We start from the raw sequence: 141,676 nt of genomic DNA, 5'->3' as shown, positions 1-141,676 counted from the left end.
TGTATAGAGCTTCTCCATCTTTGGCTGCAAAGTACATAATCAATCTGATTTCAATATTGACTATCTGGTGATGTCCATGTATAGAGTCGCCTCTTGTGCTGTTGGAAAAGAGTATTTGCTATGATCAGCATGTTCTCTTGGCAAAACTCTATTAGCCTTTGTCCTGCTTCATTTTGTACACCAAGGCCATGCTTGCCTGTTATCCCGGTGATTTCTTGACTTCCTACTTTAGCATTCCAATCCCCTATGATGAAGAGGACATCTTTTTTGGGTGTTAGTTCTAGAAGGTGTTGTAGGTCTTCATAGAACCGATCAACCTCAGCTTCTTCGGCCTCAGTGGTTGGGGCATAGACTTGAATTACTGTGATGTTGAATGGTTTGCCTTGGATTCGTACTGAGATCATTCTATCGTTTTTAAGATTGTACCCCAGTACTGCTTTTCCCACCCTTTTGTTGACTATGAGTGCTACTCCATTTCTTTTAAGGGATTCTTGCCCACAGTAGTAGATATGATGGTCACCTGAATTAAATTCGCCCATGCTTATCCATTTTAGTTCGCTGATTCCCAAGATGTCGATGTTCAATCTTGCCATCTCATGTTTGACCACCTCCAGCTTACCTTGATTCATTGATCTGACATTCCAGGTTCCTAAACAATATTGTTCTTTACAGCATTGGATTTTCTTTTCACCACCAGACACATTCACAGCTGAGTGTCCTTTCGGCTTTGGCCCAGCCGCTTCACCCTTTCTGGCGCTACTTGGAAATACCCTCTGCTCTTCCCCAGTAGTATATTGGACACCTTCCGACCTGAGGGGCTCATCTTCCGGCATCATACCTTTTAGCCTTGTGATACGTTCCATGGGGTTTTCTTGGCAAGAATACTGGAGTGGGTTGCCATTTCCTTCTCCAGCGGACCACATTTTGTCAGAACTCTCCACCATGACCTGTCCGTCTTGGGTGGCCCTGCACGGCATAGCTTATGGCTTCACTGAGTTACGTAAGCCCCTTCGCCACAACAAGGCAGTGATCCATGAAGGGGGGGCTGACTCTATTGTTACGGAATTTAATACTTATTTATATTATTGACTGTGCTCTCATTGTATTTTAATACTTAATTCTAATATTGACAATAATGTGCTATTCACTATATAGAGTCCGAAGCGATATATGGATTCTGCCTCTGCTCCAAGGGTTTACCAGTTAAAACTGCAATCTTAGGCATATATTTACTTGACTGTAAAATTTAGATTGCATCCTTGTATATTTTATATTGTTGTAAATGGATTTTAAGTTTCCATCAAAGTGTTTTGCCATGAAAGATGGAGTAGATATTCCAGTGATAATAACAATATGCAAATCAGCACTTTGGCCCATGTAAGTCTTGTATTCAGATTACAGATGAATTTAAATAAGAGCCACTTTAAGTCTAATGTATGAAAATAGCCTATGATGATTCAGCAGCTATTTTGTAGGAGAAATACAATTTGTTTCAAGAAAATGAAAATGCCTTAACATCAGCTTCCTTTTAAGATACGTGCAGAACAACATTTGGCAAGGGCAACTTGTCCCCGGTTTTATGAGGCACATGCACAGATAGCCTACCCCTGTCCTAATGCCTTGTCCAAGAGCAACCCCTGTCAAATTTGGGTGAAAGCACCAATCACTGGTTAGGGGAGGGTTACTAGGATGGCTGAATCAAGCTCCTCTTCCTCCTTTCGCAAATAGATGTGCAGAATTACTTCTGCCGCTCTCATCTTCTCATTCTCAGGATACATGCTCACAGCAGCTCACTGCTAGCTTTAGGCTTTGCAGACCAACAGCACGAGACTACATATCGTATCCCAAAAGTCTGCCATTGAACAGAGCAAGCAGGAACGAGGATGCTGCTGCTGAAACTGGACGATTGTGGACTTAGAGCGCCCTCTGCTGGGGACCAGTGGGCATGATATGAACCATGCTGCAAGTGATGGCCCACTGGTAGCAATTTTAGGCCGTGTCGTGCAAAGATAATTTATTATTGGACCATTCAAAGATAATGTGCTAGACTGAGAAGAAACACATGAAGCGCCAAGGCATGCAGGAAGGATTGGACCCTGAGGGGGTCTGCCGGGTACTTGAAGTACCCATTGCTCTTCAGTCGCGATTCTGCGTCTGTCAGGCGTTATAAGACACAGTCCCGCTGCCTCCGCCAGATCTTCCAGGAGCTGATTCCTCCTGCGTGTTTGAATGCTCTCCCGTGCGGAAACTTCAGCAAAAGTCCTCATAGGGGGAACATTAGCATGGCATGAAGAGGAGCTCAGCCCCCTTCTAACCTTCTCCCCGGGCATGTTCTTTTTCTGTCTCCAGGGGAGCATGCCAAGATGCACCCCGCCCCCCGCACTGAAGTGGCCCAATGCTGGGAGCTGCAGTCCAAAACATCAGGCGGGCACCAGGTTGGGGAAGAACCTTACCACTGAGCCCAGTCAGCCCTCCTAGCTAGGCGACCGTTCCGCAGCCCCTGTTTCAAAGGGAGGAGCTCTGTGCTCCGTTCTTTCCTATCAGTTTCGAGGCTGCCGGTCCGCGGCCAATAAGAGTGAGGCAAGGGCGGGGCTTATGTTCGGGCGGGAAGATGGCGGCCGTTGCGGCTGCTGGGCTCTATGAGCGGCTCAAGGTATTCCGTCCCGCAGTGGAGTGTCCTCGGGGCGGGTGGCGTCGGAGCGACGGAATGGGAGGTGATGGGGTTCGTCTTTAGGAAGGTGTGGGGGCTACTTGTCATTTGTGGTGGATGTGAGGCGGGGGCCTCTATGGTGGGGGTAGATCAGCCACCCCCAACCTGATGCCCTCCAGATGTTTTGGACGAGTTCTCCAGACCACATGCTGGTTGGGGCTGATAGGAGTTGAAATCCAAAACATCTGGAGGGCACCAGGTCAGGGGAGGTTGACATATTGCTTATCGCAACCTTCCCCAACCTGGCGCTCTCCAGATGTTTTGGACTACAGCATTCCTGGCTTCTAGTCATGCTGGCTGAGGCTGATGGGGGTTGTAGTGGAAAACAACTGGGTGGCACCAGGTTGGGGAAGGCTGGTGTAGAGAGATGCAAATCTGCAGAATTGGGTGGGATGCAGTGTAATTCAACTAGATGCATCTTCAGTAAAATGGCCTCTGCACATGGCTCTTTGCTTTGATAGCTGATTGGAGCCTCAACGTGTAGAGGCAGCATACCTGACGCTGGACACAAGAGGGAAGGGTGGCTGTGGCCTTCATGCCTGGATTGCAAGCTCTGTGAAGCATCCCTGGCTCTCCAGTGTCAGGAACGAGATGCTGGACTTCAGAGAGCTTGGGCTGATCCAGCAGGGCCTAGGGAGGGATGGACTTACTATCTTAATAATAAGCACTTATGTGGTACTTTTTAGATAATTCAAAGATCTTCAGGAACATACAATGTATGTAATTAATTTATTTCAGCCTTCCCCAACCTGGTGCCCTCCAGATGTTTTGGACTACGACTCTCAGCCTTCCTGACCATTGGCTATGCTGACTGGGGCTGATGGGAGTTGAAGCCCAAAACATCTGGAGGGCACCGGGTTAGGGAAGGCTGATTTATAGGATATGCTGCCAGAAAAGATAGTAATGGCCTTAAAAGGGGATCAGACAAATTCATGGAAGAAAAGTGTTATCAGTGATGACTACCCATGATGTGACCTCCAAGTTCAGAGGCAATACACCATTTGCAGGGGGAGGAACAGCTAGGGAGAACAGGATGCTAGTCTTTATAACCTCTTGGTATGATCCAGCAGGGTTCTTCTTAGATCTTGTAAACCTTACAGCAAGCCTTTGAGGAAGGTCAATCTTGTTTCCATGTTGTGGAGTTACAGGCTGATTTGGCTAAGGCCAATTGTGATGAAATCCTAAATACATGTATTGTGAAGTAATTCCCAAATCCCAATAAATGCAATGAGATTTACTCCCTAGAAAGCATGTGTAGGAATTGCAGCCTGAACCTACACATGTTTACTCAGAAGGAAGTTCAAGGAAGGGTGCACAGGGTTTTAGCAGCTCTTCTGAGTAAACAGGCATATCGCTGCATTCACCTCAGCCTGTGCCTGAGTTGAAATTTGGAGTGGAGACTCCTAGCTTCTGTTCCATTTCCTCTCACCCCCCTCTCAGTCCCCAATCCCATCCTAAATAAACAACCCCCGCCCCCCACCCCTCTGCCCAAGCAAACAGACAAGCACAAGCTTTAAAATAAGGATAGTTTAAATTGCTTCCATTCTTCTTTGCCTTCAGCAATTAGTACACAGGAAATTCGTTCAGGTCGATATTAATAGAATAAAGGAAAGTAACCCCATATTTCCGAACATCAGATGCATTTCCGATGCAGATCTGTGTGTGTGTTTTTAAGTAATGTGCTCTCTGTTCGCTGATGTTGCCAACTCCACAGCCTGTGTCTGTATGTGTGGGGAAATTTCTTATGCTGTAATGCAGATCTGGCTCTATGGATTTAATTTGTCTGTCTCGTGGGGACCATTTGGTATATATCTGAACACCAAGGAAATAAAAGGCCATGTCACATTCTGTAGAACTAAATTAAAACGTCTGCCTTCCCTTCCAAATTTGGGGCACAATCCATTGGGAAGATCTCCTGTTCAAGTCCAATTGAAACGAAGAGGAGCAGCTGTGTAAGAGAGCAGCCTCTTGTCGATGGAGCGTGTGCAGAAGCCCTTCTTAACAAATTGTGCCCTTTGATCATTGAGTTTTGTGGAACTTCTTTTAAAAGTCAGCTTCTACACATGATATCCCATCCAGTGTACAGTTTGCATGTTTTTTTATGAGACTGCTTGATCTCTGTTATTGCAGGAATGTGTTAGCTTTTCAGTTACGCAGAATTCTTGTTAGGGAAAATGCAGAAATAGCCGAAAAGTGTCAAGAATATTTACTGAGAATGGCTCGCCCTGAATGCAAATACCTTTGCTCATGTCAGAGAGTGGCTTCTTCCATAGCCTTGAGCACAAAAAATACATTGACTAATGCAAAGTTAAATTGTTATGATCTAAGAAGTATGGGGCAGGGATGCAAGGTGAGTACAGTAGGAGTTAAGCCATCCCACCAATGGGCTGGGGAAATGCTGGATAGATCCTAGGCAGAGGAATTTGGGGCTTCAGAAACTGGGTATGTTTTCCACCCTTAGGGATGTCTGGAAGCTTGATTCTGACATGTAGGAATTCCTGCCTACCCTACAGGATTGCTGTAAGGATTACTGTAGGAATGCACATGAGATTCTTTGGACACTTTTGATCCTGTACACTTGCTAAGTATAGTATCACTAGGAGTTGGAAATTTTCCTTCCTTGGATAGGTATGTATGAAGGTGAAGGTGAAGTGGGACTATGGGTATCTGTAGTGATGGAGATCCTGCAGGACAGGAGTAGGCAGCCTGATTCCCTCCAGATACTTTGGACTACAACTCCCATAACCCTTGACTATTGGCTATGCTAGCTGGGGCTTATGGGAGCTGTAGTCCAAAACACCAGGTTGCCTACCCATGCTTTAGGGCCTACATTATAGGGCTTAAGGAGAATTGTAGAGTGATGCATAGAGTGAATGGAGACACACACACACACACACACACACACCTTGTTTCTCTCCATGATACAGGAATTGGGCTGCCCTGCACTAGAGGGTGTCTACCAGTCAGAGGCTAAAGACATACAAAAGTTGTTGTGTACCCCCTCACCCCATCGCCTGGACATATTGGAATGGATTTGCATCAGGTAATGGCCATCCAAGTTAGAGCCTTACTCCCTTTGGGTCTTCTTTTCTCTCCTTACTTCCTAGCTGGACAGGGTTAGCTGCCTGAGACAGCTTCTTCTGCTCCTACTGAGGATCTGTAGCTGCTTTATATTTGTTCGCATTTCTAAAACTAGATGGTTTTATATTCATTTCCTGTGAGTTCAGCTGCTGTTCCCAGTTCAGCTCAGAATTGCTTTCTTGTCCCAGAGCTCCACTTGGCAGTTATGGCCCCCGAGCACCACTTTTCCTCTGACTTTCTATGCTAGTACCACCAGGAGCAGGTGGCCCTGGTGTAGAGGTTCACTACATGGCAAGGTTAAACCATGCAGGATGCAACTTGCAAATGTTAAGTGCTGCCATTCAGAGGTGACTTGCAGTGGCCTCCACATAGGGGTATTAATATTTGAATTAGCCCTCGCAGATGGAAGCTGGCAGAAAATGTTAATCCTCTCCTGTGTCCAAAGCCAATTATCTCCCTCCTGGTGTTGTGTCCATAAGTGGGGAAACAGGAGGAGACGTGTTTGCCTTGGACGGGCCTTCAACCCAGTTCCATGTTTTGTAGGCTGTTGGGCATCTGGAGACCCTTGTGGGCTTGTGTATGGGGGTGGGACAAGAAATTGCAAGGAAGAATGAAGGAAAAGGAGGCGTTTAAGTGGGATTGGGGGGCAAAGGAGATATTGAAGAGACAGGAGGGTGAGACAGCGGCAGCTGGCAGCTTGTTTGACCCGTAGAATTGCATGGGAACTATTGAGGACTGAGGTAGCCCCTGTCTTTGTAGCTTCTCCCTGGATTCAGTCATACTGGTTTGATGGGATGCAGAACAGGCTTTATGTATAAATCAGCTTTCCCAGATGTGTTGGACTACAGCGCCCATAATTCCCAGCTAGCATGGCCATTATAGATGGATAGAGAAGTCAGATCAGCTAGAACTAAATTCCATGTTGTTGCGCCTGTAATTACCAAGCAACTGCCCTTTAATCCTTTCTCCTCCAATTCTTTCCATAAAGCCAGCTGCAAGGTAGGGCGCAGCACAATTGTATCCTGGACTTTTCTAGGAAAACCGTCTCCGAGCTCCTTGGGAATTTTTAAACTACGGTGGTTGCCCTTGTGCCTCTGCTGTTGGCACTCTTCTCATCCCTGTTTATTACCTTCCTATTGTGCCCCTTCCCATGTCCCTATTATGGGCTGGTGGAGTTGTTGCTTTCTGTACTGCTAGGTTGTAAGCCTGGCTTATTTGCAGTGCTTTGTTTTGAAAGCACTTTAGAAAATAATAATTGTCATCACTTTCAGTAATTGTCCACCCCAAATTTTCTACATAGTGTGGTGCCATTCTTGCATTCTCAAGCCCAGACCATTTTTTCCTCTTTGCTGTTTTTCCAATAATTAGAATTAATTCTTATTTGTGAAAAGGTGGGGAAGAATTTCTGGCTGTCTTTCCCAGTAATAACACCGGCTGTATTGCTGAAGCCAGATTTGGAGCAAAGCTGTATCCATTCTGCAACTGTTAACAATCCTTCCTGCAGCAAGGTTGTGACCCCCCTTTTGCTCTCCCTTGCAGTGTGTATCCACCTCTCCAAGAGCAGTTCTCATCTCTCATGGAATCTCAGTCAGATTTAAAGATAAAAGGTATATGTTGTGCTTGGGTTGAAAGGACAAGGATGTAATCAACGACATTTCAGTATAGTTTGCTGGAAAACTATTGAAATGCTTGTCATGCTGTGTGTGTGTGTGTGTGTGTGTGTGTGTGTAATTATACGTGCAGAGGGCCTGTACCTTGCAGGGCACCTGGGTGGAGATGTGGGAGGAGGGTTGCAGTGTTTCTCTGTGCTCTGTTCACAGACATAAATTATATCCCCATGTAATATACCTCTTGGTGGGGGCCAGGTTGCATTGTGTCAGGTATGGTGGACAGAATTTGTTCCAGCCAGAAAGCTTTAATTTCTCCTGTATAAATGAATAGCTGCTACTTATGCCTGTTGGGGGAAGATAAAGGGATGCTTCTGGAAACACTGTTGCGTTAGGGGCTAAACCTGCCCCTGATGTCCGCAGACAGGGAAGGGGCAGCTTTGGTCTTCAGTCAACTGTATAATCTTAGGTTGCATCTTGTTTGGCTTGTCCCATAGAACTCCACGGGAACAACTGAAAACCAAGCCAGAACCTGCCTGTATTTCCTCATGTCATTCTCTGCAGAACCGCCTTCTGCTTTTGGCCGCACTAAGACTCATGTGGTGGAATGTAGAACTGGCTGCATTTATATACAGATGGATCGATAGGACTGACTAGAAGGAGATTCAGAGCTCAGTTTCATAGCTGCTAGGCCAGCCTTCCCCAACTTGGTGCCCTTCAAACGTTTTGGATTTCAACTCCCAGCATTCCTGACCATTAGCCATGCAGGCTGGTGCTGATGGCAGTTGCAGTTGAAAACATATAGAGGGCACCATGTTTGGGGAGGCTGGCCTAGTGGCTATGAGACTGAGCTCTGAACTGGGAAGCTCATGGACAGACCTCACTTCAGCTATGAGCACACTAGGTGGCCTCTGACAAACTGCAATGCTTAATAACAACAACAGTAATAAAGGGCTGGATGTGCCTGATCTTGTCTGATCTCGGAAGCGAAGCATGGTCAGCCCTGGTTAGTACTTGGATGGGAGACCACCTGGGAATCCAGCTTCCTGCATTGAGCAGGGGGTTGGACTCAATGGTCCTGTAGGCCCCTTCCAACCCTATGAGTCTATGTCTAATTGTGGTAGATATGCATCTTTTTATACTGTGAACAGATACAGGCATAAAGAATGCATAGCATTGTCCTTGGGTGCTATTCTTTGTGGAAGAGGAATGTGACATTGGATCCTTCCTGTGGAAGGGAATGACATTTCCCACATTGTGGGGGGGCAATACATGTGGTATTTGGAAGAATTAAAAAACATTGATGCATGACTTTGGTCAATGTGATGTCTATGGTTGGCATCAGGATTTTGTCGGTTCCAGGTAACAGACCATCAGTGCGTTTCACCCAGGGATGCCAGGGGTAGCACACACTGAAGCCACTCAAAAGGGTCCTCTGCCAGTTGACCTGTGCAAACCAAGCCTTGCACCTAATCTTTCGTAAAAATACTGCCCTCCAATTCTCAGTAGTGTAACTAAAGGGCAGCATCACAATTCTGTGTTCCAGGGTGTTGTCTTCTGGCTGCGCAGTGCTAATTAAAGATAAGGAGGAAGTAAAGACGGTGTGATGTCTTTGTTTTGAAGATCTGGTTCAGCTTCCACAGATCTCCTCAGTGGGGCGCCCTACCTGCCTTGGGGCTCTAGCATCTGCTCTGCCCTGGCACCTTATGGAGCTAGCCATGGTGGTGTCACTGTGCAGATGTGGAAGTGTTAAAACTGGTTAACTTGCATTTTTGAAAGCTATGTAAAACTAGAGAAACTCAAATGTAACTATACCAAGTAGTAGGCCTTTCTAACATGGTGGGGCACACCCTTTTATTCTGCATTTTAAGGTTGCCATTTGTAGATTGGAGTTGCAAAATGGGTAAATTCAGGGCTAGAAAGCTGTCAAGTGCCTGGGCAGCTAAAGATCTGATGCTGGGATATAGGGGATAGAAATGTGTCTTAGTGGGCTGGCTTCAAGTAATGTAGGATGGTTTTGCCAGCAAAGATTTAGCTCCTTTGTCATCTTGCTTGGAGCAATTCCAGCATTTAAAAATTAAACTGTCAAGATGGTCTGACTTATTACACACTTTTTAAAAGGTGTGCTCACGTTGGCCACTTCTGTTTTGAAGGGAAAGCATCCATGCTGGGTATAAAGAAGGGGGCAAACTGGCGTGTGTTCCTAATCATACTGGGGCTCTGTACCATTTCCTGCTAAAAATCCCCACCTTTGGGGGGGGGCAAACAGCAGTTCAGGAAGGATTTCTGGTGGGAAACCAGCATGGGGCCCCAATCCAATCAGGTACATGTTCCAGGGTGGGGGCCCGCACGGCTGTTTTTCCTTCAAAATAAAAGTGGCCAGCTTAAGCATGCTTTCAAAAATGTGTGAATGACATAACGTGTAGTTTGGCCTGTGTCTGAGAGGGAAAAGGAGGAAAGCCTGCTACTTCTCTCTCATCCCATCAGTCCACCCAGTCCTCCACAGCTGCTGTTTGTCGTTTCCTCTGATAACAGCACAGTAGCGAAGTTTCGCTGCCGCAAGTGCAATATGATAAGATATTGCATGTTAGGCTGGAATTCTAGACCTCTTCAAACTGAGGTCTCATCGTTGTGTTAGTCGGCTTGTTCTGCCGGTACGGATCCTGCCATGGATGTAGCAGTTCTCACTCCAGCTGTTGCGCATTGCCAGCGGGGGGGGGCATGGCTCAGCTGCAGAGCACATGCTCCTCTTTGGTGTCTGCTATTCCACATTTGTAGTTTGGCTTTTCTCTTGTGTGTTGGGAATGTGTATTAATTGCCTTGGAAGTTTGATAGCAGCCAGGCGAGAGGTGGGCTAAATAAATAACTGCTTAGCATGCACAAGGCCCAGGTTCAGTTCCTGACATATACACCATTAGGAGGACTTCCAGGAGTAGACTTGGGAAAGGGAAGTCCTCCACCAAAGTCCCTGGAGGGCTGATTCTAGTTGAGAGCAGACCAGACGGGGCTAGGCTGGGCCAGTGGTCTGTCCCATGTAAAGCGGCTTCACGTGTGCCAGGTGCTTCATGAACTGCACTGTGAATGGGAGCCTGTGCCTTGCTGTAGCGGAGGGATAGTTTTCTTTAAACAGGTGTTCCAGAGTAGATTTAAGCCTGGGCGTGTGGTGTGTGTGTGAGTGACAGAGAGACAGACAGACAGAGCATGCGCGCGTGCGCATACACGTGCATATGCATATTGCTGTGAGCCTGAGCTAAAACTGCCTCCTGTCCTGACAGGAATGGCAAAGCTGGGATATGATCTGATGCTTTGTCAAGCCGATGACCTGGATCTCATCAAGGTAAGCACCGGGGGAATGCCTGTGGAAGGGGACTCTTGTCACCTCCCTGGGCAGCTTATTCCGTTGCTGAACTGTTCACTGGGGATGTTCCCCCACCTCCATTTTTAATCTAAAGCTGCTGCCTTGTAACTTCAACTCTCTGCTGCAGGTTGACCCACTTGCAGTAAACATAGTGAGCTGTTCCCCTTTTGTCTGAGATAAATGTTAGCTCTCTCAAAGTTCAGGTTATATCATTAAAAAAAAAAAGACTAACCTACCCTCTTCTTTAAGCCTTCCTAGAACCTTTCATAGCTTTCCTCTGAGCCCTTTTAAATATGTTTTATGTTCGGAGGCAGGGTCCTTCTGCATGCCAGTTGCTGAGCATGGGACAAACAGTGCACAGGGTGTGGGGTGGGGGGATGCCCTGCTTCTGGGCTTCCCAGAGGTCTCTGGTTGGCCACTTTTGGAAACAGGATGCTGGGCTGGATGGACCCTCCATGACACCGCAAGGCTTGTCTTGTGTTCTTACCCTCTTCCTTGTCCACAGGGAAAGGCCTGTGCCCAGAAGCAGCTCCGCTTCCTGGAGCAACTCTTGGCTGTGATTCCGTGCCAGGGTAATGTCACAATATCTGACACGATGTTGGACTGCAGCACTTCTTCCAGGTGAGCGGGTTTATTGGAGCACCTAGGAGATCAGCATCTCCCCTGCTGAGGGGCTGGGTCTTGCTGCTGTTGGGCTGGAGGGATCTGTTGGACTGAATGGTCATTGTACTGAGTATTTGGCCTCATTGTCCATCACACTGAGCAGGATTGAATCGGTCCTCTTGGCAGAGAGTCTGGCATTCTGTACTCACAAAATGCCAGCTGATTCTGAGATTTGGAATAAATCAGCATATTATGACTGTGTCCTGGCCAAATTGGTCCCTGGATGTTTTGTGGTCCAATGTTTAGATGTGTATCTTTTTATCACCGACTCAGGAGGGAAGATCAGTGAAATATTTGGGGCTATGTGTGGTGGCGGCGGGAGCAGATAGACAGGAACTGGATGAGTGGTAAGGGTCTCAGACAATCACTTCATAGATACTGGCAACCCAGTCGCATCCCCCCAATTCCTCCAACTGTCAGCAAAAACACACCACAACCTTGTGGACCTTTTTTGGCAGCCACACAAGGATGAGAAATGCTTCTTCCGATGGCTTTCCGAGTGGTTTGAAACAAAGGAAGCATTAGGAAGATTTTGCAAGATATATGCGGAAAAAGACAAGAGGCCCCTGAGAAAGGAAATATCTTTCTGAAATGTGTTGGGTTTATTATAGCTTTTTTTGGTACTTGAGAAGTTTTTCTCTTCTGTTTTTGGCCTTGAACACACACAGACATGCCACTAGTCAGGGTCTTGCAAGCATTAAAGGAAATGAAGTGAAGAGGTAACCTCAAAGGTGCACGGGAGGACTCAGTTTTGAATTGGGAGACTCTTCTTCAAGAGCAGCTGAACAGGGATGGCACTGAACCAGTTTCTTCAGATAGTATGGAAAACTTTAAGCAGTTCTTCTGAAGAAATTGGTTCTGGTGTCCCAGTTTTAGGGTCCAGTAGCCTTTGAGGCCACTTCCTTCTTTTGGTGTCCTGTACTATATAAATGTGGTGGTGATTGATTTGGTTATTACATTTATATCCCACCCTTTTTCCTCTTGGAAGGAACCCAAGGAGGCGTACATGGTCCCCCTCTTCTCCATTTTATCCTCACGACAACCCTGTGAGGTGGGTTAGGCGGAGAGTCTGACTGGCCCAAAGTCACCCAGTGAGTTTCATGGCTGAGTGGGGACTAGAACCCGCGTCTCCCTGGTCCCAGTCCAACATGCTAACCACTACACCACACTCGTTCTCATGATGCACTCTTAGATGATGATGATGATGATATTATAATAATAATAATATCTCTTTTCCCTTCCTCCTTTCACCAATCATCAAAGGCCAAATTCTGTGCTCAGCATGGCAATTTGTGCCATCCAGCCTCCCGCTGCCAGAATGCTCTGATTCTAGATACCAAGGATAGAGCCCTGACCCTATTAGAGCCTCTTCTTCCATGGTTATACTGAGCCACATACGCTTCTGGTAACAGAGCTAGGTTACAGCTTCCTTTGTTCCAATTTCCTAGACTCGATTCTCCTTCCCAGGGCTAGAACTGGAACTGCAGGATACCTGGTAAGCTGCCCAGGCACCCTTGGGTCACGGTGCCTCTGCATCCTGCCCCTATAGTTCCCCAATCTCCTTGTTTTTCTCTTCCAGCACAGAGGAATCATTCCAAGCCATAGTTAAGAAGAATGAAGAATTCATGAAGCAGGTTTTCACCAGCTCTAATCTGCAGGCTGTGTTGAACCCAGAGTGTCATCCCTGGAGCTCAGACATCAAGCCCCTCCTGGTGGGTGAAGACATACTGCAGAAAAGGTGAACTCCCTAGTTCGTATGCCTGTGGAAAAGAAGAGAGCCCAGAAGTCCTTGAACGCCGTCATTTCTAGTTCTAAAGTGAGGCTAGAGCTGTCTGAGCGGCCCTCGCAAAGCCAGAAAGGGAAAGAGGGAAGGACTTGGCTCATGTAAGAAGGAACTGGGGATTGAACCCCAGATCTCATGCCCGCTCCCCTTCCTCCCATTCCACTGTCTTTTCCTGCCTCTTCCCTATTTATCAACCCATTGGTGGAGTCCCAGAGTCCTGATGCCCACCCTCCCTGTCCATGTATGTTCTAAAGGGCCCTACTATCAATGACTTCCCATGAGAGAACTCTGTTGGATTCACTTAAGGAGCAGGAAGAGGCGGCGGCAGCCTTAGAAGATCTCAGAGCACAGGTAAGCAGTCTGTGGGCCGGTTTGTCAGGTGAGGGTGGGAGCCTTGTGATGCGCAGGGTGGGTTGGTGGCTGCTCCCTGGGTTCCCTGAAACTTATTTCCTCTGCCGGCACAGTCCTGAGCTGCATCGGCACTGCCTTGTGTGGGCACCCCATGTTTTACATTGTGTAGGTTCATCATGAGCCGCTGGTGAGCTCAGTAGCCATATGGGCTGTAGTTTGGGGATTATTTACATTTTGCTACTGAGATGTCAGTAAACGCCGGGTTGGATGAATCACAGGTCGGAATTAAGATTGCCGGAAGAATTATCAACAACCTCAGATACGCAGATGATACCACCCGAATGGCAGAAAGCAAAGAGGATCTAAAGAGCCTCTTGTTGAGGGTGAAAGTGGAGAGTGCAAAAGCTGGTTTGAAACTCAACATTAAAAAAACGAAAATCATGGCATCTGGCCCCATCACTTCCTGGCATATAGAAGGGGAAGAAATGGAAGCAGTGACAGATTTTGTATTCTTGGGCTCCAAGATCACCGCAGACGGTGACTGTAAAAGACGCTTGCTCCTTGGGAGGAAAGCTATGGCAAACCTAGACAGCATAGTGAGAAGCAGAGACATCACCTTGCCGACAAAGGTCCGTATAATCAAAGCTACGGTTTTCCCAGTAGTAATGTATGGCTGTGAGACCTGGACTATAAGGAAGGCTGAGCGCCGAAGAATTGATGCTTTTGAACTGTGGTGCTGGAGAAGACTCTCACGAGTCCCCTAGACTGCAAGAAGGTCAAATCAGTCCATCCTAAAGGAAATCAACCCTGAGTGCTCATTGGAAGGACAGATACTGAAGCTGAAGCTCCAATATTTTGGCCACCTAATGCGAAGAGAAAACTCCCTGGAAAAGACCTTGATGCTGGGAAAGATCGAAGGCAAAAGGAGAAGGGGATGGCAGAGGATGAGATGGCTAGATAGCATCAGCGATGCAATGAATATGAACTTGAGCATGCTCCGGGAGAGAGCGGAGGACAGGAAGGCCTGGCGTGCTATGGTCCATGGGGTCACGAAGAGTCGGACATGACTTAACGACTGAACAACAACAACAACAACAGAGATGCCAACCAAGTGGTGAAAATGCATATTGGAAAATGGCCCTAAAGATGTTGAGGAGAATTGCCAGCCCCAATTTCCCTTTCTCAGATGGCTTTGCCCTATCTGTGTTTCCCTTGGACCCTGTCTACTCCCTCCGTCCTTGTTAAATGTTTCCTCCATCTGCTGCCTCATCCACCATCTTTGTTAAGACCCCTGCCTCCTTCCCTTCTTCAGTCTTAATTTCCTGTATCCCATCCCTGTAGCCCTGTTGTTGCGGGTCTGTCCCTCAACTCCCCTTCATCACTGATTTTGGGGCCCTTTCTCACTCTCATGGGAGGTGCTGCCTTTTAAAGTTTGCCACCTTTCTTTTCTGGCAGGTGCCTGACATGCTGATATGTAATGGATGTAAGCATTTTTTTAAAAACTTACCACAAGGGCCATCTTACAAAGAGCCTTGCTTGATCACACCGAAGGCTGCCTTGAGTGCCATTTTTTAGTAGAAATTCAGGGTACAAATCAAGTAAACAATAAAGGCCTTTCCAGTCCAGCAGCCCGTTTCCCACAATGGGCCAACCAGTTGATGCCTGGAATTTCCAGACATGCAAACCAGAAAGAGGAAATCTGAAATGGCTTGGAATAGTAGCCAGGGCCTCAGCATTAAGAGCTTGCTGACTACTGCTGTTCCTGTTCCTCTGTGGCGGTGGGGGCGGTGGGGGGGCGGGGATGCCATTTTGTGGTATGTGTGTTGGGTGGAAGTTATAGCTTCCCCAGAGTAGATTCTATCTGACCCTCTGGTCCCTTTTCTGCCTACACCAGCAAAGCCATTCAGGAAGAGTGCAGTGGACACGCGGATTCCTGTGTGCTGCACAGACATGTGGGAGACTTTCATTTTAGAAGATGTTCCATAGCTTTAGGGCAACTTGCATTTTAAATGTGCCTTCCCTGTGGATCATTTTCCTTCCAAGGGGAATAATTGCCCCTCTTTAATCCCTAGCATACACTTTTTAAAAATTCCTAATCAACTGGCCTCCTTTCTGGTCATTCTCCTTCATCCTTAGGAGACTAACCTGGCCCTCTCCTGCCTTCTCTGCATTTTCCCATCTCCACTGCTTCCTCACCTTAAAACTGGAACAGGCCCCTCCCCCAGCCATTGAATTCCCTCTGCACCTCATATAAGAAATCCAAATTAAGGTCAGATTCACTGAGAACTCTGAGGAACAATGGGAGGATTGATCCTCTCTAGTGCCTACTCCTGGTTTGATCCCAGAGGCCAGGGCCAGCTCCAGGCTTTTGAGGGCTGTCTTGGGCAAGGCACCCTCAGCGGGCCCCCTCCCTCTGTGAGTCAGCCTTCTTGCTGCCATTCTCACTAGCTGCTCTTGCTCTTCCTCGTTCTCATCACTGCTCCTGCTCCTGCTCGGTTGCTGACAGGCAGAGAGCCAGGGAACAAGCAGGCAGGGGTGTCTCCTGCCCTTCCTTCCTTCCTTCCTTCCTTCCTTCCTTCCTTCCTTCCTTCCTTCCTACCACCACTGCTGACTGGGCCAGAATAAAAAGCAAATGAGCAAGCAGGTTGCAGAGGTGAAGAGGAGGAGCAAGTCCAGGGGTCTCCTGTCAGTGGGCCCCTGCTGGGGAGTGGGCCCTCAGCAGGTGCCCGACCATGCCTACCCTTGACGCCAGTCCTGTGGCTCGCTGTTTGGGAAGGGAGTGGCCGTTGTCTTGCCCAGCGATGAGGGTGGGTGAGGACATAGCAAAGTCTGGCAGTCACCCCAAGTGCATGGCCACTTTTTTTTTTTTTTTTTAACAAAACGGGGTCTTTTCAGTGTTCCTTCCTGCAGGGGGACCCGGCTGGTGCAGATGCTTCCTGCGACGGCGCCACAGCTCTGCAGACACTCAAGCTGATCGTTTCTGACTACAACCAGCTGCTCGTGGCCTTTGAGCAAGTGTACGAGACTGAGCTGCAGAAGCATTGTGAGCGCCCTGCTCCCAGGCTGAGCCCTTGTGGCCCCCTCTTCCAGGCTGTGCACCAGAGCCTGCTGCTGTGTGTGCAGGTGCGTGTGCAGTGGACGGGGAAGGATTCAGGGTTGGGAGTCCAGCTGGCTGTGATTTAGGGAAATGCCCTTTCACTCTCACTGCCAGATGACACCTGCTGGTTCCGTCATCACCTTGGGGAAATCATGAGTGTGGCACTAGGGACAGCAAATGCTCGAGCATGCCATGCTTAGTTTCCTAGCAGCCACCCAGTTGCCTCCCCAGGAAACTCCTTCCCTAGGTCTAGTTCTCACTGAGTCAGTAAAGCTGTGGCTGGGCTGTACCACTTCAGAGTGCAGGTGGGTCTCCATATACAGTAAGCTCTGCACATAGGAAACTAGCACGCAAGAGAACAGGTCAGAAAGAAGGTTTATTATTTATTTATTGCATTTATATCCTGCCCTTTTATCTCTTGCAAGGAACCCAAGGTGGCTTACATTAGCCTCCTCCTCTCTATTTTATCCTCACAACAACCCTGTGAGGTAGGTTGGGCTGAGAGTCTGTGACTGGCCCAAAGTCACCCAGTGAGCTTCCATGGCCGAGTGGGGACTAGAACCCGGATCGCCCAGCTCCATCCAGCACTCTCTCTCTACTACACCATGCTGGCGTTCTACCTACCTAGCATCTAGTTTTCTCTGTGTGTGGATTATTTTACTCAGAGGAACATCCCATCATGTCAGCCCCTAGCTGCTGATGCAGGTGGAAGCTGAAACATTTTAGTGCTAAATATAGTTTGAAATTACACTGCTGGCCTATATTTCTTTTATGTATGTATGTATTTATTTAAGACTGCATCCATAGTATCTTCGTTGCTTTGCTGTTGTGCCAGTTTGCACGCACACATACTTGTTTTAGCAGCAACAGACTAACACCGCTACCCCTCTAGAGATTGCATATATATGCGTGCATGTCTGCGTGCATGTATACACACATGCGCACACACTGATCATTCATGCATCTGATGGATGTGGGTTCTGATCCGTGATAGCTTCTCTGCTGGCGCCTGGAGCTCAAGGTCCTGGCCAGCTGGAGGTGATGAGGGCACTAAGCTTGTGAAACGATGCAGCTGATCAGGCTCTCTGGTTTTGTGTGGTCCTGCCTACAGGAGCTGCAAAGTCTGGCCCAGGTTACAAAAACATCTGAGCACATTATGGAGAGGGTGAAACGACAGCACGGAGAGAAGGTGGTTTGGTGTGGCAGTGCCAAAGCCACGCTGCGTAAGTTCTACACCCAAGTAGAGGTTGCTACTATGTGCCTGGCTGCCCCTCTTGGTGTGGAGTCTCGTCTCTAGCATTCCACTCTTTCCCCGTAATTGGAGAGGTTGCCAACTCCCCTTCCTAAAATGCTAATTGCGAAATTCCATTTTCCACTTAGATTCCAAGCCAAGGCCCTAGTGGGAGGGTTTCTTAGCTCTTGCTCATTCTGACCTGCCTTAAAACTGGAATGCTTTCTTAGCTCTTGCTCATTCTGACCTGCCTTAACCTGGTGGGAAGGTCCCATTCTTTCAGGGGATGGAAACCTAGGGAACACACGCTGGAAACTTACCTTCTGAGCCAGGAGGAGGTGAGAGCATGTTAAGTATAGGACAAATTGGGTGTTAGCCTGGGTAGTGGCACTCAGAGTTGGAGCAATCAGTCCCTGGGTCTCCTTCCAAAGAATGTAGGTTCCATAGCAGCAGGTGGAAGAGGAAAGGGGAGGGGGGCTGCCAGGCTTAAAGTAAAAAAAGTGCACGGCTCCAGAGCCCCCCGATACTTAAGTCAATCTGTGCCGTAGCTAGCCGATATTTTACTTTTTCAGCGTCAAAACTTGAAGAGCTGCAGCAGAAATACAAGGCCATCCATGCCATGCTCAAGGACTGCCAGTGATCCTCATCTCTAGTGGACTGCAGACTGTAGGTTCCTTTGGGAAGGAGGAAAAACCTCCCACCTTGATACGGAAGATTTGGAGGCACATGACGGCCTGCAAAAACGTTGCGTGTTGTATTCCCAAATGTAAATATATAGGGTTTTTTTGTGAAGGATTAAAAATAAAGAGCATTCTCTTTGTATGTTGTCTGTATTTCAGTGACCTGAGGAAACTCTTTCCTTAGTTGTCTGGTCTGTCAGCCAGGTGCAGTTTTCACTCCCTGTGATTTTTTTTAAACAGCCCAATTTGAACTGTCTGAGCTACTGGTTTCTCAGCAGCACTTTCTGATTTTAGTTCATCATCTGTTGCATAAGTGAGCAGCCCTCCCCTTTCTGTGCATGCGCACGTGCACACACACGTCTGTCATCTTGTGCCTAGCATCTTATTGTTAACTAAGCACCACAGCGGGTACCCCTCTGTCTGCCTAAGGTGCAGTTTCTAGTCAATAGGTTTTGCCTGTCACGTACAGTTGCAATCAAAATTATTCAACCCCTGTTGCAAATCAGGTTTATTGTCAAAATTTACAGACTTTCAGCTGTTTGCAATGAACAAATCAAACAAAAGCAATTGAAATAGCTCAACACAACGAATGCTTCAAGTGGTTTCCCCAAATTCAACTGAAAATGCAACTTATAATGACTTCTCCAGTCTCAACATTATTCAACCCCTTCATGGCAAGCATCTTTAGTACTTAGTAGAGCACCCTTTCTCTGTTAATGACCTGTTGCAAATGAGATGCATAGCCAGCCACCAGATTCCGGCAGCGTTCCTGAGGAATCTTAGCCCACTCCAGTTCAGTAATATTCTTGGGTTTGCGTGCTGCAAGCGCCTTCTTCAAATCCCACCAGAGATTTTCTATGAGGTTCAAGTCAGGTGACTGTGATGGCCACTGTAGAATCTTCCAGGACTTCTTCTGCAACCAAGCCTTGGTGGAATTTGAGGTATGCTTGGGGTCATTGTCCTGTTGGAAGGTCCACTGATGCACAAGCTTCAGCTTCCTCACAGACGGCATGACGTTTTCTCCTAGGATTTCCTGATACGTCAATCCATCTTGCCTTCCACACACTGCAGGTTTCCAGTGCCAGAGGATGCAAAGCAGCCCCAGAGCATCACCGAGCCACCACCATGCTTAACTGTAGGCAGAGTGTTCTTTTCAGCGTGTGCTTCATTCTTCCTCCAGACATACCGCTGATCTGTCGGGCCGAAAAGTTCTAGTTTTGTTTCATCGCCCCACAGAACAGAATCCCAACACTTCTGTGGCTTATTTATATGATTTTGAACATATTGGAGCTGACATTTCTTGTGCTTTTGGGTCAGTAGTGGTGTATGTCTTGGAGTTCTGGCATGGAAACCTGCGTTTAGTATGCGCCTTACTGTGCTCACTGAAACCTCAGTGTCTGTTGCCACCAAGTCTTGCTGCAGGTCTTTTGCAGTCACTCGAGGGTTTTTTCTCAGCCTGCCTTCTCAGAAATCTGGTTGCAGCTGTTGATAGCTTCCTTTTTCTGCCCTGTCCAGGTAGTATAACCACTGTTCCTTTAACTTTGAACTTGCGAACTGTGCTTCTAACGGTGTCTCTAGGAACATTCAGTGCCTTCGCTATCTTTTTGTATCCTGTTCCTTGTTTGTGAAGGGTGATGGTCTCTTAACTTTTTGGACCATTCTTTTGACATAGCCATATTTCTAACACGCAGTCACACGTGACACTCGACAAACCCCTCGCCAGTTCAGGTATGTCATGTGTTCCAGCTCAAGCACACCTGGTGCATCTAATGAAGCTCTTGATTAGTTGCATCAGGTGTACTTGAGGCAACACCTGTTTTGCATATTTGTGCTGTTGTGAGGGATTCTATTCAGGGGGTCGAATAATGTCGAGACTGGAGAAGTCATAAGTTGCATTTTCTGTTGAATTTGGGGAAACCACTTGAAGCATTCATTGTGTTGAGCTATTTCAATTGCTTTTGTTTGATTTGTTCATTGCAAACAGCTGAAAGTCTGTAAATTTTTACAATAAACCTGATCTGCAATGCGGGTTGAATAATTTTGATTGCAACTGTAGTTGATCGGTCTGGCCTTGTAGTTTGTTAGCTGAAGAGGATTAGATGCCCAACCAACAAAACGAGGTGAACCTAAAGTGCTGAGAACCAACGTTTAGATCATTAAAAAACAACATTCCACATCATATGGACTAGGTTTGGACATTCGTCCTCCAGAAGGTGGATTCTCCAGCGAGCGTTTGCCCTGGTGTGTGTACTGCGGCAAGGGGGCCCAGCTGGCACCGGTATCACTCTTCTATATCCCATCCAAGGATGTCCTCCTCCACTGCAGGAAAACAGAATGGCAGGCCTTGATCAGCTTTTTCTGCAGCGGATGGAGGATCTCCTTCATTTTGCAGCTCTTGCTTCTGAGGAGACAACTGGAGGTTAGCAGTTTCTGCCTTGTCAGACAAGTTCAGCCCATCAGGTATCTCCTATGCCAGCCTTCCCCCAACCTGGTGCCCTCCTGGTGTTTTGGACTATAGCTCCCATCATCCCTGACCACTGGTCACGCTGGCTGGAGCTTAGGGAGTTGTAGCCCAAAGCATCTGGAGGGCACCATATTGGGGAGGGCTGTCATATGCCTTTCCACCTACATTCTTTCATTATCAGTTGTTTTGATAGTCCTCCTGTTTAGTCCTGGTGGGTTAGGGGCTCTTTGGTTTTACTTTGCTTATTTGTTGCTATGCTGTCTTCTGAAACTGGAAGGAAGGTGTTCTCCCACAAGGGAAGGCACTCTGAAGCCTAATTCCTTAGTCCCGCCTTTCAGAGCAACCTGTCCAAAACTATCCTCCATCCTCTGCAGAAAAGGTCAGTCTCAAGATTTTCTGCTAGCCTTAAGTCAATCCCCTCTGGCTCGATGTGAGCCAGGGTTCCTCACTGGCTACACAGCCCTGTCATTGTGGAGACGAAACAATCCCGTACCTCAAGTCTGGGGAACCTCTGGCCTGAGGAGGCTTTCGCTCCCTTACTAAGCTTTGCAGGCTACTGGGGTGGGGTGGAGCTTGGGGGGGAATCCCCCTGTTACCTCCAGTCACTGGAAATAACTGGGAGTCTCCTTAGCGTGCTGCTTGCCCTCCCAATTGGGGGGGGGAGCAGCACACTAAGTGTTTTATCTGCCCTTCATCAGTGGGGGAAGGTGTGGGGCAGGCGAAGCTGACCTGACCAAGACATGGGGGAATGATCACTCCTCCACCCTGTGCATCGGTTAGAGCAGTTCCAGTGTGCGTGGGCTTTCCCTGGTTTGGTCAATAATAGCAAGATGACACTCAAAGCTTACCAGGGCTGCTGTATTTTCCCGACAGAAAAGTATCTGTGATGTATAGCCATCTTATCCCTATCCCCTTGATCTGCCACTCAGATTTCCCATTTAAAGGAGAAACTATTTTTAAAGAAATTAATTTCAGCCAGCGACAGAATGAAATGTGTGGGTGGATATTGTACATTCTTCTGCCTAAGAGGATTCTTAAATGCTTGTGCGTCCTTCTGAGGAATACTGCCGTATGAAGAGCTTGTAGCAAGGGTCACCAAAATACCTTCTTACCTGCTCACCATGAATCATCAGCTTGTTGGTACAATTTGTTTGAGGTATACACACAAGACTTTTGTCTTAGGTATAAAAAGTCGTAAGTGGCCCACGTACTGGAAGACTGGCTCTCACTGGTTGTCCTGGGGGTGAAAAACCAGTCTTGCAGATCTTAAGTGAAACATAAAAGACAAGTTCTGTGTTTGACATTATAGGAATTGTGTTGCTGGGTTGTTACACTCAATCACCAGGTCTTCTTTCCAAACTACCCCAATCTTAGGTTGGATTAGATTTCCCCCTCCTTCCTCCCCTTGGCAGGGTAAGTTGCTGTGCAGAACTGTTAGAAGCGGGGGTGGGTGGGGAATACGCTGCCATAAACGTACGTGTGTGTGTGTGTGTGTGTGTGTAACTAAGCACAGAAATCACTCCTGGGAGGAACGTTGTAAATGGAAAATGTAACATACTAATTGGCCCTTCTGCATGCTCTCTTTCCCTTTAGTGACTTCAAAGCGGGACAATGGACCAGCGTCACAGAACAACTTTTGATGTAATGTTATTACATTCTTCTAGCCAAATTCCTGAACATGTGTGTCTCATTCTCTTCTCCCCCAGCACATTTTTTTAACTCCATAAGCTAGTGCTCTACCAGCTTGTTCCCCAAAACTATTATTTTAAAATATGGACAGTTAAAGATCCAGCACGTCTCCATGTCTGGATCCATTTCTGTACACCTCTGCCAAAATATCACTTTTGTACCCTGCTCTTCCTCTAAGCTCAGGCAGGCATAGATGGGGCTATCCCATTTATCTTCACAACAACCCTGTGAGGTAGGTTAGGCTGATACAGCGATCAGCCAGAATCACCAAATGAGCTTCTTGCCTGTGTATAGATTTGAACCTGGGTCTCCCCAGTCCTAGTTTTGCTGCACTAATCATCACACTACATTGGCTTGTTCATCAGTCCAGCAACTGCGCTGGTGTTGCCAAATCTAGTGAGAACTGCATTGTTTCAACAGAAGCCACTTCAGCTCATTTAATCAGGTCCTAGAGCTGCCAACAAGACATGTACTACAAATGTTGAAGTCTTGGGGCTGGGTTGAAACCCTTGGCGGAAGGCCCCAGGCATATCTCTTTGCTTCAGCCTCGGTTTTTCATCTCCAAAATGGGAATAAACGACGTCTTCTTTCAATTCATAATGCAACTGATGTTATGAGAGGCAAGTAGTCATCACAGCATCCTCTCTCCACACTAATACTGCCAATGCACATTTAAAGAGTGTTTTTAGGCTGAGATGAAAAGCTAAGAATTTGAGCATCTGTCAAAGCAATTGCCTGAGCCCAAAGGTAGTGGGTTATTGCAGTTGGATCTAATTAACAGAGTTCTCTCTGTCTGTCTGTCTGTCTCTCTCTCTCTCTCTGTACCTATAACTATTGCTTCACCTGGGGCTACTGGCACCACAGGTGACCTTTTTTTAATCAGAATCCCAGATGCTCCTGTACTCTGAATAGTTTAAACAGTCACCAGATAACTAATCTATTGAGCCTGAGAGTGCATTTTCCCCCTTTAAATCCTCATCCGTGCCTTTCTGACCAAGATCTGCCACGCCCAACTTTTTTTTTTTTTCCCCCTAAGACTCTCACAAATCAGCACTTGCTGGTTGGTTCACTGGAAACCATTTCTTTAATTGCTTTACACTCCACCTTTCCACCAAGAAAATGATGCTCAAGGCAGCTGGAAACTAGCTGGTGGTCTCCTGGCAGACCATAACCAACCTTATGTTCATTCCCGATTGACGTTAGCTTAGCGGCTAATACATGTTCCCCTCATTGGGGGAATCCTACACATAATTGTGGGAAGAGGTGGATGTGAAGGTAGTAGCTAGGAATTCCCGAAGCCTCAGACCCCTGCCAGACCAAAACATCCAGACTTGTGGGGGTGGAATGCAAACTGGGGGATGCAAGTGTGTAGTGACGATGTGTGTCAGCCTGAGCATCAATGGCAGCGGGGCACAATCATTCAGTCGCAGGGAAGTGTGGTAGTACGAAAAGTCCTTTTGTTCTTGGGATAGCCTATGCCCAGTTTGCCACATGCCGCCTAGAAACTGGCTTGGAAAAATAAATGCGCGGTGTGCAAAGTGGTATGTGAAGTGGGCCCTTCGAGCCAAGAGTTAGCGGGAGAGGCCGGTTGAGGAAATAAAGGTGCCAGACTGAGAGCCTCCACTGCACCTATCGGTGATGGGAATAACAGCTGCTCTTGCCTCCATTGCTGCTCCTGTTGACTTTGGGGAAATCAGCTAAAGCAAATACAATATACCCTTGTAGACTCTTGACACTGCTGAAGGTAAATTTCGGAAGAGTGGCATGGGGTGAACACTGGGGCTTTCCTATGGGGTAATGAGGGTAAGCTGCACCACATTAGCGTAAAACCAGCCATCTTTGATGGTGAAAGGCTCCTGTGAAGAGATTTACATCATCCCTCTCCACAAGCCCCTTTGAGCAAAGATTTTCAGTAGCATCTTTATTTATTATTTATTTATTATTAAATTTATTAATCGCCCATCTGGCTGGTCACCCAGCCACTCTGGGTGATGTACAGCATACAATAAAACAGTTTAAAACAATAAAATTCTATAATAAAAACATTGTCTAAAATACCCTAACCCACCCCAAATGCCTGCCTGAACAACCATGTTTTTAATGCACGGCAGAAGCTCATCTCAGGTTCTGTTGGCCTGGTTTGCAACACAAATGCTTCTTCAGTGTGAATCTGTTTTCTAGAGGGGCTGCATGTGACCTCGGGCCATGAAATTTTGTGAACTGCCCAGAGAGCGCTGGCTATTGGGCAGTAGAGAAATGCAATAAAGAAATAAAAATGAAATTACGGTACATGTCTAGCATGAGACACCCTTCTTACTGGCAAAGATCTGCAAATGGGATATTTGTAGCCTTCTCCTTCAAACTGGAGGCCTGAAAGTTTTCCCTCAAATGGTTACGGTACTGGCAGAGCGGCCAGAAAATGCACGTAGACCATGATGCATGGCCTGCTAGAAAAATCTGAAAGTGGGACATTTTTGCTCCTAACAGTCAAAATATGGGGCATGACATTTATCCCCTAAAAGAGCGTAGCACTGCAGCACAACAAACCAAGCCATAATTTGGGGAAAGTTTGGGGAGGCAGATGGGGAGGCTGCAGGGGTTCTGCTGCCTCTTCTGGATTGGATTTATGGGAGAGGGCACTAACTGCTGCAGCAAGAGATATACATCAATGCTTGCAAAGTGCAAGCTTCATTTATTTTCTGCGTGTATATAAATGATAGATATTGCATATGCACACACACAATTTATATATAATTTCTTGCATTTATATCCCACCTTTCTTTTCTTCCACTGAAATGTATATTTCGCTGCAGAGTGTGGGGAAAACAAGTGTACTTGATTAGATTACCAGGCGAGCAGCCCACACATACAGAAAAACAGAACAAGGGGTAGGGGTAGCTTTGCCAATCCTAGAAGGAAGTGGCGGGGAGGTTTGGGCTAATTTAAAAGTTTGAAGGATGGCTGTGTCTCTGATTGTGAAAGAGGAGATCAGGAGGGATTTATGCCATCTTTAATTTGGGGTATCTTGAAAAAGAGGACTTAATGCTTTAGGCTTATTTCAAACTTTTTGAGCTGCAACTGTTCTATTTTCAGCTTTCCAGTAATTTTTGCTTGTTTATAAGCAGGCATCCTATGTTGTTGGATCATAGGATAGCCCCAACAAAATAGAGATGCAGCCCCCCAAACCCAAGTACTCTACTCGCAAAAGTTTGATCTGTTACTGCACACACATTCACTTGAATCAACTAATATACTATCCATATACAAGCACACAATTTAAACTGGATAAAGCCTATAAAGTAAATGGGGCAAAAGCTCAAATATAAACTCTTGGTCTGAAGCAATAATACAGATGCCTTGGAGCATGGGCAGAGCGGCTACCCTTCAGCACTGAAGATCTATCGCCATCACGTCAGATTAGGATGCAGCGCTTCCACTGAAGGATGCTTTGGAATGCTGTTCTCTGATTGGGACAGCAGGGGGCACCAATAAACCATGAGAACTAGTTGCATGTGGCGTCTGCACAGCCTAAATGTCCTGCTCTGTGCCCCAACCCTTCCCTAGGGTTCAACAGGATGTCTTGTGCCCCATTTCTCTCTTCCAAGCCCCCTCCTCATTCTTTATGCCCCCCCAAAAAACATGTGGGGGCTAAGGACTGGTTGCTGCTGCTTGAAGTACAACACCCCCACCCTACCCCCCCTTTAGCTTGTTCATCTAGACAAGACTTGCCCACCCCACTCACTCCCAGAGCTCAGGAATGCAGGCCTGGAGCTGAGTCACCTTGGCTCAGTGTAAACACAGCCCCAAAGTGGAGTGGCTGCCTTATAGGGGAGAGATTCCAGTGCCCTCCCTCGCCTCCTCCACCAGCCAGGAACAAGCCTCCATAGGCCTGGCGCTCAGCCCACCCCACCCCCCATTCTATTGCTCTCTACCCTGATCCTATCCAAGAGTTTGAGAAGGGAGGAATCCTGGCTTGCAGCCCTTCTCCAGTTTGCTAGAGTCCTGGAAATCAGGCACAGCAGCTACCACAGTAAGGTGTGTGTCTGTGTTTACAGCAGATGATTTTATGAGACACTTAGGGGCTTCTAACCCATTTGGGTGTGTGCATGTCTTCTCTTGCACCCCACGATTCCCTCAGAGCTTGAGTGACTGGGATGGCCCACATCTTGCGGGCTTTTTACACCATCTCAGTGCCCTTGCATTCTGGTGTGCCATGGCTGCCACAGGTCCTGGGTGTCTAACCGGGAGCGGGGGAGAGGAGGCTTCCTGGGAGCTCCTGTGGAATTTTACAGTGGGTCCAGACAATGTTGTCTTCCACTCGTAACCCTCTCGTGTTTTCCCACCACTTCTTTATTCTCATCACAGAAAATCAATGTCTAGACCCCCTTGGTCAAATCTCATGAAGGAGGATAATGACACGATAAAAGCCTCCCCTGGAAGCACCTCATCGATTTTTTCTTCTTTACAGCAGAAAATCTATTAAAGAGGGAATTATGGAATAGCTGCACAATGCCTTTTGACCAGTAGAATCCTTCGACAGCCCAAAGAGGAGCAGAAGCGCTGCTAACTGGCCCTCCCTCCCTCCCTCCCCATTCCAAGTATCCATTGTACCACCATCGTTCCTGTCCCCATGCAACACAGTCCACCATCCATCCCACCCAGTAACTAGCCAGGGCATGGCCATCCATGTGGCAATGCTCTGTGCAAAAAAGGGAAGTCGCTCAGCATTAGCAAGACTTCAGAGTCCAGACTCTCAAACAGGGGTGGGCAGAAGGTAGATCTCCAGAAGTTTTGGACGTCATCTCCCAGCATTCCTGATGATTGGCCATGCTGGCAGGGCCTTCTGGGAGTTGAAGTCCAAAACATCTGGAGATCTACCTTCTGCCCATCCCTGCTCTTAAACACATCACTCCAGACCCAGGAGTATTGCTTCTAGTATCTCTGCAACTAGGAAAAAGAATGTAGGAGCACCCTCCCCGCCCTGCCCTCAGCAACCCTGCTTTAACCCACTAAGACACACACACCCCTTTGTGGGGCCTGCTGCAAGTTCCTTCTCCCTTTGCACATCAAGAGAATGAACCGAGGAGTCCTCCCTTGCAATGCCCCCTTCCATTCTAAGGCAGCAGACATGACCCCCCCCCCCCAGCTGGTATTTCTCAATGACGCTTGGGTCTATCTCCCTCTCTCTTCCCCCCACCCCCTTTCATCCTTGCAAGGCCAGATTCCTGAGGGGCTGAGGTAATGGGGCTTGGGTGGGAGGCGGGGGAGTGGGAGGGCCTGGCTGCTGCCCTGCTCACCCCGTTCTTGCTGTCATCATCCGGCAACCAGCCAAGCCTGGTCTGGAGCATCCGGCTCTCAGTTCCTCTGGGCTGGAGCCAACGCCCAAGGCCCGCTGGAGAGCCATGCGGCCTGCTTGCCGCTTCACAGGCTCCCTGCGCTCGCTGTGGGGCAGGATCGGAGGCAGTGGGGAAGCGGCCTGTGGTGGACACAGCTCAGCTGGTCCCTTCACATTTCCCGTCTGTTGCCCAGATGAATCAGCAAGCCTCCCTTTTAAAAATGGCTTTTTCAAGAAGGAGGGCTGTTGTCAAACTTGTTTCTGCCAATGCTCTCGGAAGCCCCGCAGGAGCACCCTTGCTCCGCCAGGGCTGGTTTTGGGGTTCTGGGAGCCTGAAGGGGCAGCAGGCCATCAAGCAGGGGCCTTAACCGGCAAGGTGCGCCTAAACTGAAAGCGCTCCAGCCAGATGACTCATGCAAGCTAGCCAAGCTGCACCATGTGCCAAATCCCCCCCTTTTTTTAAACAGCTCCACCTTCCAACTCCATCATATAACTAAAGGTCAGCGTCATCATTGTTCTCCATAATAGTGCTGGCCAGGAACACTGTCTAGCTTTGTCTCACTTTTTCAGTGAGCCCCCTTTCAGTCTCAGGCCCCAGCAATTGGCCCATCTTGCCACCTTTGGGAGCTGGCAGAGCCGTCTCCTCTAGCCATCTCTGTTGATCAAGTACAGCCCCAGAGACAGTTCTGCTACTCATCCCCAGGAGCTGGCCCTACCATTAGGCAGAATGAGGCAGCTGCCTCAGGTAGCAGATGCTGGGCAGGGCTGACCTACCATTAGGCAGAGTGAGGTGGTGGGGAGGGAGCAGCAGCAGCAGCCCCATGGCTGGTCCTCTCTCCGGGTGGATAGAGCTGCACTGTTCTTATTTTGTTTTAATGTTTGTACCTTGTTTTAATGTCTTGTACACTGCCCAGGGAACCCTGGTTACTGGGCGGTTTAAAAGTACAGAAATAAACACATAAATTAAACAGAGCTGTGTGTCCCAGGCACTCCGCCCCGCGCCCCTGAGCTAGCCTCCCATCACCAGTGTTGAAGTAAGATTCAGCTGCCCGTCCAGTTGGCTTCTGTAGGTGGAATGGCGGGCAGGGGTCGCCATCTTGTCCTTTGCGTCAGGGAGCACAATGTCTTGGGCCGGCCCTGATGCTGGGGGAGAGTGGTGCTGAGGTGTTGGAGGGACAGAACTTTGCCCTCCAAGCTAGCCTGCTGCCCTCGGGTACTGTGAGAATGCTGTCCTGTCACCAATGTGGTGGAAGTAAGATTCAGCTGCCACTCGGGTCAGCTTATGAGCTTGGAATGGGATGGGGGTGGAGGAGAGGGTGGAAACCATCTTGTCATTTGCATCCTGCAGCCCATTTTGGCTGGCCCAAAATGGCTTGGGCCAGCCCTGCTCATCCCTGTAAATCACTGTCCTTTTTTCTTTCTGTTTTTAAGTCTTGAGGATGCCTTTGAGACACGTTTATGGTGCACTCGCTTTCCTTCCACTGTGCTAGCCCACTGCTGACCATAAAAAGGAAACTCATACGGTCAGCTTATTAACACATCCTGCTTCGGAAGCGAGGCTGTTGCAGAGTATTGTAAATGACTATAGACAAGGTTGATACTTTTTCAATACCCCGCCCCCTCCATGCCTGACCTGTTTAGTGGTGGCTCAAGCTCAACATTTATTTCCAAAAACAAAAGCCTTATTATAGGGTGGCCAGGTGCCCTACTTTACATAGGGCAGTCCTCTCTTTTGGAGAGCTGGCAGAGTATAGTCCTCTATTTGTGGAATGAGCTCCCTAGAGAGGTTCTCCTGGCACCTGCGTTGTACTCCTTTCGGCACCAGGTGAAGACCTTTTTTATTTTCCCAGCATTTTAGCACTCTAGTCCCTTAGGTCTGCTGTTTTAAATCTGTATTTTAAATCTCTGCGTTGCTGCTAGATTTTATTCTGGTTGTGCTTTTATATTGTAGTTTTAAGCTTTCATATTTTATATTGTTTTATGCTGTACGTTGTGTTTTTAATTTTTGTGAACTGCCAGAGAGCTTTGGCTGTTGGGCAGTATCGAAATGTAATAAATAAATAGATATTTGATGGGCTGTCCAGTCCAAGTCTGGTTTAACGTCGAAGAACCACAGGAAGGGAGAGCAGCCTTGGAGTTGCCCAGCAACACTTAGTGCCTGGACAGCAGACTGAGCAAGGCACACAGGTCACCTAGCCAATCTTCTCCACAATATTGAGATGTATTATATTTCTATTTCAATTGCAGCCCTTCTTTCTCAATTAAGACCTATAAATGTGCAGATGCAGATGTTATGCAAATTGGTGCTCTCTTTTCTTCTCTTTTTTGGTGGTGCAGAAGTGGCCACCCTACCTGCTCATTGCTCCCAATTAAGCTGTGGTTCTAGGCACAGCAGCAAGAAGGCCTGGCTGAAAAGTTGGCAACCAGACCTATAGGAGGCAGAGAACAGCCTTCAGCAATTTGCAGTAGCGGAAGAGGGACAGGGAGTGACCATGTGATCCTCGGCAAACAAGAGGGGGACACAAAAGTGTCCTGTTCTCATCTATGAAGGCGTGCAGAAGGGTATGCCATTCACACACTGCCTTCTGCACACTGCCACGCCTCCCTTCCTGCAGTGCACTCCCTCCCCTGCAGGCAATGGTCCTCTGCCTTTCAATTTAGCCATTCAAACCATGTCCCAGCCGCAGGATTTCAGCCTTTGTGCGATACTTCCCATAACAGTGTCAATGACTTGACATCCTGTCCGGACATGGAAGGCAAACTCGCTGCTCCTTCCCAGCCCTGCGGTTAGATGTGTGCTCCAGAGTCTGAGAGGGGTAGTGCACAGCCTCCAAGGAACAAAAACCAACACAGGGGATCACAAAATGGCCAAGCATTTGCAGAGGAGGGAGCCAAGTAGCTGAGGTTTGGTCCTGGAGTTGTACTGCCGAACATGAGAAAAGCCATGCTGGATTGATTGATTGATTGATTGATTAAATTTATTAATCGCCCATCTGGCTGGTCACCCAGCCATTCTGGGCAATGTACAACATTAAAAACAGTTCAGAACAATAAAATTCAACATTAAAAACATCACATTTCTAAAATTACCCTAACCAACCCTAAATGCCTGCCTGAACAACCACGTTTTTAGTGCGTGGCGGAAGCTCATTAAAGAGGGGGCATGGCGGAGTTCCGTAGGGAGGGAGTTCCACAGAGTGGGAGCCACCACAGAGAAGTCTCTCTCCCTCGTCCTCACCAGCCTAGCTGTCCTGGCTGATGGGACAGAGAGAAGGCCATCCGAGGCTGATCTTGTTGAGTGGCCTGCCTGGTGTTGCTGGAGGCGCTCCTTGAGATAGGCTGGGCTGGAACTGCATAGGGTTTTAAAGGTCAAAACCAAAACCTTGAATTTGTCCCAGAAAACAACTGGTAACCAGTGCAGCTCCTTCAGCACTGGAGTGAAGTGATCTCGCCGGCAGCTGCCTTTAATCAGGCGAGCCGCCGCGTTCTGTACCAGCTGCACCTTCCGAACCGTCTTCAAGGGTAACCCCATGTAGAGCGCATTACAGTAGTCTAGACGAGAGGAGACCAGGGCATGTACTACCGATGGGAGTAGATGGTCGGGAAGGTAGGGGCGCAGCTGCCGTATCAGATGGAGTTGGTACAGCGCTGTCCGGCTCACAGCTGACACCTGAGCCTCCATGGACAGCTGGGAGTCTAAGATGACCCCCAAACTGCGGACCTGGTCTTTCAAGGGTAGCCGTACCCCATTCAGAGGGCGACAGCACACTCCCACTCATGTTCCCCAGCCGTTGGTATGCAGCAGTGTGCTGCCTCTGGACTTGGAGGCTTCATACAGCCAGCATAGTTATTAGCCACTGATAGACCTGTGCTCCTCCATCAATTTGTCTAGTTCCTTTTTCAAGCCATCTAAACTAGTGGCCACCACCCGAATCCTACGGCAGGGAGTTCCATAAGTGAATGAAGTATTACTTCCTGCTGTCTCCTGCCAGTCAGTTTCATTGGATGACCACAGGTTCCTCCAAATAAATAAATATAATAATACTAAAAACAAACCTTTAAAATTACATAATATTTCCTTTTATTTATTTAAAGTATTTTTATTCCATTCTTCAACCAAAAAGGCTCCCAGAGCAGCTTACATGTAATCAATAAAACAAGAGAGTCCCTGCCTGCAGGCTTACAATCTAAAAAGACATGACACACAATGAAAAAGGGATGGGGAGGGAAGAGGAATAAATATAAGAATGGAATAACTGATTTCCTGGCTTTTAATTACATCACAGTGTGCGTTTGGTGCCTGTGGAATGTGGTTGCACAGATCTCGCATCACAAATGAACCCTTGCTGTGTTTAATTGCTTTTAATTTTAGCTGTTTGCCACTTGTCACACTATCACCATGCTTTGCTTTCCGGCGTTAACCATGTTGTTGTGTTTGGGTGTGTTCACTTTATTCTAATCTGTAGGAAAAATAGAAATGTTAACTGCTTTTATGAAACAACAGATGAGCTAAAAATAAATAAATAAAAGGTATTCAGCTGGGAGTGGGGAAACTGAACTGGAAAATAAAAGATGCATTCAGACACACAAAGAGAAAATTAGTTCCCAAATCTGTGACATCTCTATACCCATCACTGCATCAAACAGGTCAAACAGTTGTGTCAGATCTATACCTAAAGATATGGGAGAAGAAAAGAGGTATTTAAAAAATGGCTTTGACTCTTAATTATTATTTTCATAAGCCACCTTGAGGATCAGCTTTCTTGAAAGGTTGTCTAGGAACTGAGTAAATAACATTTACATTGTAAGGTAAATAAAGTTAAGAAATAACAGTAGAAATGAAATGAAGCATCCTGGGGTGCTTCTAGACAAAGGAGTCCTAGCGCTAACAGTCAGGAGGCGTTGTGCAGCTATTCCATCTCGTTTCCTTAGAAGATTTTCCACAGTAAGAAAAAAAAAGTGGTGGGAACACACAGCAGGGTTACAAGTTGAAGACACCCGTGTAAAATTCTGTGAATGAGGCAGAGATAAAAGCCTTGTCTGGAAGTACCCCTAGTACAATATATGTGCAATCTGAATGGAAGTAGGTACCTCTGCTTCTCTGGTTGCTGGTGGCTTAAAAAAGTGTTCCTATTGCAGCAGAGTAGACTAAAGCAGAGGAGAGCAGAAAGTGGATCTCCAGATGTTTTGGACTTCAACTCCCAGCATTCCTGACCATTAGCCATGCTGGCTGGGGTATCTGGGAGTTGAAGTCCAAATCATCTGGACATCTACCTTCAGCTTTCCCTGCTGGTTACCAGAATTAAATTTCTGGTCATTGCTAAGGGTCTGGTGACCATATTTGTGGGCCTCTGCTTTCTGTGCTATGGCTGCAGCATTTCTGAATTTGCCACTGTGTTGTCACATTTCTGAGGACATATCCAATTCGCCCATCCGTTATCCTGTAATTGTTGTCCATTGGCTAGCTGAAACAAACCTCTTGAGTGGGGTGCTTCCAGTCAAGGCTTTAAATGTGTAATCACCCTGCCTTGTTCTAGATGCAACCTCCATATTGCCTATGACAGCATAATTCCAAAACCCACAGTCAAGGAATACCTTTATTACGACCAACCAAATATAAACAAAACTGTGGGCTAGCTTCTGAGATCTCCAGATCTCTTCATCAGGTTCTGGAGATGTTGAAAGCTAGCCAACAATTCTGTGCATATTTGTTTGGTCCTAATAAAAGGTATGTGGTATTTTTCTTACGGACCACCATAGGTTACTTTGTTTTAATTAATCCATTTAAGCCTACTGTCTCCTCCTACAAGACTGTGACTAAATGCATTCTTTGTGACTTCAGCATCAAGCTAGCATTTTTCACCCCCCTGCTTTGCTTAACATTTAGCCTGGTTAAGAGATTTGGAGAACTCAAACACTTGCTCGTTATTTTTTAACATTTCGGTTGGTCAGGTCTTAATATATGTATGGCCTGACTGTGGATTTTGGAATACCCCTTACAGGTTAGGTTAGCACCAGGACCAGCATTAAGGGTAGGCATGACCGGGCACCTGCCAAGGGCCCACTCCCCAGCAGGGGCCCACTGACTAGAGCCCCCTGGAGTTGCTCCTCCTCTTCAGCCTTGCAACCTCCTTGTTTGCCTGCCTTTCACTCTGGCCCAGACAATGCTGGAGGTGAGAAGGAGGAGCAGTAGATGTCATTGCCTCCTTGCTCACTGGCCGTCTGCTTGTCAAGCAAGCAACTGGTAGCAGTGATGAGAAAGAGGACGGCATTCCCTCTCTATGGAGGCACCAATTCTTTTGTAATTAATCTCAAGCCCCTCAATGGGCTTTGGGTCCAGGACAAGCAGTGTTGGCAATTCCTCAGGGAGGTAAGGCCAGACTGGCAGAAGCCTGAGAGTTGGTTGTTTGCAGCCCTGAGCATCTCAGGTCAGAGATCTGATGTGGTGGTGGTGGCGATGGAAGCTGGCTTATGCACATAATCAGGGATCACCTGAATGTGGGATACCAAAGAAGAGTCTGGCAAGTCATCATCTGCCCTGTCCCCAAGACTTTTTGCATCCCGGGACTGGCCCTACCATTGGGCAGAGTGAGGTGTCTGCTTTTTGGTGTCATGAGAGGGCAGCACATCAATAATGATGAACATTGTTGTAGTAGTGGTGTTTTTCCTGCCAGATAGGGCACTTCTGAAGGGTTTTTATTTTTTTGCAGGGTGGCAAAATAACTTGACTGGCCTTGAGGAGGCTTAAGGAGTGCCTCCAGCAACACCAGACAGGCCACTCAACAAGATCAGCCTCGGATGGCCTTCTTTCTGTCCTATCAGCCAGGACAGCTAGACTGGTGGGGACGAGGGAGAGGGCCTTTTTTGTGGTGGCCCCCACTCTGTGGAACTCCCTCCCTAGGGAACTCTGCCATGCCCCCTCTTTAATGAGTTTCCGCCGTGCATTAAAAATGTGATTGTTCAGGCAGGCATTTGGGGTGGGATAGGGTATTTTAGAAAACGTTTTTATTGTAGAATTTTATTGTTTTAAACTGTTTCATTATACACTGTACATCGCCCAGAGTGGCTGGGTGACCAGCCAGATGGGCGATTAATAAATGTAATAATAAATAAATAATAAATTGAGTACTACGTATTTTGACTGGTGGTTTGGGGTGGGGTGGGATACTATTTGTTGCACAAAATGTCTCAGGCCACAAAATGCCTTGGGGTGGATGTGCATCTGCCCCCTGGCGTCATGATGTTAAGTGAGGGTGTGCAAGCACCATCTAAATTGTGCCTTCACCCTGACCTGGGCAAGTCATAAACTTATAAGCATATCAGGGTGTGAAATGGTGACAGGCACACGCAATTCCACCGTGATACACTTCCTTCCCTATTCTTAGGAAACATGAACAAAGCAGCAGTCTGGGCTATTTGGTACAGCACAGAACTGAAGGGCCCTAAGGAGATCTTTTGCTCCCTGGGACTCCCCGCCCACAAGGAAAGGAGAATGTTTGCCACACAGCACAAGTTCTGCCGCTCTCCCTCCCTATTTGTGTAGATGAGCAGGAGACCAGCACAGATTAAATGCCCTGTGTTAGGACTGAGTACGCCCACCCCCAATTCGGTTGCAGAAATACTCTGATGAAACTGGATTAATTTTCCAGGTGTCCTCTGTATGCATGGAAAACTAATAGGGACTCTGGATTGGGACCTCACAGCCTGCTCTACAGCAACCATATATGAATTGCCAAAAAAGAGGAAAGACATCATCTAAACAAAGGACAGAAGAGGGCATATTTGCATAAAATTTACGTGTGTGTGTGTGTGTGTGTGTGTATATATATATATATATATGAATTTAGAAATAATAATTATAATTTAAATAGAAATGCAGTACATCTCACTATAGTGCAGAACACGGTTAGCAGGTAACCTGTGTGCCTGCCTGCTCAGTCAGCTGTTCAGGTACTAACTCATGATGGGCAACAGTTCTTACGGTCCTTTATCTTTATAGTGGAATTGGACTGGGCAGCCCTTCAAACAGAGGATGCCTTCAAATAGGGGATGGTCCTCAGTAAAAGAGGACACCTGGCCACCCTAGGCCCCCTGTTATGTGGTGTGGATGTCATGAAAGGGGTGTTCTTCATGTTTCTTTCACTCACTCACTCACACACACACTTGCACACGCACACACAGGTGGGAAAAGTCTGGGATGGATGGTTCCTTTCACAGCTCTGAAGGCCACCATTTTGTTGCTGAACACACCATATACGTCTGGCAAATTCCAGGGCTTGTGCAAGGAGGCTGATGTTGGCTTTCACTACCACAAATGGAGCCCTCCCTTGGGTGTTTCCCCTTCCCATCTCTAGTAAATAATGCAAAGTGTGCAGTGGGGAAGAATCCCATTCATGGATGTAAACATTATGAAAGTTTCCAGCCCTGAAGTGTGGAGATGACCTTATCACTGTACACCAGGGCATGGAGGAGGCCTAAAATAGCTTGGTTATATCCATTTTGGAGCGGCCCTGAACCCTAAATGGTTGGGGACTGGTCCAAAGTGGACTGGCAGGGTCTGGACTTTCCAAATCCTGGTTCAGAAATATAGATTTGGCAGGGTTTGCTAGCCTGCATGTGTAAACCAGATCAGTGAGTGAGTATATCTGAGGATTCACAAGTGATCCAGCCACAGCATGATGTTTACTTAGTGTACTGAGGAGAACATATGTTATAAGAAATCTGCTAAGTGCCAAAGACTCTTTGCTGTTTTTAGTGAGTGCTGGAAGATTCAACAAGTTTACAATTACTTCCCAAGAGATCCATCAAAGAGGAGAGGGTTCCGGAGTAGAGCATCACATATGGACAGAAATAGCTGGGCAGTGTTCTTTTTCAAAGGGGGCCTCATCCCTCCCCAATCCGTCCTTACTCAATGCAGAGGAATATGGGACAGCCATCCCTTCCCTTCTCAGGATGGGCGTGAAACAAAGAGGAGCAGCAGTCATTTAAACTGAAGTGTTTGTGTGAACCACCCGGAAGTGAAGTACATTGCTGCAGGCATTAATGTGGGACTACATCACCATGCTTATTTTGAAATGTCTCCAGCAGTAAAGCCTGCCTGTGTGAATCGAAAATATTCTTCATGTCACACAAATTCATTTCAAGGTGTGCAAATATGGTCATGCTGGTAGTTGCAGGACTGCACCCAATTGCACACCCTATTACTTACGCTTTTGTGTGCGTGCACGCGCACACACACACACATTCCATTCAGCTGACTGCTGGGCCAGTTCCTGAACGTGACGTTGGATGTGCAGCCAGTAGTCCTGGATTCAAATCCCTGCTTAGCCACGTATTTGTGGGCAGGCTTCGGGCAAGTTACTCAGCTTCAGGATACTAGATTCCTGCATTGAGCAGCAGGTTGACCTTATAGGCCCCTTCCAATCCTACTGTTCTACGATTCTACTTCCAGATAAGGCTTTTATTGTGCGATCACCCTGCTTCAAACACAGAATTTTATGGGGGTTCCAGATGAAGGTGTCTTCTATTTCTAACCCTCCCATTTTTTCCTCCTGCTTCTTATGCACATGTATGTGTGTGATAGCACCCTAATACTGTTTCTTTTTCAAGAAGAGGACAATGGATAACAGAGAAGGAGCTGGCTTGATGTTTCTATACACTCACTATTCCCTTGCTCCAAATCTCCTCCTTAAGTAACTCTTCCACACACACCTCCACGCACATACACGCACACATGTTTCATATGCATCTCCCAGCACTGGGAAAGGCCTCCACCAGAGACCTTAGAGAGCTGCTGCCAATCAGACTAGACCAGGAGTGGGCAGACCTCAGGCGTACAGGATCTACTTTGTCTTTTACTAGAACCCAAAGGTCCATCAATCAAAGCTAGGTGCAAAATAGTGGCTAAGGTGGGCAGACGTGGGGATCCCTTGTCTTGGTAGATAGTGCTGGGGTGAAGTCAGTGGTCCCAGTGCACATTGGCACCGATGATGTGGGGAAGTTTAGTCATGAGGTCTTGGGAACCAAATTTAGGTTGCTAGGTAGGAAGTTGAGTGAAATTTCAGGCCAGTTAGCTTTATGTCTATCCTGGGTAAATTGGAAGGCATTACTAAGACAACATTATGAAGCCTATAGAAGGAGATGTCCTGCTGAAAAAGAATCAACATGGCTTCTGCAAAGGTAAGTTCTGTCTCACTAACCTTTAGAGTTTAGAGTGTCAATAAGCATGTGGACAGGAGATCCAGGAGACATGGTTTACTTGGACTTCCAAAAGGTTTTTGATAAAGTCCCCCACCAAAGGCTCCTGTGCAAACATAATAGTCATGGGATAAGAGGAGAGGTCCTCTTATGGGTCAGTAACTGGTTAAAGAAAAGGAAGAAATGTCAGTTCTTGCAATGGAGAGATGTAAAAAGTGGATTCCCCCAAGGATCTGTATTGTGTGACTGATGCTCTTTAACTTGTTCATAAATTATTTGGAGTTAGAGGTGTGCAGTAAGGTGGCCAGGTTTGCAGATGCCATCAGATTACTTAGGGTGGTTAAAACAAAAAGGGATTTCGAAGAGCTCCAAAAGGATATCTCCGAAGTGGGAAAATGGGCATTACAATAGCAAATTATTTTCAATATAAGATGTGTAAAGTGATGCACATTGGGGCAAAAAATCATAACTTCACATATACACTGATGGGTCTGAGCTGGCCGTGATTGACCAAGAAAAGTATCTTAGGTGTTGTGAATAGTTCAGTGAAAACATCAACCCACTGGTATAGACCAGGTTCCAGGTTCCATATTTATACAAACACACATGCTAAAACACACATCTCTGCAGTGAAAAATGCACATAATGAACAACCAATAAGCTGACTTGTAAATGTGTTATAATTGGTTTTTTAACTGGTTGCTTTATTGATTTTACTGATATTTTCCTGCCTTGTTTTCATCCTTAAAAAGTAGTTTGTATTTTATTGTCATTTTACTGTATTTTATTATATTTTATTGTATTTGCATCATTACTGTTAGCTGCCTTGAGTACCATTTGGTGGGAAGGTGAGATACAAATTTTACAAACAAACAAACAAATAAATAATAAGAGTGCATGGCTACAAATTGGCGCATCCAAGCACCCACACAGACCCACTGACAAGCAGGCAAACATGAATCATCCCCATAGCATGAAGTCAAACACGCTAACACTTGTAGGCTCAGCTACCTACATGCATGAACTCAGATGGATAACGAATTGCGTAGATAATGTCACACATTTTAAAATGTAACGGTTTATTGATTTTTAGATGCAAAGATGGATTCTGTACACCTTACCTCTTACAAATAATGAACGACATGTTGTTATTTTAGCACCCATATAGTTTCTCTCCAAAGTCTTTATCGACCAAGACAGTCATTCAGCATCTCCGGCTGTGGCAATGCCCAACAGTGACTTATCACCCCACAGAACAGATGCCTGCCATTCCTCATTTCCTGCCACTTCCTGGCCTCCCTGCTTCTCCTCCCTACCCCCATGGGCTGACCATCTCCACCACCGCCACCCTGCACACCTCCTATGCCCATGATTCATCCCCAGCCCAGAGTGATGGGGCACAGAACAGTCTTGTGACTAAGCTTAATGATCCCTGGGTCATCATGGGCAAAATGGGGCAATCAAAGGGCTTGTAACTCTCCCTCTGTGACCGGGTTAATGGAGAGAGGGGACTGACTCACTGTAGCCTCCCCAAAGTTTAGCACAGAGGAAGGAGAAGCCCTAGAGATCGGAGTTGTCTCACCCAAAGCATCTTGGTGGTTGAGGCAGAAAAGCCAAACAGTGTTCCCCCCACGCCACCCCACATGGGACACAGTCTACGCAGAGGTGGGCAACGTGTGGCCCTCCAGATGTGTTGGCCTACAACCCCCACAATCCCTCACCATTGGCTATGCTGGTTAGGGCTCATGGGAGTTATAACCTAAAACATCTGGAGGGCCACAAGCTGGCCACCCTTGATGGGGAAGTTCTTCTGTGAATGCCTGGCTGAAGTGAATGGGGCCTGGGCAAGAGCTCCCCAGTTCCTTGTGGCTGGTGCCCCATACACCAGACCTGTTTGCTCTGCCTTCCGGCACCCTTTGAGAGCATCCAAAACCCGGTGGCCTAAAGGCAGCCCCCTCACCTTGCTTCAACCCTGCTCCCGCCCATCATCTCGCATCCCCCGTGGCTGATGCCACCTAGCGGAGGGAGGGGATTGCCCCTCTTGTGAATTCACCGAGCTGTCCAATCCCAGTTTAGAGTTGGCGCCCCCTAGAGGGCAAAAGCACCACGACCACCGGCGCGCTCCCTGTCGCTCTACTCCGGATCCGGGCGGCACCCTCTACCCCGGGTTGGAGTCGCTCTGAGCTCATCCCGGGGGCGGCGTCTGGGTCCCTCCTCCTACCCGCTCTCTCTCTTTCTCTCCCCCTCCATCCATCTGCTGCTGCCACCGGCTCCCCCTCCCTCCTTCCTCCCGTCGACTCTGCTCTTTACCAATTAAGGCTTGCTGAGCCGCCCGCCCGGCCGGTGTCCTCCCCGCCGCCCCCCGCCGCCCGGCCATTCCGTGCCGAGCTCCGGCCCGAGACGCACCGTCCTGTCCGACCGTCCCTGGGCAGCAGGCGGGCACCACCACGATCCCTGTCCGTCCGTCGGTCTGGAGAGGTGAGGAGGGACCAGGCGGCGGGGGGCGAGGAAGGGGCGGAGGCGGGGAGGGACGAAGGAATCAAGCAAGCAAGAAAGGAAGGAAGGGGCGAAGGGGATCCGAGGTGGGGAGACAGGGATCGCCGCGAGGTCGCGATGGAGAAACGCAGAAGGCACGGGAGGACACGGGGGGGGGGGGCGGAGAGGAAGGGAGCGCAGCAGGGGATTGACAGAGGAGTGAAGGGGAGTGGCAGAAGCAGGACAGAAAGAAGGGAAGAGAAAGAAAGAGGATCGGGATTCGGGGAGCGAGGGAGTGGGGGAAAGAAAGGGAAAGGCGAGCGCAGCTGGGACGGGACGGAGCAGCGGAGAAGGGAAGTGAGACCGAGCAAGGGCGGAGAGGCCGAAAAGGATGGAGCGGACGAGGGACCAGGAGGAGAAATGACGGGAGGAAACCCGAACAGAGGATGGTGGGGAAGAAAGGAGTAAAGGGATGGGGCGGGGAAGAGGAGCCGGGGTGGGGGAAGGAAAGGCTGGGAGCCTGGAAACGAAAATAGGAGAAATCGGGATGGATCGGGGAGGGGGGAAGAGCCCCGAAGCCTAAGATGGGGCGCCTGGGGCGGGGGGAGCTAGAGAAGGCACGTGGGGTGAATGCTCTCGGACGCAGTGAGGGAGCTACGCGGAAGAGCGAAAGCGGGGAGGGGGCTAAGGGCAGGGGGCTAAGGGCAGGGAGCGGTCAGCTGTTGAATAAGAAGAGCTAGCGAGGTGGGAATGTGGGCAGAGTGGACGGGGGTCGGGGGGTGGGATCTTATTCCCTCCCAGGGTCCGCTCCTGGGCTCAACTCCATCCTAATCCGGACGGGTATTGGTGGGTGCCCCTTCATGAGTACGGGGGCTGGGGGGAACAGAGAGATCCTGGACTTGTGTTTGTGTGTGTGAATGTTGGCATTTCTCTCCTCCTCTCTGGACAAATAGAACCATTCCCAAATGTTAATTCACCACCATGTTAATGTCACCATATTGCGAGCTCCTGCTCCGTGCAGGTGTGGGAAAACAATCTCCCTCCTCCGCCCTCCCCCCGCCACTTGGCAGGGTGATACAGACCATCGGTTTATCAGGTGATTCGGTGCACACCCTCCTAAACAAAACAATCTTCTCCGTTCACTCTGTGGCCAGTATGGGACTGTTGCCTGTGCATGTTTAAACAGGCAGCCTGGCAGGACAAGTTGGGAGCCCCTGAACCAACTGTGTGAATTTTGCAGCGCATTCACAAGATCACACCTGTGACTCTGGGTTAGCAGTCGAGAAATAACTGCCGCCTACATGGTAGCAGTCACCAGAGTAATTCGAATGTGCACCCCGTCCTGATAAGCATGAATTCAACATTAAAATCCATGTGCACCCACCCCCACTAACGTGGGGCATGAGAGATTGGGAAGCTCTCCCACATAAGATCCAATGAAATGCCTGTACTCCTGTCTGTTTTAGTGAGGCATGCACAACAGAATTTCCCAGTGGAGCGTGCCCTTGGAATCAGATCTCTCTGCCTCTCATTAATGTTACCCTAAAACATCTTAGGAGGGTCTCTTACCTTCAGGGCGAGGTTGCCTCTGGGAGAAGTCTTACCTTTTAACATCTCTTTAGCCACCCCTGAGTACGGAGGAGTCATTAAAGTGTACCAAGGAAAACTTAAAAATGTAAAAAAAAGCAAAGGTAGCTGTGATGACCATAAGAAGAATCCCAAAATCCATATTAGTGTAATGCCTTTATTAGGCCAACCAAAAGATCACCTAAAATGTGCAGAGCTTGCATACTAAAACCCCTCCCTGTGGGTTTTGGAATTCATCTGCCACAAGTCATCTCGGAGTATGCATCCTTCGTGCTGGATTGCATGGCACAATGCATGTGTTTCTGATCACTTTTTCCTATATGCCAGGGCATGCACGACAGTGTGATCACACAATTGTGCCCTGGATAGATTTCTGAAGCTGTGTCAGCCACAAATGGGTGTGGGTGGTGAGGACAGGGGAGGAGAATATGCATTAGCTATCCCTGAACATCCTTTAAACATCTTGTCATACTCACCATTTGTGAAATCATTGTATTTATATCCTTTCTTTCCTCTAATGAGTTCAGAGTGGCATACATAGTGTTATCCCATCTTATCTTCATAATCACCCTACAAAGTAGGGCTAGTCTGATAGAAGCTCATAGCCACCCAGTGGGCTTTCTGTCTCAGTGAGCAGATGAACCCAAGTTTTTCTGCTCCAAGTGCAACAAGCTATCCATTCCACCACACAGGCAATCTTGAAAGGTGTTTTTCCTCAACCATTTTTATACATATTAATTCATGAGTGAAGTGGAAATTCTTATGCACATTAGAGACTGTGAGCATTGAAGCAGGAGGATGTGATATTAGTCCAGATGAATTAGCACAAAGTACAAGAGTGCAATCGTACGTGTGTGTGTGATATGGTATAAATGTAGCATCACTTAATACAGATGGTCACTCCTTAACCCCCCATTTGTGCACATGGCTGTGGTGATTAAAGAGTACTTAGTTTTTCATCTCTCCCAATGCATACTCACAATCAAGATCACATCCAGAGAAATTTAGTGCAATACAATACATGTTTATTCAGAAATAAATCCCACTGTACTCAATCAGGATTACTCGCAGGTAAATGTGCACTGGATTGCAGACTTAGGTTGCAAGTCTTGTATGTAATTACCCGAGTGTAAGTCCTATTGAACTCAATGGGATTTACTTCTGAGTAGACATGCCTAGGATTGCTCTGTGAGAGAGGCCCCTGAAACAGTTGAAGTACATGTTCACAATAAAACAGAAGCAAAAGGGTGGGATTCACGTTATTGATAGTGACCACGGAACCTGGATGGTGGTGATGTAATTTCCTCTGTTAATTGATCAGGTGCAAAAGGTTGTGATCTTGTGAGTGAGCCCTACAAGCAGTTCTGCTGTGCCTTCAAATTGTGAATACAGGAGCAAGGCAATGATAGTTATTTCAGATTAAGCTGGAAGGAATGGGGCATCATTTGTGTGTATTGAGTCAGAAAGAGGAGACTGGCAGAAGAATAGGTGTGGTGGATGGTAGCATAGATATAATTTATTTATGTATTACATTAATACCAGGGAATGAGACCATAAACGTTAAGGAACAGGTTCAAGGCCACAGTCTATCTGTGTCAACCCGAAGTGCTACAGCAGCCTTCGCCAAACTGGCGTCCTCTAGAGGTGTTGACTACAGCTCCCATCATCCCTGACCATTGGCCATGCTGACTGGGCATGATGGGATTTGCAGTCCAACACCTCTGGAGGGTGCTAGGCTGGGGGCAGCTGTGGCAGAGGGATGTGTTTAAGAGATGTCACAGAGCAGGCATGGAGTGGTCCCTTCCGGAACCTGTAACCCGCTCTGAATTACGCTGTTTTAGCGATAGTAGCTTCTAGCTGTTAAAAAAGTTAGGAAGGTCTTGAGGATTATGATGGGCGAAGAGGTGGGTCTTTGTGCTGTGCTAGCGCATTATTGGATATATTCAGAGACCTCACAGATTCAGCTCAATGCCATGTGTAAAAGAGAGAGAGAGAGAGAGGAAGATCCAGTGTGGTGAAACACAGCCTTCTCCAGTCTGGTGCCTTCCAAGTTGCGGTCCAACATATTTGGGGGCCACCAGGTTTGGGAAAGCAGCTTGTAGCCTGACACCTTACACCAATGAGGCTCAGGTTCAAATCCCCACTCAGCCAGAAAGCTTACTAGATGACCTTGGGATGGCCACTGCCTCTCAGCCTAGCCTACCTCACAGGGTTGTTGTGAGGATAAATGGGAGGGGGGAACCAGCTCCTTGTAGGAAAAGTCAGATTAAAATGTAATAATGAGGGAGTCGAGGGCTGGCTTTCTATGCCAAAGTTCCTTGGGGGATTACAGGAACATACAGAGGGATATCCCAAGATGTCTTTTGTGCCTGAGGTAGAAAATTCAAATAGCACTTCTACGTACCCCCACTCTGCCACCCACAATGAACATGGGCCACAGTCCACCCAAATGTTGCATTGTGCAAGCCTCACTGGAGTGAGTAGGAGCTGTGCAAGAGTGTGGCCCATTCCACTGTCCTTTGTGGCACCCCAGACCCACCTCCTGAGGCAGCCATTTCACTGCCTCATGCTGGCACCACTTCTGGCAGAGATAGCCCAGGTCATTTTGGTGCCTGAGGCAGAAAATCCAAATCCCCCCCTGCCCCTGTAAAAATATAATAATAATGAAATACTTGACATTTTGCTGCTGTTTTAATTGTGACCTCTGCCGCATCCCCCCCCCACACAGAGAATTTGCCACCTGAGGCAGCCTCATGCTAGGCCCACCCCCCCTGTGGTTTTAGTCAACTTTTAGCCATACTGCCATAGGCTAGGGTGGACGCATGAAAGGCAACTGTTGTTGTTTGCCATGTGTATACTAAGCTGAGGTGGGACCAGCTTTTGGCGTGCCCTCACAGCTGCTCAAAAACCCGACCCAGGTTTACCTCTGCCCATGGTGGGTGGGCAGAGGGGCAGTAGCCAGCTTTTACACAACCAGGCCAGCCCTTGGCAGTGTGGGAGGAAGTCAGTACAGGCGGACTAAAAACAGTGGCTGTTCCGGGCTCAAAATGGTAGTATGAGTGGGCCTTGGGCCTTAAGTGTGTCTCGAAAGCTTGTGGGACCCCTAACTCTTTCTCCTCAGAGCTGTCTCCCTCAAGGCCGCAATGCAGATCAGTTAGTTCTTAATACCCATTAACTATGCTACCATACTAACAACCAAGGCAATTTATGATTGGTAAGATAATAAATCACACACAAACACACACACACAGTCCTCTCATTCGCTTAATGCATACTTATAAGGAAAGTATAAGCCTTGTGATGAAGACAAGAGTCAGGGGGTGGGATACTTATTCCAGGTTAGGTAATGCAGAGTACAAGGAGTTGGTTTTTCTAACACAGCCTCCCCTGACATGGAGCCTTCCAGACGTTCGGACTACAATCCTCATCGGCCCCACTGGCCAGGGATGATGGGAGTTGAAGCCCAAAACATCTGGAGAGGTCGGGGCAGGCTGTTCTCACACCAGAACCAGGAACCGGGCCACCATCTTTGCCTCAACCTTCATTTCTTATAGCTGGGTCTCATTTTGCTCCGATACACCCCTGCACCCCCTGCCGATCCAGCCCAACCAGAGCACCTCACCACTACCATCGCCACCGCTGTCGTGCTCCTGCAGCACACGCACACCATTTCTACTGCCTCCCCAAGCACACGCACACCATTTCTACTGCCTCCTTCTGTTGACGCCCCTTGGTGCTGCTGACTCGTAGCCCACTGCTGTATATCCCCATCCCCCAGGGCCCTGGGGAGGGTCCGCCTGGTTATTTTAAAAACCCAAAGAAATGAAGCTCTCCAAATAAGGGGAAAATATGAAGCCGGGTCCCTAGGCTGGGAGTTCTTCTGTGCTGCTTGGAGGAGGAGTGGAGGGGGGGGGTGGATTTGGGAAGGGAGGCAAGAGTGCCATCTATTGACTGAACCATGGAACTGCATGGGTTTCTTTCCCTAACAGTCCCCCTTCACCGCCTTTTCTATAGAGACCTGTTTACTGGGTTGCCCAAAGGTCAAGGGGAGAAGGGGCTCCTTAATGTTCATTTTTCTGCAGCACATGGCAACATCATTATTTCTCAAACCAAGGAGCTCTGCAGATCAGGACTGATGATCTGTGGCTCTTTGGGCGGGTGGGTGTGGAAGGATCCAGGAATTAGTCCCTCTTACGCCTCCTTTTTGTGCCTCTGGCTTGTCCCTACCTTGCTGCCTTGGAACTTCCCTAGGTTCTTGGAAACCACCTATTCCCCAAGCCTCTGCTGCAGCAAGACATTTGGCTGCCTGAGGCAGAGCAGCAAATGACTCCCCCTCCCCCACAAGTCAAGGTGCAGAGTGCCTAAGCCAGCCACATTGTTTTGGCACCCGCTAGGAGATCCAGCAACAACCACCTCTCCCCTTCCCTGGCAGTAGTAATAATAATAATAATAATAATAATAATAATAATAATACAATAAATTAAATATCAATTTATTGCCTTTTCTTGACACCCCAAATCAGCTGCCTCATTCTGCCTAATGCAAGGGCACAGAACTGCAAGCCCAGGGGCCAAATCCAGCTCTCCTGGGGTCCCAGGCTGGTCCTCCGGGGTTCCCCAGGTGGTCATGCCTCCCACCCCTTCCCCCAACCACCTATTGTTTGGTGATTTCCCGGCTTTTGCATGTTTTTTCTCCTATTCTAAAAGGTTGAAATGCCTCTCCTAAGGTTGAGTTACAGGCAGCAAGGGCTTTAATGTAAAGCATGCTGCTATTTTGGCCACACCCCTTCTGCCTTCAGCCCCACCCACCACTGGAATGTGGTCCCGAGAACCTCCTCAAAATGGAATGCGGCCCTCAGGTGGAAAGAGGTTCTGTTCCCCTGCCCTTTCATCATCACTACTCTCAACTGAGAGCATCCCGTTCACAATATCATCCACATACCAAACCTGAACATCCCAGTCAGCCAAACAGAAGCTGTTGTTTGGGGTGGCAGCATTTTTAAGGGTTCCAAAGAGGCTGCATGTAGTCCCAGGGGGCACCTCAAAAACCCCTTGCGACATCAAGAAAGATGCTGGGGCTCAGCCCTCAAATTGTGCATGCCTCTGCAGCAGCCTTCCTAAGCCAGGTATCCTCTAGACATGTTGGATTACAGCTCCCATGCTAGCTGGGCATGCTGGGAGTTGTAGTCCAGCACATCTGGGTTGGGGGAGGCTGACCTAGATAGAGATCCTTCAGGGGTATAATGTCTAAAAATGTGCAACATGCCCCCAGGATGTAATACATACTTTACAATATGGCATTCCCTCTACCTGTCATTATCTGGGACCCTTCGCTAGCAGAGAAACGAGTCAGTGCTTGAACCATTGGGCTCTTGTCCCAAAGACAGAACTGTCTTCCAGCCCCTCAACCCTGCTGAACGATGGGCAAGTGGCATGAACCGTAATGACTGGGATGTATTGACAATCTGCCTGGCAACTGTAAGGTACACATCTGCATGTGCACACACAATGCAAACACCACCACTCCAAGTGCATAAGCATGCATGGACTTACTTTCCTCCAGTACACTTGCATGGGAGTTCCCACTGCAAATGGTGTACATGTCCAGGTTTTCCAGCAATAAACAGAAAAACAGAGCCTGATCTTTTCTTGATCACTGCTTCCATATTGATAACAGGGGAAAAAGGCATTTCAATGGGCGTGTGCCATTCACCATTGACTGCCTTGTGTGTGCATTTTGCCACTTTAACTCATGTTCCCCCCGTCCCTGCATTCAAAATATAGTGCAAAATATCTATTCGCATGACAAGTGCACATGGCCAGAAATACACAGAGAAAAATGCTTGATGCCTGCACTTACTGTCATACATTTCAGAGGTATGGAAGCAATCCAGCCCTCTTCATACTATACATGAGACACGTTTATTTCCTCTTCCTCCCCCCAGTTGCCATCACTGACAAACTGGTTTGCCAGCAGGCTTCCAGAAGCACCTGCTAAAATTGGAAACGTCCCTTCCCCAGAAGTGCAACCTGTGCTACATTGTTAGACGTGTGTGCTACAGCTTTGTATGACTACCAGAGGATCCTACTGGACAGTGCCCACCATCAGTGATAACAAAATACAATTCTTCCTTCCCCGCTCCATGTGTGTATGTGAGCTCATGTGTGTGCAAATGCATAAATGACAAAACAGAAGAAAGCATAACATTATTTAGTTAAGCACTTCAGCATCCTTCATCAGTTCTATGCATGTTTAGAGAGAGAAAAGCCCTACAACTCCCAGCATGCCCCAGTCAGCCATGCTGGCTGGGGCATACTTGAAGTTGTAGGGCTTTTCTCTCTCTAAACATGCATAGGATTGCATCCCAAGTGGCTTTATGCTTATGTCTACCTTATACAAATTGTATATTTGCTTATTTATTTCTGCAGTTGCCTTCATAGCCAGGAACTCAGTAACTAGTGTTAGGCAAGCCACTAATCCCAAAGCATCACCCCACTGCCACCATCACACACACACACACACACGCGTGCGCGTTATTGTGTTCTTATATTCTTACATCTGCAATATAGTGATAATAATATTGGCTTACCTTACAGGGTTGTTAGAAGTCTCACTGAAATGCCAGATCTGATACACTTTTAACATGTGACCTATACACTAGATCTGCCTCCCCCTGCCTGGCCTCCTCCAGATGTGTTGGACTACAACTCCCACCACCCCAGCCAGCAGATCCAACACATCTGGAAGGGGCCAGGCTGGGGGAGGAGGTGCTTTATCAATGCAAAGTATTATCCTGACAGTGACTTCTGCAAAGGCTTAAGGCCTGTCACATCTCACATTAAAAGCTTTGCCTGCAAAGAGGCTGTGGGTGAATTTTAACTCCCAGGCAGGCCTTTTCAAAGGTGTTGCGTAAGGACCAAGGGCTCTGAGTTGGAGACCAGAGAGGGAGGGTAAGCAAACTATAACAATTCCTGTCCAGACCAGCAGGGGGCATCCATGCATCCTTTTTCCTGCCTGGCTGCCTGCTAGCTCTCCCCCTTTCTTCCATTTGAAAGCATGTGGCCTTCCACACGTTGTTGGACTGCAAACCCCATCAGCCCCAGCTGACATGACCAATGGGCAGGGATGATTGGAATTGCAGTCCAACATCTGGAGGGCCACACATTCCCCATCCCTGCTTCAGGCTGTTCCAAGCACGTCAGGCACATTGTCTCAGAAATCTTGATTACAACCCTGCAGGGTAGGCCAATATTATTTAACACACACACACCCTGTTACAGGAGAGGCTGAGAAAGAATGGCTTGCCTAAGTGAGTTTGTGGCTCAACTCAGATAATTTGAAGCAGGGACATCCTGATTCATAGCTCAGGCTCTTTCAGCCATGATTAGGGTGGCCAGATGCAGAAAAGGATGGGGCCTCTGCTCCTTTAATGGCTGTGGAGATGGTAGAAGAGGGAATTTCAGCAGGTGCATCTTGCATAACAAGCTACACCTGCTGACATTTCCCCTTCTACACAAAGGTGCAGGAGCCCCCTGTCCTCTTTTGCATCTGGCCACCCTAGCCATTATGTTACTCTACTCTGCTTGTATTTCAGCACCAGGGCTCAGCCTCCTTGATCATGTGCAATGAAAATGATAAAGAAGAGTGCCATTGAGCATGTGCTGAGTTCCTTCCCCCTCCCCCACCTCTACCATCCTGCCACAGAATAACTATGCCCAGCTTCCAACACATCTAAAATGAGCAAGAAAAGGGCCAAAGTTTAGGGCAGGAGCAGGGAACCTGTGGTCATCCAGACGTCACTGGACTCAAACCCCCATCAGCCAATGGTCAGAGATGATGGGAGTTGTAGGCCAGCACTGTTTGAAAGATTCCTCACTCCTATTTTAGAGGGCCTAGTTTTGAGCCCTACCACAGCCTCTAAGAATACAGAATGTAGCCTCTTCCACCAATATTCTCTAGCAAAGGGCCTCCCCCCCCCACCAAACACACACATTGTTTCGTCTAATCTGCCATTGCCCCCGCCTCCCACCCCCCATGTCCTTTCAGATGAGGAAGTCCCAGGGTGGAGTTCTCTGGAGCTGGTAGAGAATGAGAGATTTCAAAAACCGTCTCAGGAAGCCTGGGTGGGGTTCGTGTGGCTTCTGCAAAGTCGTTGGCCATGGCAGCTTTGCTGAATCATGGGTTTGTGGGGAATAAAGACAGAGCAAGGTGCACACCCTTATGTATGTGCCACTTTGCCAGCAGAGGGCATTCTTATGCTGTTCTTTAGCTATATTCCCACAATCGCCCATCCACAAGTCACATCTCCTGCCTTGCCACACACCATCAACTCAGGGGTGGTGTTAAGACATCCTCCTTCCTCGATCCTGAGGAAGTCCTATCGGAGTGGTGTTGGGGCCAGAGTGGTGTTGGCCTGGAGCTGCCCCGCTCCCAGGCATTTCCTTCCTACAAAGAAAATGCTAGACTGAGCTCCATGAGAAGGCCAGGCACATACAAAGCCAGAGTCAGGTCAACTTTGGTGGGCACAGGGATGTATCCAATGTTAGCCTTACTTAGAGTGGGCCCATTGGAATAAATAGGACCAAAGTAAGTCATGGCTAGGGTGAGTCCCATTCATTTCAGTGGGCCTACTCTGAGTAGGACTAACACTGGATGCAACCCAGAGTGCAAGGCCAGCCCCAAATGTATTTTTTTTGGGGGGGGGGAGTCCGAATTCCCCAGTCCCTGCTCCACTGATTAACATGGGGCACAATCTACAGGGAAAACAATCCTGCACAAATCCCATGGTGGAAATGCATGGGAGCTATGCAAGGGCATGATAGTGCTGTTGGGGTGGAGGTCCCATCTGTTTCAATGGAACTTGCATACAGAGGAGCTTCCTGCTGAACTGTGCCCGGGGGATCATCATGTCTGTGCTTCTCTCATCTCACCCCCTGACTGATGTTCAAAATCTGCCCCCTGAGGCGGCCCTCCCACCTTGCTTCGTGGACGGCTGGTTCTGACCAAGTGGCAGGGAACAGATGGGCAAGGCCACGGCAAAACCCCAACCAGTCCAGTTACATGTCAGGCTAAGGTGAGCCTAGCATTGCCCTGCCAGCACTGCGAGTGAAGGGGGTGGGGTGAGGCAGTGATGGGAAGCCACCCATAGGTGGTGGCTGTAGCTCAGTGGGACATCCTTTGCCCAGGTTCAGTCCACAGCATCTCTAGGCAAAATGGTCCCAGGTAGCAGGGCTGGCTGGAAAATGAAAGGCTTGCCAGAGAGGGAAATGCTGCACTAGCCAGAATAGACAGTAATCATCCAAATGGACCAGTGACCTGACTCAGTATAAGAGCGCCTTACGAGTCCAGTTTTGTTGGGCTGAGTTAATTTTCTAGCAAGAAAAGCTGCCAAGGGCTTCCCTGTCCCTGAAAATCAGATCCATCTGATGAAGTGGGACATAGTCCATAAAAGCTGATGTCCATAATGTTAGCCTTTAAGATGTCGCAAGACTCTTTGTTGTTGTCTCTGTAACAGACTAACATGGGCTACTACTCCGGAACCTGAAAATTATGAAGCTCTTAAACGAGTGGACTCTGCACGTGCCCAGAGGTACTCTAAGTCTCTCTTGCGAAATCAGGGCTTTGATTTCACAACAGCAAATCATTCAGCTGAAAAGGCTGTTCGTTTGGCAGAGAGACTGGAAGAGTGGTGATGACAAGACGAGACTGGCCCTGCCACAGTCTTGCGGATGGGGGACAAGGGGGAGATAAAGCGTCTCTGTCTCTTGATCTTGCATAGATAGAGCTCGGCCTAGACCCGGGAACCACCCAGGCCGGCCCAGCCAGGTAGAAACACACACATGCACGCGCGCCGCTCTTGAGTTTCCATCGCCTGCGGGGACCCTGGGATTCTCTTCCTTTCTTTTTCGGCGCAGGGCTGGGCCGGGTGTGGAAGTTCGAGGGGAGGAGGCGAAGGGAGCAGAGGGGGCTGCTCCCATTCGGCGGGGCCTCATCGCGCAGGAATTCGGGAGACGTGCGCTTACTAGCCCGGTGGTGCTTCTCCGGCGCCTTCCAGGTTCGGGGTGGGGGCTGCCGAGCTGCCCTAAACCCACCCAAACGGCTGAATTCCTCAGCTTCAGATCTGTCTCCCCAGTTGGGCAAGTTTCGTTTTCTCTCCTGTATAGCTAAATGTGGCGGGGTGGGTGTCTGCGAGTGCGCGTGGGGTTTCTGCGCAAATCCCCGGTTCCTGGCCAAACAGCAGGGACGAGATCTATGCTAGGGCACGACCTCGCCGCAATCCCTGCAGTCCCTTAGTCTCCAATGCCTTAATCCCACCACAGTCCCCGGATTTTCGGGCCTGGGGCCTGCAATCCTCCGCTTTGAAAAAGATGAGATTGGCGGGGAGCGGGGCGGGGGAGCACAGGGGATGGCGCTTTCTCCATTCATTCTCCCAACGCGGCTTCCTCCCTCCAGCACCGCCTGCCTTTTTACGGTGTGGAAGAATCAGTGAACGTGGTGGCTGGATCAGTGTCTGGCTCGTGAGTCAGCTTGTCTGGCTCAGGCTGGAATTCCCAAACTCTCCCCCAGGCCCCCCCGCTCTCTTTTTGCTCACTTCCCCTCTCCAAAGGTTCAGCCCCCCTCCCCACCCGAGCGCCCATTGGAAGCAAAGGAGGTGGAATCCCGCCATCTCTCACCCGGGCCCTGTTGGTGCGCTCGATCTCCTCTGCAGGGGAGAGACAGCTGCCCTCTTTCACATCTGTACTGTCGTAGGTTATCCTTCCTACCCATATGTTTTAAGAAGCCCTCCCCTACCTGGCGCCCTCCAGATGTGTTGGATCACAACTCCTAAATGGGGCATACTGGGAGTTGTAGTCCAACACATCTGGAGGGCGCCAGGTAGGGGAAGGTCGCTTTACGAGCATCAGAAGAGAGCCCCACCGGATCGAACCAAAGAGACTCTAGCCCCAGCATTCTGCTTCCGACACCAGCTAGCCTTTAGGAAGCTCACAAACAAGGCAAGAGTCCTGCCCTGTTTGCCGCACAGCAGCCTCTTCTGTTCAGAGGTAAACTGCCTCGGGGCATGGAGGCTCCGTTCGGCTGTCATGGCGAAAACATAGTTCGCCATCCAGCCGCTTGGAGTTTTCGCAGATTTGCCCTCTTCCTCCCCTGACAGGATCATGGGCATTGTTACTGCCCAGTCCTCTAATGTTTACCCAGGGGTAAATCCCGACTTTTTCCCGTGGGGACCTCCTGCCAAGTAAGGAAGTGCGCGCTGGATGGCAGCCTCTTCCTCCTAGGAACACCTCCCTGGCCGTCCCGATAAGCCGCTCCAGAGGCGCGCAGCTTGGAGGCGCTCGCAGCTTCCCTAGCTAGCGCAGCTGCCTCGGGGGTGTTCTCCTGGCCAGGTTGGAGGCGCGGCATTTCCCTCCAGGGAGCACAAGCATGGGGAACTTCCCGGCCCGTTCGTCCTCATCCCGGCTGCCTGAGACGGCTGCGCGCGCGCGCGCGTGGTTCGGGGGGGGAGTGTATCTCTCCAGCGCCGCCGCCGCCCCCCGATGCCACCACAATAAGCCTCCCCTTGCTCTCCTGGCCTCGCATAACCCCCCCTCTCTTTCCGCAGGATCCTGTGCCTTTAATCCCGGGCCCAACCCACCCAGCGCCGGGGTCCCACCCACCCCCCAGCCCAGCCGTTATAATGAGCGGCTCTCAAACGCGGCTCCATCAGGCCGCAGGAGCGGGAGGAAGCGGCGGCGGCGGCGCAGGCGGGAGCCCCGGGGAGGTCGCTGCCGAGATGCCGGCCACCGAGAAGGACCTGGCCGAGGACGCGCCGTGGAAGAAGATCCAGCAGAACACCTTCACGCGCTGGTGCAACGAGCACCTCAAGTGCGTCAACAAGCGCATCGCCAACTTGCAGACGGACTTGGGCGACGGGCTGCGCCTCATCGCGCTGCTCGAGGTGCTGAGCCAGAAGAAGATGGGGCGCAAGTACAACGCGCGCCCCACGTTCCGGCAGATGCAGCTGGAGAACGTGTCGGTGGCGCTGGAGTTCCTGGAGAGGGAGAACATCAAGCTGGTCTCCATCGGTGAGTCCCCCTGGGCGCGGGGCGGGGAGGGCTTTTTCCGGGCGCGAAGGTTTGGGGAGGAGGCCGAAAGAGGGCGGCCGCAGGGGGCGCCCGGGAAAGGGCGAGTTGCCTGCAGGGGAGGGGGGCGGAGGCCCCCAAGCCAGTTTTCTGTGTAGTAGTCCGGGGAGGGGATTCCGCGCCTGGCTCTTCTTGGAAAGGCGCCGCGCTCTCCTCCACTGGCGAGGCCCAGGAGGAGAGGGGCCCCTTCGGAGTGTCTCCCGCGAGTGGGGGTGGGGTGGGGGTATGCGGAGCTTCGCGGTGAGGGGGCGCTCTTGGGCGCCCGAGCTCGCTTGGAGATGGGGTGCGAGCGTTTCTGCACGCAGGGGGTGCCTCCTGGAGAAAGTTGTGCGTGAGTTGTGGGGTGGGGGTGGGAGCGGGAGAGGGAGAGAGCTAGCGACTCCAGCGGCCGGGGCCTGCTGGAGGGGTGGGGCTCGCCCTAGGACGCCGCATCTAGGCGTGGCCGGGGAGGGTGCCGGGGGCGGCGTTGGCTCCAGTTTCAGGCTTTTTGTCTGCGAAAAAGGGGGCGAGCCCGTTCCTTAGCCCCGGCCTCAAGTCGCGCTGGTGCGGCCGCCAGCCCCCCCCCTCGCTCTCTCCGCCCCCCGACCCATTCTGGGCTAGCCAGCTCGGCGCTCTGCAACTTCGAGAAGGCCCGTTAACTTCTCCGGAGTTGGAGGCGGGGCGCAAGAGGCTTCCAAACACCATATGCTTTTGATTCGCCGATCGTTCTGGATGTCCCGAGGTCTCTCCCCCCCCCCCCCGCCATACCCTCATGCCCCGTGTAAAAGCCCTCATACTCATTTTTCCGGTTCGGCCAGCTTCTTTCTCCCTTCCTCCTCCACTTTATCTCCCCCCCACCCCATAAATATTTGGTCTGCTGCCAGATTGTGAACAAAGTTACTGAGAATTTGTGGTCAGGGTGGGGCGGAGAAGACATGTGATTTAACTGCTTGCTTTGGGCCTGTGGATCTTAGTGGCATCCTTTTATCCGGAATAGCAGGGCTACCTTTAGAAGGCTTTTGGGGGGACACCGTAGGGGCAAGTGATGCCTTTGTCCTTCTGCTTGGGGAATACAGCAGTCTGGATCAATGCAGGGCTTGGAGGAAGGTTCTGCCTTTGGGAAAGTTGTTGGGACTGCATCACACAAGATGCCATTCCCTTTCTAGCCCCTACAGTATTGGTATGATTGCTCATTTTGGGGTTTGGCCCTGGTAGGTGAGCCACTTGTATGCTCCTTACAATGGGTTCTTGCCTCGTTCCAGGGGTGGAGAACCAGGACACTCCAGATGTTGTTGGACTCAACACCCAGCAGTCCCTACCAGTATGGCTGGTGGTCGGGGATTATGAGAGTTGTAGTCCAACAACAGGAGGGCCCCAGATTCCTTACCCCTGTCTTGTTGAGAAAGTGAGAAGCTGTAGCGTTGTGTACTTCTAGCTAGCCTGTTTTTTGGGGTGGGGGGTAATCTAGAGATAGGAGATAGAGAGGAGGTTCCGACCTGAGTTTATCTAGTCTGCTGACAAACCTGTGAACCAGAGTTGGGGAACCTGTGGCTCTCCAGATGGGAGTTGGAGTCCAACTCCTATCAAGCATGACCATGGCCATGTTGCCTAGGGCTGATGTAATCTGGAGTTGAATGATATCTCCAGGGTTACTGGTTCCCCACGCTGGCTATCTACCTCACCTTGGAAGTGGGTAAGAAGAATTTAGACTTCATTTAAAGGCACCCTATTTCCCCATGTAGTGCCACATTCCATGGGATGGGCAGATAACACTGCCCACCCACATCTGAGTCAAGACTTCAAATGCCCCCCCCCCCCCCGGTTATAGAGAGCTCAAATCTCTATTGATTGCCCTCGGCTGCCTGAGGTGGTTGCCTCGATCTGCTTCGTGGTAGGGTCCTCCTTGCAAAACACATACCTGGGGCTCACACGGGTTCTATGCTTGGGCAGTTTGCAAAGCATCGGAGCTGATGGCATTTATAGTCTGGGGACCCAACAAAGGAAGCCTAGATGGATTTGGGCTAAAGCACTGTGCATGTAGGTTTGGACTGACTGGTGGTGGTTCTTGTGCCAGTAAAGGTTCCCTGTGGTAAGAGCGTGGAGGGGGTCCATGTCTTGAGGAACACAACGTGAACTTGAACGGTCTCATTTCTTGCATAGCCTGATGGAGGAAGAAACTCAGATTCTATTCTAGTCTTTCCTGAAATAGCCTTGTCTTGAATGCGTATGGCCAAAGCTTTGCTGTGGCCCATTAATGTAGTTTTGTGGGTGTCCTTGGATCTTGGGTGGGCAACTTATAGGCCCTCCGGATTTTTTTGGCCTACAACTCCCGTGACCCCTCACCATTGGCTATGCTGGCTAGGGCTGGTGGGAGTTGTAGGCCAGACCGTTTAGAGGACCACAAGTTGCCTACCCCTGATGTTCTCATTGACTCTCTCAAAAAAACCCTTGTTATATGTATGCTTTGTTCCTGCATGAAGCGTCAGTGGTCTCTTATCAAGATTACCAGCCGGGTCCATGCCTGGCTCAGCAGCTTCACTGTTGCGCTTGATGTAGGGCCACAGACATCCTGTTCTGGGGATGTGGTCCAGGTGGTCTCCAGTGATGCTGCTGTGCCCATAGCACTTAACTGTATACAGGTGAACTGTTATCAGCCCTGCAGTCTGAGTAAGGGGCAGATGATATGGATCCTCCCACTTCATTGTGGCACAGTAGAGTCCGTCTTGGTCTAGGGCAGGAGTGGGGAACATGTAGACCAACAACATGTGTAGGGCCATAACTCCCATCATCCCTGATGGTTGACCATGCTGGCTGGGGCCAATGGGAGTTGTAATCCAGCAACATCTGGAGGGCCCCATATTCCCCACCCCTGGTCTAGTGGCCATACTAACATAGGGAAAGGGCACCATGGTTATGCCTAGAAACTTTAAACCCCCCACCGTCACCTCCTGCTGTTGCTTGGCTCGTGCCATGTCTGAAGTCAAGAAGCCACCTTCCATCTTGGCAATGCCAGCTGAAGCTCTCCTAGTATGGATGCTCTAGCCTTGTCTGCACTCCTGACATCCCAGCTGGATGGAGGCCCTGTCTCCACCTGGGCGGCATGGAAATTCAACACACATGGGCCCTGGCAACCTGCATGCAGAACTTGTAGCTGAATGTAGCCCATTGGACTCTCGAAGAACCTCCTGTGTGGGGGTGGAGAGGGAGTTGTCAAGTACCTCCTGGAATACCAGTGGGCTGTGTGATTAAGTGGTTACAGCTGATGTTCTGCGGTAGTTCAAGAGCTGGGTAATCCCTTTTTGACCAGGAACTGCACAGTTTGGGATAAAATATGAGATTGTTGTAATACAGATACGGCTTTTAAAAGTCTGGATGCTAAGTGATGAGACCCAAGTTACTGTGCTGATGGGTTATAAAGAGGTACAGTAGGTTATAAAGAGGCCAGCGTGGTGTAGTGGTTGGACTGAGACCACAGAGATCTGTGTTCCAGTCCCTGCTCAGCCATGAAGCTCACTGCGTGACTTTGGAACAGTCACTGACTCTCTGCCTAACCTACCTCACAGGGTTGTTGTGAGGATACAATGGAGAGGAGGAGGACTGATGTACATACCTTGGAGGAAAAGGCAGGATATAAATGTAAGAAACACATAAATTAATACAAAACATGCAAAGCCCTGGAATTGCAGGGGTTTTACATTTCCTGCTCGTTCAGAGTCTGTTGACTGAACTACCTTCTGCTGGCAGCGGAGGGAGAAATGTGCAGTTGGAGGACTTGTCCTGCTGCAGAGTTCTGCTGTTCCCTCTGCATCTTACTCGCCACTGATGGACTCTTGATTGAGCAGTCCGCTATAGCTGGCTCCTCCATTTACCCTAGATGGCTTGAGGAGGGAGGGGGAAAATGTGGACTAGATGGGCTGCTGTGGCGAACTTTCTGGATGTGTAGCGTTGTGATAGTGGTCACAGGGGCCACAGTTCTAAAGGGGTCCTGGGTTGGATGGGGAGGAGGAGGCCCACCAAAGCAGATATTGCCTTCTTTATCCGCCCCCACCACCTGTGACCAGAGGACAGTGGAGACTGGAATCTAAGCCTTGCTCTTTGATGTAATGAGTCACTGAGCCACAGACGCTGACTCAGACCAGACTAGGCCGACAGCAAGTGATGAGAAGTGGAGGTAGAAAAATATCCATGCCTGCAGGCTAGAGATAGGTAGCCCAGGCCTGGGGGCTGTGAGGGGGGGAGGGGAGAGAGAAGCTGTATGGTAGGGAAGAAAGCAAACCGTTGAATGGGGATGGAAGTGGAGTCGTCTTCATCCTGCCCTACTGATGTCAGATTGGTTGTCTTGCTTCCTCCGGTACCTCCTCCTTGGTTTTGGACAGGCAGAAGGATGGGCTGGAAAAGCTGTTCCCTCCTTTTCTCTGGGAGGCAGGATGCACTGGGGGGGCAGTCTGACAGAGGGAGGGGCTGAGCCTAGCATGTGGAGGGTGGGGGTGTTCTCTCCCCTCCCCCTGGAAGGAGGATCCTGTTGGGATAGAGGAGCTGCTGCCTGCCAGCCATTCCATATATGGCTAAAAAATGCTGGAGCGGCCTGCGCAGAGCTGTGTGGCTGTGTGGGCGGTGCAGGGCTGGGTGGGGAGGCGGCTGGGATGGCTTGTCTCCCCCCCCCCCAAAAAAAGTGATGGGAAGGCATGGAGTGCTTAACCCTGCCCAAGGGAATAGGGCGATCTGGATCTCCCAAAACAAAAGCGCTCTGTGCAGTGTGTATGAGAGCTAATTGGAAGGGAACCCCATTCTGGTTGTTCCGTTATCCTTCAGGCAGGATGAGTTGCCTGTGACTTTCCTTCCATGGGGGGAGGGGGCAATGGGGGTAGCCTGGTGCTTGTAAATGTCACCTGCCACCCCCTTTGGATGCTCCCTTCTGGGTCCAGATGCCTCGTGCTCTCTTTGATAACGCTTATTCAGCTGTTTGAGGCTTATTCAGTTCAATAGTGCTGAGTGTTTCTCTGTGGCTTTGAGGCAAGCCCTGAAACCTGTCCTTTTGGATGCTCTAAAGGTCTCCATGGGTGTGAAGAGCAAAACTCAAAGTTTGTGTTGGGGGGCCGTGGAGGGGGTTCAACACCTGCTTTCCGGGGGGATACTGGTTCTGTTGTCCATGCAGCCTGTAACGAGACCATAGAGTCTCCCTGATAGGGAGAATAGAAGTTCTAACAATGGGAAGGCTGCATCATATATTGATCTGGTTCCCAGAGTTGCAGCATGGTTAACAAGCCATGGTGGCTTGTTAAGCCCGCTGTGTGTGTTGGTCGCAGGCCAGCTGAATTTCCCGAATTACTCTTGCAGCTTGCTGTGTCATCCAGACCTGGGCAGTGTGGCTTGTTTGAGGGGGCAGCAACTCTCAAATACTGCTTGGGCTGTTGTTGGGTTATTTGAGGGTTGCTGGCCCCTCCCCCAAACAAGCCATGCTGCCTGGGTTTGGGTGACACAGCTGTGCATGCCAGCCAGGGTAATCGGAAATCTGGCCGGCACCGTGGCTTATTTCCCTCACTGCAACTGTGTGAACCAGCCCACTGTAGCCTCCCCCAACTTGGCACCCTCCAGATGTTTTGGAATACAACTCCTGTAACACCTGACCATTGGTGGGGCTGGTTGGGGCTGATGGGAGTTGTCCAAAACATCTGGAGGGTGCCAGGCTGGGGGAGGCTGACATATTGCTTGTTGCGGCCTTTCCCCAACCTGGCACCCTCCAGATGTTTTGGACCACAACTCCAGGCAGCCCCAGCTGGCTGTGCTGCCAATAAGTTTCAGTAGCATGTGCTGCAAAATACCTATGTATGGCCATCCCTGTGCTGAGGTCTAGAAATGAGACTCACACCACTTGCTTCTTGGAGTACACTTCTTATAACATGTCAACTACTAGATAATCTTAACTTATTTTAGAGACCATAAAACAGTGTTGTGTGTAGCCCATGCTAAAAATAAAATAAAAATCAGAATTCTGCAATCAATACTCTGCAGAATTCTACAAAAGGTATCTGCATAATTCTGTTCCCCCTAGTTGTGGGGTAGCAGCAGAGGCCTTTAATGCAATCTTCCCAAATCTGATGCCCTCCAGATGTTTTGGTCTATAACTGTCAGCATTCCTTGGATCATTAGTATTGCTGGCTGGGGCATATGGGAGTTGAAGTCCAAGACATCTGGAGGGCACCAGGTTGGGGAAGGCTGATCTAAAGGGTACCAAATTGCTACCCTCCAGCAATTGGAAGTCTTGCTTAATAATTTCTCTGACTTCTGTGATTACACCGAGAATTACCCCTGCACATTAGCAGTCATAAGGTCTAGAAAGCTGTTTTTTCCCATTCTTAAATGAAAATGCTGCACTACACAGCCAGTACCATGTTCTACAGATCTCATGCATTCTGCAGCTGCAATATACACGTAGCTCTGTCAGTAAAAGCCTTGGTGGTGGTGCCATCCTGGGCTTGGTGCTCTGCTGCCACGTCAAAGCCAAGAGTAGTATTCAATAAAAATGTTGATTTGGGATCCAGACAGCCACTCAGATTTCTGTTCCTAGTCTAGAAACAGGTTTTGTGCCTCTGCAAGGCCCTACAAAGGTAACAGCAACTTCTGAATTAATGTTAGGTTCCCATCTCTTGCCTTGATTCTCTTCTGTGATGTTTCTAGGGTGCTTTATAAGCTTCCTCAGAGAGCCAAGTTCTCACAATCTGCTGAAAGGCAAGTGGTGATTAGGCCCTTCCTGAGAGGCAATTCCACTATCATGGTGCCACAACTGAAAAGGCCCTGTCTCTTGTGCTTGTCTGCCTCACTTCTGAAGTCAGGGCAGTACAGAGCAGGGTCTCGGCTGTTGACCAGAATGCATGAGGAATCGCATGTGAGAGTCCAGTTTGCTGAGCCTGCCCAACTCTTGGGATTTAGGGGAAGGCTGCTTAAGGCTTGTATAGAGCATAGAGAATAACTGGGCCTTGTTCATGCAGTGTCTAGTCTTCGGGGAGGTCATCTTGTCAAGAGGCCAAGGCATTGAATGACTTATTTGCTTCTCAGAATCCTGGTGTGTTTATACCAATTCTGTTCTGCACAGTCCTGGCCAGACTTCCCCAGTGTTTCTCTCCACCCGCCCCCTCCCGCCTGCATTCTTACCTCTAAGCATGTGTGAAAGGCGGCATTCCTTTGTGCCTTCCTAAGAAGCAGTTCTTTTTGGTAGACAAACTACAACCCTGCCCCCTCTACACTTTCCGCCCCTATGTTCGTTCGCTCCCTCTCTCTCTGCCCCCCCCCCCCCGACCAATAGCATCTTCTGCCTCTTTGGTTTTTCTTTGAATCAGCAGGCAGGTAACACAACACTTCTACTACCTCGGTGCCTGCAGAAATATGCCCCTTTTCCAAATGTTTAGGAGTATGAACTCTACCCAAACACCTGAATTAAGGCCATCATGCAGCAAAATCATCTGGCTAGTTTTCACCTTGCTCCTCTTATGCATGTGTGCCAGTTTAAAAGAGAAAGGAAAAAGACATGGAGGCAGGCAAAAGTCTAGTTTGGGACAACCCACATAGGGGATCCCTAGCAGTATGTGCAGACAACTTTATTCAACTTTCCCCTACGATTGTAATGCAAATATAGGGATGGAATTAAAATACTGAGATGCAAGTAGAAGTGAGGCCAACCAAAGGAGTTATGCAAAAGAATGAATTGCCACCCCGTTTGGGCTCATTTCTACTTTTCTAACTTTGTAGTGAAAGTTGGCTTGACTCAGAAGGCCAGTTCACACAACATGGCTGTGCAAGCTGAAAACGCTAAGCCAGAATTTTGAGGATCCTGGCTTATCATTCACAAAGCATGCTGGTACATGCTGCCTGTTGTTTCCACCGGGTTCCTGGATATGTGTCTCAGAGTGAAACGGAACTAATAAGTAGTGTCAGCGAAACTGAAGATGCCCCAACAATCTTAGCGGAAGAGAGAACTCTGTTGACATCGATGAGTAGTTGTCAGCATATCATGCAGATTTCTTTGGGTTGCTAAAATTAATTAGTGTGTCAACAGTTTTCAGTACCTTTGTTTGCTGTTTTTAATTTAAACTATGTAGGGGAAGTACATATGATAGTCTTAATTTTTTTTACAAATATTCCAATAAAGATTTCTGTTGTTGTTCAGTCGTTAAGTCGTATCCGACTCTTCGTGACCCCATTGACCAAGATGTCCATGTGCAGAGTCGCCTCTTGTGCTGTTGGAAAACTGTATTTGCTATGATCAGCGTGTTCGCTTGGCAAAACTCTATTAGCCTTTGTCCTGCTTCATTTTGTACACCAAGGCCATGCTTGCCTGTTAACCCGGTGATTTCTTGACTTCCTACTTTAACTTTCCAATCCCCTATGATGAAGAGGACATCTTTTTTTTGGTGTTAGTTCTAGAAGGTGCTGTAGGTCTTCATAGAACCGATCAACCTCAGCTTCTTCAGCCTCAGTGGTTGGGGCATAGACTTGAATTACTGTGATGTTGAATGGTTTGCCTTGGATTCGTACTGAGATCATTCTATCGTTTTTGAGATTGTACCCCAGTACTGCTTTTCCCACCCTTTTGTTGACTATGAGTGCTACTCCATTTCTTCTAAGGGATTCTTGCCCACAGTAGTAGATATGATGGTCACCTGAATTAAATTCGCCCATGCTTGTCCATTTGAGTTCGCGGATTCCCAAGATGTCGATGTTCAATCTTGCCATCTCATGTTTGACCACCTCCAGCTTACCTTGATTCATTGACCTTACATTCCAGGTTCCTAAACAATATTGTTCTTTACAGCATCGAATTTTCTTTTCACCATCAGACACATCCACAGCTGAGTGCCCTTTCGGTCTACATAACATTTAAATCACATTAAGTTTTTTCCTTCAAATATTTCAAGTCAAATACTTGTGGCATATGGGGACAAAAAATTAACACGGAGTACTTTTTTTTAGCTTTGTTTACTAAACACAAGTAAATTAAACGTGCTAAATTAGATCTCTCTATGGCAGAGGTGGGCAACTTGTGGCCCTGCAGATGTTTTGGCTTACAACTCGTGTCAGCCCTAGCCAGCACAGGACTATGATGGTGAAGATGATGGTGAAGGATGATGGGAGTTGTAGGCCAAAATATCTTGATTGCCACATGTTGCCCTAGGGCATCAGAATATTTTACAATGCAAACTGAAAACGTCCATATGCAAATGATCTACATCGCTGATAAAAACTAAAAAAAAAAATAAACAACACCCACAGCAGCAGATGAAACAACCACTTAAGTGCTCTCCCTTTAAAAGTGGCAGCAGAGAAAAACTAACCACCCAAACCAAAGGCCTAGGGAAACAAACCCATTTTTTTTACCCGGTGCCTGAAATGTATAAACATTGGACCTGGTGCTTGGGCCTGGGGTGGGCATTCCCAGATTGGGGCACCAGCTCTGAAGTGGCCTAACTAATCCTTGATTATCGCCTGCCCAGCCTCAGTCAGCAGGGAGGCCCTGTTTCAGGGAACCCCAGTGTCTCTAGGGCAGGCTAATATGGGAACAAGTGGTTCTTGAGAGACTTTTGTCCTGAGCCAGGCAGCTAATGTAGAAGTTCTGTCTGGTGCCTTATCTGTGAGGTCTCATTCCTGAGTCCTAATCTGATGCTGCTGCTGCGTTCTTCAAGTGGCAAGCAGGCATGCGAGAGCCAGTTGCAGGATCTGCTTTGTGTTTTTTCAGTAGAGCCTCAAGGTCCGCCGACCAGTCTGGTTCAAGAGGCATACATCCGGAATTAAAGAATTCTGAGCCTCAACATTTGTTTTGACTACCAAAGCTGAATGGAGGTCATAGTCTTCCACACAAAAAGTCATGCTTCATTACTGTCCCCCCCCTTTCTTCATTTCAGCAGTATAATGTGTGTGTGGAGGGAGGCAAGTTTGTTGCTGCTTAGCATGTCACACAACATGCTAACTCACACTCAGTGGTTGAATGTAGGTTGTTTTGAACCGTGGGTTGCTTGTTGAACCATGGGTTATCATGGTGTCTGAATGCAGCCAGGGTGGCTTTTAACCATGCAGTGTGGATTATTTTCTCAAATGAGCCCCCTTGAGAACCCATGGTTTGTTGTTGGGTTGTTCGGGGTTGGTTAACAAGCCACACTGCATGGTTAACAAGCCACCCTGCTACATCCAGACAACATGATAACCCACCCTGTGAAAACGTCCTGGGTTTGGACAACATGCTAACCCACAATTCAAAACAACCCCATTCAACCATTGAGTGTGGGTTAGCATGTTGTGTGAACAGCCCCATTGTTAAATAACTGGGGGTTTGGCCAGGATTTCTATATATTGCATATCACCTAGAGTTCTACCAGTAGACCCAGGTTTTGTCTTCTGCCTACCTCTGCCTTATGGCAATGGAGATCCTGAGAAGAAGCAAAACGCATTTTACACCTTGACTTACCTTTGCCTGCCTCTGCTGTGGGTTTTATTTGTTACATCCTACCCTTCCCTTGAACAAGCTCAGGGTGACACACATGGGTCTTCCAACCCCACTCCCCCAGTTAACCTCACAACCAACCCTGTGAGGTAGGTTAGGCAGAGAGAGCGCCACTGGCTCAGGTTCACCTCATCAGCATTATAGTTAAGTGGAGATTTGAACCAGTCCTAGTCTGACTCCCTAACCGCTGCTGTGGACTGGCTCTCAAATGTGATACATAAACTGTTCTCTTTAACCTGATAGTTCTGAAAAGCAATACAAGTGACTGGGTTTTAGGAAGCTTGGCAGCTATGGAGCGGGCACAGGTTTGCCCCACTTTTGTCTTTTTCCTCTTGTTTCCGAAGGGGTGGCAGCAGTGGCCCCAGCCTTTGTCAACTCGGCTGTGAGCTGGCAGTACCGCTGCACCTGAGATCTAATCTAATTGCTTCCTGGACTTAATTGCTTCCTGGACAAGTCAACAAAAGCTAGTAGCCCAGGCCTCATGATATTAGTTAGAGCCCATCAACAGCACGAAAAGGGCCTGGGGTAAGATGAGAACAAGCATCAGCATACAACATTTCTGAATCTGGGCACCTGGAAATATATCTGTCTTAACCCTTTTGCCTGTGGCTTGCACGAACCTGAATTTAATGAATTCTTGGTTTCTTCAGTCCTCTCTTTCCAGCTTCTTTGGTCAGCTCCAGTTGTATCTCTTCCCCCACCACATGTGCACATAATTCCCTCCCCCAACATGGCGCTACCGTCTGTCTGTATCAAGATGGCTAAAAGGCAGATGAGACTGGGGACAATTCTGCATGCTGCTTCCCTCTAGGATCTCTATTGGCCCTTGAGCAACGCCTGCAGATTGGCTCTTCTGGGGTTGCTCACGTTCCCTTGGTCATGGATGTTCTGTACACCCTCTAGCACACTGGTATTCTTTACGGGGGTGGCTCACAGAGCGAATTGCACCATTGCTCCAACATCTGCCCTGGCTCCCTGCTCGCATGCGCAGCCCAGGGTGTTGACCTTGCCCTATAAATGCTTCAACAGTTTGGGCTCTGTACATGCTACTGGGTTCCACCCTGACTGTTAAGATAAATGGGGAGTCTTGACTGTGCCATCTGTGTGCCGAGTTTCATCGGCGAAGGGCACAGAGACCTTCTCAAATTGGGGGAGCTGTCTTCACCAATCCGAGTCTCTCTCCCCCCCCCCCCCAGAGCTGTGACACTATATTGGGGCTTGGTATTCAGTGGTCAGTGTTAGGCTGGTATGAGGCAGCTCTTCATGTATGTCTGTTTTGCATGGGCTAACTAACTTGCCCTCAGCCCTTGGATGGACAGCATAGGAATTGGAACTAAACCTCATAGTGGCGCTAGTCCAAGCTATGTTGGGAGTTTCTGGCATCTTGTCCTCCAAGGGAGTTCCTGTGGGTCTGAGATCCTCACAATAATGTAGAACAGGCTTTGGGGTGGCAATTCTGTGGTGAGGGGGAACATCAGGTATTGGTGTGTGGGGGAAATCAATGTAGAGTATCTGTAACTTGAATATAGGTAACATGCTTGAAGCTGTTTAAATTGATTTAATACAGTTAAGCTGTCTAGTGTTTGCTGGATATTCCGGTGCGTTTTCCACTCACTGACCAAATACACTGGAAGTGAGGGCAGGCTTACTACTTGGCGAGCAGCTGGGTAGCACACTGCCTGCATACTCTTCCTTGTATTTCCCCAAATGAAAGGGCTAGAAACTTGCCCTCCTGCTAAATGAGAACTAAACATTTGGAGGCCATGCCTTGCCTCCCAGTTTGGAGAGGCCAGGCCATTTTCTACTAATGCTAAACTGTGCTTCTGACTCCCACCCAGACAGCAAAGCTATTGTGGATGGGAACCTGAAGCTGATCCTGGGCCTCATCTGGACGCTGATCCTGCACTACTCCATCTCAATGCCCATGTGGGACGAGGAAGACGATGAAGAGGCCAAGAAGCAAACCCCCAAGCAGCGACTGCTGGGCTGGATCCAAAACAAACTGCCCCAACTACCCATCACGAACTTCAGCAGGGATTGGCAGAGTGGCCGGGCGCTCGGAGCTCTGGTCGACAGCTGCGCCCCAGGTATGGAAGGGCCTAGCATCCTGTGTATAGGAGTGAACTGAAGGGGTTTGCAAGGATGTTTTTTCTGGCATCGGTGCTTAGGGGTGGGCGAGCTGGGCGGTCGCCCAGGGTGCTGAGCTGAGCGGGGTGCCAAGCTGAGCTCAGCGGCTGTGGTTTTTTTAATGTACTGTCTGCAGTGAGCTAGGGTGGCAAAAGGCAAGTGTCTGTAACCTTTCTTTAAAGGTTCTGCAGGTTGTTTGGGTAGTAATGACAAAATGATGTTCAGTTAGCTTTAAAGTATGTTTCTTTTTTTAAAATTTCCACTTTGATGTCATTTGAGCTAGGTAAAAATCAGTGGAACGCAGCTTTACTTTGAGGCGACGTTATCAAGCACTGAGCGCGTCAAGTACTGTAATTGCTATAAGCACTATATAGATAATAATAAAATAGTGCCTGCACCAGGCCCCATAAAACCTCTGGGTGACCCTGCAAAACTGACTACAGGGGGTGGGGCACCAAAGGCACTCTTTGCCCAGGGCACTATTTGTCCTAGGGCCAGCCCTGTCGGTGTTTGTAACTGCCTACAGCAGCTAGTTGCTCTGTGTGGATCTGCTAGGTGTAGTCCCAGTACTGACATCCTCAGCCGAGGGCCGATGCCTGTGCTAGCTTTGGCTCCCCTGGTTTGGCTATTGCGCTTTGCTATAGAGATTTAGATTTCCCACAATACCTTGAGGTAGCATTGCCCTGGTGCATTGTGGAAAATTTAAAATGGCTGCCGCCCACTGCCAGCAAGGTGCCTGTCCAGTGGCAAGGAATGCTGGTGATAGTCTGGGAGTGGGCTAGCCAGTGTTGATAGTACCAGACATCACTTTGTCAGGGGCCTTTTCAAACCTGGAGCTGCCCCTGCACCAGTGTGCCTGGGCAGACGATGACTCATGCATGAGCAGTAAGGGAGCTGGCGTGCCTGTATAATCACGGGCCTGTGTATCAGAGTTCTTGGCACAGCAACACTGCAGTGCACGGATGCAATTTCTTATTGGCCTGCCTTGATCAGGAAGTTGCTCTGGGGTTGTGCATCGATAATTCTTGCTGTGTAAGCCTAGTCCTTAACTGGTGCTTCTTACCATGGCAGATGCATTGTGATCCTCGAAATGGGTGTATTTACTTTCAAAGGGAAAGGGGGCACAACGGAACTGGCGAGCAGAACATGCTTCATGGGTCCGATTCCTGCCACCCTTAATGGCATCCAAAATGTGCTGGTTTAGATGGCGCCTTGCCTTGTGGTAGGGCTGCTTCTTCTAGGCAGGCACACCTTGGTGTTGGTGGGGATTTCAGGTATTAGGGCTTGCCAGTCTACAGTGATCAGAGGTGCATGTATGTACTGTTCACCCTCCTAAAAGTTTCTCTGTATGGTGAAATAATTTCTACTGCCTGTGGCTAATGGTGGGGATGGGACCTCTCTCCAAACAGGTCTGTGCCCTGACTGGGATTCATGGGATGCCAGCAAACCTGTCAACAATGCCCGGGAGGCTATGCAGCAAGCTGATGATTGGCTGGGCATCCCACAGGTGAGTAGCTAATTGTCAATCTGTGCGATACACAAATCTGCACGAAGCTGAACTCTGCTTTAAATGATGACAATAGGGCAGGTTGGTGTGTTGGCCATTTTTAAAACTTCCAGTCATGGGAAGGAGCAGTAAGTAGGGCAGTGTTGGAACACTGTCTCTAGACCCCCAACAATCCAGCTTGAATTCCCCTGAAATCATAGAATCATAGAATAGTAGAGTTGGAAGGGGCCTACAAGGCCATCGAGTCCAACCCCCTGCTCAGTGCGGGAATCTAAGTCAGAGCATCCCTGACAGATGGCTGTCCAGCCTCGTCTTGAACGCCTCCAGTGTGGGAGAGCCCACCACCTCCCTAGGTAATTGATTCCATTGTCGTATTGCTCTAACAGTCAGGAAGTTTTTCCTGATGTTCAGGCGGAATCTGGTTTCCTGTAACTTGAGCCCATGATTCCGTGTCCTGCACTCTGGGATGATCAAGAAGAGATGCTGGCCTTCCTCTCTGTGACAACCTTTCAAGTACTTGAAGAGTGCTATCATATCTCCCCTCAGTCTTCTCTTCTCAAGGCTAAACATGCCCAGTTCTTTCAGTCATAGTTTGTTTCCAGTCCCCTGATCATCTTTGTTGCCCTCCTCTGAACCCTCTCCAGTTTGTCTGCATCCTTCTTAAAGTGTGGTGCCCAGAACTGGACACAGTACTCCAGATGAGGCCTAACCAGGGCTGAGTAGAGGGGAGCTAGTACTTCCCGGGATTTGGAAGCTGTGCTTCCAATGAAGCCCAAAATAGCATTTGCCTTTTTTGCAGCCACATCACATTGTTGGCTCATATTCAGCTTGTGATTGACAACAATTCCAAGATCCTTCTCGCTTGTAGTGTTGTTGAGCCACGTATCCCCCATCTTGTAACTGTGCATTTGGTTTCTTTTTCCTAGGTGCAGAACTTGGCATTGATCCCTATTAAATGTCATTCTGTTGTTTTCTGCCCAGTGCTCCAGTCTATCCAGATCACTTTGAATTTTGTTTCTGTCTTCCAAAGTATTAGCTATCCCGCCCAATTTTGTGTCATCTGCAAATTTGATCAGCATTCCCTGCACCTCCTCCTCCAAGTCATTCATAAAAATGTTGAAGAGCACTGGGCCCAGGACTGAGCCCTGCGGTACCCCACTCGTTACCTCTCCCCAGTTTGAGAAGGTCCCATTGATAAGCACTCTTTGAGTCCGATTCTGTAGCCAACTGTGGATCCACTGGATCGTTGTTTCATCTAGCCCACTTTGAGCTAGTTTGCTCATCAGGATATCATGGGGCACTTTGTCGAAAGCTTTGGATATTGTCGAAAATATTTGGAACAGACATGTTCAGGAGCCTCTCTGCAGCCTTGAGGGCTGGTAGCTTGCTGTAAAAAATAAAACTGAGTTTCACGGGAGGCTGTATCATATGTTGGTCCCACATCTAACAACTTCACTCTGGGATGTGCAGAGCTCTGTTCTATCCTCTACAGCTATTTGTCTTTGCTCTCCTCTGTAGGTGATCACTCCTGAAGAGATTGTGGATCCCAATGTGGATGAGCACTCTGTCATGACATACCTCTCCCAGTTCCCCAAAGCCAAGCTAAAGCCAGGAGCCCCCCTCAGGCCCAAGCTGAACCCCAAGAAAGCCAGAGCCTATGGGCCAGGTGAGTCGAGGAAATGAAGACAAAGTTCTCAGTGCTTTGAAATCTTCGATACATACTCATGATTATCCTGTGATGGACAATGTCTCTGTACCATCTATTAAGTTAACTTGGCCGTGCATGACTTGATCCCTTTTGGATGTGTTGGACTCCAATGCTGGGTTAATGGCAAAATCTAGGCATAGAGGACCTTGGAAGGGATGTTCAGCAACTCCTGACAATTATAGCACTTAAGAGTTCTTCATCTAGATCAGGGGTGAGCAACTTGTGGCCTTCCAGATATTTTGGCCTCCACCTCCCATGATCCCTTGACATTGGTTATGCTGGCTGGGTCTGATGGGAGTTGTATGCCAAAACATCTGGAGGACCACACCCCTGATCGAGACAATCTTGCAGATATGGGGTAGAAAGTGCATAGGGGTGGGGTGGGGTGGGGTGGGGTGGGGGCCTTGCATAAGGCCACTTTGAGTGCAATCCTATGCACGTTTAGACAGAAAAAAAGTCATACAACTCCCATCATGCCCCATTCAGCCATGCTGACTAGGGAATGCTGGGAGTTGTAGGACTTTTTCCTAGCAGGGGAATGCTGGGTGTTGTAGGAGTTCTTTCCTGTCTAAACGTGCATAGGATTGCGTCCTTAGTTGTGCTTACAGCTGAGATGTATTCTTGACCGAGGTGTTCTGCCTGCTCGGCAATACTAGCATTGGCGGCCACGAGCCCAAGGCGGGGCGGTCCAGTCACCCCTGCCTCTGGTTATTTCAGGCATTGAGCCCACAGGCAACATGGTGAAGAAGAAGGCCGAGTTCACAGTAGAAACCATCAGTGCTGGCCAAGGTGAAGTCTTGGTCTATGTGGAGGATCCTGCCGGGCATCGTGAAGAAGTGAGTACTTCAGGGAGCATGCTGTGAGAGGTCAGGTTGGCTGGGATTAAGCTGGGGGCGTTGAGGGACCTGTCAGGGCTACAACATCACCCGCCACATAATGTCTTGTGTCCTCTAGGCTAAGGTGATTGCCAACAATGACAAGAATCGGACCTTCTCGGTGTGGTATGTGCCCAAGGTGACAGGTGTCCACAAGGTAAGAACATTTCCTGAGTGAAGGTGAGTGAGAGGAGACCCTAGAGCTGGGCCTTGTTCTCCATGTCGACTTTGGGCTTCCCTCTCCTTCACTCCAGGTGACGGTACTGTTTGCAGGGCAGCACATAGCCAAGAGCCCCTTCGAGGTGAACGTGGACAAATCACATGGTGATGCCAGCAAGGTCACTGCCCAGGGCCCGGGCCTGGAGCCCACAGGCAACATTGCCAACAAGACCACCTATTTTGAGATCTTCACTGCTGGTCAGTTGGTGGTGGGGCGGCTGAGAGGGTGGTGGAAAGATGAATGTCGGCTCACCCCAGGCAGGTAGTAGCCTGGGCAGCAAACGTAGTAGGCACACTGGCTTGTGCAAAGATTGCTTTAGGACAGATGTTTTGGACTTGATCCTCAGCATCCTCAGACCCTGCCAGCATGGCCAATGGTGAGGAATGCTGGGAGCTGAAGTCCAAAACATCTGGAGATCTACCCTCTGCTTTAGAATTTGAAGACTTTTAAGGCAATGAAGAATTTTCTCTCTGAAGGACATCTTTCAGTATGGATGGAATAGTGGTGGTACTGGAAGCTTTAACACCGTGAGATTGTTGAATGTTTCTAGCTCTCATGCTTTCAGGCATGCCTGTGAAGCTGGGCTGGTTTGTTCAGGGTTGGGTAGGACTTTGAACCTGGAAACCGTAGCTGGTATTTATGTAGCGCAGCTTTCCCTAACCTGGTGCCCTCCAAATGTTTTGGACTACAACTCCCAGCATTCCTGACCATTGGCTGGGGCTGATAGGAGCTGGAGTTCAAAACATCTGGAGGACACCAGGTTGGGGAAAGCTGATGAAGCACTTTTAAGTGCTTAATGCTTCATATAAGGTTCTTGTGCGGATTGCAGAGAATGTTGTGAGGAGGGCATTGTGAGTGAGTCGCAAGCCTAAGGCAAACGGGTGAAGTGAGACTTGGAACTCGGGACTTCCCAGCTGGCAGCCTGTTGCCTTTACTACAATACATGGGCTCCCATTTATAAGGAGTGGCTGGAGGGATACCTTCCTACCCCTGATTACCTGTCGTCAACATTATGCCTATTTTGTCCTGCATATTGTGGAGGGAAGGACCCAGACTTTATTAATATTGGACATACACACTGACCTGGTTCCTTCCAAGCATACAAGCTAATCTTGTATGTGCATAGACATTGGAGACTCTAAGCTACCTTGTGATACCTTATTGAACTTGGCAGGATATAAAATTAAACAATGATGCCGAATACACAACAGTATTTGGATGAGATCAGTCATCCCTGCAAGCCCCAGCTCCTCCAAGAACGGCAGCCTCCTAGGAACCGGTTTCTTTACTACCTGGCTTGAAACTTTGTGGCTCTTTTCCCTTCAGGCAAAAGCCTATTTCCTTGTCCCAATAGCCCTTGGCAAACAATTGCTCTCTTGTCTTGGTGTTGCTTTTTATACATAGCTGGCTGTTGCGAACAGCCTCCTTTGAGGCGTTGGAGGCCGAAGACGAGCACCATCAGAAATTAGCTGCAGCCTGAGCAGTCTATGCGGATCTCTTGCTGCACCTTCCAAGCGTGGACGCCTCTAGCCAAATCCCAGCTGAAGCCTGGCTGCTGCTAAATAGAGCAGAACTTGCACCCCACAGTCACTGTATCAAAGGCGTCCTCCATATGTAATTTTTGCTTTCAAAAACGGATCTGACCATGAGCCAGAGCGAAGCTTGAAATGAAGTGTACAGAGCTGAGGAACAGGGAGCTTCACAGCAGCATTCCCGCTAGCTTAAAAGCCAGCTGCAAACTGAAACTTGTGTCGTGTCATCCTTAAAAAGCTTTAGTTGCTAGATGGGTGGCTTTGTATATCTAACGGATGCAGTAAGAACTGAATGTAGTGAAGTAGTATAAATGGTAAGCTCAAGACAGTTTAATTTTTATTTTTAAAAGGCTGCCCCCAAAACCCCAAACTCTGCTGCCTGTGTAAATTGTGTAGATCAAGCAAAATGTTATAATGTCTCTCTTGTACAGTTTTGTTAGTGATGAAAGAGCTATTCAGGGCACGCTTTTTCCACTGGAAACCTTCAACCACCATACTGGCTTTAGACTCGTACCAGCTACTGCCCATATGATCATGCATATATTTGCAGCCATAAGGACTAGGAACCTGGCTTTCATTAAAAAAAATAAAAAAGAGCTTCTCAGGAAGTTGAACTTGGCACCCAGTATAAAGTTCTGCACTTAGCATAGGAATGTATGTTACACAGCCATCCCCCCCCCAATATTCAACTTGAGATTAACTGTGTTGAAAATCTGTGTTTGATAGCTTCTTCTATTACCAGCATTCAAATCTAAAATATACTTTAGGGGTTGGGTCCCCTATTCAGCAGCAGTTCCAAACCTTCTCCCGTCCAAGCCAACAGTGCAAGAATTGTCACTGGTGTTGTCAGATCAAAGCTTCCATACTCCTCTCAGAATACAATTTTTAAATGGGCCAGGTACCTGGCTTGGCTGAGACACAGCATCAGTCTTGACACAGGGGTTTTATGTCCAGCTCTGTCTCCTGATGTCGCAAAACTTGGGGGCTGTTAAGTGTCTCTGCAATAGGAAGTATTTTAACAAGGATTCTGCATGCTGAAAAATGATAGCTGCTTATGCTAACACTTTTTGCATAAGCTTGATGCTTCAAAACATTGCACAGCTGAAACAGTTGCAGCCAGTAGAAGGTCAAGCAACCATACTCAGTGAAGATGCTCTAACCTCTGGCACCTACTTGGAAATGGAAGGCTGAAAAGTTTACTTTAAAAAGATGCGATTCCCAGGAGCCCAGTGTCCATAGAACCTTCCATACACGAAGCTGCCTTTAAGATAGAGCTAGAGCAGCCTTCTCCAACCTGGTGCCTTCCAGATGTCTTGGACTTCAGCTCCCATCAGCCCCAGCCAGCATGGCCAATGGCCAGGAATGCTGGTCTTTGTAGCCTTAAAACATCTGGAGAGCACCTGGTTGGGGAAGGCTGTTCTAGAGGTGCTGCGCCAGATTCCTCTTAAACACGACAGGATTAGAACCCATAGCTCCAGGACCAAGCTTAACAGAGCCCACCTTCCTCTTGGTGCTAGGAAAAAGTACCTCCATACTGAAATGAAGGAGGCGGAGGTTGGGAGCTGCCAGGAAGAAAGCTAGGAACTGTTGTAGTTGTGATCTGCTGCTGCTTCCTCTTTAGTATCAGGAGGGAATTCTTAAAACCATTTCAAAGTGTTCTTGCTCCATATCGAAATCTTGTGGTAACTCAGCCTTCCTCAACCTGGCGCCCTTTGGACATGTTGGACTACAACTCCCAGCATGCCCCAGCCAGCCATGCTGGCTGGGGCATGCTGGGAGTTGTAGTCCAACATGTCCAAAGGGCGCCAGGTTGAGGAAAGCTGTTGTAACTGGATTATTATTTACATTTCTATACCACCCCATAGCTGGAGCTCTCTGGGCTGTTTATAAAGATTACAAAGGATTTTAAAGGTTAAGCAAAGAACGGTGCATGTGATCTCTGTGTCTTTATCTCCCTCCCCCGCCCCCCACACACAAAAAAAAAACAGGTGCAGGGGTTGGGGAAATAGAGATCATCATCCAAGACCCCACTGGCAAGAAAGGGACAGTCGAGCAGCAACTGGAAGACAAAGGCAACAGCACATACCGCTGCACCTACAAGCCCACGCTGGAGGGCACATACACCATCTACATCAGCTTTGGTGGGATCCCCATCCCTCGCAGCCCCTACACGGTCACCGTGGGCCAGGGTGAGTCTCCCATCGCGCGCTGGGCTTGTTGGTGGGGCCTCTCTTGCCCTTAACCCCACTGCCTCTGCTTGGTTTCCTCTTTGTGGCTGGAAGGGGGTGATGCTCTGTCCTGCGCTAACCTCTGTCCTCTCCTCTCTACCTGCCTCCTCCTGTTCTGGCCAGCTCTCCTCTGCTCTGTCCTCTCTTCTCTGAAGAGCCATCTCCCTGGATCTCTACCGACACTCATCTCCTCTCGGCTGCTCAGCGCCTGGACCCGGGGCCAATGGTATTTTACCCTGCAGGGGTGGGTGGGGGTCTGTGGCAAGGCTGCATGTCAGTTCTGTCTACAGAGGGCAACCCTCTTGGCTGAAACTCTCACCCGCCCCCTTTCGCGCTACAGGAAGGCCCGGCATGTTAATGACAGCAAGGAGCAGCCTGGTTGGAAATCCAGGCATCTCATCTGGCTCTAGAGGGAGACTAGGGGGTGGTTGTCCTGCTCACCCTCCTTCCCCTCTCTGCTGCTGCAGCGTGCAACCCCAACGCCTGCCGGGCAGTGGGCAGAGGCCTGCAACCAAAGGGTGTCCGGGTGAAGGAGACGGCGGACTTCAAGGTCTACACAAAAGGTGCTGGCAGTGGAGAGCTCAAGGTGACAGTAAAAGGCCCAAGTAAGTGTCTGCGCATGTGTGTGCATGGTTCCTCACCAGTGGTTCGCCTTAAATTGAGGTTGGGGGTGGGACTTGCACTTACCCAGAAGCCCTGCCCTTTGACCTGGAAGTGCCGCTCTCTGCTTCCTGCCTGTAGGCATTGTTTGTGCCTAGTTGTATTATTCATGTGCTTGGAAGCATTGCTGGTGCTGCTTCTCTAAGGCAGAACCCTAGTTTCCATGGTGTTTCCCCTTTGGGAGGCAAACAATATATGGCAAAGTCCATCTGGCTAGTGCAGCCTTCCCTAGTCTGGTGCCCTATAGATGCCTTGGACTACAAGTCCCAGCATTCTTGACCATTGGCCATGCTGCCTGGGGCTGATGGGAGTTGAAGTCAAAAACATCCAGAGGGCATCAGGTTAGGGAAGGTTGGGCCAGTGCATTCCCAGATCTAATGGGAAACGTAAAGAAGTGTTCTTCTGAATGGGAGGGGCAGGGTAGTGGCCTCAGCCATTCATTAAATGGGGAGCTCTTGATTCTGCTGTGTCAGTGCCTCTTGGTTACCAGCTTGTGTGCCAAATAGTCCCCCCATTGTAGATCCTTCTTGCAAGGACAGACTACTTTGCCCCGCTACCGGTGATGGTAAATTGCAACTCCAAACTGCTCCAAAATAGGCAAGAGCACACTGTCTCTTCCTAAAGGCCACACGGAGTAACTCTCGCCTCGTGACTGAGGCCTTAAGAGCCTTGTTCAGTCATTCAGTCGTGTCCGACTCTTCGTGATCCCATGGACCATAGCATGCCAGGCCTTCCCATCCTCCGCTCTCTCCCAGAGTGTGCGCAAGTCCATATTCATTGCTTCGGTGATGCTATCTATCCATCTCATCCTCTGCCATCCCCTTCTCCTTTTGCCTTCAATCTTTCCCAGCATCACGGTCTTTTCCAGAGAGTTTTCTCTTCGCATTAGGTGGCCAAAATATTTGAGCGTCAGCTTCAGTATCTGTCCTTCCAATGAGCAGTCAGGGTTGATTTCCTTTAGGATGGACTGATTTGACCTCCTTGCAGTCCAGGGGACTCGTAAGAGTCTTCTCCAGCACCTCAGTCTGAAAGCATCAATTCTTCGGTGCTCAGCTTTCCTTATAGTCCAGCTCTCACAGCCATACGTTGCTACTGGAAAACCATAGCTTTGATTATGCGGACCTTTGTCGGCAAGGTGATGTCTCTGCTTCTTACAGTGCTGTCTAGGTGTGCCATAGCTTTCCTCCCAAGGAGCAAGCGTCTTTTAATTTCATGGCTACAGTCACTGTCTGCGGTGATCTTGGAGCCCAAGAAAATAAAATCTGTCACTGCGTCCATTTCTTCCCCTTCTATATGCTTAGCTGCATGCAGCTAAGTTATCACTTTGAAATATGGGAGCTACCAGGCATGTTCTGTTTAATCCTACAGTGTCTTGACATTGTTGGCCCTGAGATGGGCCCAGCAAATGAGACTGAGGGGATGTGATGCTGTTAACATAGTTAAAGCTACACAGGTCTTGGGCTGGTCAGTGCCTGGATATGGAGACTCCCTGGGAGGAGGACCGGTGTCTGGCGATGGGATAGAAGTTTTAAGTGCCTTAAATGTAGCAACTGCATCTTGGTGGTAAAACTTAACATTGTCTTTTCCGCTGCCTCTTTGCCACTGATGTGCAAATGCTAGAAACCCTTCTGAAACGAGGTTGTTATCAAGCCCCATCGTTTGCCTGTGGGCTGCTTAAATTTTGGGGTCTCGTGGCAGGACGTCCTTCCTAATGCAAGTGTCACGGGGGCTCATCTTGGTATTTGTACTTTTGTACAAGCCAGGAGATGTTGTGAGCCAAAGAAACAAAGCAGTAAATTACTGTTGCGGAGTCATGGGGGTGGGGTGGAATTGCAGGGTGGCTCCTATGTGGCAAGCAGTGTCTCTGTGCTGCTGGTAGAGAACATAATGGGGTCTTGTCTAGGCTGGAAGTAGAGGCTTCTGCAACACAGAGGTATGTGAATGATGGAGATGCTGGATTTGACTGTCATAACCCTGGGTTCAAACCGCACACAATTCAAAGCAAGATTGGGCAACTAGGCCTGAGGCGGACTTGAGAAGACCGAGACTTTTATCGGAGCCAAAGAACATGATCTCTCACAGTTAGAAGATAACAATCTTGAGAATGTAGCTGCAGTTTATTTCCCTGGGGCTCCATCCTACAGACAACCCAAAGGTACCCTGGGTTGTTGTCAGTGTGGAATGTTACCACATCCGGAATTCTTGGATTGCCAAATAGCAAGCTGTGCCTGAGCTAGCTGGAGATGCGTCTGTGTGAGGCCTCTGTGATCTTCGGTGCCTTTCACGCGGCTTGGGTGTAAAGCAAACGCTGCAGTTCCTATGGAAATAAAAGCAATCTCTCGGATGCTGAGGCGGAGAGTGGATCGTAGACATCAACTCCACCTTCCCACCAGAGTGAGGATGACCTTGGTAGTATCTCAGTGGCAACCTGTGATGTGCTTCTTCTCATGCGCTCCTCATAATTGTGCCCTGTTCTTTTCAAAAGAGCTCAGGGCAGCATAGATGGGAATTAACTCCCATTTTATCCTTGAAGAGTGTGGGGTAAGGCTGTAGGATAGTGACTGGCTTAAGGTCGCTTGGTAAGTGGGCATTTGAACCCAGAACTCCCTGGTAGCAGTGTTGGACTTGCTTCTAAATGGTGCGCAAGAAGCCATTGAGTCACCTTCTACAAGATGGAAGACAACGCCTGAGGTTTTTCTGTGATAAATGTTTGGCTGGCAAATACGTGGATTGTTTCTTTGCTTCCTCTATGTGTATGGTTGCCTCTCTCCCTCAGCCACAGTTCCTAGCCCAAGAGATTTTGCTGCCTGAGGCAGAGCAACAAATGGTGCCCCTACCCCAAATCAAGGTGCATAGCACCCACAGCTAGTCAAGTTGTTATGACCAGAAATAACTGAGGCAAAAAATCTGAGGCAGAAAATCACACAGGCGCCTCTTGCCTTCCCTAACAGTAAAAAACCACCAAACCCAATAATAATTTGTGGCTCTTTTCACGGCACCCCAAATTAGCTGACTCAGGCAACTACCTCACTCTGTGTCTAAATAGTAGGGCCAGCCCTGCTCAACCACCACAATCTCTCTCCACAGAAGGAATGGAGGAACGTGTCAAGCAGAAGGACCTGGGTGACGGAGTGTATGGTTTCGAGTACTTCCCCACCACGCCTGGCAACTACACGGTCACCATCACTTGGGGCGGGCAGCACATTTCCCGCAGGTGAGACTGAGGGGATAAAAACATGTGGGAAGGTGTAGGGGCAGGGAAAGGGAATCATAATAGGGCTCTGCCATTAGGAAACAGATGGAGAGCTGAAGGTGACGTTGTAAGCTGTGGAGTGTATTCACGTCTCATTCGTCTATTACGTTTCTATACCACCCAATAGCTGAAACTCTCTGGGCAGTTTAAAAAGATTAAAAACCACTAAAGATAAGTTAATACATAGAATAAAAAACCATTTACACATAGACAGCACACACAGATACACATATGTATAAAGAATTTTAAACAATCAACAATAAGAAAAATCCAGGACCTGATTAAAACCTCATCATATGCTTCTCTCAGTCCCAGAGAGAGGAGGGAAGCCTTTACCTATCACTGAAAAGTTAATATTGGCTATCTCATTGGGGAGATTGTTCCACAACTGGGGGAGCCACCCCTGAGAAGACCCTTGTTTCTTTGAATCCCTTCCTTTATTCAACTTGAATCCTCTAGCATTCAGTTAAATCATTTCAGTTGCAGAGTGTTCATTTTATATTTAAGAATATTTTATATCCCACTCCTTAGTGTGTTTTTTCCTTTGGGTTTTCATTACCGATATTTGATAATACTGATATTATCCATGCTTCTGATGAAGTGCACAAAAACGTATGTCAGAATAAATTTGTTAGTTTTTAAGGTGCCACAAGACTCTTGTTTGTTTTTTGTGCACTAGACTAACACAGCTTCTTTCTGAATATTTGCCCTGTATTTGATATGTTGTGAGCCACTTTGTGAAGGCCTAGTCCTTGCAAAGCGGGATATCAACATCTAGATAAGATTAAACAAACAGGTTCCACAAAGCACCTTTCAAAAACAAATTTATATATACAAAATATTTAAATAATTGATATGTATATAATCTCCAATGTTAGTTTAACTGAAGTCTCATTTCAATGGGTCTACCCTAAGTAGGACTAACATGGGATACAACACATGGGAAAATATATGCAGTTAAAATCCAGCAGAAACATACCATTTAAAAATGAAGTTTTTATCCGTCCCAGCTACCCAGGAAGGAGAGAGCTGGTCTGGCTTACTGCATGGGGGAGCTCCTTTATGTGGGAGCAGTTAACACCTTCCTGTTGTGGTAGCCACAGGAATACTTTTCCTCTCTCCTTGGGTAAATGTGAGTCTTTTCACTCTATTCAGGGTGGGTTAGATAACTGATGTGCGCATCTTCAGCAAGAGCCCCCTGTGGGGGTAAAGCAGCTGTTCCCAATATAGTGCCCTCTGTTTGTGTCAGATTGCAATTCCCAGCATTCCCATGCTGACTGGAAATGATGGGTGTTGCAGTTCAAAACCTCTGGAAGGCTGGGATTAAAAATTCTTCCACCCAAGATATATAAACGAACTGGGCACAGCAAAGTAAGCAAGACTGCTTGCTGGAAACGCCATACTCTGCCAGGGCTTTGGGGTGGTGGTAGGGGGTTGCATTTTGTGAGGGCTGTCTGTCCTGTTTTGAAAGTAATTTGCTGACCAAAATGAGGCGGAAGAATTCTGTGGTTTTCTTGCGATGTGGGGGAGGGCTGCAGATAACCCTCCTCTGATGACTAGTTGTGCTGCTGGGGCGAATCTGAGCAGGCAACCTCTCCTAGCAACGGATCTGTTACCATGTAACTCTGTGGAATGAACATGTTATCTTCTGACCTTCAGCCCATTTGAAGTCAAAGTGGGAACAGAATGCACAAACCAGAAGGTGCGAGCCTGGGGGCCAGGCTTGGAAGGAGGCGTCGTGGGCAAGTCGGCTGATTTCGTGGTAGAAGCCATTGGCGATGATGTCGGCACGCTAGGTAATTTGGGAAAGCCAGAAGACGACCCAGCGTGGTCTTGTGTTCATGGGTGGGGAGTCCGGGTGTTCACGCAATGCATCACTACCTTGGGGAATTCACTAGGTAAAGCCTTAGCTTGGGGTGAATTCTAAGATGAAGAACAGGTCTACCAGTGGTCACTAACATGATGCTAGGTGGAACCTCTAGATTCCAGGGCAGTATGACTTGGTGTCCAGACGTTCCTTGCCTTCCCAGTAGTATTTACAAGAGTATATTGTTACAAGACAAGAAACTGCCACAGCTTGGTTTCTCTCAGCTATGTTGAAACATTGGGGTGAGAATGACCTGACATTTTGGGGAGTATGCACCATGTAAGTTTAAAATGCAGGGCTGTGGCGGGTGTAGAAAAGAGTGCTCTGGAACAGAGGCGTGATGGGAGAGCGAAGGGGATGTGGCACTGTTTTGTCTGAATGTCTGCTGAGGACATTGTTTCCTTATAAGTGAAAAGAAGTTCTGTGGCCTGCCCTCTTTCCAATAGCAGGATTCCCTGTTCTGAGCCAGCCCCCATAACAGATGGTGCTTCTCCTGGCTGGGCCTGGTTCACTTCCTGTGCCCTTACCTTGGTCACCATGATAATGGGCTGGTTTGCATGACATGACAACTCATTGGCTGTCATGCACGAGCAGGAGAACCAGCCACGTTGCCTAGTGTGTCGTCTGAATCCAGAGTGCTGCTTTGTTTAGGGGTAAACAATCCTGCGGTAACAAACCATGGTTAACAGCTGGGTTGTTTAGCCCCTAAACAACCAAGCGCTCCAGGTTCAGATGACACACTAAGCAACCTCTCGGTGCCCGTAGGTTGCTGGTTAGAAGCGGAACCGCTCTGCCCCACTCGTGCATGATAGCCCATGGATTGTTTAAGCCATGGGCTGTCATGATGTGTGAACTAGGTCATATGCTCTCTGGCAACTTCAAGAATGGGGCTATCCTAATGCATTCTGCACATGGGGCTGAAGATGGCTGACCTCAGTGGGGAGGAATCTGACGGAATCGCAGCTGCTGCAAAGGAATTCCCTTTGGCTTCCTGTGTGTGTCTGAACACAACTCAAAATGCTGCTTGACAATTTAAAACGGCCTTCCCCAACCTGGTAATCCAACACATCCAGAGGGCACAACTCCCATCGTCCTCAGCCAGCATGAGGAATAGCCACACTGGCTGGGGATGATGAGAGTCAAGTCCAACACATCCAGGGGACATCAGACTGGGGAAGATTGCCTTGAATGGTCCGAGGCCAAAGGGTGTTTGAAGAAATGCCTCTCTTCTCCTATGCTTCCCCGTAGACTGAGGTGGTTGGGGGCCTTTCTGAGTGACCTCCTTCTGAAGCTTGTCAGCTGTGGCTACAAGAACAGGGTGTTTGCAGTGGTGGCACCCTACTTGGGTATTGTTCCTGCTTAGCGATTCCTTTGCCTGAGAAGCCCCGTCAGCCCCCTCACTTGCAGTCAGGGGCGGCCCTCCCTTTAGGCAAAGTGAGGCAGCCACTTCTGGCGGCAGATACTGAGTGGCAGGGAGTGGCAGTGAAGTGGGGGGGGCAAAGCTGTGTGTGCCACATGGTCTGCCCAGCACCCCCTAAGCCAGCCTGCTGCCTGTGGAGGATGCTGTCCTGTCACAAGTGTTGAACTAGTTTTCAGCTGATTTGCTTTTGTACATAGAACGGGTAGAGGCACCTTCATCTCAGGCAGCAAAATGTCTTGGGCCAGCTCTGCTTGCAGCCACCCTAGGCTGGTTTAAGCCTTTGTTTAGATGGGTCTTGGTTTGACTGTTTTCCTACCTTGCCTGTCCAAACTTCTGTTTTCAAAATGGTTTACGTGGCTTTTGTTTGGCAATGTTTGTATTGTAAGCAGCCTGTGAAATTTATTTATACTGTCAGCAGGGGTCCTGTAGCGGGTGGGATATAATTTTTAAAGCCAACTGAATGGTCTTGAAGATTTTGTATCTCTTGTGTGGTGGATGGGAATTGGCATGGCTCCAAGGCAGTGTGACCTGACCTAATTGCCTCTTCTGCACATACTCCCTTGCCCATTCTCCCTCCTCTCCTTGCAGGCTTCTCAGTGGAGGGCCCCTCGCAGGCCAAGATCGAGTGTGATGACAAGGGCGATGGCTCCTGTGATGTGCGCTACTGGCCCCAGGAACCAGGTGAATATGCGGTTCATGTGCTCTGCAACAATGAAGACATCAAACTCAGCCCCTTCATGGCAGAGATCAAAGCTGCCCCCAAGGACTTCCACCCAGAGAAGGTAAGCTGTATGTAAGCTGGAGAACAGGGGAGCCTGCATTGCATCCTGGCTTTTGTGTGCGCATGCATATCTCTGGGAGGGGAGCGCAGTTAAGGACTAGTAACGATGTGCCTCACATTGGTGCCTGGAGACGCAGTTGCTGCCCTATCTTTAGGAGTGTCTTGTCAAGGCTGTGTCTACACACTGGGTATAAAGGAACTGCTCTTATCTCTGCTTTCTTGGAAAACTGACTGGAGTCGTACGTTCTAGCCCGTGTAGTTGTGAGTCTTTATGGCCCCCCCAAGTTTCTCTACGACTAGAGGCCTTTGTGCCAATTGTCCCTCTCCTGTTGCATCTATCCAGCCTTGGTTCTGATTTCCTGTCTGCCAACCCAGTTCCCCTCCTCTCCCCACCACAAACTCGATGGGAATTGAGAAAGACCAGCTCAAAACTTAACTGGAGTAGTCTCCATAGAGTTGTGTGCTTGGGGGCAGCCATGCTTCTTCCTCAAAGCATTGTGTGTGAAAGTGTCCATACTCCAGCCAAAGGCCTCTTGCTCTGAAGCGGAAGGGCATCCACTTTGACTTGCTGTCAAGTCTCTTAGGGTATCTATCGGTTGGCATCCCTGTTGGCTGTGCTGCTGACGGCCAATACAGCGTCTCTAAACTGGGCGGAAACTGCTTTGCTATTCACAGATTTTCCCCCAACTCCCTTTCCAGGTAAAAGCCCACGGGCCAGGCCTAGAGAAGACGGGTGTTGCAGTCAACAAACCCGCGGAGTTCACTGTGGACGCAAAGAGCGGCGGAAAGGCCCCTCTCAGAGTGCAAGTACAGGTGAGACCTTGTTCGTGCTGGCAAGGATGCCAGGACTCTCTGTCCCCATTATCCAGGTGGGCCGTCCCCATCCTGGTGTTCCTTCAGACAAGTTGGACTACAACTCCCATCACCCCCAGCGGATTGGGGGTGATGGGAGTTGCCGTTCAAGGCATCTGGAGGGCGCCAGGTTGGGGAAGGCTGATCTAAAGTATGAGCATAGAGACTTCTATCTGGCAGGGCAAGGATCTCGTTGCTGCGATAAGAGACTACAAGGGAGGTGCTCAGGAAGCTGATCTCCTGCAACTTCTCTGTCAACTTCTCTGTGTCAGGACTCTGAAGGATCCCCTGTGGACGTCTCTGTGAAGGACAATGGCAATGGCACCTACGGCTGCTCCTATCTGCCCAAGAAGCCAGTGAAGCACACGGCGATGGTGTCGTGGGGAGGGGTCAACATCCCCAACAGTCCATACAGGGTCAGTGTCCCCTGCAGTAGTAAGCGAAGTGTGGTGTGTCTGTGTGTGGTGGGTTGGCGGGATAATTTCATTCTTGCTCTCAGAGAGCAAATGTTACTGTCTGGTATGTCCTGCGAAGGACCCAGGATCTAGATGTGCCTTTCCATCAGCAAGTGCTTATAGTTTGTGGGCTCAGCCTTTCCCCAAGTGCTCCATAGCTAAGTAGGGTCCCTTCTCCCTGCATACTGGTTCTGTTGCTATGCACATGAGTCCTACTGACTGATGTGCTTGTGGTGTCAGATGGTATTAGTGCATGTACACCCCACCTGTCTTCCAATATGGAACTCAAGGTGGCATATATAGGGCTTCTGGGTGGCCTCCCACCCAGATGCTGACCAGGCCCAGCCCTGCCTCATGTGCCCTCAGACCAAGCTGTGGGACCAGGACATGCCTTCTCCCCCCTGAATCCCATCAAAATACCATTCAGAATCTTTTGCATTTCATTTCTCTCAGACCTCACTGCCTTCAATTTTCTCTTCAACAGCCCTGAGTGTGTGCCAACTTAGGATAACATTTCAGATGGGCGAGGTGGACTTGAGTCCCCGAAAGCTTGTGCCGTACTAAATGTGTTGGTCTCTAATGTAGAAAAATTATAAATACTCATGGTGTAGGAGAACTACAACACAGCACTGGGCCAGTTGGTTACCAGATTTATCATAATAATAATAATTTACAGGTATGGTTGTGCCAATTGGTTTACAATCATACACAGCTGGTCAGAATTTCAAAGCAACTATATCAGTTATGCTGGTCTGTGTATCAGCAACTCTAACAGTTATGTCTACGGAACCCCGGTGTATCTCCGTTTTGACCAAATGAGGTCTCCATCAGGCATTCCTGTCGATCTAAGAAGTTCAGTAACAATTTACGATAACTGATAATGTCACAAAAAAATCACACTTCCTAAATAAACAGTTTCAAACAATGGTATACAAGTCCTGATGAAGACAAAATAGCCTTCTTTATTAATTGGTTGAAGGTGAAGTAATCCTTGATTTTTGCCGCTTACCCTTCCCAGAATGTGTGAGTGCTGTCCAGACCAGTTATCAAACAACCAACTCTGCTGTATCTTTTTGTTTTGTTTTGTTTCTGTCTTAGGCAGGTTAAGTTACTCTATTACTCTCTTGGAGGTTGGGCACTCTCTACAGCAGGACCCCTTGAGCAGCCTCTTAACGCCTTTAGGCAACTTGTGGCCTTCCGGATGTTTTGGCCTACAGTGCTAACCACTGGTTCTGCTGGCTAGGGCTGATGGCAACTTGTGGCCTTCCGGATGTTTTGGCCTACAGCGCTAACCACTGGTTCTGCTGGCTAGGGCTGATGGCAACTTGTGGCCTTCCGGATGTTTTGGCCTACAGCGCTAACCACTGGTTCTGCTGGCTAGGGCTGATGGCAACTTGTGGCCTTCCGGATGTTTTGGCCTACAGCGCTAACCACTGGTTCTGCTGGCTAGGGCTGATGGCAACTTGTGGCCTTCCGGATGTTTTGGCCTACAGCGCTAACCACTGGTTCTGCTGGCTAGGGCTGATGGGAGTTGTGGTCCTCCAGGTCTTTTAGCCTACCATTTGCCCACCCCTGCCATTAGGGCACGAGCCCTTGGAACAAACGGGTGAGGCTTTCCCTTCTGTCACAACCGCCTCCTACCACAATCTTGCTACGGTACGCATGCCAACGCTGGAGGATGCACATCCTACTCCATGGACTGCCCCTCCCTCGAGTCAAAGACAATAATAGCTTCTCTCTCTAGGTGAACGTTGGAGCTGGCAGTCACCCCAACAAAGTGAAAGTGTATGGTCCCGGTGTGGCAAAGACAGGCTTGAAGGCTCATGAGCCAACGTACTTTACAGTAGACTGCACAGAAGCTGGACAGGGTGAGTCTCAAGATGAAAGTGCTTCTGATCTCTTGGAATGCTGTGTCTGGCACTGCTGGGATGGAGACATCGGAGTCTCGCCCCTCCCCGAGCGCGGTAGTAGCCGGGGTGGGGGTCCAGCTCTGATAGGCTAGCCATCTTCGGTCGCCTCGCCCCTTGCTGTTACCACGAGGAAGTACAGCTATGGCAGCTGGATGGAAGCCAACCGAGTTTGTGGCAGGTACAAGAAGTGGAGGAGACGCCTCTAAAATGCCACAAAAAGCTTAACATGGAACTTCCATGTCAGGAGGCAGCGTAGTACAGCCAGGCAGCTGGCTAGGGATGGTGGGAGTTGTAGTCCAACACATCTGGAGGATGCCCGGTTGGGAAAAGCTGCTATAAGAAATGGTGGGAGGATGTTGTATACAAGCCACGGTTAGAAATGAGGATGCTGGAATGCAACAATCTTGTTCCTATCCAGTAGCTGTAGCAATTGCAGTGGGGGTAATTGTCAAAGCTATTTTTAATTGGTTTCAGAAGAAACTTGTTTCTGTAAACTGCCCTGCTTATCTTGAGGCAGCATAGGAACAGACCATGCTCCCTGGTCGTCCTCCCTTTCTCCTTTGGCAGCCAAGAAAACAACTGACAACTCTGAGCAATCTCTTCCTGGTCCCTCCGCTTAGGTTTCCATCCATTACCTAGTTCAGCAAAGTCTTTTGTATCCCAATAGCTGCGGCTTGCTGCCTAGTTTGTGCTTAGAAGGATGTCCCATTAGAGTTCCTGTAACTGGGGGCCCTCTGGGGATGACATGTCTCACAGTGCAGGATGAGGGAGGCCCACACCAAACCATAAGTGGAGTGGGGAGCCTGTGGCCCTCCAGATGTAATTGGACTCCAACTCCCATCATCCCCACCCAGCAGGGGTTGTTGGTTGGGGATGATGGGAACTGGAGTCCCAATATCTGGCAGGCCGCCGGTTTAAGTTTCCAAACATGCCAGTATACTACAGCTTGCACATGCTGGGCTGCTCAGCACTCCACTTTCTAGGTGCGGTGGCCTCCAGAGGTGGAGAGCAGCCACTTTAGCCATGGTTCCTCAGTTCAGACATCTGTTCCAAAACAATAGCTACGCTTCCTTCACAGTTGTTTGGCATGATGCCTGATCTGAGCCACTGAATTAATACTTGCTTTGTGTGCCCTTCGGAACCAGCAGCAGAAGTGAATTTGCAATGAAGAGATGAGTGCGCCTTGTCTTGCTTTACCATCATCATTCCTTCCCTTAAAATCTACTCGCTGTTGGTTGCTAGCTGCTTGTTTCAAAAGACTACAAGGGCACTGTTGCACGTGATGCTCTACTGCACGGGTGGGCAGAAAGTAGATCTCCAGATGTTTTGGACTTCAGCTCCCAGCATTATGCTCATGGTTTTTCCCCAAAGAATTCTGGGAGTTGTAGTTGGGTGAGGTGAGGGATGATTCCCTACTTTCTTGCTCCAGACTAGAGAGGAAGACTTACTGCAACAAGTGGAAACTGCAGACCACAACCAAAAATTGTTGCGTAGACAGTGAAAATGTCTCCGAATGTGCCATTATAGGATCTGTAGTACATCTATAGACTCAGTCCTTCTTGTTTTGTGCATGAGAATGCCTTAGCTATGTGTAGAAATGCAGAGCCTGCACCAGAAACTGCAGTATGACTAGAATTAATTGGCCCCTCCTGTCCCCTGCAAGACTGGGAACTTGCGACATACTTGGGGGGCAGGCTGTTGTAGTGCAGATGGTACCAGTACAAACCGTGGTTCTGCTCCCATATTGCTGATCCTTGTCCCTTCTTAAAGGCGACGTGAGCATTGGCATAAAGTGTGCGCCAGGGGTCGTGGGCCCAGCCGAGGCAGACATAGACTTTGACATCATCCGGAACGACAACGACACCTTCACAGTCAAGTATACACCCCGTGGTGCTGGCAGCTACACAATCATGGTGCTTTTTGCTGACCAGGTAAGACCTGCCCTCCTCGGTAGAATGGGGGGGGGGGTAGGGAGAAGCCAAGTGGATGTAGCAGTAGTTTCCACCTGCTTCCTATTCATCTGCAGGCCACCCCCACCAGTCCGATCAGGATCAAGGTGGATCCCTCACATGATGCCAGCAAGGTCAAGGCTGAGGGACCTGGCCTCAACCGGAGTGGTGAGTCAGCGGGTGCCGTAAATGGGCGTTGGTCGGCATGGGATGCATGGCCAGGAGTCTGGCGCCTAGAGCAGGGATGGCTGCTCTAGTGTTTGTGCAGAAGAGGGAGCTTCAGCAACTGCCTGTGTGTTTAGACAGGGCGCTTCCTATCTTTAAAACTGTGTGACAGTTACACCTGACTCTGAACCTAGGGCAGCGCAGTAGTTTGTAGAAGGATACCAGGGCAAGGGCAGGATCTGGCTAAATTTGGTGGGGTGGGGCTTTAATCCCAACGTACCTTGAGCATTGCATCCCCACCCCATACAGGTGGGTCTTGCAGATGAATAATAGTAGTAGTAAATGTATATGCTGCTTGACGAAGTAAGCATCAAAGTGGTATGCAATACAAATAATGATGACTTACGGATGATGATGATAATGGAATTCCCCCAGGAGGCCACAGTGTGGGGAGGGTGCTACAAGCGGCTTGGGGGCCTGCCCTTATGCCATACTCTCCCCTCAGTCTCTCTTGCCCAAGGGTAGAAGCAGAGGTCTTCCCAGGGAGTGTCCAGACCTGGTCCATCTCTATAAACATAATTCCTCAAACACCCACTGGAAGTCCAGGACAAAAAGAGGGAGCGGGAGAGTACAAGACCTCTGAAGTAGGTAGCTGGCTAATTCCCAGTCGAAGGTGATTGACAAAAAGCAGTTGATGGCTTTAAATGTATTTGTGCTGACTTTGCAAAATGGGTAGAACCTAGACCTTGACATGCAATGCAGTGGAGGCTTTGGGCAAATGTGCATTGGACTACAAGTCAGGAGGGAGGGCAAGCTGCTGGTAAGCTGCTGGCAACGTGCTAAAGAGCATGTTAAGATAGTCCATCCTACGGGGCTTGTCAGACCTTCCAAACATCCATCTGTCCCCACGCAGGTGTGGAGATCGGCAAACCAACCTACTTTACAGTCAATGCCAAGCCAGCTGGCAAGGCCAAGCTGGATGTCCAGTTCACTGGCCCGGCCAAGGGAGATGCTGTAAGAGACTCTGAGATAATTGATCACCATGATAACACCTATACTGTCAAGTACACCCCTGTGCAGCAGGTAAGTGGAGGGACGGGGCGGTGTGGGGGAGACAAGTGATTTCAGCAAGAGGCCTGATTCCTTGGTCAACAATAGACTTCAGCTCAGAATGCACAGTTAGGATCGGGCTTTTCTGGATCACTACTAATAAGAGCTAAGAACTCAGCGTTCCTGGTGACTTCAGGGGAATGGGGTGGTGATGGATAGCCTTCACGTAGGCTTGGTGTCCTAACCTTGCCCCTTGTTCTCCATAGAGTAGTACTTATGGGAGCCCTTGCCTGAACTCTGAGATGCTGCAGTTCAGCTACAGGCTTTCCTGCTCAGTGAAGCAAGGCTTTAAATCTGCCCAGGTTGCAAACATGACTGACCACGGCCTGGGGACGGGGAGGCTGTGGATTAGGTCTTTTGTCACTTAAAACTGTGCTTTTAGGCCAGGGATGGGGGACCATTTAAAGTCAAGGGCCACATTCCGTCAGGAAAGTGGTAAGGGGCTGCATAACCTAGCAGGGCCAAAGTGAATGGGGAAACCCCTTTTCTCTCTCCTTCTCTCTTACGTACGTGTGTGTGTGTGTGTGCGCGCACACGCGCACACGCGCACATTTATATATATATATACACATGCATACCCTCTTCCACATACTTCTCTGCCGACCCCCACACCAGGATTGCAGGGGGAGGGGAGTTTTAGCCCTCCCCTCCCCTCCCCCTGGGATTTGCTGACAGTTGCTCCCACGTTGCTACTGAACTTGGGCCTGGGGAGTTTAATAAAAGTGTATTGGGGGAAGGAATCTTCATTGGGATCACAGAGAAGGGAAAAAGCTAAAACGCCCCACCAGGACTGTTCATTCCTGCTTCCTTTTCTGCACTGCTCAGCTGAGCAGCTGGACTTCGCTGCCATGACTCCTCTTCCTCACTGTGTAGCTGTTTCCTGAGGGGAGTCTTGATAGGGGGCACAGTAGGAGAGGGGCTGGGGCCTAGGCGAGGCTGGTGGGTGGAATGGGAAGCCTGCCTGCTCTGGGTGACACCAGTGGCCTCTTGTCTTCCAGGGTAACATTGGAGTGAATGTAACCTATGGAGGAGACCACATTCCGAAAAGCCCGTTTAATGTGGGTGTGGCACCCACGCTGGACCTCAGCAAGATCAAGATCTCTGGACTTGGAGACAGTATGTATCTCGGTGGCTTAAACACTGGGCAGAGGAATGGTTATTTCTGCTTTTGCTAATCATAGGGATGGATGGTGAGCTAGATACAGCGCTAGCCTCCTACCACCAGGAATCCTGTTGAGCCTCTCTTTGCTTCTGGAAACTCCATCTGGCATTGCTAGAGTATACTTTTTTTTGCTCCCACAAAGGCTAGAAACCTGTCTTTCAGTGAAAGCTGAGATTCTCAGGATGTCTAATTCTGCAGCTATTATAAAATGTACACTGCCTTTCTCCACATGCGCAGAATAGTCTCCCCACCATCACCTCTGGAAGTATGAGTCTACCCAACTCATTTCACTGGTTTTAAGTAGCCGTTGGCACAGGCGTCTCCGCTAGGTGACCAAAAGCTTCAGGAAGCTGGTTGTCTTGTCTCCTCTTTAGGCCCTAACTGACACAGCTAATCAAACCCCTTGTGAATCAGTAACAATGCAGGCCTACTTGTGGTCACTGCATCACTCCATGGCGGTGTTGCAGCTCAAAATTGCAGCCTGTGGTCTTGCTAGCAAACCACAAAGAACCAAATCTGTTCTGTTGTAAGAGGCCTTCGCTCATTCATTAAGCCTGAAACAAAACAGGAGTCTAAGCTGAGGGATAAGGTAAAATGGCACCAGTAACTCCCATCTAAATTGGCCCTTAGATTAGACCAGGCCTTGCCTTGGAGGGACATGCTGCTTTGACTGCATTTTTAAAAAATAGTGAGTTGAACACGAGCAGCTAGTATTTGTTTGTTTTTTAAACGCCACCTGAAGGTAACATAGTAGAATCATAGAACAGTAGGGTTCGAAGGGGCATACAATTGTAGTAGTACAATTTCAGTTTATTCTAGTAAGTCCTTCAGGTTTATTATGACCCAGCTTCTATATAGTCATTCACTCTATCTGAGGCGGGTTGAGCATCATGTTCCAGGCGATCCCTAGGCTTATACAATAAGGCCAGTGTTTGCAGCTGACTAGCGTAGGGCAACCTGCCTTCTGGGATCGGACCAAGAGTCTCTGCGTTCCAGCTTTCTGTCAAGACCACATGGCCCTGAGAAAGCTCTCAACGGGACATGATTGAAAGGATGAATAAACACAACCCCCCACGTTCACGGGCCGTATACAGGGTTGCACAGAGTGCAGTTTTGCACAAGCTTAGGGTGTGGGCCCAGACACCCTATACTTAGGGTGTGGGCCCAGACACCCTATACTTAGGGTGTGGGCCCAGACACCCTATACTGGCTTGTGAGGTTTGTGGAGCATCATCTGCACATGTTCTGGGCACACTTCTTTCTTTTTTTAAAAACAAGCTTACCTTTGAAACCAGAAGGGGCTAGAGTAGAACAGTATCAGTGAACGCTGATATCCTCGGGGTCGAATTAGGTTACACAAAACACACAAAGATGGTAACAGTGCATTCGGTATCCCTGTTTCTCCTCCCCCACTGCCAACATCCCAACTTGGAGCCCTCCAGTTGTGTTGGGCTGCAAGTCCCATCACCCCCAGCCATCATGGCTGGCTGGGGCTGATGGGCCTTGCAGTCCAACATATTTGGAAGGCTCCAAGTTGGGGAAGGCTGGACTTGAACTCTTAGGTTGTGCTGATGGGCTGTGTCTATGCCATCCCAACTCCACTGCTTCTCCCCAGCCACTGCTGTGAAGCTCCTGTTGGGATGTGCTCTGCTAGATGTTAACGGTGAGCAAAACACGATGGCAGTTTTAGGTGGCAGCCGCACGTTTTAACATCTCAAGACCTTGCGATGCTGAACTCTGCACCATCCCAGTGTTATTCTCTTTGTCTTCCTTCCCTACCCATGATCAGATTGGAGTCACTGCACGTGCAGTCCTGACCATATTAAGTGGGACTGTCCATCCAACATTTCTGGGGGTCCATCTACGCTGTCAACCTAATGGGATAGACCATGAGGGTTCCCTGTCCTGACAAGAACTCAAAAGAATTTCACTGCCCTGGGAAGCATCTCTTTTACACACACACTTACTTTCTAGAGCTGTAGTTTCAGGGTTCAGACCGTGATGGGAAAACTCATGTGTTTTGTAGATCAGGCCTGCCTTCAGAGGCCTCCCTAGTGGCTGCTAAATAAATCCTTTCCCTTCCTGGAGCCCTGCCAGGGCCAAATGATTGGAAGCATTCCAAGGCCTCTTTGTTTTTCAGGAAACATTAGTCATGCCAGTATTGCTCCCTCCCTGCTTAACCCCAGCCACCAGGCTGTGCAATATGGTGGCATAAATCTGAAAGCCGCTACCTAGGAGTGGAGTGTTTATTTCATATTCTGCTTCGTGGCAGTTGTTAAGGCCCTCCGTACTGGGCAGAGTGCGTGGTGACATGTGGGCAGTGGTGTAATGCAGCCAGGCCTCACAGGGATGCAGCACTGGCCCTCTTTTATTAGCAGGGTTGCTGATGACATCTCCCTCCCCCCTGCACCGGTCAGAATTCCCTGTTCCTTCCTGAGCTTAGCTGCAATTCTCACAGTAGCTGGGGGGAAATGAAGAGCTCCCACTAACTCCATTATGCAAAGCCTTCTGGGGTGGCGTGGTCTTGAACAGGCAATTAAGACCTATTAGCTTTATGAAAGACCTGCTCCTGGTGGAGGTGAAAACTGCTAGAGCTGGTCCGTTGCTATAGATCAACACAGCAGCTTGGATTTTGGGCCCTCCTTGGGGACATAGCTATGGGGACTGTCATGGTGAACGCCTGCACTTCAGAATCTACTGCTGCGCCACTGCTTCTGGGGGTGGGAATATTTGGCCCTGAGAAGAACGATACGTGTCCTGATCTGAAGGAGCCGCACAGGTCTGTTTCTGACATGCCAAACTGTCCTTGCAGAAGTGGACGTGGGCAAAGACCAGGAGTTCACCGTCAAATCCAAGGGGGCTGGAGGCCAAGGCAAGGTGGCGGCCAAAATCACCGGCCCCACCAACAAGCCTGTGCCCTGTAAGGTGGAGCCAGGCCTCAGCTCGGACAACAGCGTGGTGAAGTTCATCCCCCGGGAAGAAGGACCCTACGAGGTAGACGTGACCTACGATGGAGTGCCTGTCCCAGGGAGCCCCTTCCCTGTGGAAGCTGTGCCCCCCACCAATCCATCCAAGGTAAGAGCCCCTGGCTGACTTATGGCAGGGGTGAAGAACTTCAGGCCCAGGGGCCAAACCCGGCCCTTCAACCATCGAGCCAGGGGTTTCTTGGCTTTTGCGCCATTTTTTTCTCATTCTGAAAGGCTGAAATGCCTCTCCCAAGGCTTAGTTACTGGCCCCAAGAGCTTTAAGTGACATAAGCTGGTATTTTTGGTATTTTGGCCTTCGACCTCGCCTGCCGCTGGAATGCGGCCCCTTCTCTGAAATGAAATTTGGCCCTTGGGCAGAAAGAGGTTCAACGCCCTTGCCTTAGGGGCAGGTCTGGCCTGAGGTATCCTGCTGCTGGTGCCGCCGTCCTGCTTCTTGCGGACTGTGACGTCAGCAGTTCCTCCTCTCCCTCCCTCCTTGCCGGCCGTGGGGGCCTCCTGGGAGAGTTGGCCGAAAATACTGTGAGAGGTGTGGGACTGATCAGGACCTCTTGTGATATTTTGGCCGACTCTGCCAGGAGGCCCCTGCGGCTGGGGGAGAAGGTGGAAGCAGGGGGCGAGCAGGGAGGTGGTCAGGGGGCTCCTCCTCCCTTCCCAACTCGCTCGCCGGCTGAAGGGACCTGCTAGGAGAGTCGGCTGAAACTCTTGCGGTGTTTCGGCCAACTCTGCCAGGAGGCCCCTGCAGCTGGGGAAGAAGGTGGAAGCACCGCCCGGTGAGCAGGGAGGTGGGCGGGCGCCAGAGGAGGCGGCAGCACAGCATGGCGGGAGGGAGAGAGTGGCCGGCCAGACAGGTGGCAGCAGGCCCTTTCGGTGGGAAGAGCGGCGCAATTCACCGCTCTTCCCATTCTGCACCGCCTGACGCACCTTCATCAGGCCACATCATTGTAGGGCCCTCCCTGTTTAGGGGGATGGAGATCTGCAAACCTCAGTCACTTGAATTATCCCCCACCTAGAGCGCTTTGGCCGCTCGATGGTATAGAAATGTAATACATAAATAAAATAACTCTCCTGCCTTAACTATGTGTGATTTTCGATCTGTGGGGCCAAGTTACCCATCCATAAAGCTGTTTCTCCATCCGGGTGTGGTAAAAGATCCTCCTCGGAGGATGCCTTGATTTTTAAAGGCGTCTTGGTTACGGGCCAAGGTCCTCATGGATGTCTTGACGTGACTGGCCATCCGTCTTCTCTCCCCCACCCCCAGGTGAAGGCCTACGGACCAGGCCTGAAGGGTGGCTTGGCTGGCTCCCCTGCCCCCTTTACCATCGATACCAAAGGGGCTGGAAACGGAGGCCTCGGCCTGACGGTGGAGGGCCCCTGCGAGGCCAAGATAGAATGCCTGGACAACGGGGATGGCACCTGTTCGGTCTCCTACCTGCCCACGGAGCCGGGCGAGTACAACATCAACATCCTCTTTGCCGACACCCACGTGCCTGGCTCTCCCTTCAAAGCCCAGGTGGTGCCGGGCTTTGACCCCTCCAAAGTGAAGTGCTCTGGACCGGGGCTGGAACATGCCACAGTGGGGCAGGCGGGCGAGTTCAGCGTGGACTGCTCCAGCGCCGGCAGCGCAGAGCTCACCATCGAGATCATCTCGGAAAGCGGCACGCAGGCAGAGGTCCACGTGCGGGACAACGGCGACGGCACATACACCATCACGTACATCCCTCTCTGCCCGGGCGTCTACACCATCACCATCAAGTACGGTGGGCAGCCTGTACCCAACTTTCCTAGCAAGCTCAATGTGGAACCAGCAGTGGACACCTCCGGCGTGAAAGTCTACGGGCCTGGCGTGGAGGGCAAAGGTGAGGATATGTGGGCATGGTGAGCCACCCCAGTGGGACTCGAAGTTGGACAGCTTGCCGGATATCATGGAAGGGGTATGGCCAGGATAGGATGTGCTCTGATAAACATGCGCCAAGGTAACCAGTATTTGCATGGCTTGTATCAGCCACAAAATTGAAACACATCTTTGCATAACTATCATTTCCCCATTGTTTTACATTTTGGGAATAATTCTGCTTTCCCTAGTCTAGGGTTCAGCAACTTGTAGGCCCAAACATCTGGAGAGCTGCAACTCCCTTCAGCCCTAGCCAGCATAGCCAGTGGTTTTGAAGTAGGAGGGCTTGAGGTTTGGAGGAGGTTAGTGGGCATGAGGGTGAAGGCCCTTTGAGTGAGTTACAGGACCTGGTTGCTGTACATGGGATTAAATAGAAGCCTCTTTCTTGCATTGAGGATCTTCTTGACTTGAGGATACACTGGCAATGAACAGAAAGAAGTGTGTGTGTGTGTGTGTGTGTGTGTGTGTGTGTGTGTAGGAGAGAGAGAGAGAGATTGATTCTGGATTTTGGCTAAGGCCCATGGACATAATCCTGAATATATCACCAGGTGGTGCTGGATGCTGTGGGGATCTAAGTGTTGATAAGATAGGGTATAAGTGAGGTATAGCTTTTTGGGACCGGGTTGGGAGGAGTCCTCTCCTGAAACCTGCTTCTTCCATATTTTGTGGCTTGTGATGCTCTTCTATGTTCACCAGGTGTGTTCCGCGAGGCCACCACAGAGTTCAATGTAGATGCCCGGACCCTGACTAAGGCCGGAGGCCCTCATATCAAAACCAGAGTGTCCAACCCCTCGGGAAACCTAACGGAGAGCTATGTGCGTGACAATGGAGATGGTACCTACAATGTGGAATACACTCCTTATGAAGATGGTGAGAGCTGTGGGGTAGAAGGAGGGGTATTCTTTGTGGTGGGGGGGGCAGTTGATGTTGCTAGGGCAGAAGGTAGTGGAAAAGGGCTTGCACTCCCAAGACCTTCTTGTAGGCCTGCCTTTCTTTGAGAGAGAAGTGTGTGTGTTGGTGTCAGATTGCGAAGTGCAGTGAGTTTCCTAATTTATTTTTTAATTTATTTAGTACATCCGTCATGGAACTCTTAACTAATGTATGTGGGGTTCCCAGGCAGTTTCCCATCCAGGTACTGCCCAGACACTGCCCAAACACAGATCTGCTTAGTTTAGCAAGTTGGCAGCATCATGTCTGGCATGGCTAAACTGTAGATCTGAGCCAGAGCCCGCCCTGCCATTGGGCAGGATGAGGTAGTCTGCTTTGGGTGGCGGAGGTACTGTTAACGGTGCAGTGAAGTGTGCATGGGTGTGCTTTCTTAATTTTGTTTTTAACTTCTGAGATGTGTGCTCCACCTTAAGCCTTCTGCCTAAAAGATCAAAACCTCTTGGGCTGTTTGAACCAGGCCTTAGGCCTGCAGCATCATTAGGGTCAGAGGAGCGAATGAGCAGCCATCGTTGGTCCGCGCTACCCAAGGCTGCAGAGGAGAGCTTCCGCAGGGAATTGCCTCTGAAGCTTTGAGGATCGGCACCCAAGCGCTGAGCTGGGGGATCTACCAGCTCCTGCCTGTGAATGCAGGAGAGGAACATCGGAAGCTCCCTGGTCCATCGGGTCCAGTACTGGCGACACTGACTGGCACCTGCCCTGCAGGGCTGCCGGCAGGAATTTTCCCAGCGCTGTCTGGAGACGCTGGGGATTCAACCCCGGGACCTGCTGCATGCAAAACAGCTGCTCTAACGCTGAGCTGTGGCCCCTGCCTTGGCAGCTGGCAAGCAGCGAGGATCGGATTCCTGCTCCCGCATACATGCACTCTGCTCCTGCCCTCTCCCATCTCCCTTCAGGTGTCCACTCTGTTGCCGTGAGCTACGATGGCAGCCCTGTGCCCAGTAGCCCCTTTCGTGTCCCAGTCACTGAAGGATGCGACCCCACCAGGGTTAGAGTGCATGGCCCTGGCATCCAGAGCGGGACGACCAACAAGCCCAACAAATTCACTGTGGAGACCAGGTAAAACTAGGGGGTGGGGTGGGGGTCGAGAGGCACCTTTTTAGCTTGGGCTGCTTGCTCTTGCCCTGCTACTCTGTGAGTTCTGTGCAGCCCTGCCCTCAACGCATTTCAGTAGTCAAGGGGGTGGGCAGAAAGGAGACCACCTGTCAGCCACCAGCAGGCAATCCTGGTGCCTGCTGGAACTGCTGCGAGGCATGTTGGCCTTCTCTTAAAACATGTGTGGTGCTTTTTGGTCCACTGAGCTCCGAAGCAGTGTACAGTCGCTGAGATGATGAGATGCAAGAAGCAACGAAAGCAGTTGATAGGCGGGCTGGTTAGATCTAAGCAGACTTTAGTCGGATCTAGCCAACGGGGCTCTAAGGAGGCAAAGCAAGAGTGCAGATTTGGAATCCGGTTAAGACAAACTCCTCCTTTAAAGGGTCCTGGGCAGCATCCAGTGGGGCTGCTGCTCTCTCACCAATTTTGTTGTGCCAGTGGGACCCACCGCTTGCACAAGGGGGAGTTAGTGCTTTGTGAAGGAACCCTGGAAACAGGTGGAAACACTCCCTTCTGGATGGAGACAGGTCAGCGGAGCGCCCTTTCACGAGCTCTGCTGGCCTGCCCTGTTCCGGAGATGAGTGTTTGCACTCGTTCCTGGTTACTCTAACAACTGCCGGCTCTCCGTTGCACTAGCGGTGGGCCCCAGTAGTGCACAGGTAGCCTAGGATACTGTTCCCTGAGTGCTTCCTTGCTCTGTAAAATTTCAAATGTCTTGATTTGACTTTTGATTTTTTCAAAAATGCCTTGACCCACTGGAGATCTGGTTTGGTTTTTGTTTTTGTTTTTTTTAATCATCGAAAACTGGAGCCTGCAAGACTGAAGTTGGCAGACTGCTGCTCTAGTCTTACTAAAATGTTTTAATGGCCCCCTGTCCTTTTGAGCTGCCTGAAAAGGAACACCCTCATTCCCTCTTCAGCTTCTTGCTTAAGGCGAGAGTCTGGACGACTCCAATTCCCCGTTGCACAGGCTTGGGTTCAAAGGTCAGTGGGCCGTTTGGCATGCATGGCCCACATCTCGTTTCTTCCGCTGCAGGGGTGCAGGTACTGGTGGGCTGGGCCTAGCAGTGGAAGGTCCCTCTGAAGCCAAGATGTCCTGCACTGACAACAAAGATGGCAGCTGCTCTGTGGAATACATCCCCTACGAACCAGGGACCTACAATCTCAATGTCACTTATGGTGGCCACCAAGTGCCAGGTACGACTTGGGGTAGAGTACGATGGAACAGAGCAATGGTAGTCAGGTGGTGGTGTGAGTTGCAGTGCACAATTGGTAGCTGATCAGGCTTGGTTGGGGTGATTCCTGAGGCAACGGTGCCTTCTCTGTGGCTTCCAGGAGGCAATGTGCATGTGTTTGGGCCTAGGGAGGAAGAGGGTGGCTACACATAAAAACATAAGAAGAGCCATGCTGGATCAGACCAAGGGTCCATCTGATCATAAGAACATAAGAGCCATGCTGCATCAGACCAAAGGTCCATCTAAACATAAGAAGAGCCATGCTGGATCAGACCAAGGGTCCATCTAAACATAAGAACATAAGAGCCATGCTGCATGAGACCAAGGGTCCATCTAAATGTAAGAAGAGCCATGCTGCATCAGACCAAGGGTCCATCTAATCATAAGAACCTAAGAGCCATGCTGCATCAGACCAAAGGTCCATCTAAACGTAAGAAGAGCCATGCTGCATCAGACCAAGGGTCCACCTTGTCCTGCATTCTGGCCAAACAGCTGCCTGCGAGAAGCCCCCAAGTAGGACATAAGCACAATAGCACCCTCCCACTCATGTTCCCCACCAACTGATACTGAGAGGCATACTGCCTCTGATGCTGGAAGTAGCATATAGTAGCCATCAGGACCAGTAGCCATTGACGGCTTTATCCTCCAGGAATTTGTCTAACATCCAAATTGGTGGCTATCTCTGCATCTTGTGGTAGTGACTGCCATAGTTTAACTATGCTCCTAACTGGTGTTTGCCGCTGCTGTTGATTTTCACTTTCAGGGCATTCATGGAAATAAGGCAAAAGTCAGTATTGCTGTGAGACCTGTCTCTTACTGGGCTTGTCTGGTGTCTAAAAACACTGGCTGCAAAGCTTAAGCCACATACAGGTATCTTCAGGCCTGGATGTTGCTACGAAATGAGTTTGCATTCTTGGAGCATTTCAGCAGCTCTTCTTCAAGCAATAATTGCCAACCCAGGGGAGGGGAGGGGTGGGATCGGACAGGTGGGATGATTTAACTGCTAGCCTGGGATTCGAGACTCCAAAAGTGTCACGTCCCCAGCCGATCGCAGGTCACCAGTGCAGGCTGTTGTGACATCCTTGTGCTGGTCACCAGTAGTCCAGGTATTGCCGTTGCCCCCATGACGTTTGTAGGATTTGGCAGTGCGTTTGAGTCCGCAGCACCCATCGCTTGCTAAAACCTGTGTCTCTTCTTCCCCTTAAAAACCCAAAGAAACGGGGAACTGGATTGCAAATAGGATTCGCTGGCAAGGATTCTGCTAGCAAAACCTACTTTCCCTGAAAGCAGGCAGTAAATGGAGATGAAGAAGTTGAAGACCTCTCTGGAAATGCACCAGCTATGGGGTGCAGTTGCTTTGGCCCAGATGTGGTTTCTTGGCTCCAGTCTGATCTCCTTTTCTCCACAGGGAGCCCATTCAAAGTGCCGGTACATGACGTGGTGGATTCCTCCAAGGTTAAGTGTTCGGGCCCTGGCCTGACTCCAGGCATTGTCCGAGCCAATGTCCCCCAGTCCTTCACTGTGGACACCAGCAAGGCAGGTGTGGCACCCCTCCAGGTCAAAGTTCAGGGCCCAAAAGGTAAGCTGATCCCTACCTGACTGAAGCCAGTTGGTGCCTTCCTGAGGCCTGGCTTTTCCCTCACCTGTCACAACTCTCTGCAGGGGTGGTTGAGCCTGTCGATGTGGTGGATAATGCTGATGGGACTCAGACTGCAAGCTACGTGCCAAGCCGGGAGGGCCCATACAGCATTGCTGTGCGCTATGGAGACGATGAGGTGCCTCGCAGGTATGGGTTGGGAGACGGCTGATGTAGGCCAGGCAGGCTCTAGATTCAGAAGTCTCTGTGGGACAGGTGTTTGGTATGCTGAAGCTTGGTGTTCATTAGCAAGTTTCTAGTCCTTATGACCAATTACCCACTCCCAGTGGGGAGAAATTCCAGAAATGTTAGAAATCAGAAGGGACTGGGCAGAACTTCTAATGGTGGGGTGGGTGGGGGTGGGGGTTCCCTTATGACTGTCTCCTAAGCCTCATACTGTTCCTTACTCCAGGACAGAAACACTTGGGGAATAAAAGTTAGCTTTGAAACTCTTGAACAATAAGCAAGAGCTGGGAAAATGCTCTTGGGACCTACCAATACAGTATGACTAGTTTTAAGAGCTCAATCCTGTGCGTGTTTAGCATTCCTACGTATGTGTGGGGGAATGCTAGGACCTTAGGACCTTTTTCTGTCTAAACATGCATAGAATTGTGCCCTGAGTTACATTGAACTTGTCAGGCTGATTGAGAGAAAACTGTTAAATCTTGCTCATAATTATGGCTTGTCATTGTGACTTGGAAGCAAAAGACTTTTGCCCCAAACCTATTTCAGAGCAAAAGGTGCCATATAACACTACTTGCCCTTGCTGTGGATTGGCAGAGTCGATCGGATAAGAGGATACATGAGAGCAGCCTTCCCCAACCTGGTGCCCTCCGCATGTTTTGAACTACAACTCCAATCATACCTGACTACTGGCCATGCTGGCTGGGGCCGATGGAGTTGTGCCCTCCAGGCGTTTTGGACTCTACTGCGTTGCAGGAGGCTGCAGTAGAGCAAAATGAGTGCCAAATTCCCAGTGGATTGCCTTTCCGACTGACAGCTGCTGTTCCTGCCTCCCTGGCAAGGGGGCCCATCATTGAGTCCTCTGTACCAGATAGGCTGCAATGGCATCAACCTGGTGGGCCTACACCCCTGCCCCATTTTGTGAGAGAGGGAACTGAGAGTGATGCTGGGGAACATCTGTACACCCTAGAAGTGGAGGGTGAGTGTCTGGGCGTTTTGTTAATCTTGTATCATCGGCATGGCACTAGTTTCTCTCTTGTATGTCCCCAGCCCATTCAAGGTCAAGGTACTACCAACACATGATGCCAGCAAAGTGAAGGCCAGCGGCCCAGGGCTGAACACTACCGGTGTGCCCGCCAGTCTGCCCGTGGAGTTTACAATTGATGCTAAGGATGCTGGAGAGGGTTTGTTGGCTGTCCAGATCACGGTAAGGGGAAGATGTCCTAGGGAATGGTGCCGGGGGCAGGGGGGAAGTCCTTAAAGAAGACCTAAGTTGCGGGGGGTGCATCCTGTAGAGCAGGGGTGGGCAGAAAGTAGATCTGCAGATGTTTTGGACTTCCAGCTCCAGCATTCCTGACCAACTCCAGCATTCCTGACCATTGGCCACGCTGGCAGGGTCTTCTGGGACCTGAAATCCAAAACATCTGGAGATCTACCTTCTGCCCACTCCTGCAGTCGAGCAGGATCCTGTAGAGCAGTTGAGCAATTCCCAAGGTTCAGGGGAGCTTTTAACAGGCAACAGTGAGGAGGAACTGGGGTCAGCTTAAAGGTCCACAGCTCCAGGGACCTGATCAGGGAGGTAAGAGATGGGAGGGCTCTCACCTCCCTGGTCAAGTCACTGGGGTTCCCTTGCGCTGGCATCCTGGTTGCCTAGCGTGATACTCTCTAGTCCCCATGTGACGGCGCAGCTTCTGCGGTGGGTGCAGTTATGGCTCCCTACTTGGGCATGAGCATTTCCATAGCTTTGAGAACCTCTCTAAACTTGGCAGAGCTGCTTTGCTCAGTGTCCAAAGCCTTCTAAAGCTGCTGCCCTTGATTTGGATGATGCATTTTGCCTATCGTTAAGGGGCCTGTTGTGCTGGGAGAGTGGATTTCTGTCCCCATTTCTGGTCACAGGTCTATACTGATGGCAGGCCTTAAGCTAAGCTTGCGTATAAAGCATCACAAGGTTTTCATTTGGGTTACTAGTGCCATCGTAGGGTTGTCCTCATAAGACGGGAGGTTGTGATTTCTTCTTGGTCATCTTGAGTTATTTGTGCTTCAGACTCGTCATGTTTTCCACGTTATGTAAAATGAGGAGCTTCTAGAACAAGTTTGCAAACTGTTCATCTCAGGGTGTAAATTTTTTTAAATGGGTTTCATTTCTACCAAAATATTAGTATCTGATAAGGGTAGCTTTGGGGCTCTCTCTCATGGGCTCTAACTAAAATGCTTGCCTTCCTTCTGGGCTGTGCCTTGGTCAGGATCCTGAGGGCAAGCCCAAAAAAGCCACCATCCGGGACAACCAGGATGGCACCTACACTGTGTCGTACGTCCCTGACATGACTGGCCGCTACACCATCCTGATCAAGTATGGCGGGGACGAGATTCCCTACTCGCCCTACCGCATCCGTGCCCTGCCCACTGGCGATGCCAGCAAGTGCACAGTCACAGGTGAGAGTTCCTCCAGCACGGGGTCTCGGGGATGCTGGAGGGTGGGGCGAGCCACGCTGAAACAACGCCACGCCCCCCCCACACCAACTGCTTTTTGCCGGGCACCTCCGGCCACACTGCTCACCCACTGTGGGGAGGGAAATGCGCCGTGTTGCGTGTGTTCCTTGCATCGTTGTTGTTTTTAATTGTGCACTGTTCCGTGTGATTCTTGTCTCACTCTGATTACCCTTGCTCTTTGCCCTTTCACCTCAGTGTCGATTGGAGGTCATGGGCTAGGTAAGCAGCTTGCTAATGGCTCCCTCCTCCCCCCGCCCCCGGTATTCCTGCCTGCCTGCTTCCCCTGCAACCTTGCATGATTCCCCACCTGCGTTAGACTCTACCTCTGCTTAAGATTGGAGAGAGGGCAATAGGGCTGGCGTCTCCAATGCGGTGTCGGCAGACACCTCTCTTGGCACCCTCCAGGTTCCCTGTCCCTCTTGGTTTTTATTTTATTTCTTAAGATTAAAAAAAATTACCGGGAGGCTTGCAGTGCTGCAAATCAATGTGCTGTGCTCCAGCATCATGTTTATTGGGGTTTAAAAGAGTGTTTTTTGGAGCTCAGCCCACACCTCTGCCTTGTACTTCAGTTCTTGGGCAAGCGGCTTTTCATTTAGTCTTACTGTTTGCTTTCTGGGAAATTAGTTTTTTTTTGTGACCAGCCATGCCTCCCATGGCTGCCCATTTTTGAACGGGCAAGCCCAGCCCATGGCAGCCATTTTGTGAGAGCGCCCACAGCACACGCAACATTCCAAATGGTCCCACTGACCCAAAGAGGTTGGGCTCCCCTGCAGTAAGGCTTCCATTTAACTGGAGCTGGCTGGCATATCCCGGTTCTAGCTGGACGAGGGTATTTTAAAGGGTGTACGTGTCTAGGCTAAAATTAGGACTGTTCAATTTAAAAGGTAAGATCAGTTGCTAATGCAATTGTGTGTATTGCCAGAATGTCATGGAGCCTTGGCACAAAGCTGCTATTTGTTTAGGTTAACTTCGAAAAGAGGAATCTTTATTCCCTACTATAATAACGCATACCAGGAGCAAACTAGCTTTAGAATAACCAGGAGTGCCCTTAAACTGCAGCTCTGCTTGATTAATCCACAAAATCATTTGTCATTGGTTTTAAAGGCTGCAGTCCTTGTTCAAAGCCTCTGATTTTCAGTAGCTCTATTTAGGTACCTCCTGCTATACAGTTTCAGCAAAACAGGAGATAAATTGCTGCAATCTGACATGCATCTGTATAAGAGAGCCCGAACTTGTAACAGATAGACTGTTACAAAGATTGTCTGACCAAAGGTCTGTCTAACCCAGTGGTGTCTATTGCTGCCTTCCCCAAGCTGATGCCCTCCAGATGGGTTGGACTGCAACTCCCCTGGCTGGGGGATTCTGGGAGTTGCAGTCCAACACATCTTGAGGGCACCAGGTTGCGGAAGGCTGGTCTGTTGCAACCAACAGTGTCTCTTTGGGGTGGCTTGTGCAGAGGCCTTTCCTGCCCAGCCCTTCTAGGAGAGCTTTTAAAAAAGCAGGAGAACCTCTTTCAAACTGCGGGCCGAATTCCATTTCAGAGAAGCTTTCGGGGGCTGCATTGCCATAGTGGGCAGGGCCAAAGGCAAAAGGGGCAGGGCCAAAAACACCAGCGTATTTTAGCTTAAAGCTGTTACTGCTGGTAACTAAGCCTTAGGAGGGACAGTGCAACCTTGTAGAATGGGGTGGGGGGGAACTGCGCAAAAGCCAGGAAACCACCAAACAATCAGTGGGCCAGGGAAATGGGGCGGGGCCCAGGAAAAGGGGTGCAGCCATCGTTTTAAGACAAAGGTGCCAGGGATTACAGCTAAGACATTCTCTTTTTTCCTCTCTAATTTTTTGTGTGCAAAGCTGACCTGATGGGTCCTTTCCCTGCTTGAATATGTATTATGGCTTCTGCCAGTAAGGCAGGATTGCTTGCTAATCAGGCCTCTACTTCAGAGGCAGAAAAGCATCTGCATTTTGCAGAATTCTTGCTCTTTCTCCAGCCCTAGGAATTGCTGTAAAGCAAGGAGGTTGGTCTAAGTGCTAGGGTGCGGTTGCAGCATGACTGTCCTTAAACTCCACCCCCCCCCCCAGAAGTCCTCTTCTCCCCTCAATCCTCTGCAGCGCTCCTGAAGTCTCCTCTGTTGCTGGGCTGGGCTTGCACAAGGAATGGGGTGTGAGCTTGTAATCGGGGAATGGATCAGGGCTGTGCATGTTCTGTAACCTTTTGGGGGGAAGGCTTTTCTCATCAGGAAGGCATGTTACAAGCACTGTGGTGATTTGGGTGACCAACTAAACCTGCAAAGAGCCCTGCTTGCCTTGGCTTTCCCCAAGTTGTAGAAGTCCCTTGGTTTTCAGGAGCATGCTTCAGAGTTGGCCTCTGGATCCCTGGAACCACCAGAGATTCGTGTTCTTAATATGGTGAGCTCCTGGACGTGACTTCAGACCAGGGAAACAGATAAGCAATTGCCATCTTCAGGGCAGCTGGGTACCCTGCCCTCACTATGGGGGAATAAGAATAGCCCCTTAAATCAGATGAGAGGAAGAGCCAGGGGTTGCAGGTGGGGCGTGGCCATCTCTTCCCTTGACTTCAGTGGGACTTGCATGATCTCTGCAGCATTCCAAGCCACCTGAACAGGGAGACCACCCTGCCACCCTTGCTGGAGCAGAGCTGGGCAGAGTTAAGGCTTGTGGGCTCTTCCTCATTTTTACTAAAACCCCCAGGCTCACCCTTCAGAGCCCGGTGCAAAATAGAGGTTGGGGAAGAAGCTAGATGGAAAGTGCTAGTTAAGGGAGCAGATGCGATTCTTTATTGCCACACACGAGCCATAGACTGCATATGCAGATCTGCATCTGAGCTGCTATAGATCAGAGATTCTAACACAGCTCTAGAATCGGTCATCAGAGCTGCACAAAGACCTGGTCAAAGGACCTGGTCAAAGGCAGCTAGCGAGGAACACTGAGAGTTGGGAGATAAGTGAGTAACACAAGGCAAGCCATGGCAGCGAGTGCTTTTTCTTCTGCCCGCCCCTGACCTAAACGGCTTATGAGTCAAACTGGCAGGATAAAAATCCAGACACCTCCCTTGTTCTGGAAACACTTCCACGGCCAGAATAAAGCAGCCCATTTTGTACTACCTTTGTGTAGCACTGAACATGGGTCCCCCTTCTTAAAATGGGGATGCAAGCAACTCTTAAGTCTTGGCCTAACTCTGTAGCTGTGTTTGGAGGATGTGACTTCAGCATGCTGGCAAAAAAAAAAGGCAATCTCAAAAAAAAGAAAAGAAAAAAAAAAAGAGCATTTCCATGGCGGCTTAATCGGTTTGGAGGAGCCATGGCTTAAACCCTGGTTCTGAAGTATCCTGAGAAGTGTAGCTTGTAGGTGCTGAGAACTTGCTGTAGGAGCCCTTGCAGAAAGGGACTAATCAGTTAAAGTCTATAGCCAAGTCTATAGCTTGGAATTGAGGGACATATATGTGTGTCGAGAACAGAGCTCCCGTTTTCCTTTGCTTGTGAGGATTCTTTGTCAGGATTCTAGCTCTTCTGCAAACAACATTGGCACACATCCCCAGGCACCCAAAGCTGTAACATCCCTTGCTCTATGAAGAACCAGTTCTGCTTCTGCTGGGGTCCAATCATAACCTTGGTTGCTGTAACTCCATCTTGCTTGAGTCCTTTTTAATGTGATGCCCTCCGACACGTTCCTTGGGGGTTGTAGGAGATACCGGCGGTTGGGTCTGATCTAGCTCCCAGCCTTCTGTGTGAGCTGGCAGGGTTTTAACCCCCACACCCGGCCAGGACAAACAGCAGTGGGGTCTGTAACACTCTCCCTTTGCATCTCGACTACAGTCCCCCTGGCATGAGCACACGGGAAAGCGGGAGTGAGCCACGGAGGTGCATAAGGGGAGGACTTGGTCAAAGCTTCTGGTAGGTGGCAGGGGGTGGGGGAGAGCCCTTGGCCCATGCCTTGGATCATATGAAAATGAGTTGGTGGCCTGGTCCAGTGTCTTAAAACTAGCTGCTGACCAGGGCTCTAGACGTGATGGGGACAGAGACAATTGCAGTCATCTGTCAGAACAGCTGTGGTTCTGCCAGTGGCAGCAGCTGTAAATACAGACCTCTCATGGAAGTGTGTGAATTCAGAGTTTCCCCCATGAAAGGGCTTGCATGGGGACTGCCAGCAAGTGCGAACTAGCCCTAGGCTTCTTCAGCATGTGTTTACTACTCACGGCTGAATGTATGAAGACCACTGGAAAACGCTGCACTGAAGGGACTCAGGTTGATCATCCAGTCGTCGGTTGACCCATGATTCCTTAGTCCAGGAGTGGGCAACTTGTGGCTCTCCAGATGTTTTGGCCTACAACTCCCACCAGCCCTAGTCAGCACAGCCAGTGGTGAGGGGAGGTGGAATTTGTAGGCCAAACCGTGTGGAGGGCTGCAAGTGGCCCAGCCCTGCTCTAGTCCGCTGATAAACCAGCCCTTTGTCTCCAGTGACTTTGGTTGGATGGGGGAGGCCTGGGGGCCATGCAGGTTAGTGTTGGAGGCTGGGGGCTTGGGGAGGCCGACTGCGCATGGTGGGAAGGGTGTTGGGGGTCGCGTTCTCCATTCCCCATGGCTCTCCCTTCTGCCAGGAGCCGGCATCGGCCCCACCATCCAGATTGGCGAGGAGACGGTGATCACGGTGGACGCCAAGGCTGCTGGCAAGGGCAAGGTGACCTGCACGGTGTGCACCCCCGATGGCACCGAGGTGGATGTGGATGTGGTGGAGAACGAGGATGGCACCTTCGACATCTTCTACACGGCCCCCCAGCCAGGCAAATATGTCATCTGTGTGCGCTTTGGAGGAGAGCATATTCCCAACAGTCCGTTCCAGGTTACGGTGAGTCTGGAGGGAGACATTGGCTTGTGTCTGATGGCTTCCTTAGAGGGCCTGGGTGCAGTACAGGGTTTAATGTTGAAGTTCCAGCCAGGGTGATTGGTTGTGGTAATACAACGCTGCTGCCATTGGAAGGCTCATCTCTTACAGATGTGGGCAAGCAAGATGGAGTCATGCCTGGGATTGTTCCACCTCTTTCAGTTGAGACATACTGGGGCTTGAGGCATCCTGGAAGTTGTGCCTGTTGACGTAGAAGCCCAGATGTGGTGGTGGTGGCTGGATGATTACCGGAAGGGTTGGGGAGAGGCAAAGTATGAATAGGGGCATTTCTTGTCCATGTTCTGACCACACTTTGTGAGTCTGTCAAGAAGTAATCATCGCCTTTTCAATGGAACAGCCACCCCAGCAGTATAGAGAGGGAGCAAGAAATGGTGCCTGCATTGAACATCCAGGGAAGAAGTGGGGAAAGACCTCCATGGTGCCTTGGCCAGAATGAATCTGTTAGAATGGGCAAGCTGGAGCTACTTCTTGCTGCCTTCCTCGACCTGGCACCTCCAGATGTGTCCAACAAGTCCCGTCATCCCCAGCCAGGCTGGGAATGGTGGGTCGCATAGGTCCAGCACACCTGGAGGGTGTTAGGTTGGGAAAGTCTGGCGTATTGGATGGATGGAAGGAAAGGGGACAGACGTTTGGGAGGCACATTCATGCAGGGTAGCGGGAGATCAGGGGTCTCCCCTTTTAAAACATGGGGACATAGCTGGACTAAGGTCTGAAAAAGAACACAGGCCTCTGTGAATGTATATAGTGTACCTGGACTGACTCCACTTTGCCAGCCAAGCGGCTCCCTTTTCTGAGTTAAAACCTAAATCCCGGGCTGCATCTGAGTTGGTCTGATGCCTGGCTCATAAACCCCCGTCTTCCTCCTGCTTGCCCTGTTGGGTGGAAGAGGAGGCAGGTGCTGTGCTCTTCATGAGACCAGCTTATACCCCCGATCTTGGCTGCACAAGGTCCTCTGTAGGGGGGCAGCCTGGGATGCAGCAGTTGAGCTTTGTGACTCCTCTGCGTTCCTTTTGGGTCCTCTAGGTCTGGAGAGACCGTATGCTGTATGCAGGGCTGTACATACTGTGTGCCAAAAGTGCACTGCAAGGAGGCTCTGATCAGACTAAAACCTGATTTTAAAAAACCACAACTATGTTTCTAAAATCCGGTTTGAAACTTGATACTTCTGGGTAAAAAAGGGAGGAGTCAGGTGGACAAGGAGCTGTACAGCACACCGAATACCCACACTTGCCTTTTGAAAAGCCTGCTCAACTCTAAGCCAGTTTTTCTGCTGTGCATTCTTGAGGGCTAGAAACCTGTTCTTTAAGCTATCAGGATGTCCTTTAGTGTCCTGTGCTTGCCTGGCATTCCAGTGAGCAGGACTGTAAGTATTCCTTGACCTGTCAGTGGTACCCAGTTCATGCCGTAGGTAGAATTTTCAGACTGTACCCCTTCAGTCCCCCTTCAGTCTCTAGGTAGGGAATTGCATTTCTGAATGCATCTCCCTGCAAAATTCCTGTGTATCCTAAACTAGGACGTAATTGATTTTACTGGAGCCCTCTCCCTGACATGCTCACGGGAGAATACTTTTAAAAAGCAAACTCTCTCTCTCTCAGGTAGAATCCTGCCATCCTATTCTGCATAATGCATAGATCTGGAGACCAGCATAAGTAAGATGCCAGAGATGTAAAAAGAGCTCTTAGGCAGGGGGACGCGTGTGCATGTATGTGTGATTGAACGCCCTCAGTGGCATCTATGTTAAAATGCCATCTGACAGCTAAGAGCAAGCTAGCAGCCCGCCAGTGTTGCACACGACTTGTCCTCCTAGAACTTGTGACTCACTGCTTGGCTTTTGCAAACGGAGCCTTCCTGTTCAAATGTTAGTCACTCTTTCCAGGTTCCAACACAAAAGGAGCCCTCTGGCTCATCACAGAGAATAGGAGCGGTGGGGAGGGAGGGGTATTGAAGAAGGCGGTGTCCCTTTTCTTTCTTTCTTTCTGGGTATTGTCTTGTGTGCATTGGGGGGAAACAAGAAAGCAAATGTCCCTCGGCCAAGGAAGTTTTGACTCCATGGAAAGCAAGAACCTGTTATTCTCCCTCCCTCCCTCACCCCACCTCAGAAGAGTGAGCACACTGAAGTCCCCCCACTTGAGCACAGATTGTCACAGAGCCAGTTATAAACTTCCATCTTTAATTCTGTAAAACCTCGATCCTACATTTCCACCGCTCTTTTTTCCCCAGAGTTCCTATTTCATAGAGTTCCTATTTCGTACTTGGGGAACCTCTTTCAGCCCAAGGGACAAATTCCATTTAGGAGGCGCTCTTGGGAGCCACATTCCATACCTATGACTATAGCTAGTGGGCCCTAGTATCCATGTCTTCCCTGTTCATTCCCTCTGCTTGGATACTGATCTCCCCCTGCCCCCTGGTCTGCCTAACTTCACTCCTATGTGGAGACACTTCATGTTGGCTTCTTAAAATGGTACAATCCAGCTTAGGGAACTGGTTAGGACAGATAAGCCAGACTGTAATTTTAGAGAGGGAGAGGCATGTGTGTGTTCATTCCCTCCATCCCAGAAGGCTCAGGTGTAGGGGGTGAAAATCCTAAAAATAGCCAGGCATCTTTTAGCACTGCAGTGTCTCATGCTGTATCGTGCAGAAGGAAGAACCCCATTCTGAGCCTACACACACTACATCCCTAGGCTGCCTCTGCCCCAGACATGAGTTGCTGCTCCATTGCATAAAACGCACATGTTGCAACGAGATCATTATTTTGTGCTGGCAAGCTGGGCTGGCTTCTTTTGCACGCCTGGTCCTGCAACACTCTCGCCATATACGACCTCCAGTATACCACAAGCATGTGGCTTGTGAGACTGCAGAGACTATTTAGGGTGGGGGCAAAAGAGTTCAGGGGGAGCCGAAGCCACACTGTGTGTGCCTGGGTTATCCTGGGATTCTTATGCCATCCCTACTGAGGTTGGCCTCCTGAAGATCTACGCTTCCTTAAAAACAAGTTCCTAGCTCTCATGACTGCTGACAACTTTGGAAAAGTGGCAATGCCAGATTCAGGCTGGAGTCCTTTCTGCAGTAAACTCTTCGGCAAAACAGAAGAATTACGCTTTTGGCACATAAGGAGCCCCGTGTGGGGCTGTTGCTGTGGGAGTTCTGTGTGAGATATTGCCCTCCAACCGGGGGCTAGCATCTGTCGAGAGAAGACTGGATTATTAAAGCCATGAACTGCTTTTCTGTGTGCAAAAGAGCCGAGTTCATCTGATTTGCCTCCATTGGGGTGGCTTTATGGCAAACACTTGCCCCAAAGGATTGTGAACTTGTTCCTGAGTCGGAACAGAAACACTGTATAGTGCAGGGGTGGGGAGCATGAACCTTCCAGATGTTTTTGGACTGCAACTCCCATCAGCCCTAGCCAGCCCGGCCAACGCTGAGGGAGGCTGGGAGTTGCAGTTTACCAATACCTGGTGGGCCACACGTCCCCCATTCCTGGTATAGTGGTATCATGGCCCTGAGATGGCCGCTCCATTGGTCCATTCTAACACTCTTGCCCCATTCCCGCCACAGGCCCTGGATGGTGAGCGCCCGACCCCCCAGCAGATGGCCCAGCCGATGCGTGCCCCACCCTACGCATATCCACCTGGTGCACAGCAGCCCTGGGGACCGGCAGTAACAGTTCAGTTTCTTGGCGGAAAAGCCAGCCCAGCTCATTCTGGGTGGGGGAGACACCCCATGGAATTCAGTAGCCTGCTTTTGCACTGTTGGGCACTGCTTGGGGGCTGGGTTGCTGCTGCTGCTGCTGCTGCTGCTTGGGGCTCCAAGGTCCAAGGACACCCCCCCCCCCCTCCCCGGTCACAGGTCTGGCTCAACAGGATTCGCCAGCTGCAGGATTCTGAGTCTAGGGAGATCCCTCCTTGGGAATTGGAGATGGCTTAGAACCGCCTTCCCCACCCTGGTGAACGAAGGCTCCCAGTGCCCTGGCTGGAGATGCTGGGAGTTGTAGTCCAGCATATCTGAAGCTTCCCAGTGGGGGAAGGCTGGATCACAACATGTATCAAGAAGTGTAACTGAGTTGCAGGAGTGACAGGGAAGCACGTGTGACCGGTGTCATGTCCAGTTTGGCCCTCAGACCAGTGGCCCGCCGAGGGCTCCCTTTCCCCTTCACAAGTGACCAGAACCTGGAGGAAGTCTCATGCAAACAAGACACCTTAGGGGGCATTTGTCCCTTAAACTGGAAAGCTGTTGAACTGTGGGGGTTGTGGGGGCTCACCTGAAGCAGCAGCTCCTTCTCTAGCTTGGCTAATGACTGTTGACTGCCTTTGCCAAAGTGCTTAATCCTGGGTTTGAAATCCTTCTGTTGCTATCAAGCTGCAATGAGTTCTGCATGGCTGGCGGTGTTCAGTGTTGGGAGGCCCTGTGTCAAATAGGGACAGAACCTTCATTAGAGTGGCTGGCAACTCTGAACATCTTCGTGAGCTGACGCACAGGGCTTTGAGGGGGGTTGGGAGGGGGGCAGCGGGTGTCCTGCCAATGGTCGTGCCTTACGTTGCCTGCAAATGCCCACAGAATGGGCTTTGTGGCTTTAGGGGGGCGCCTGTCTTGGGATTCCCTTCGCATTCTTGGATCCCCTTTCCAGTCTCTTCTCCGTCACCCCCTCCCCTCCCAGCCACCCCATACATGCACGCACTTGCTTTAATGCTGATGCAAATGGGCTCTGACCAGAAGCAACTGGACAGGCACCTTTCCCCCCTTGCCTTGCCTTTCCTGCACCTGAATTCCAGTGGGGGAAGAGACCCTCCAGAATGTGACAGGCTTGGGGCTTTTCCCAGGGTGTCTTTGTCTGAGCTCACATCCCTCCATCTCTTGATGCTGGGAGGGGGGCCATCCATGCTTTGTGTGTCGTCCTTGTCGATACCTCTGTTGCTGGGGGCTGCCCAGTCCTGTCCCAGTTAGGCTGGGTTGTGTCTGCCTTTCCAGAACAGGAGGGAGCCCAACAGGCAGATAGGAGCGCTCCTCCTCTGGCCACAGTGGAGACCCACCTAGCTGGTTGCTGCCCTGTACCACTGCCCTGAGCAGCAGTAGGCAGCCTGGCACCCTCCAGATGTTTTGAACTACAAAAAACATCTGGAGGGTTCTCTGGAGAGCACCCGGTTGCCTACGCCAATTTAAAGGAAGCTTGCCAACGGACCTAGCCACTAGACCCAGTTGCACAGCAGTGGGATTCCAACATTTTGCACTCCAATTGAACACACCCATATTTGGGGCAACCAGTGCCAGGCAAGTGGGGCAATGCAGCATAGAGATACTGGGGGGGGAGCTGGGGGCATTAGAGCAGCAGCTCCTCTCTGCATTGTGCTCCCTCGCATGGGGATCCATCAGCTGGTAGCCAGAAGTACAGGGCTGTGACTTGAATCATCCATCAGATGGGGGCTCTGCAACTCCCGCAAGGGCAGGGGCACTGGGGCTTGGCCCACACAGAATCAGCTGCACCAGAAGCAATGATGCTTCTTGGCAATAGCGCGCAGCTCTTAGGAAGCCACTTTGGGTATGGCAGGACATGCCCCCCTATCTCCGCTAAAATTGAAGGAGAGAATAACTGCTTCTGAGTTTGGGGATGGAACCAAAGTTGGATTCTGAATTTCAAAGCTTGCCAACTTGGAGCAGGTATTGGGCATTGGAACTCCCTGTTACATGTTCCAACCTCTGCTTAGAAACTCTCTGCGTAGAACAGTCGCTGAGCTCCACTCCAGAATTTGGTGTTTTGCTTCTTCAAAAACCAAGTCCTATTGTGAAATCCAGACCTTGCCAACCTAAAACTTAAGTATTGCAGGGAAGGGGTTAAGAGGGTTCCCCAAGCCCATTTTATTCAATAATTCAGGTGGTTTGATAGCCAGACACCCTGCCTGTCTGTATTGCGTGCGCACACGCACGCACGCACATGTATACATAAGCTGGCTAGCATGTAGGGGCTTTTAGGGGGAAAACAATCCAGGTGGCTTTTCAGGGTCTGTCTTTGTCAGCTCTGTGTTCCATCGCTGTTTTATGGACTCTTGCCATTTCTTCCCACCCCTCCTTGTCTTTTCTGGTCCCGAAGTATTGTTTCTCACTCCTCTGTTGGGTTGGTGGGGTGCCTCTGTCTTCCAGGCAACAGATCGTCCGGTCAATGGGCTGGATGCTGGACTGCGGCCCTTCGACTTAGTTATCCCTTTTACCATCAAGAAAGGAGAGATCACAGGTAACAGGATGGGAGGTGGCCAGAGTAACCTTGGAGACTGCATCTATGGGGAAAGGCTTTGGGTCCTTCACTTGGGTTTAAACTTTGAGCAGGAAGCCTTATATCCAAGGCAGTAAGTAACCTGGAATCATAGGATGTAAAACTGGGAGCAGAATTCAACTTCCTGATCTCTGCTTTCATTTTTAAAAAGTTCCTAGCCCGGATGTTTCTGAAGATTACGTTGAGAAGCATGTGGGCAATGCTGGCTGAATAAGGCTTCCAGGGGCTCTGGGATGCGGCGGACCTCATGTCAGGTTTGGATCAGAGCCTATAGAGCCCCAGAGCAGTTCTGATTCTGAGGAAGAGATAGAAACCGTGGGAGAGGAACCCGCACGCTGTTCAGAGGTGCCGCTGGAGGGAGAGTCCCTCCCTGCTCACATTCATGAGAGTGGTAGCGACACTGGCAGGCAGGGGGAGGGACAACTGGAGCTTCGGGATGCTAGGTGTCAGCGACGGGACAAGCGGGAGAAGGAGGGCGCCGAGAGGAGGCGCTCAGCCCGCTTGGTGCGACGTCAACAGCTGCGCCCCGATGCCCCATGGGAAAGGGGCGGACTTTCGCCTCCTAGCCCTTAAATCCAGAGGTTTCCTGCCTCTGTCCTCCAAACGGAGATAACTGATTTCGCTAAGGCTAGAAACCTCTGGTAGGCAGCTCTCCAAAGTTTCCCTCATTAGGCTTATGCAGTTAGCATCTGCAAGCGTCATTAGGTTGAATGGAAATAAAGCCTTGGAAAAGAGCGCTATCATCTCTGTGTTGATTCTGCCTACTTGAGGATTTCAGAAGGCAGCAAGGGCGCTCCTGACACCTCACTGCCTTGCCTAGCCTGAGGAACTGTGGATGGGGTGGCAGGCGTAGCTTTTCTAGACCGGTTGGAGCTTCAAACTCCTAGGTTTGTAACACTCTAAATATGCCCATCTATGCCAGCATCCCTATGGGATTCCACCCTCATGTGCACCGGTGCCCTAGCTTGCCCACTGACTTGGAAGATCAGGGAAACAAACCCACATCCCATTGGAATGTCCCCTCTGCTTCCCTACGGAAGGTGGAGCCCTAGCTCCATACTCCAGACAACAGAACCCACCGACTTGGATTCGCTCTCACTTTTTCCCATCCGTAGGTGAGGTGCACATGCCTTCTGGCAAGGTGGCGAAGCCAGACATCACAGATAACAAGGACGGCACAGTGACGGTGCGCTATGCGCCCACGGAGGCCGGCCTGCATGAGATGGACATTCGTTACGACAATATGCACATCCCAGGTAACTTCTGCATGGGATGATGGCTGTGGAATTCCCAAGACTGGCCTGTTTCACACGTAATGCTAACTCATGGTTGATTTAAGCCATGGATTGTTGCCCTACCTAGGATTTGTCTGGTGGGTGATCAAAAAAACCGTGTTTGTTTCCTCAATCCCTGTGTTGTTTGTTTCCTCCCTGGGCCCGCCGACTCCCTCCCCGTATCCCAAATGCCTTTGTGCTACTGTAGTACTGGCGTGTAGAGTGGCTGGGTTTTCTTAACCACTGTTGCCTGCCGCCACTTCTGTACCCTGGTGAAATAACCCACAGTTTTGGGTTTGAACATGACAACTCATGGTTTAAACAGCCCAGAGTTCACAGCCCCAACAGCTTTTCTTTTGGGGGTTGTTAACAAATCTTGGTTTGTTAGCACAGCCAGGTTTGCACGTCACAGGAACCCAGAATTCAACAATCCATTCCGTGGCTTAGCTTTACGTGTGAATCAGGCCAATGTGCTGGGTGGAGTGGCTTGTATATGTGCTAGTAGTCCCTCAGTGACACCAGGCTCTCCTTCCACCTCAATAGGCAGCCCTCTGCAGTTCTATGTGGACTACGTCAACAGTGGCCACGTGACTGCTTATGGGCCAGGTCTCATCCACGGGGTGGTCAACAAGCCAGCAGTCTTCACCGTCAACACAAAAGACGCAGGAGAAGGTGAGTTGGACAAGTGCTCTTAGTACGAGAATTGCTCCTAGCCCTGTTCCAGCTTGTGTGAATGTGGAAACCGGCTTTGCCCATTGGTAGTTCACTCTTGTCAGTTGGGTAGGGTGGCATGCCCTTCGGTTCTGTGTAAGCGCAGAACATTTATTTCAAGAATTTCTTTATCTCGCTCCTCAGCCAGAAAGGCTCCCAGAACAGCATACAATCTAAAAAGGCACGACACACAAGGAAAAAGGGATGGGTAGGGAAGAGGCAAAAAGGAAGTAGTCATCTTCCTCTTTTACACCCTGCTGGAATGGCTGCCTGGCTTCTCCACTCATTGGAGTGGAGGGAGACATGTCCTTAGGGGATAGGCTTAATATTGTGTGGACTGCACCTGGTGAGTTGGTAGGCTTTTCAGTGGCTAGCATAGGGGTACAGACCTCTGCCTAGCAAATCCATCCTTCACAATTAGCAGAATAAAATATGCAAGCTTGTGTAAGCGGTTCAGACCAACTCGGGTGAAGGCTGTGTGAGTTGCCTTGAATTCAGCATAGCCCTTGTGCTGACATGGGTTACTAGGACTAATAGACTCTCTTGCCTTCAGTATTTGACTTTCTGAACCTGTTGCAGGAGGCCTCTCCCTGGCCATTGAAGGGCCCTCCAAGGCTGAGATCGGCTGTACTGATAACCAGGATGGCACTTGTACAGTGTCTTATCTTCCCGTTCTGCCTGGTGACTACAACATCTTGGTGAAATACAATGACAAACACATCCCAGGAAGTCCCTTCACTGCCAAGATTACCGGTGAGGTCTGGGGCCATACTGGGGTGGGGTGGGCAGATGGCCAGCCGGCTCACACCGAAAGGCGGCCTGTCCTACTTTGCTTCCGCAGGAGACGACACGATGCGTATGTCCCACCTCAAAGTGGGCTCTTCTGCTGACATCCCCTTGAACATCACTGAGACGGACCTGAGCCAGCTGACAGCCACCGTGATCCCACCCTCCGGCCGAGAGGAGCCTTGTCTGCTCAAGCGCCTACGCAACGGGCATGTTGGTGAGTGGTCAAGACTTCCAGTTTCCCTTGGAGCCAGTTGGTAGAATCCATGGGGTAGGAAAAGTGAATGGCTGAGGTTCAACCAACTCTCTCTCCTCTTTTTCCTCCCTTGCAAATCTCTCCATAGGGATTTCCTTCGTGCCCAAAGAGGTCGGAGAGCACATTGTCAACATCAAGAAGAATGGGCTGCACATCCCCAACAGCCCCATTACAGTGATGATCAGCCAGTCGGAAATCGGAGATGCCAGCCGCGTCAGGGTCTCTGGTCCGGGGCTCAGTGAGGGCCGGACCTTTGAACCTTCAGAGTTCATCATCGATACAAGAGATGCTGGTATACAGACACTGAAGTTTTTAAAATGGGGTTTTAAACCCAGCTAGCAGCATGGTTTAATTTTAAAATGAAGTTTTTAAAATTAAACCGTGCTTCTAGATGGCTTTTTCTTGTGAGCCAAAGGTCACTACTTGATCTTTGGTCAAGTACGTTAGGTATAATACTTCTGGGGCACAATACACCAGAAGTACAGTTCATTCAATCTAACTTAGCTCATCATGTAAATAGTCAAGAGCCTTGTCCTGTATTTGTCCTCCACAACCCCCCCAAAATCTGTTCCTGGTGATCTGTCCAGCGAGCTCCATCTCCTGGAAGCCGTGTGCCAGGAATGTGGATAGGCAAAGCTGATATACCAGTGGACTGTAGCTTCATGCACATTTAAAGTTACAATCCTCTGCTGCAGAAGGGTTTAGATCGAGGCCCTACTGAAATGTGCAGCATTTGACCTTGCAGAGCTTGCCATACGAGAGCGAGGTCTAGAGGGTAAAGAGCAGGGTGCAGGAGGAGAGGAGGAGGTGGAGCGGGACCGTAAGAAGTCCCTGCATCGCGTCAGTCCATCGCAGTGCCTGGTGGAACTCCAGTGCAGGGTTTCTGAGCCAAGTGCTTAGGGAGACCGAGCTGGGTAGATTTATGCCTTTCCCCGGCCGCTTGCTCTGTGATGATGGTAATACTGGCCTACCATTCAAGATTTGGAAGGATAAAGGCGGTGCAGAACTCTGTATCGTGAGAACCTGGCTTTTAAAAAAAGGGAAAGAAAGCCACCCTGCTGGATCTGACCAAGTGTAGTGGTATTCTGTCTCTCTCAGTGGCCAGCCTGATCCAGATAGCCCTTATGATTACAAGCTGGAAAGTGAGGGCAATGCCAGTGATCTCTCCTAATGCGCATGCATCTGCCATGGTGGTATTGAAGCACACAGCAAAACCCCTCTAATTGCAAGTGGTCCCTCTCCCTTAGGTTATGGTGGGCTGAGCTTGTCCATCGAAGGCCCAAGTAAGGTTGACATCAACACAGAGGACCTGGAAGATGGTACTTGCAAAGTCACCTATTGTCCAACGGAGCCTGGCAACTACATCATCAACATCAAATTCGCAGACCAGCACGTGCCAGGTGAGGGCAGGTGCTTCTGCTCTCGGGTGTCGCATAGGGTCAGGAGAGAGCAGTGTTACATGCAGGAAGTGCTGGTGGCACTTTGGAATGTGGTTCCGGATGAAGGTGGGGTGGAAATCTTCCTGAAACTGGGCTGTTTGAACAGATTGCCAGTGTCTGCTCTCTAATTCCAGAAAGTGGATGGAATCCAGTTACTTGGGCTGGCATTTGCTCTAGAGACTGCATGCCAGATACTTCCTGTTAAACATTCTTTAGTCCAGACTTCCCCAACCTGGTGCCCAGCATGACTGGGGATGATGGGAGTTGTAGTCCCAACATCTCTGGGGCATACAGGGTTGGGAAAGGCTGCTTTAGACCAGGGATGGGCAGAAGCTAAATCTCCAGACATTTTGGACCTCATTTCCCAGAAGCCCCTGCCAGCATGGCCAATTGTCAGGAATGCTGGGAGCTGAAGTCCAGAGCATCTCGAGATCTACTTTCTGCCCACTCCTGCTTCAGACCATGCTGCCATACTAGCAGTCACAGTAGCTAAAGTGTTAAAGTAGATGTTTATCTTCCAATACTTGCTTCTGAGTGGAGCGAAGAACTGTGGATACGTGTTGGCGGGGGAGACAGTCAGCGCCAAGACGTATGTCTGGTCTTGTGCTTATGCAGCCCTAAAAGCTGCCTGATCAGTAGAATTGCATGGTGTAATTTGCTGGACTATAGTGCTCTAGATTTCAAGTACGGGGTAGCTGTGGATGCTGCCTTTATATAAACACTGAAAGGCAGCATACCGCATCAAAGAAGCCTGGCCTAGCTTACTTCCTGACATAGTTCTCTAATAAATGGGCTTCTGTGGAGAACATCCAAATATTCAGTCCTCCACCACCAGTTTGCAGAGATAGCCTCATAAAAGTTTGGCAAGCTGATCGTGCAATTTTGGTAATGAGATGTAATGCTGAATGAACAGCTCCTGCTAAACTGGAGCAAAGGGGATTGACTGACATTCAAAACCTGTTTCAGGGTAGTTAATGCCTCTGTGGACCCCCTACCCTGACACCAGTCGTCTTTTACCCTCACCCAAATCCATGATCCTTCCATCGGCTTCTCTCCTGTTCCCACCCCGAAAGGGAAGATGAGGTCTGTGGCCGAGCCTCCGAGTGGCTTAAAAAACCCTGCCGCCTGGGTTTTGCTTCTCCTGTTCTGATGCAAAGGGCTTGTTTTCTTCTCGTCCCATCCCTCTGGTGCAGGGAGCCCATTTTCTGTGAAGGTGACTGGAGAGGGGCGAATGAAGCAGATGATCACGCGGCGCCGCAAAGCCCCGTCGGTCGCCAACATTGGCAGCGAGTGCGACCTCAGCCTGAAAATCCCAGGTGAGTGGCTTGTGGGACAGAAGGGGCCGCAGCTCAGTGGTAGAGCAGCTTTTCTGCATGCAGAAGGTCCCGGATTCGATCCCCGGCATCTCCAGGTACGGCTGGAAAAACACCTGCCTGAAACCCTGGAGAGCCATGGCTGCCAGTCAGTATATAGACACAGTGTGAGCTAGATGGAGAAAAGGGCTGATAGACCAGTGGTCTGACAGACAGGTCTGGGCAGAGCAGCAGTTGGGGGGCCATTTGCACCTCAAACTAAACCAGCAGCCACTGCTGTGGAGAGCTGTTGTGGGAACACCAGGACTGGCAATCAACCTCTGCTCCCACAGGGGTTAAAGCAGGGGTGGGGAACCTCAGGCCCAGGGGCCAAATCCAGCCCTCCTGGAGTTCCAGTCTGGTGCTCTGGTATTTCCCAAGTGGTCACGCCCCACCCCCTGGCCCCACCCCCTTTCCCTCAACCACCAGCTGTTTGGTGGTTTCCCAGCTTTCGTGCATTTTCCCCCATTCTGAAAGGTTGAAATGTCTCCCCTGAGGCTTAGTTACTCGCACTTAGAGCGTTAAGCTATGCTAGGTTTATCTTTAAAAAAAATATATTGGCCCCACCCCCTTCTCGATTGGCTCTGCCCCCTCCAGAATGCAGCACCCAAGAGCATCTCTGAGATGGAATTCAGCATTTGGGCTGAAATACGCTCCCCACCCCTCGGTTAAAGGGGCAAAGGCAGGGCTGTGGCAACCCCACAAACCCATGCCTGGTGCCTGGCCTGGCATGGAAGTAAGTGCTGAATCCCGGGCCATTTCTTTCAAGCGAGTCTCTGTTCCTTCTCCTTCGTGAGAGGGAAACTTGGGGAAACCCATGTGCGCTGTGCCCAGCAGAATTTTTGGAAGGGGTTGGACTTGGCAGCACTGTGCTCATGCTTGAACACTCCGTTCTGTAGAAATGTGACTCAGGTGTGTCTAAACCTCCCAGGTGTCAGTTTCAGCACTCAGGTTATGCCTGGCCCTTCCCCAGGTCTCGAAGCAGGAAGAAAATGGCAAAAGTGGGTGCATTGAAACCTCCCTACTTTACTTCAGGCACAGAGTGATTGTGCAGGAGTAGAGCCTCTTCAGCTAGTTCCGAGCTGTGGCTATCCCTGGTGGCACGGGGGCTACGCGCTGCTAGTGCAGCCTTCCCAGAACCTGGTGCCTTCCAGATGTGTTTGACTACAGTTCCCATCACCCTGAATTGTAGCCTAACACACCTGGAGGGCACTAGGTTCTGGGAAGTCTGCGCTAGGGCACTTGCGTCCAAAACCTGATGTGCACAGATCTGCTTGGGAACGCCGAGACAATTTTGTGCATGTCTTGGAAATACAAAAAGACCGCTGCAAATCTACCTCCTGAGGAAAGCTCTTTGGGAAGATTGCCTTCTTCACAGCTCCGCCACCATCTGTACTACAACTTGTGTTGTCTCGCAGTAAAAGGATTCATGATGTATAGTCCTTGATCACTGATGATCAAGTTGGATTGATAGAGTTGGATTGTACAGCAAAACACTCCCAGCTATATGGGATCTCTACTCTGTGTTGAGGTTATTGTGGAAGGCAGCCCTAGTAGCAGAAATAAGCATTTTTGATGGTTTGAGAGGAATTCTTCCTGGTGTTACTTGCAACAATGTGTTTACGGGAGAATTGGCCTCATACTCGCACGTTTTAAGGTTAGCAGAAATGTGACTGTAGAGAAATATTGGATCTGGAGAGGTTTTTTTGGATTTTACCGTTCAGAGCAGGAGCAACGTGAATAAGTATCTCTAGGAACGGGGTGGGAGGATGGGGGTGAGGGGAAAACTGGGCTAGCTACCTGACCCCCGAATACCAGGTGGACCACTGCTGACCTAGGTTGCATGCAAGTCTTGATGTCTAGCATAGTCACACTAATGGATAGCGAGGAAGGAGTGAAATAGGTGCAATAGTCGTTGCTGAGCCGTAGAATACCTGCTTTGCATGCAGAAGGTCTCAGGTTCAGTCCTTGGCATTTCCAGGTAGGGCTGGAAAAACTCTTGCCTGAAACCCTGGAGAGCTGCAGCCGGTCAGTGTTGACAGTACTGGGCTAGATGGACCCAGGGTCTGACTCCATACAAGTCCCTATGAAATTGCAGCCATGCCTTTCTGTAGCCATCTAATTGCTGCCCTTGTTCCCCAGAAATCAACATCAGGGACATGACGGCTCAGGTGACCAGCCCGTCAGGGAAGTCCCACGACGCAGAGATCCTGGAGGCTGAGAACAGCACTTACTGCATCCGCTTCGTGCCCACTGAGACAGGCATCCACTCAGTCAGCGTCAAATACAAAGGGCAGCATGTGCCCGGAAGCCCCTTCCAGTTTACCGTGGGCCCACTTGGCGAGGGGGGCGCGCACAAGGTCCGAGCAGGTGGCCCCGGCTTGGAGAGAGCTGAAGCTGGTGTGCCAGGTATGCCTGTCTGCTGGCCAGAGAGGGGGCCTCGTCGGAGAAGGGGAGCGCTTGCCATGGGATGTAGTACAACGACAGCACTGCAGTTGAGCTCAGGCTAAAGAGATGTGGTGGGCTGTAATCAACGACATAGAACAGGGGTGGGCAGAAGGTGGATTGGGATCTACCAGGTGATTCCTGGGTCATCTGCAGAAGATCAGCCAAGGTTTCCGACTCCCAGTTGTCTAACAGTAGCAACAGCTAAAACACCTATCTCCCCCGCCCCCTGAAATAGTTATGGTACTGGACCCAAATTCCTGGGCTGTGCCATGTGCTCAAAGGCACCCCGTTCCTTAATGCTTAAGAGTGTGCCCACCTGCCTGAGCACCTGGCTCTTGCTGGTGGTTCTTGAGAGTCTACTAAAACACAAAGGAGGTCCCAGAAAGTGGAATTCTACCCAGCACTGGCATGTAGAAGATTTGAGGCAGGTGATGACGTTGTTGGACTTTTTGATAGGGAGAAGGGAGCTGATGCAAAGATGTGCTCACTGTTGTGCCCCCATCCCAAGGGGTGGAAGACAAGTTCATGTCACCCTTGCCCCTCCCTCTTAGCAAACTTTCTCCTCTAATATCTTGCGTACATCCTCTAAGACTCCATGGATATGGGTGATTTATGTAGCATCATCCATCTTGCTATCATACCAACAAATGGCTGAGAACTGATTTCCCACAGTGTTTAGGGGTGTCTCCTTTGACCTCACCCCAAACCTAGGGGTCAAAGGGTTAGTGTCCCAAACACTTTCAGACAGTTACCCCAGTAGGACAGCCTTGCAGAACCTCAGGCCTGGCGGCCAAATCCAGCCTTACTGGGGTTCCCCCGATCCATTACTCTGCTCCGCCAATGGTCACATCACCTTTCCCCAAATCATCAATTGTTTGGTGGTTTCCTGGTTTTTGCATGTTTTTCCCCCTTTCTAAAAGGTTGGAATGCCTCTCCCAAGGCTTAGTTACTGGCTGTAAGAGCTTTAAGCTAAAATATGCTGGTATTTTGAGCCCCGCCCCTTTTGCCGTTGGCTCCACCCACCACTGGAATGTGGCTCCCCGAGAGCTTCTCTGAAACAAAATTTGGCCCAGGACAAAGGATGTAGAGCAGTTACTGTAACAAACTCTCCTCTAGCAGGAAGGTGTGGTGTGTTGCTGGGGGAAGTCTTTGTCCTGACTTGGGCACCTTAGCATCGAGGTGGGACTTCCCTTAGCAGGTATGCCTGACAGGATTGTTTGCCTTCTTTGTTCCCCAGCTGAGTTTAGCATCTGGACACGGGAGGCAGGTGCTGGCGGCCTCTCCATTGCCGTGGAGGGCCCCAGTAAGGCGGAGATTGCTTTTGAGGACCGGAAAGATGGCTCATGCGGGGTTTCCTACGTTGTGCAAGAACCCGGTAAGTGGCCGTGGGGAAGTCAGATAGGCATGTTTCCAATGGGGAGGACTGCAGCACAGCTGAGAGTCCAAATAGCAGGCATGAAGGAAGAAGGAACGGCTTGGATATAAGAGGGATCTGATCTGAGTGGAGGGAGGCAGTGCCCAGGTTTGGACAATCAGTGGGGAAACAATACAGTATGGGTTGTTGCCCTGCCGGTCACATGACCGGCATTTCCCTAATTACCTGCACCGCAGGTTGCCATGTTGCCTGAAGCCCGGTGCATGGTGCAGCGGAGGTGGCTTCTTACCCACCCCACAACTCATGGCTTGCAGTAGGGGTTGTGGGGTGGGTGAGAAGCCACCCCCTCCATATCCCAGGTTCAGACGCGGCGCAGGAAACTAGGGAAATGCCAGTCACATGACCAGCATGCCCAGGGGTGGGGTAAGCAATTGTTTCCCCTGCTGATCGTTTGAACACAGCCAATTTCTCCAACTGCAGTGGAGGGTGAGGAATGGCGAAGATCTGGCGAGGGAGATTAAAATGTTGTTCTCTGCCCTATTCAACGTGTGGTGCCAAAGTTCCCTCTTAAATGCTGGCCAGCAGGACATAAAACAGGCTGAGAATTGCAAACTTTTGCTTCAGGACAGGGGCAGGGAACTTGTACACAGGTGATACGGTTGGGTGTCCAGCAACATCCAAAGGGCCACCAGTTCCCCACCTTTACATTAGAATCATCTGAGTGATGAAGAAGCCATGGGAAGTTGATGTGCAGCGCAAGTAGCCCTGGAGTATGCGCCCTCCAAAGGCAGAGCAGTCGGGGAGATGAGAACCAGAAGATTTTTATGGAATCCGGTGGGGGTCGGGGGAGACGTCCCCGCCACTATGTGGCTAAGAACTGAAAAGATCATGCCTTCCCCAGCCTGGTGCCCTCCAGATGTGTTGGACAGCAACTCCCACACATGCTGGCTGGAAATGATGGGAGTTGCAGTCCAACATATCTTGAAGACACCAGGCTGGGGAAGACTGAAGAAGTGGGCCTTCAAACATCATTAGAGGAAGATGATTGAAACTACTCAACAGCTAGGACAAGGAGTGTGGAGGGGTGGGGACCTCAGGATATTTCTGAGCAGAGGGATAGGAGCCAGGAGCACCTCCACACACACATATTGAAGAAAGAAATACGATGACTATAGTAGGTGGGCTCATGGGGGAGGCCCTGTTGCTCCTTTCTGTAGGACCAGCACGTCTCATGTTCTCAGTAGGACATCAGAATCTGATATATCCAGGATCAGAGGAGGAACTTGTAGCTTTAGCACTAACCCAAACGTAGTTGGATGTAGCAACCCTAAAAACTGGAGCGTATTCCAAGGGTGGGTGTTGGAGAAGCTCCAGTGACGGATCTCAGGGCTTGTTCTAGCTCCTTCCCTTGGAAATGGCTCTGGCTAGCTGCCCGGCAAATCTGCACAGCAGATTCCAGCTTTTGGAATCCAACTGGCAGCATGTTGCCAACTACCTGGAATAGATCCAGTGTTGTAAAGAGCTCTCTGTTTACTAAGCAGGCAGGCAGAGCTTTGGAGCAGCCATCGGGAAAGCCTGCTGGGTAATCTGCCATCCCACCGTTTGCTGGTAGGGGAGGCAATTAAAGCTGGTAGATCCCAAACTGTTTTTATTAAAGTGGGCGGGGAGCAGATTGCTTTCAGCAAAGGGTTGTATCTGGAAGGGGCAGTTATTATAACCCCTGGCCTTAAATACAATCTCTCATCAGTGTAAGTTTTGACTCAGTATAGCGAAAATTTAAGGATTTCCAAAGCCACATGTGAGAGCTGTGAATAATTTGAAGTTTTAGCAAAACTTCAAAAAACGCCATTCAAACAGAAATCTCAGCTTACTTTTTTTCACTTTTTTTTTGCAATTGTCAAAATACATACTCTCAAGCAAACTGTTAAAATACTATAAATGCTATTGCATTTTGTGTATCCAATATTGTCAAAGAGTAAATATGTGGCAGCAGTTCCATATGGGGAGCCATCTGCACAGAGAATGAAGCATTTCTGGCAGCAAAATTCAATTTGGAGGCTCCAAGCACTCTCCCTTCTACAGGATTTATTGTCTTCTATTTCATTAAAGTACTTCTCAACTGCTTTTTAAAATGCCATTTAGAATCTAAAGCAACACCACTGTTTATTTATTATCAAACATTTATATACTGCCTTATTTATTTATTATTTATTTATTACGTTTATATCCCGCCATTTTTTCTCTTTAAGAAACCCAAGGCGGTGTACATAATCCTCCTCTCCATTTTATCCTCACAGCAACAACCCTGTGAGGTGGGTTGGGCCGAGAGTCTGTGACTGGCCCAGAGTCACCCAGTAAGCTTCTGTGGCCGAGTGGGGACTAGAACCCGGATCTCCCAGCTCCTAGTCCAACACTCTTGCCACTACACCACACTGGCTTTTATTTGCTAAAACTCCCTCAAGGGGGTGCCTTAAATCGTACAGTTCCCCCCCCCCAATGGATTCCATACAGTGGCTGCGATTCACCCATCGCTGCTGCACCATTGGGGTGAACATCCCTAGCTGTACCTCATTAAGGGCCAAATTAGACATTCACCTTCAGTGCGTCTTCAGTGACGTGCACCCTCCAGAGGGAATCGCTCTCTGACTGCCCTTTCCTGTGTTTCTCTTCCCTGGCAGGCGACTATGAGGTTTCTGTGAAGTTCAATGATGAGCACATCCCGGACAGTCCCTATGTGGTACCAGCCACCTCCACCTCGGATGATGCCCGCCAGCTCACTGTTTCTAGTCTTCAGGTGAGGCACTGGGAGAAACCGCCCCCTTGCTCCCCCTGCTGGCTGGATTGAGTTGGCACTGTTGCTCTCCTGGGCTGGCTGCTCCTGGAGAAAGAGAGAGAAAACGGGGTTTGGATCCTGGCGGGTGTGGCTCAGGCTGGGTGCAGGATGCGCAGTGGCCCGTGCAGTGGGGATAATGGGTGGCTGGGCACCTTGTCAAGGAGGGAAAGCTAATGGAACTCCAGTACAAAAGAGCGTCTTGTGCCAGCCTCAGAACAGCCACGGTGCCAACTCTGCCGGCCACACAGGGATCTGCTCCGGGGTTTTTCTCGTGTCTCGTTTAAAGGCTGCTAACAGTCCTGCGCCCCACTGCTGGGGCTTAAAGATGGAGAGCTTCCCTGGGCACGCCTCTGCCCATCTTGCTGCCGTCCTAGAAGACTGCCCGGCCTCCCTCTTTCCCAGGGTGCTAGCCTAAACATCCCCTGCTAGCTTGCCTGCCTGCCTCTTGCGCTAATGCCCAGCTTCCCCAGGGCAGCTCTCCCTCTCTAAGCCACGTGGCCCAGGTAAGTGAACCGTCAGTCTCGTGTGCATGGGGCAGGGAGAGGGAGGCGGTGCGGTCGCAGATGCTTGATGCCGTTTCCGCTCTGTCCTCCGTTCTGCTGCCTAACGCGCTCTGTGCTTCCAGGAGTCAGGGTTAAAAGTGAACCAGCCAGCCTCGTTTGCCGTCAGCTTGAACGGGGCCAAGGGTGTGATTGATGCCAAGGTGCACAGCCCCTCAGGGGCCCTGGAAGAGTGCCATGTCACCGAAATTAATGAAGGTAAGGAGCTCTGGCACTGCCTGCCTCAGCAGGACAGGGCCACACTGCTAAGACTGTGCAGCCAACCGTTGAGTCTCTCTTTCTTTTTCTCCACCCGCCCTCCAGTGGATTTTAGAAGCTAATTTGGGGACGGGGATAGACATCTGATCTCTGGCATGGACAGAATTGAGAGCTTTTGTGAACCATCCAATTGGCACCCCTGTTCCTCACCTGAAAGAAATAGATGGGGTTGGCCAGAGGTTGATTTGCTAATGCTTTACAATCTGAGGCAGAAGTAGCATTACACTGAAATTGCCTTCATAATGAAAATTTAAGGAGATGTGCTATTGTATGTTGTTGTTGTTCAGTCGTTCAGTTGCGTCCGACTCTTCGTGACCCCATGGCCCCCATGGCCTTCCTGTCCTGCGCTCTGTCCCGGAGGGTGCTCAAGTCCATATTCATTGCATCGGTGATGCTATCTAGCCATCTCATCCTCTGCCGTCCCCTTCTCCTTTTGCCTTCGATCTTTCCCAGCATCAGGGTCTTTTCTAGGGAGTTTTCTCTTCACATTAGGTGGCCAAAGTATTTGAGCTTCAGCTTCAGTATCTGTCCTTCCAATGAGCAGTCAGGGTTGATTTCCTTTAGGATGGACTGATTTGACCTCCTTGCAGTCCAGCGGACTCGTAAGAGTCTTCTCCAGCACCACAGTTCGAAAGCATCGATTCTTCAGCGCTCAGCCTTCCTTATAGTTGTCAGGAGTGGCCTCTTTCAGTAGACTCCAATAGCCAACTCAAGACACAGATGAAAGGATTCTTTTCAAGGCTTTAATCCTTTTACAACTTAATGACTCTTTCAGATGCTAGTCACCAGCAACTAAGCAAGGAACAGCAGAGTAGCTTATGCTCCAAGTACGCAGTTGATCCCCGTTTGAAGGAGAGTCACTTGAAGATCCTGAACTTATGGGCTAGGGAGAGATCTGTTTCCCTTGGGTCCACGGGAGGCGGCCGTTGCTTGCGCGCCAAACGGGCACTATGCCTCCTTTCCGCGCTCTCCATTGCTCGTCGCTCTCTGCACTGAGTGTCTAGCAAGCCCTGTTCCCGCACTTTCTGACTACTAGGATCACTATCTATCTCAGGAATGCCAGCAGGAGGAATCTCTGCCAGCTGCTGTGCCTGTGAGGGATGAGCTGGCTCCTCTCCCATGGATTGCTGATCCTCCTCAGAATCAGAACTGCTCTGGGGTTCTATCAGCTCAGTTTCCACCCTGACAATAGTCCAGCTCTCACAGCCATACGTTGCTACTGGGAAAACCATAGCTTTGATTATACGAACCTTTGTCGGCAAGGTGATGTCTCTGCTTCTTACTGTTTTATGTGATTGAGTATTAAAACAGCAGGGCATGTATTACAATATGAAGACGGATTGGTTAACGGCCTGAACGGACATCAGGGGGTTCAGCACCTGTTTAAAACTGAGTGATTTCATGGCAGAGCTATATTCTGTTTCCACACAGTCTTCAGGGTCAGTTCCATATAAAGTGCATTACGGTCATCCATCCTTCCCCAACCTGATGCTCTCCAGATGTGCCAGCCTACAACCCCCATTGTCCATACTGGCTGGGGATGATGGGAGTTTTAGTTCCAACATAACTGGGGGGCACCAGGAAGCAGCTGGTCAGGCTGCCACATCATGGATGATAATGGCCAAGTCTCTTTTGGAAAACGGCTGTATCCCTTTTAAGCTCACCCCGATAAAAGCCGCTCCTTGCTGCAACTACCATCTGCACACCCACGAGCAAGGCAGAGCCCAGATGCACCGCCCAGATGCAAACTTAGCATTATAAAGTAATGTGACCCCATCCAGAACATGCCAGTTCTCCTCCCCGAGGTCAGAGGGACAGTCAACGCTTGCAAATGGCATCCTCCAAAATGCACCTCTTCACCCTCCTCCAGTGTGTAACACCATTAGTTCATCTCAGCAGCAGCAGTGGTGCGATATTGCTGACACTGCACAGAGAGAGAGAGAGAGTCGAAGATGTTGGTAGAACTTGCCCCCTCAAATTATGTTTCCCAGGCTCCCTTGGGCGGGCATATAGCTGCAGAACTAGCATAGGTGTTGCAACAGAAAAGGCCTCCCTCACTCTGCTAGGATTTTTCCAGTTTACAGCTGCTGGTTCAGTAGGCAGAACAAAAAAGGAAATGGGAGGGACAGAGACTGGCCCAAGGCCAAGAGAAAGTAAATTCTTGGTGCCTAGTTACTTCCTGCTGCCTTGGGGACTCTCCCTAGCCACCTCTGTTCAGGGAATTTGGGGTGGAAGTGGAAGGAGGTGTGTGGGGGGGTGTCAGCTGTCCACGATAGGCCACAAGACTCCTCCCTCCTGCCCCGTCTTCTCTCTAGTTGCAAGGTTAGCGATTGCTGTAAGGACTTGCCTGCCATAACACCCCCCCACCCCCCGCCACAGTAACCGTTTAGGCAGAAGCTTTCAGGTGCAAATTCATAGGCTGCTGATTCAAATGCCACTGAGTCTGCAAGTTGGTTTCCTGCGGTGGCATCTGGTATGTCCTGTTCTTTAGTGAGGGAGGGTGCAGCGAGTAGCCCTTGTTGCCTCCTCCTGGGCAGCCTCCTGCCATCCCACTTGTGAGCTGCAGTGATGGTCCGGAAGCTGCCGCCTGGCATGACTCTCTTTTTGTGACAGCGACAGCGAACGTTGGAATAGTGGCAGAACTGGCCAGGCATCGTTTTGGAGCAAACCCCCTAGAGATACAGGGCACCTATAAAGCTGTGAAAGGGGCCTTGGCTCTGTGTATCATGGGGAGTGCCTTCACTTGTGGTCCCCCGCCCAAATCTGCATTGAGTTAGACTGAAGTCGGGGTGCTCTGCCAGGTTCAGTTGGTGGGCAGACTAGAGCCTCTTCTGTAGGCTCCCCAAAGTATCTCTGTAAGGGCTGAACTAGCTATGCTGCCAGCCAACCAGCCTGGGACTGTGCTTTAAATCTAGGCCTGTTTCACTTGCATATAAAGCGAGGAATGAGACTCTGTCTTTTAGAAAAGAGGGCAGGTGAGGGGAGCCAAATACTCCTCATCACCTTCCCACCAGCATTTGCCCCCCCTGCTGAGCTCCAACACCAAAGTGAGCTTGGCTGGGAGAAGCATGCTGGGAAGCAGTAGGCTACAGGAAGACAAGAGACATGGCGGCTGTTTGCATGTCATGGCAGCAGATTGTGGGTTAATTAACCCACGATTTCCTGTGGCCCGTGCTGGGTGCATTCTGCAGCTGTTTTGCATATTCGACACCCCCCCCCCCAACAGGTTGATCAGGGGTTGCTACGTGATGTCCAAACCCAGACATTATAGGTTAATCATGGGTTAAACAACCCACAGTTAACCTAACTACTAATTGTAGGTTAACTATGGATTGTTTTACCCACAATTAACCTGTAGTGTCTGGATTCAGATGTTACACAGGTTGAATATCAAAATGAGCACAATACATGCCCAGCACGCACCGTGGCAAATCGTGGGTTAATTTGCTGCCTTTACATGTGAACCAGGTCATGGAGAAGGAGTTGGCACCCCCATCTGCAAAGGACTTTTGCTCTAAACCAAATACATACCCCAACTTCATATGTTCTTGCTTAAACCTGGGCTTGCTTTAAACAGTGCTGTTATATCTAGTTCGGTTCCTAGTTTTAAGTCAGCATTTTTCAGGATTTATTTACTCTCTCACACACACACACACACACACACACACACACACCCCAGTCTGTGTTCGACTTCCTTTATAATTGGATAAATTTGACTTAATATACAGGATTTATTATATGTTCTTAAAAGTGCAGACCCCCATAACTTTAGACACTGAAGGAAATGCAGAAGATTAGACCTCTACTCTCCCTTTGCGCGCATACGCAATTCACGTAAACTCGTGGATTCCCTGCTGTCGGCAGCCTCTTAAAACCAGCCCTTTCCTCCACCACAGATAAATACGCAGTGCGGTTCATCCCCCGTGAGAATGGCATCTACTCCGTGGACGTCAAGTTCAGTGGCAGCCACATTCCAGGCAGCCCCTTCAAGATCCGTGTCGGGGAGCTGGGCCAAGCGGGGGACCCAGGGATGGTGTCTGCCTACGGCCCTGGCTTAGAAGGTGGTGTGACAGGTAATAACAGGAGATCGTGGGAAAAGTGGTGGGTGGGGGTGGCAGAATGGGAGGCTGTCCAGAGGCTTGGGGAGCAGCCCTCCTCCCGCAACTTGCTCTGTGTTTGCTCCTCCTCTTCACTTGTAGGGAGCCCTGCTGAATTCATAGTCAACACCACAAGCGCTGGGCCCGGGGCGCTGGCGGTCACCATTGATGGCCCCTCTAAAGTGAAGATGGACTGCCAAGAGTGCCCGGAGGGCTACAAGGTCATCTACACGCCCATGGCTCCTGGCAGCTACCTCATCTCCATAAAGTATGGTGGTCCGTACCACATTGCCGGCAGCCCTTTCAAGGCCAAAATCACAGGTCAGCACCCGTTGGAGGAGGGGGGCATTGAGAGGGAAGCCTGGTTTAGAGATGGGAAGATGGTCTACTTAGAGGTCATTTTAACACTCTAGGACAGCCTTCCCTACTTGGTGCCCTCCGGATGGTTGGACTGCAACTCCCAGCATTCCTGGCCATTGCCCATGCTGGCTGGGGCTGATGGGAGTTGAAGTCCAAAACATCTAGAAGTCTGGGGAAGGCTGCTCTAGGAACAATGGACCTCTTCAGGGAACCTAGGAGTGGTGGTTCCTCTGTCATGTTGCAGTGAAGGCTGTGGCCTTGAGGTAGCTGGTATTGGGTGGCATCGGGGCATGCAGATGGGCGTTCCCCTGCTGTGGCTCTTTGCTGTTAGCACTCATGTAATCTTCCTCCTTCTCTCTGGCAGGGGCTCGGCTTGTCCCCAGTCACAGCCTCCACGAGACGTCCTCAGTCTTCATGGATGGGGTGGCCAAGCCGGATGGAGCAGCAGCACCCAAGTTTGTCTCAGATGCTAGCAAAGTGGTAGCCAAGGGGCTGGGCCTCAACAAGGGCTTCGTAGGGCAAAAGAACTCCTTCACAGTAGACTGCAGCAAAGCAGGTGGGTATGAATGGTTTTGGAGGGACAACTGTCTAGAAAATCCAAATGGCTGCAGCAAATGTGTGCTTACCACATAGTGTCTTATGTGTCTTCAGAAATCCAAAGCCATGATTCTTGTACTCTGTGGTGAGCTTTTGAAAGCTGAATTGAGCCATGATTAGTGGAAAAGATGAAGGGGTGGTCTGGGTAAAGCTGCTTTGCACAGGGGTGGGCCTACAACTCCCATCAGCCCTAGCCAGCATAGCCAGTGGTGAGGGATCATGGGAGTTACAGCCAAAACAGCTGGAGAGCCAGAAGTTGCCCACCCCTGACTTAGTGAGTCAGATGACATTTTGCATTTAAATACATAGCCAGCAGCAGTCGATTCTGGAAATGTAACATTTCCAGAAATTTTGAAGCTATTGGGGGGAAAAACCCATTCCCCCCATTTTTTTCCAGAAAAAATTTAAATTTTGGGAAAAACAGAAAAATAAGCAATACTTGTTTTTTTAGCACTCTTTACAGATGTAAAGCCACTGTTGCTTCAGGACAACCTTCCCCAACATGGTATTCTATAGATATTTCGGACTTCAGCTTATATCAGCTTCAGGCAGGATGGCCAGTGGTCAGGAATGCTGGGCATTGTAGTCCAAAACAACTGTAGGGCACCAAGTTGAGGAATGCTACTTTAGGACTGTAAAGCAGCCTTTATGTTCCTAAAGTTTATATTATGTATAACTTGATTTGCTAATAAAATTATCATTATATTTGAAAACTTTAAAGAGTGAACTCAGTAAATTTGTAAATATTGTCTGAATGAATTATACTTTAAAATTTTAATATACCAGACATGATTAATTTTATGAGCAAACGAAGTTATACATAAAGTATTTTAGGTTCCTAGTTTATGTCTGACCAGAGGGAATGTCAGCAAGTAGTCCCTGAAACATCTGAATCTAGTTTTTAGAAATCACTGGAGGAGTAAAGGCTTGGTAACAATATATAAACACCTTGTTGTAATTTCTAAAAGGAAATGTTTCATAATCCAAAGCTATTCAATTTTTCCAGTTTTTCGGGAAAAAAAATAAAGGCGGTTCTTGCCCAAATTTTCCCTTTTTTCTAGGCTCTCACATCTCTAGTCTATCCTAGAGAGACTTGGAGTGCTTCCAGCTGAGGGTGTTATTGCCCCATTGCCTTGCTTCATGCAAGGAATGTTACGGGGGGTCGAGACAATGACATCCTCCCCTCACAGCCCTCCTATGTTTTCTCACCCCTTCTTCTGCAAAAAAAGACTGTTAAGGAGAAAAAGACGACATAGCTGCACGGTGCCTTCTAAGTGGTGGTGCTGATGGATGGATAGACAGACAGATAGAAGGGTCCTCCACCTGGAAGCACTCTTAGTGTGGGTAACAATGGACAAGCAAGCAATATAACCTAGTAGATGGTCTTCCTTTTTAAAAAGGAACAACATGGCAAGGATAATTCTGGCTGTGCAACCCAGGCCAAACAAGAGGTTTATGGTAACTCCAAAAGATGCTTCAGGTTCTGGATCTTCATGGGAGGGAAGGGTGAGGGTGACTTAAATCACACCTGTTGCCCTACTTGCTCTCCACTGTAAATACCCAGAATGTGTTGTGTCTGTCTAAGAGCTGAGGCACAGTCCCAGTCTGGTGATATTCCTAAGAAGTGCTGGCCAAAGAGGGAGGGCAAAGATAGGGTTTATTAGAATATCTTCAGGGTATCCTCAGAGTATCTTCGGGGTACCTTCGGGGTTTATTAGAGTATCTTTGGGGTACCTTCGGGGTTTATTAGAGTATCTTCGGGGTACCTTCGGGGTTTATTAGAGTATCTTCGGGGTACCTTTGGGGTTTATTAGAGTATCTTCAGAGTTTATTAGAGTATCTTCAGTGTAACTGGCCAGCCAGCAGAGAACATGGGGAAACAGTGGTGTGGCTGACTCGTATGCCAGAAAAGCCTAGCTCTTGTATTCAAGTACTGGAATAACTTGACTCGCCTTCCGTGTACTCACTTGCTATACTGTCCACTTGTTCTCTTCAGACTCCTAACTTAATGCCTCCAGATGCTGCTCCCCATACTTGAACTGCTGTGCTTGTCGTGGTCAAGGCAGGTTCATCTCCCCCACGGAGTCTCCCTTCCCAAGCCTCTGCCAGAAACATATCTTCATATCCACCTAGCAGTGTGTGTCCTTAGCCCTGTGTTTTCAGGGCAGTCTCTGGGGAACCTTCACACATGTACTCTGAGGCACAGCCTGAGGTTCCAGAACTGGAGACCCAAAGTTAGCAACTCAAGCAAGGTCATGGGTCAGCAGTTAGTGGAGGTGGGGAGGAGGGTGGCAGTGAAGTAGAAGATATTGCAAGCAGTAAGACTGGAGGGTTTTTCAAGAGCATCTAGAGAGGGCAAAGGAGGGGAAAGGTAGTAGTTTGGCATAGGGAGGAGATGGCTTTTTTGACTATAGGGTAGTGAAGTGTGGAGGGGGGAAATAAGCAAATGTCTAGAGCAGCCTTCCCCAGCATGGGGCTCTCCAGATGTTTTGGACTTCAGTCTCCATCAGCCAATGGTCAGGAATGCTGGGAGTTGTTGCCCAAAACATCTGGAGGGCACCAGGTTGAGGAAGGCTGGTCTAGGTAATGGAGGGTAGAACCTGGAGCAGCCAATGTGGACATCAGTTGGAGGTCTGGGGCTAATGCCTTTTACCTCTTTAAACACAGTGGCTGGTCTGTCCAAGCCAAACATTCCCAACATGCACTGCATGCGACTCACGCCTCCTCTTTCTCTTTCCGCAGGGAACAACATGCTGCTGGTGGGTGTGCATGGCCCCAAGACCCCCTGCGAGGAGATCGTGGTGAAGCACCTGGGCAACCGGCTGTACAACGTCACCTACCTGCTGAAGGACAGAGGGGACTACGTGCTGGTGGTGAAATGGGGCGATGAGCACATCCCCGGCAGCCCTTTCCATATCTCTGTGCCTTAATCCTCCCCCCACACCTGATTGTAACACTGCCCCTCCTGAGCCCCATGTGTCGTGCCACTGCCCCACGCCTGAGACACTGCCCCTTACTTTACATGGCAGGGAGTGTGCCAATGAGGCTGGTTTTTATGGGGTGGGAGGGAGCAGGTTGCCCTTGGGATTAGTGAGGGGGAATTCCTGTGGATCTGTTTACATGCAGCACTAACTCTTTTCCAACCAGTTTGTCAGTGACTCCCCCCGCCCCCATATTAGGGGGCAGGATTGATTCACACTTTCCTTGCCAGAGCACTGGCTTTGTGCCCATGGACTGAATTTGTGCCCCCCTGGGTTTGCCAGAGAAGTGTCTTCCCCATCAAAAGCTGGCACCTGGATACTGTGTACGTGTATCGGTGCCATCCACCGCTTGAGAGAAACCACTGCTCCCCATGGAACTGCAGACGGCCCGTCTCTTTTGTCTCTAGATCTCCTTTCCCTTTTTACGGCTTGAGATGGAAACTCTGTTGGTAACGGATCACCTAGCCATTCCCAACCGGGGGCTGTCCAGATGTGTTGGGCTACAAATCCCCTCACCTCCACTCATCATGGGAAGCTGGGAGTTGTAGTACAATGCAACTGGAGGGCACCAGGTTGGGGATGTCTGAGATAACTAGTGGCGGGAATTGCTCCTTGCTTTGCCAGTTTATAACCAAAACCTTGTTTAGTCCTTCCAAGACTTCCAAGTCGTTGTTGTGCACAACTGCCAGACCCTTCCTCTGAGGAGGGAAGGGAATAAAAAGTTCTTGCTTCAAATGACTGCCTGTTGTCTCTGTCTGTTTTTCCCCCTCTACTTATTCAGTGATTTGCGATGCCAGACTTTGCAGTCATTCAGGCTGGGCTGACTTTAGCTTGGAGCAGCTTGTTTGAAATTTCAAACCAGGGGTGAGCAACCTGGTGCCCTCCAGGTATTTTGGACTACAACCCCCATAATCCTTTACCATTGACTATTCAAGCTGAGGCTGATGGGTACTGCAGTGCAAAACATCTGGAGGGCCACAAGGTTGCCTAACCCTGCTTTGTACACTTGGGGAACTCCTTCCGCATTCATTGTCTGCAACTGAACTCCTGCATGTTGCTAACGTTTCTGGGATGTGTTCCATGGTCCTCCACTCGGTTCATGCAGGCTGCTAGCCAAGGATGTTCACACCCTGGTGAACAAGGACTCTGCAACGCTCCTTGGTGGCTTTGCAACCACAGGTAAAGCCTGGTGGATCAGCTACCCCAGAAGCATCACCTTGATCTTGCCAATCTTATGGGGGAACTCCAGCGTTAAGGTCTGTTTTGGAAAAGGGAGAGGGAATCCTGCAGAAAAGTCTCTTAAGAGTTTTTCCCTTAATAAAGACCCGTGTCGAAACACGTTGGAAATTCAATTGGTGCAGCTGTTCCTCTTTTTGATTTTGGAATGCCAGAGTTACTAGGAATCATTTGAAAAATATTTGGGGCATTCCTCTATAAGCTAGTTATTTTTTTCAATCTCTTCCCACCTTGACCAGAAGGTAGTATGTAGCTTGGGTCAACAATGGAAGCTGGATGAGCTTTGGCAGTATTAGATTTCCCATTTACCAGTTTCAGCTAAAGTCCTGTAGCCAGTGCTTTACAATCCCACACATATTTTCCCCAAAAACCACCTATCAGGAGTGCAGAAACTCGGCCTGAGAGCCAAATTCCATTTTGGGGAAGCTTTGGGGGCTGCGTTCCAGTGGTGAGTGGGGGCAAATGGCACGGGACCAAACATCAAAAATACTTAATACTTAGCTTAAAGCTTATTGCTAATAACTAAGCCTTAGGAGAATAATGTCAACCTTTTTGGGGAAAAACTACACCAAAGCCAGGAAATCATCAGATGGGTGGTTGGGGGAAGGGGGGGGCTGGGAAAAGGGGCATGGCCATCTAGAGCACCCAGGAGGGGTTGAGGTTTTGCATCCCCTGACCTACACAGAGAGAAACCCCAAATCCATCCTGTGAAAGATTCCAAGCTTCATGAAACACAGGTAAGTAGCTTGTAGCTCTCCAGATGTTTTGGCCTACAAGTTTCCCACCCTGATGTAACAGTTGGAGGGCAAGGAGCTGTAGATAATCCTGTAATAATATAGAATCATAGAATAGTAGGGTTGGAAGGGGCCTACAAGGCCATCGAGTCCAACCCCCTGCTCAATGCAGGAATCCAAGTCAGAGCATCCCTGACAAATGGCTGTCCAGCCTCGTCTTAAAGGCCTCCAGTGTGGGAGAGCCCACCACCTCCCCAGGTAATTGGTTCCATTGCCGTATTGCTCTGACACTCAGGAAGTTTTTCCTGATGTTCAGCCGGAATCTGGCTTCCTGTAACTTGAGCCCATTATTCCGTGTCCTGCACTCTGGGATGATCAAGAAGAGATCCTGGCCTTCTTCTCTGTGACAACCTTTCAAGTACTTGAAGAGTGCTATCATATCTCCCCTCAGTCTTCTCTTCTCAAGGCTAAACATGCCCAGTTCTTTCAGTCTCTCTTCATAGGGCTTTGTTTCCAGTCCCCTGATCAACAATGGTAGAAAGTAGAAAGTAGTAGAAAGCATGTAGTAGAAAGCATGCAATTGTTGCCCATGTTGTCTGTGCACATGTTTAAAATAACGTGTATCCACCAGCATCTCCAGGGGGTGTCTCCACCAGCAATTTACTTGTAGCTGGCTGCATGTGGAGGTCATTAGGGATATATGATGTTGTGACCATCCAGCAGCCACCCGGGAGCTTATCAGGGAAAAACTGGATTTCCTGAGACTGCTTAAAGTCTGAATATTTTCCTTTAGGTTCTCGGTGGTATAGCCGTTGTGTGCCCCAGCCCCTGTATTTACCTTGGATATGTTAGCCCTGCCCAGGGGTGTGCCTTTCACTGTGGCCCCAGTCAAGGGGAGTTTCCTATGTGTTTCCTGTCCCTGCACAAACCAATTAATGTCTACTGAGAAGTAACTCCCATTGTGCTCAATGAGGCCTGCGCACATCAGAATTTACAGAGATCCTCCTGAACTGAAATACAGATTTTAAAGCACTGATTCCCTGAAGGCTGTAAAGCACTTTACCAAACCTGCAATTCTCTGTGGCTTGGTTTATTGCCATCCGAAGTAACTAATTCTCTTGTTACAGTGATCCTGAGCAGTATCGGGTTACAGTGGGGGCTGGTTTCCCTATCCCTGTGTTCTCCCCTACTGCCTTTCCCAGCACAAGTGTATGTGTGTCTACTCAGAAGTAACTCCCATTGTGCTCAATGAGGCTTGTCCCCTGAATGCCCACATCAGAATTTACAGAGATCCCCCTGAATTGAATACAGAGTTTAAAGCACCGATTCCCTGAAGCCTGTAAAGTGCTTTACTGAACCTGCGATTCTCACATGGCTTGGTTTATTGCCTTAGGAAGTAATCACACTTTCGTTATAGAGATCCTGTGGTTAGAAAGGGGGTTGGTTTCCCATCTCTGTGCCCCCCCCTTCCCAGCACAAGCGTATGTATGTCTAGTCAGAAGTAACTCCCTTTGTGCTCAATGAGACTTGCTCCTGAAATGCAGGTGCATCTGGAATTTCAGGGGAAAGGAGAAGTGGGGAGAGGGGGGAAGTCTCTTATTGCTTGAGCAGCCCCTGCCAGTCAGATGACATTCACTCCAACCCACACCCGGAAGTATGTTCCGTGAAGCGATTTTTACTGGTGCGGAGCACTCGCTCATGGAGTCCTGCATGGACCAAAGTGCAGCAAAGCTGATTCCTTTAAAAAAAATCCAGTATTCCTCCATTCGCTCTCCTTCCGTTGTGGTGGAGACATGGTCCAGGATAAGGACAATTGGAATTAGGGGGCCATATTCTAAACATTGGGGAAGGAAACGGCAACCCACCCCAGTATTCTTGCCATGAAAACTAAATGGATCAGTACAACCATGTCGGTATACCATCGGAAGATAGGACTCCCAGGTCGGAAGATGCTCCAAATGCTACTGGGGAGGAACAGAGGATAAGTTCAACTAGCTCCAGATGTGATGACGCAGCTAGCTCAAAGCCGAAAGGACAGCTAGCAGCCGATGGTGCTGGTGGTGAACGACGAATCCAATGTTCTAAAGATCAACACACCATAGGAACCTGGAATGTAAGATCTATGAGCCAGGGCAAATTGGATGTGGTTACTGGGGAGATGTCAAAATTAAATATAGACATTTTGGGTGTCAGTGAACTGGAATGGACTGGAATGGGCCATTTCTCATCAAATGACCACCAGATCTACTACTGTGGACAAGAGGACCACAGAAGAAATGGAGTAGCCTTCATAATTAATAATACAGTGGCTAAAGCAGTGCTTGGATACAATCCAAAAAATGACAGAATGATCTCAATTCGAATTCAGGGTAAGCCATTTAACATCACAGTGATCCAAATATATGCCCCAACCACAGATGCTGAAAAAGCAGAAGTAGATCAGTTCTATGAGGATCTGCAGCACCTACTGGATACTACGCCAAAAAAAGATGTTATTTTCATTATAGGAGACTGGAATGCTAAGGTGGGTAGTCAAACGACACCTGGAATTACAGGCAAGCATGGTCTGGGAGAACAAAATGAAGCAGGACATAGGCTGATAGAATTTTGCCAAGACAACTCACTGTGCATAACAAACACTCTCTTCCAACAACCTAAGAGACGACTTTATACATGGACTTCACCAGATGGTCGACACCAAAATCAGATTGACTACATCCTTTGTAGCCAAAGGTGGCAGACATCTATGCAGTCGGTAAAAACAAGACCTGGAGCTGATTGTAGTTCAGATCACGAACTTCTTATTGCACAATTTAGAATCAGACTAAAGAGAATAGGGAAGACCCACAGATCGGGTAGATATGAGCTCACTAATATTCCTAATGAATATGCAGTGGAGGTGAAGAATAGATTTCAGGGACTAGATTTAGTGGATAGGGTCCTGGAAGAACTATGGACAGAAGTTCACAACATTGTTTAGGAGGCGGCAACAAAAAACGTCCCAAAGAAAAAGAAAACCAAGAAGGCAAGATGGCTGTCTGCTGAGACACTGGAAGCAGCCCAAGAAAGAAGGAAAGCAAAAGGCAACAGTGATAGGGGGAGATATGCCCAATTAATTGCAAAATTCCAGAGGTTAGCCAGAAGAGATCAGGAATTATTTTTAAACAAGCAATGCGCGGAAGCGGAAGAAGATAATAGAATAGGAAGGACAAGAGACCTCTTCCAGAAAATGAGAAACATTGGAGGTAAATTCCAGGCAAAAATGGGTATGATTAAAAACAAAGATGGCAAGGACCTAACAGAAGCAGAAGAGATCAAGAAAAGGTGGCAAGAATATACGGAAGATCTGTATAGGAAGGATAATAATATCGGGGATAGATTTGATGGTGTGGTCAGTGAGCTAGAGTCAGACATCCTGAAGAGTGAGGTTGAATGGGCCTTAAGAAGCATTGCTAATAACAAGGCAGCAGGAGATGACGGTATCCCAGCTGAACTGTTTAAAATCTTGCAAGATGAGGCTGTCAAGGTGATGCATGCCATATGCCAGCAAATGTGGAAAACACAAGAATGGCCAACAGATTGGAAAAAATCAACTTATATCCCCATACCAAAAAAGGGAAGCACCAAAGAATGTTCAAACTATCGAACAGTGGCACTTATTTCACATGCCAGCAAGGTAATGCTCAAGATCTTGCAAGGTAGACTCCAGCAATTCATGGAACGAGAATTGCCAGATGTACAAGCTGGGTTTCAAAAAGGCAGAGGAATTAGAGACCAAATTGCCAATATCCGCTGGATAATGGAGAAAGCCAGGGAGTTTCAGAAAAACATCTATTTCTGTTTTATTGACTATTCTAAAGCCTTTGACTGTGTGGATCATAACAAACTGTGGCAAGTTCTTGGTGGTATGGGGATACCAAGTAATCTTGTCTGCCTCCTGAGGAATCTGTGTAACGACCAAGAAGCAACGGTAAGAACAGACCACAGAACAACAGACTGGTTTAAGATTGGGAAAGGAGTACGGCAGGGTTGTATACTCTCACCCTACCTATTCAAC

General features: G+C 49.5%; 2 protein-coding genes across 5 annotated transcripts; both read left to right on the top strand.

Annotated features, from left to right (window-relative positions):
- Positions 1-2,601: 2,601 nt before the first annotated feature.
- On the top strand, positions 2,602-20,739 carry HAUS7 (HAUS augmin like complex subunit 7). 2 transcript variants are annotated; one of them, XM_084836016.1, is made up of 10 exons: positions 2,602-2,653; positions 5,638-5,753; positions 7,331-7,398; positions 10,674-10,735; positions 11,262-11,377; positions 12,999-13,157; positions 13,457-13,553; positions 16,449-16,676; positions 17,762-17,873; positions 18,454-20,739. In XM_084836016.1, exons 1-10 carry the CDS (start codon positions 2,612-2,614, stop codon positions 18,519-18,521), a joined length of 1,068 nt encoding a protein of 355 aa, XP_084692142.1. In that variant the 5' UTR covers positions 2,602-2,611; the 3' UTR covers positions 18,522-20,739. The 2 variants fall into 2 exon arrangements, with proteins under 2 accessions (XP_084692142.1, XP_084692143.1); XM_084836017.1 differs by having other exon boundaries at positions 16,464-16,676; positions 18,454-18,703.
- A 19,887-nt stretch (positions 20,740-40,626) lies between these two features.
- On the top strand, positions 40,627-136,388 carry FLNA (filamin A). 3 transcript variants are annotated; one of them, XM_084836013.1, is made up of 48 exons: positions 40,627-40,724; positions 53,908-54,370; positions 66,737-66,985; positions 68,435-68,532; positions 70,051-70,198; positions 70,958-71,076; positions 71,195-71,272; positions 71,370-71,532; positions 74,856-75,056; positions 75,563-75,700; positions 78,843-78,969; positions 80,668-80,804; positions 82,884-83,077; positions 83,776-83,889; positions 84,201-84,344; positions 86,128-86,251; positions 88,064-88,224; positions 88,320-88,410; positions 89,321-89,490; positions 90,516-90,633; positions 93,492-93,754; positions 94,925-95,522; positions 96,254-96,427; positions 97,399-97,561; positions 98,633-98,793; positions 100,240-100,410; positions 100,494-100,617; positions 101,701-101,857; positions 102,894-103,083; positions 103,336-103,359; positions 107,756-108,003; positions 111,616-111,723; positions 114,193-114,283; positions 115,438-115,578; positions 116,140-116,268; positions 116,887-117,060; positions 117,149-117,310; positions 117,438-117,641; positions 118,597-118,749; positions 119,982-120,104; positions 122,283-122,549; positions 123,826-123,963; positions 126,642-126,757; positions 127,422-127,554; positions 131,511-131,687; positions 131,814-132,032; positions 132,436-132,627; positions 135,411-136,388. In XM_084836013.1, exons 2-48 carry the CDS (start codon positions 53,983-53,985, stop codon positions 135,596-135,598), a joined length of 7,950 nt encoding a protein of 2,649 aa, XP_084692139.1. In that variant the 5' UTR covers positions 40,627-40,724; positions 53,908-53,982; the 3' UTR covers positions 135,599-136,388. The 3 variants fall into 3 exon arrangements, with proteins under 3 accessions (XP_084692139.1, XP_084692140.1, XP_084692141.1); XM_084836014.1 differs by lacking the exon at positions 103,336-103,359; XM_084836015.1 differs by lacking the exons at positions 103,336-103,359; positions 111,616-111,723.
- Positions 136,389-141,676: the final 5,288 nt, after the last annotated feature.

The sequence above is a fragment of the Heloderma suspectum genome, chromosome 2 (genome assembly GCF_057233095.1).
Source record: "Heloderma suspectum isolate Gila_16-S chromosome 2, 16-S_ref, whole genome shotgun sequence".
NCBI lineage: Eukaryota > Metazoa > Chordata > Lepidosauria > Squamata > Helodermatidae > Heloderma > Heloderma suspectum.
This window is presented reverse-complemented; position numbering and strand designations above follow the sequence as displayed.

What these genes read in the sequence shown, in the direction of transcription:
- HAUS7 (XM_084836016.1), top strand. Translation starts at nt 2,612, where the DNA reads ATGGCGGCCGTTGCGGCTGCTGGGCTCTATGAGCGGCTCAAG. An exon ending in GACTGCAGCACTTCTTCCAG is followed by an intron (nt 11,378 to 12,998) that starts GTGAGCGGGTTT and finishes TTTCTCTTCCAG; the next exon opens with CACAGAGGAATCATTCCAAG. An exon ending in CAGTGCCAAAGCCACGCTGC is followed by an intron (nt 17,874 to 18,453) that starts GTAAGTTCTACA and finishes TTACTTTTTCAG; the next exon opens with CGTCAAAACTTGAAGAGCTG.
- FLNA (XM_084836013.1), top strand. Translation starts at nt 53,983, where the DNA reads ATGAGCGGCTCTCAAACGCGGCTCCATCAGGCCGCAGGAGCGGGAGGA. An exon ending in CCCCCACCAATCCATCCAAG is followed by an intron (nt 93,755 to 94,924) that starts GTAAGAGCCCCT and finishes CCCCACCCCCAG; the next exon opens with GTGAAGGCCTACGGACCAGG. An exon ending in CGACAATATGCACATCCCAG is followed by an intron (nt 115,579 to 116,139) that starts GTAACTTCTGCA and finishes CCACCTCAATAG; the next exon opens with GCAGCCCTCTGCAGTTCTAT.